This window comes from Oncorhynchus mykiss, chromosome 13 (genome assembly GCF_057628025.1).
Source record: "Oncorhynchus mykiss isolate SJ-2025 chromosome 13, ASM5762802v1, whole genome shotgun sequence".
NCBI classification, from domain to species: domain Eukaryota; kingdom Metazoa; phylum Chordata; class Actinopteri; order Salmoniformes; family Salmonidae; genus Oncorhynchus; species Oncorhynchus mykiss.
Window position 1 is genome coordinate 17976479 of NC_143034.1, and position 144179 is coordinate 18120657.

General features: G+C 43.7%; 2 protein-coding genes across 2 annotated transcripts in view; both read left to right on the forward strand.

The window, feature by feature from the left end:
* The first annotated feature begins 18560 nt into the window (after positions 1-18560).
* Positions 18561-83051, forward strand: LOC149978756 (uncharacterized). Its single transcript, XM_090195545.1, has 2 exons — positions 18561-20166; positions 81256-83051. Exon 2 carries the CDS (start codon positions 81270-81272, stop codon positions 81618-81620), a length of 351 nt encoding a protein of 116 aa, XP_090051671.1. The 5' UTR covers positions 18561-20166; positions 81256-81269; the 3' UTR covers positions 81621-83051.
* A 45176-nt stretch (positions 83052-128227) lies between these two features.
* The window catches only part of LOC110495059 (voltage-dependent T-type calcium channel subunit alpha-1I), a 183201-nt gene continuing 167249 nt past the window's right edge, over positions 128228-144179 (forward strand). Inside the window, 2 exon segments of the mRNA XM_090195546.1 lie at positions 128228-128436; positions 136650-136792. Coding sequence (XP_090051672.1) covers positions 128347-128436; positions 136650-136792 — 233 coding nt within the window. The 5' untranslated portion in view covers positions 128228-128346.

Below are 144179 nucleotides of genomic sequence, written 5' to 3' on the forward strand. Positions count from 1 at the left end.
TCAACTCTTCATCAACTCTTCATCAATGTCATCGTGTTTCCAAGCCACAGTACTGCACTTTACAGCAACTCTTCATCAACTCTTCATCAACTCTTCATCAATGTCATCGTGTTTCCAAGCCACAGTACTGCACTTTACAGCAACTCTTCATCAACTCTTCATCAACTCTTCATCAATGTCATCGTGTTTCCAAGCCACAGTACTGCACTTTACAGCAACTCTTCATCAACTCTTCATCAACTCTTCATCAATGTCATTGTGTTTCCAAGCCACAGTACTGCACTTTACAGCAACTCTTCATCAACTCTTCATCAACTCTTCATCAATGTCATCGTGTTTCCAAGCCACAGTACTGCACTTTACAGCAACTCTTCATCAACTCTTCATCAACTCTTCATCAATGTCATCGTGTTTCCAAGCCACAGTACTGCACTTTACAGCAACTCTTCATCAACTCTTCATCAACTCTTCATCAATGTCATCGTGTTTCCAAGCCACAGTACTGCACTTTACAGCAACTCTTCATCAACTCTTCATCAACTCTTCATCAACTCTTCATCAATGTCATCGTGTTTCCAAGCCACAGTACTGCACTTTACAGCAACTCTTCATCAACTCTTCATCAACTCTTCATCAATGTCATCGTGTTTCCAAGCCACAGTACTGCACTTTACAGCAACTCTTCATCAACTCTTCATCAATGTCATCGTGTTTCCAAGCCACAGTACTGCACTTTACAGCAACTCTTCATCAACTCTTCATCAACTCTTCATCAATGTCATCGTGTTTCCAAGCCACAGTACTGCACTTTACAGCAACTCTTCATCAACTCTTCATCAACTCTTCATCAACTCTTCATCAATGTCATCGTGTTTCCAAGCCACAGTACTGCACTTTACAGCAACTCTTCATCAACTCTTCATCAACTCTTCATCAATGTCATCGTGTTTCCAAGCCACAGTACTGCACTTTACAGCAACTCTTCATCAACTCTTCATCAATGTCATCGTGTTTCCAAGCCACAGTACTGCACTTTACAGCAACTCTTCATCAACTCTTCATCAACTCTTCATCAACTCTTCATCAATGTCATTGTGTTTCCAAGCCACAGTACTGCACTTTACAGCAACTCTTCATCAACTCTTCATCAACTCTTCATCAATGTCATCGTGTTTCCAAGCCACAGTACTGCACTTTACAGCAACTCTTCATCAACTCTTCATCAACTCTTCATCAAAGTCATCGTGTTTCCAAGCCACAGTACTGCACTTTACAGCAACTCTTCATCAACTCTTCATCAACTCTTCATCAATGTCATCGTGTTTCCAAGCCACAGTACTGCACTTTACAGCAACTCTTCATCAACTCTTCATCAACTCTTCATCAATGTCATCGTGTTTCCAAGCCACAGTACTGCACTTTACAGCAACTCTTCATCAACTCTTCATCAACTCTTCATCAATGTCATCGTGTTTCCAAGCCACAGTACTGCACTTTACAGCAACTCTTCATCAACTCTTCATCAACTCTTCATCAATGTCATTGTGTTTCCAAGCCACAGTACTGCACTTTACAGCAACTCTTCATCAACTCTTCATCAACTCTTCATCAATGTCATCGTGTTTCCAAGCCACAGTACTGCACTTTACAGCAACTCTTCATCAACTCTTCATCAACTCTTCATCAATGTCATTGTGTTTCCAAGCCACAGTACTGCACTTTACAGCAACTCTTCATCAACTCTTCATCAACTCTTCATCAATGTCATCGTGTTTCCAAGCCACAGTACTGCACTTTACAGCAACTCTTCATCAACTCTTCATCAACTCTTCATCAATGTCATCGTGTTTCCAAGCCACAGTACTGCACTTTACAGCAACTCTTCATCAACTCTTCATCAACTCTTCATCAATGTCATCGTGTTTCCAAGCCACAGTACTGCACTTTACAGCAACTCTTCATCAACTCTTCATCAACTCTTCATCAATGTCATCGTGTTTCCAAGCCACAGTACTGCACTTTACAGCAACTCTTCATCAACTCTTCATCAACTCTTCATCAATGTCATCGTGTTTCCAAGCCACAGTACTGCACTTTACAGCAACTCTTCATCAACTCTTCATCAACTCTTCATCAATGTCATCGTGTTTCCAAGCCACAGTACTGCACTTTACAGCAACTCTTCATCAACTCTTCATCAACTCTTCATCAATGTCATTGTGTTTCCAAGCCACAGTACTGCACTTTACAGCAACTCTTCATCAACTCTTCATCAACTCTTCATCAATGTCATCGTGTTTCCAAGCCACAGTACTGCACTTTACAGCAACTCTTCATCAACTCTTCATCAACTCTTCATCAATGTCATCGTGTTTCCAAGCCACAGTACTGCACTTTACAGCAACTCTTCATCAACTCTTCATCAACTCTTCATCAATGTCATCGTGTTTCCAAGCCACAGTACTGCACTTTACAGCAACTCTTCATCAACTCTTCATCAACTCTTCATCAATGTCATCGTGTTTCCAAGCCACAGTACTGCACTTTACAGCAACTCTTCATCAACTCTTCATCAACTCTTCATCAATGTCATCGTGTTTCCAAGCCACAGTACTGCACTTTACAGCAACTCTTCATCAACTCTTCATCAACTCTTCATCAATGTCATCGTGTTTCCAAGCCACAGTACTGCACTTTACAGCAACTCTTCATCAACTCTTCATCAACTCTTCATCAATGTCATCGTGTTTCCAAGCCACAGTACTGCACTTTACAGCAACTCTTCATCAACTCTTCATCAACTCTTCATCAATGTCATCGTGTTTCCAAGCCACAGTACTGCACTTTACAGCAACTCTTCATCAACTCTTCATCAACTCTTCATCAATGTCATTGTGTTTCCAAGCCACAGTACTGCACTTTACAGCAACTCTTCATCAACTCTTCATCAACTCTTCATCAATGTCATCGTGTTTCCAAGCCACAGTACTGCACTTTACAGCAACTCTTCATCAACTCTTCATCAACTCTTCATCAATGTCATCGTGTTTCCAAGCCACAGTACTGCACTTTACAGCAACTCTTCATCAACTCTTCATCAACTCTTCATCAACTCTTCATCAATGTCATCGTGTTTCCAAGCCACAGTACTGCACTTTACAGCAACTCTTCATCAACTCTTCATCAACTCTTCATCAATGTCATCGTGTTTCCAAGCCACAGTACTGCACTTTACAGCAACTCTTCATCAACTCTTCATCAATGTCATCGTGTTTCCAAGCCACAGTACTGCACTTTACAGCAACTCTTCATCAACTCTTCATCAACTCTTCATCAATGTCATCGTGTTTCCAAGCCACAGTACTGCACTTTACAGCAACTCTTCATCAACTCTTCATCAACTCTTCATCAACTCTTCATCAATGTCATCGTGTTTCCAAGCCACAGTACTGCACTTTACAGCAACTCTTCATCAACTCTTCATCAACTCTTCATCAATGTCATCGTGTTTCCAAGCCACAGTACTGCACTTTACAGCAACTCTTCATCAACTCTTCATCAATGTCATCGTGTTTCCAAGCCACAGTACTGCACTTTACAGCAACTCTTCATCAACTCTTCATCAACTCTTCATCAATGTCATCGTGTTTCCAAGCCACAGTACTGCACTTTACAGCAACTCTTCATCAACTCTTCATCAACTCTTCATCAATGTCATCGTGTTTCCAAGCCACAGTACTGCACTTTACAGCAACTCTTCATCAACTCTTCATCAACTCTTCATCAATGTCATCGTGTTTCCAAGCCACAGTACTGCACTTTACAGCAACTCTTCATCAACTCTTCATCAACTCTTCATCAATGTCATCGTGTTTCCAAGCCACAGTACTGCACTTTACAGCAACTCTTCATCAACTCTTCATCAACTCTTCATCAATGTCATCGTGTTTCCAAGCCACAGTACTGCACTTTACAGCAACTCTTCATCAACTCTTCATCAACTCTTCATCAATGTCATCGTGTTTCCAAGCCACAGTACTGCACTTTACAGCAACTCTTCATCAACTCTTCATCAACTCTTCATCAATGTCATTGTGTTTCCAAGCCACAGTACTGCACTTTACAGCAACTCTTCATCAACTCTTCATCAACTCTTCATCAATGTCATCGTGTTTCCAAGCCACAGTACTGCACTTTACAGCAACTCTTCATCAACTCTTCATCAACTCTTCATCAATGTCATCGTGTTTCCAAGCCACAGTACTGCACTTTACAGCAACTCTTCATCAACTCTTCATCAACTCTTCATCAATGTCATCGTGTTTCCAAGCCACAGTACTGCACTTTACAGCAACTCTTCATCAACTCTTCATCAACTCTTCATCAACTCTTCATCAATGTCATCGTGTTTCCAAGCCACAGTACTGCACTTTACAGCAACTCTTCATCAACTCTTCATCAACTCTTCATCAATGTCATCGTGTTTCCAAGCCACAGTACTGCACTTTACAGCAACTCTTCATCAACTCTTCATCAACTCTTCATCAATGTCATCGTGTTTCCAAGCCACAGTACTGCACTTTACAGCAACTCTTCATCAACTCTTCATCAACTCTTCATCAACTCTTCATCAATGTCATCGTGTTTCCAAGCCACAGTACTGCACTTTACAGCAACTCTTCATCAACTCTTCATCAACTCTTCATCAATGTCATCGTGTTTCCAAGCCACAGTACTGCACTTTACAGCAACTCTTCATCAACTCTTCATCAATGTCATCGTGTTTCCAAGCCACAGTACTGCACTTTACAGCAACTCTTCATCAACTCTTCATCAACTCTTCATCAACTCTTCATCAATGTCATTGTGTTTCCAAGCCACAGTACTGCACTTTACAGCAACTCTTCATCAACTCTTCATCAACTCTTCATCAATGTCATCGTGTTTCCAAGCCACAGTACTGCACTTTACAGCAACTCTTCATCAACTCTTCATCAACTCTTCATCAATGTCATCGTGTTTCCAAGCCACAGTACTGCACTTTACAGCAACTCTTCATCAACTCTTCATCAACTCTTCATCAATGTCATCGTGTTTCCAAGCCACAGTACTGCACTTTACAGCAACTCTTCATCAACTCTTCATCAACTCTTCATCAATGTCATCGTGTTTCCAAGCCACAGTACTGCACTTTACAGCAACTCTTCATCAACTCTTCATCAACTCTTCATCAATGTCATCGTGTTTCCAAGCCACAGTACTGCACTTTACAGCAACTCTTCATCAACTCTTCATCAACTCTTCATCAATGTCATCGTGTTTCCAAGCCACAGTACTGCACTTTACAGCAACTTTTCATCAACTCTTCATCAATGTCATCGTGTTTCCAAGCCACAGTACTGCACTTTACAGCAACTCTTCATCAACTCTTCATCAATGTCACTGTGTTTCCAAGCCACAGTACTGCACTTTACAGCAACTCTTCATCAACTCTTCATCAATGTCACTGTGTTTCCAAGCCACAGTACTGCACTTTACAGCAACTCTTCATCAACTCTTCATCAATGTCATCGTGTTTCCAAGCCACAGTACTGCACTTTACAGCAACTCTTCATCAACTCTTCATCAATGTCACTGTGTTTCCAAGCCACAGTACTGCACTTTACAGCAACTCTTCATCAACTCTTCATCAATGTCATCGTGTTTCCAAGCCACAGTACTGCACTTTAGAGCAACTCTTCATCAACTCTTCATCAACTCTTCATCAATGTCATCGTGTTTCCAAGCCACAGTACTGCACTTTACAGTAACTCTTCATCAACTCTTCATCAATGTCATCGTGTTTCCAAGCCACAGTACTGCACTTTAGAGCAACTCTTCATCAACTCTTCATCAACTCTTCATCAATGTCATCGTGTTTCCAAGCCACAGTACTGCACTTTACAGCAACTCTTCATCAACTCTTCATCAACTCTTCATCAATGTCATCGTGTTTCCAAGCCACAGTACTGCACTTTAGATCAACTCTTCATCAGCACCTATTAGGACTGTATTGAGTAGAATGCTCAGCTGGGCATCGGTCCTGAAACGAGCGTTCAAAACAACACTGTGATGAAACATACAACCCACCAACAGGATGCCAGTTGAGCCGGAGGCTGGGAGGACAGAGTAGGCCTAGTGATAGTGTTTACCTGTCTCCTGCAATGGAGATTACAACGAGATGTAGCCAGCCAGCGACCATTGGTTGAGTAGCAGGGCGTGTTTAGAAGCATCAGTATCTGTCTGTGACCTTAAAACTTAAGAGTACCTAAGTACTTAACACTGGGACATGATGAGTGGAACTGCATGTAGAACATTGTCATGTAGGATGTGTGTAGATGTGTAGGATTTGATGACCCCTCATCACTGATTCAGTACCTATAGGCCTGTGTCTGACCATGCCACTTTGTGACTCATTACGTCCGTTAGCTCGTTAACTCGTCTGTATTGGTGACTGTAACCATGGCAGCATGTCTAACGACCAACCCCCACCTCACCCTGTCTCCTCCGCTCCTCCAAGGTCGGTGCTACCAGCTAAACGGACAGCCGGGGCGCAGGCCAACGGAGCAGGACCAGGACACATCTGTCTGTTTGGATCCTTATGTGGTCATTCAATGAGGCGTCAGGGCCGCATGTCGCCCAGCAAGTCCGTCTGGCATCTGTCTGTTGGCTCGGTGTTGTGTCTGTCACGCTCAAACAGCGACAATTTAATGTGGCCAACTTTTATTGAGTGGGTCAGACATTGTTGGCCGGATGAAGTGGAATTTCTCTGGCTGTGATTTTAAATTGAGCCGCTCATTAGCCCCTCGAAACGAATGACTTTATTAATCTCCTGGGGGAAATTGATTTGGGAAATGGATAACGACCGTTCGCAGGTTTTGGAGTTCTATGCTATCATGTTTGGCTTAAAACCTTTCATTAATATAACAGAGGAAATCCCTTACAATATATAGTTTAATTAATATAACAGCTCCAGGTTAACTGTTGAAGGGGATATATAGTTTAATTAATATAACAGCTCCAGGTTAACTGTTGAAGGGGATAGTTTAATTAATATAACAGCTCCAGGTTAACTGTTGAAGGGGATATATAGTTTAATTAATATTACAGCTCCAGGTTAACTGTTGAAGGGTATAGTTTAATTAATATAACAGCTCCAGGTTAACTGTTGAAGGGGATATATAGTTTAATTAATATAACAGCTCCAGGTTAACTGTTGAAGGGGATATATAGTTTAATTAATGTAACAGCTCCAGGTTAACTGTTGAAGGGGATATATAGTTTAATTAATGTAACAGCTCCAGGTTAACTGTTGAAGGGGATATATAGTTTAATTAATGTAACAGCTCCAGGTTAACTGTTGAAGGGGATATATAGTTTAATTAATATAACAGCTCCAGGTTAACTGTTGAAGGGTATAGTTTAATTAATATAACAGCTCCAGGTTAACTGTTGAAGGGGATATATATAATTTAATTAATATAACAGCTCCAGGTTAACTGTTGAAGGGGATATATAGTTTAATTAATATAACAGCTCCAGGTTAACTGTTGAAGGGGATATATAGTTTAATTAATATAACAGCTCCAGGTTAACTGTTGAAGGGGATATATAGTTTAATTAATATAACAGCTCCAGGTTAACTGTTGAAGGGGATATATAGTTTAATTAATATAACAGCTCCAGGTTAACTGTTGAAGGGGATATATAGTTTAATTAATATAACAGCTCCAGGTTAACTGTTGAAGGGGATATATAGTTTAATTAATATAACAGCTCCAGGTTAACTGTTGAAGGGGATATATAGTTTAATTAATATAACAGCTCCAGGTTAACTGTTGAAGGGGATAGTTTAATTAATATTACAGCTCCAGGTTAACTGTTGAAGGGAATATATAGTTTAATTAATGTAACAGCTCCAGGTTAACTGTTGAAGGGTATAGTTTAATTAATATAACAGCTCCAGGTTAACTGTTGAAGGGGATATATAGTTTAATTAATGTAACAGCTCCAGGTTAACTGTTGAAGGGGATATATAGTTTAATTAATGTAACAGCTCCAGGTTAACTGTTGAAGGGGATATATAGTTTAATTAATATAACAGCTCCAGGTTAACTGTTGAAGGGGATAGTTTAATTAATATAACAGCTCCAGGTTAACTGTTGAAGGGGATATATAGTTTAATTAATATAACAGCTCCAGGTTAACTGTTGAAGGGGATATATAGTTTAATTAATATAACAGCTCCAGGTTAACTGTTGAAGGGGATATATAGTTTAATTAATATTACAGCTCCAGGTTAACTGTTGAAGGGTATAGTTTAATTAATATTACAGCTCCAGGTTAACTGTTGAAGGGGATATATAGTTTAATTAATATTACAGCTCCAGGTTAACTGTTGAAGGGTATAGTTTAATTAATATAACAGCTCCAGGTTAACTGTTGAAGGGGATATATAGTTTAATTAATGTAACAGCTCCAGGTTAACTGTTGAAGGGGATATATAGTTTAATTAATATAACAGCTCCAGGTTAACTGTTGAAGGGTATAGTTTAATTAATATAACAGCTCCAGGTTAACTGTTGAAGGGTATAGTTTAATTAATATAACAGCTCCAGGTTAACTGTTGAAGGGGATATATAGTTTAATTAATATAACAGCTCCAGGTTAACTGTTGAAGGGGATAGTTTAATTAATATTACAGCTCCAGGTTAACTGTTGAAGGGGATATATAGTTTAATTAATATAACAGCTCCAGGTTAACTGTTGAAGGGGATATATAGTTTAATTAATATAACAGCTCCAGGTTAACTGTTGAAGGGGATATATAGTTTAATTAATGTAACAGCTCCAGGTTAACTGTTGAAGGGGATATATAGTTTAATTAATGTAACAGCTCCAGGTTAACTGTTGAAGGGTATAGTTTAATTAATGTAACAGCTCCAGGTTAACTGTTGAAGGGTATAGTTTAATTAATATAACAGCTCCAGGTTAACTGTTGAAGGGTATAGTTTAATTAATGTAACAGCTCCAGGTTAACTGTTGAAGGGGATATATAGTTTAATTAATGTAACAGCTCCAGGTTAACTGTTGAAGGGGATATATAGTTTAATTAATATAACAGCTCCAGGTTAACTGTTGAAGGGGATATATAGTTTAATTAATGTAACAGCTCCAGGTTAACTGTTGAAGGGGATATATAGTTTAATTAATGTAACAGCTCCAGGTTAACTGTTGAAGGGGATATATAGTTTAATTAATATAACAGCTCCAGGTTAACTGTTGAAGGGGATATATAGTTTAATTAATATAACAGCTCCAGGTTAACTGTTGAAGGGGATAGTTTAATTAATATAACAGCTCCAGGTTAACTGTTGAAGGGGATATATAGTTTAATTAATATAACAGCTCCAGGTTAACTGTTGAAGGGGATATATAGTTTAATTAATATTACAGCTCCAGGTTAACTGTTGAAGGGGATAGTTTAATTAATATAACAGCTCCAGGTTAACTGTTGAAGGGGATATATAGTTTAATTAATATAACAGCTCCAGGTTAACTGTTGAAGGGTATAGTTTAATTAATATAACAGCTCCAGGTTAACTGTTGAAGGGGATATATAGTTTAATTAATATAACAGCTCCAGGTTAACTGTTGAAGGGGATATATAGTTTAATTAATATTACAGCTCCAGGTTAACTGTTGAAGGGGATAGTTTAATTAATATAACAGCTCCAGGTTAACTGTTGAAGGGGATATATAGTTTAATTAATATTACAGCTCCAGGTTAACTGTTGAAGGGGATATATAGTTTAATTAATATTACAGCTCCAGGTTAACTGTTGAAGGGGATATATAGTTTAATTAATATAACAGCTCCAGGTTAACTGTTGAAGGGGATATATAGTTTAATTAATGTAACAGCTCCAGGTTAACAGTTGAAGGGGATATATAGTTTAATTAATATAACAGCTCCAGGTTAACTGTTGAAGGGGATATATAGTTTAATTAATATAACTGCTCCAGGTTAACTGTTGAAGGGTATAGTTTAATTAATATAACAGCTCCAGGTTAACTGTTGAAGGGGATATATAGTTTAATTAATATAACAGCTCCAGTTTAACTGTTGAAGGGTATAGTTTAATTAATATTACAGCTCCAGGTTAACTGTTGAAGGGGATATATAGTTTAATTAATATAACAGCTCCAGGTTAACTGTTGAAGGGGATATATAGTTTAATTAATATTACAGCTCCAGGTTAACTGTTGAAGGGTATAGTTTAATTAATGTAACAGCTCCAGGTTAACTGTTGAAGGGTATAGTTTAATTAATATAACAGCTCCAGGTTAACTGTTGAAGGGGATATATAGTTTAATTAATATAACAGCTCCAGGTTAACTGTTGAAGGGTATAGTTTAATTAATATAACAGCTCCAGGTTAACTGTTGAAGGGTATAGTTTAATTAATATAACAGCTCCAGGTTAACTGTTGAAGGGGATATATAGTTTAATTAATATAACAGCTCCAGGTTAACTGTTGAAGGGGATATATAGTTTAATTAATATAACAGCTCCAGGTTAACTGTTGAAGGGGATATATAGTTTAATTAATATAACAGCTCCAGGTTAACTGTTGAAGGGGATATATAGTTTAATTAATATAACAGCTCCAGGTTAACTGTTGAAGGGGATATATAGTTTAATTAATATAACAGCTCCAGGTTAACTGTTGAAGGGGATATATAGTTTAATTAATATAACAGCTCCAGGTTAACTGTTGAAGGGGATATATAGTTTAATTAATGTAACAGCTCCAGGTTAACTGTTGAAGGGGATATATAGTTTAATTAATATAACAGCTCCAGGTTAACTGTTGAAGGGGATATATATAGTTTAATTAATATAACAGCTCCAGGTTAACTGTTGAAGGGGATAGTTTAATTAATGTAACAGCTCCAGGTTAACTGTTGAAGGGGATATATAGTTTAATTAATATAACAGCTCCAGGTTAACTGTTGAAGGGTATAGTTTAATTAATATAACAGCTCCAGGTTAACTGTTGAAGGGGATAGTTTAATTAATATAACAGCTCCAGGTTAACTGTTGAAGGGGATATATAGTTTAATTAATATAACAGCTCCAGGTTAACTGTTGAAGGGGATATATAGTTTAATTAATATAACAGCTCCAGGTTAACTGTTGAAGGGGATATATAGTTTAATTAATATAACAGCTCCAGGTTAACTGTTGAAGGGGATAGTTTAATTAATGTAACAGCTCCAGGTTAACTGTTGAAGGGGATATATAGTTTAATTAATATAACAGCTCCAGGTTAACTGTTGAAGGGTATAGTTTAATTAATATAACAGCTCCAGGTTAACTGTTGAAGGGGATAGTTTAATTAATATAACAGCTCCAGGTTAACTGTTGAAGGGGATATATAGTTTAATTAATATAACAGCTCCAGGTTAACTGTTGAAGGGGATATATAGTTTAATTAATATAACAGCTCCAGGTTAACTGTTGAAGGGGATAGTTTAATTAATGTAACAGCTCCAGGTTAACTGTTGAAGGGGATATATAGTTTAATTAATATAACAGCTCCAGGTTAACTGTTGAAGGGGATATATAATTTAATTGATATTACAGCTCAAGGTTAACTGTTGTCATGACGTTGGCCTCTCTGAGTATAGCAACCCCATCCCCCTCTCCCTGCCTCCGCCTTTCCTCCTTCAACTAGGCTGCTGTGGTCAGAGGTCGTAAATTCCTCAGAAGACCCTGCCTCATGGCCACACAGTATTAGAGAGAGGGTAAACTTTCATAGAGGACATAAGGAATCCTTCCACCTCACAGAACTTGAGGTACGAACAAATGTCATGTTCCAGAGAAAGTGTAAAAGATGGGTGAAGAATCCAGCTACGAACTGGTCCGTTTGTCACAACTTGGGAAGCTCATGGGAGATGGTGTGGTCACATTACCATAATGAAGTTTATATAATAGCCCCAGATATAAGGTTTACATCTAATTGTTGTATAAGATGAATGAGTGAATATGATACTGTTTACACAATTTTACAATGTGATTTTGGACTGTGTAATGAAGGAAAACTCAAAAAGGGAATTGGATTTGAACTAAATCAGAGGACCGCCCCTGAGCCCAGTTAGGGTCAGACATCCTGGACTGCCCCTGAGCCCAGTTAGGGTCAGGCGTCCTGGGACAGCCCTTTTCTGCCATTCCGATAAAACCCAACTTTGAGAAATTATCAGGAGACCATGTTTTTCTCCATCAGGAGGGGGACAAAGGTTGCAGACCATTGCAGAATATTTTAACCATACCACGTGGTTAAACGCTTAGACTATCAATACCGACAGAATAAGAACAAGCCTTTGATATTAATTACTAGTCTGCAGCTAGGAATTCGGTATCATTGAACGCGAAGAATGACAACCGCCGAAACATCCATTCTATAACGAATGTCACTTTGAACTATCCCCTCTAACCAAGACAGAGAGAGGGGGAGAGAGGGGGACAATTCTACAAAATAAATAACTTTTCACCAGCGATCAAGACGATACACTGAGCGTAAATATATATTGATTGCAATTGTTCCAAAATGAGTGAGCGTTCATGTGTAAAGGATTAGCATTTTAATTGTTATAATTATCACTCTGTAGTGACTTCTTGGTCGACCCCCCCCCAATGAGATATTTCAGTTTTACATTTTTTGTAAAATAGCAAAAATTTATTAAAACCTGTTTTGCTTTGTCATTATGGGATATTGTGTGTCGATTGATGAAGGGAAAAAACAATTTCATACATTTTACATTAAGGCAGGAAACGTAACAAAATGTGGAAAATGAAAGGACCCTGAATACTTTCCAAATGCACTATTTTTACCTTCAGTCTACCAGCAGTTCACCTCCGGTCTAACCCCGGTCTACCTCCAGTCTACCTCCAGTCTACCCTCAGTCTACCCCCAGGCTACCCCCAGTCTACCTCCAGGCTACCCCCAGTCTACCCCCAGGCTACCCCCAGTCTACCTCCAGGCTACCATCAGTCTACCCGTGGTCTACCCCCAGTCTACCTTCAGTCTACCTTCAGTCTACCTCCAGTCTACCTCCATTCTACCCTCGGTTTACCCTCAGTCGACTCCCAGTCCACCCCTCAGTCGACTCCAAGTCTACCCTCGGTTTACCTTCAGTCTACTTCCAGTCTACCTCCTGTCTACCCCCAGTCTACCCTCAGTCTACCCTCAGTCTACCCCCAGTCTACCCTCAGTCTACCCTCAGTTGACTTCCAGTCTACCCTCGGTTTACCTTCAGTCTACTTCCAGTCTACCTTCAGTCTACCTCCGGTCTACCTCCAGTCTACCTCCAGTCTTCCCCTAGTCTGCCCTTGGTCTTCCTCATGTCTTCTCCCGGTCTAACCCCGATCTACCTCCAGTCTACCTCCAGTCTACCTCCATTCTACCCCCGATCTACCTCCAGTCTATCTCCAGTCTACCCCCAGTCTACCTCCAGTCTACCTCTAGTCAACTCCCAGTATATCTCCAGTATACCACCAGTCTACCCTCAGGTTACCTTAAGTCTACTTCCAGTCTAACACCAGTCTACCCCCAGTCTACCTCCAGTCTACCCTATGTTTGCTTTCAGTCTACTTCCTGTCTACCACCAGTCTATCCCCAGTCTAACATCAGTCTACCTCCAGTCTACCATCAGTCTACCCCCGGTCTACCTCCTGTGTACCCCCAATCTACTTCCAGTCTACCCCCGGGCTACCTCTGGTCTACCTCCAGTCTACCCCCCGTCTACCCCTAGTCTTCCTCCAGTCTTCTTCCAGTCTTCCTCCAGTCAGCCCTCTGTCTATCCCGGTCTACCCCAGCGGTAGATTAATGACAGATTGCCATTGATTTTTTTATCATGGACTGTGGCTTAATGTCTCTGGGGTGGATGGATATGGTACTCAATGAACACTGACAGCTGAACAACAGCTGAGCTAAACGTAATAGGTTGGGTACCAGTCTGTTTGTGCTTACATTCCACTCCATGTACTATCTGTCATAATGCCAAACATATGTACTATCTGTCATAATGCCAAGCATATGCTTGGAGAGAGAAAAACGTTTGCCACATGACACAGAATACAAGGAGTGGAATGCATGTTAACACAAACCAGGTCTGGATTTCAGGATGGAACAACAGGGGATCAAAAACAATAACACAAGTGGTGGATTAGCTGTTTGTTCACCCGCACAATAACTAATAACCCATCCACAACCACCTGACTGTGTGATAAAGGGAAAACATGTTGCCCACACCTGACCCTCACTCGCAAATATAGAAAATGCGCTGTAGGCTTCAGTCAAAGACGGTGTAACGATTTGTTGACAGGGGGTGAAGGAGTTTTTGTTGCCTGATTTAGATATGGTTCTGGTTATAATTTTTGGTAGGCTATTTGTTAGTCAGCGTGTCTATAATTAGATACATACAGTTTCTCTTCTGTCATTAAATGTTGCCCTAGAAGACTAAATAAACCCTTGCTCATCAGAATAATGGCATGAACCGGTAGAAATAATGCTTCGATACATAGCCGTGGGGAGTAGGGGTGCTGAGGCTGCAGCACCCATAGGAAAAATCACAATAAAAATATATATATACAGTGTATTCAGAAAGTATTCAGACCCCTTCACTTTTTACACCTTTTGTTATGTTACAGCCTTATTCTAAAATTGAATAAATCGTTTTTCCCCCTCATCAACCTACACACAATACACCATGATGACAAAACTAAAACAGGTTTGTAGACATTTTTTCAAAAAATAAAAAACAAGTGAAATATCACATTGACATAAGTATTCAGACCCTTTACTCAATACTTTGTTGAAGCACCTTTGGCAGCGATTACAACCATGCATCTTCTTGGGTATGATTTTACAAGCTTGGCGCACCTGGATTTTGGGGAATTTCTCCTAATTTTATCTGCAGATCCTCTCAAGCTCTGTCAGGTTGGATGGGGAGCGTCGTTGCACAGCTATTTTCAGGTCTCTATAGAGACGTTGGATCAGGTTCAAGTTCGGGCTCTGGCTGGGCCACTCAAGGACATTCAGAGACTTCCCGAAGCCACTCCTGCCTTGTCTTGACTGTGTGCTTAGGGTCTTTGTCCTGTTGGAAGGTGAACCTTCACCCCAATATGAGGTCCTGAGAACTCTGGAGCAGGTTTTCCTCAAGGATCACTCTGTACTTTTCTCTATTAATCTTTCCCTCGGTCCTGACTAGTCCCCCAGTCCCTGTCACTGAATAACAGGACAATCATCCGCACAGCATGATTCTACCACCACCATGCTTCACCGTAGGGATGGTGACAGGTTTCCTCGAGACGTGACACTTGTCATTCAGGCCAAAAAGTTCAATTTATTTTAGAATAAATACTTTCCCGATGCGCTGTATATATATATATATATTATGTATATTATTACATTTTTTTTTTACAAATATTTGTTGACAAAGTAGTGCCCTGGGCCTTTACTACTATTAGCAGATCGATATAGACGTCTGAAAACGGAAAAGCATCTCAGCTTTGAAGTATCTGAGCTTTGCCAAAAAGGTAATTGTATAATTAAGGACAGTATATTGCAGGATTCAATAGTTGGAATTGTAAGAGTTGTTGCCCTGTCTCCTTCTCTGTGATGTCATTCTAATGGAATCCAGAAAGAACAAAACTCTGTCCCTTTCTCTGTGATGTCATTCTAATGGAATCCAGAAAGAACAAAACCCTGTCCCTTTCTCTGTGATGTCATTCTAATGGAATCCAGAAACAACAAAACCCTGTCCCTTTCTCTGTGATGTCATTCTAATGGAATCCAGATAGAACAAAACCCTGTCCCTTTCTCTGTGATGTCATTCTAATGGAATCCAGATAGAACAAAACCCTGTCCCTTTCTCTGTGATGTCATTCTAATGGAATCCAGATAGAACAAAACCCTGTCCCTTTCTCTGTGATGTCATTCTAATGGAATCCAGATAGAACAAAACCCTTTCTCTGTGATGTCATTCTAATGGAATCCAGATAGAACAAAACCCTGTCCCTTTCTCTGTGATGTCATTCTAATGGAATCCAGATAGAACAAAACCCTTTCTCTGTGATGTCATTCTAATGGAATCCAGAAAGAACAAAACCCTGTCCCTTTCTCTGTGATGTCATTCTAATGGAATCCAGATAGAACAAAACCCTTTCTCTGTGATGTCATTCTAATGGAACCCAGATAGAACAAAACCCTGTCCCTTTCTCTGTGATGTCATTCTAATGGAATCCAGATAGAACAAAACCCTTTCTCTGTGATGTCATTCTAATGGAATCCAGATAGAACAAAACCCTGTCCCTTTCTCTGTGATGTCATTCTAATGGAACCCAGATAGAACAAAACCCTTTCTCTGTGATGTCATTCTAATGGAATCCAGATAGAACAAAACCCTTTCTCTGTGATGTCATTCTAATGGAATCCAGATAGAACAAAACCCTTTCTCTGTGATGTCATTCTAATGGAATCCAGATAGAACAAAACCCTGTCCCTTTCTCTGTGATGTCATTCTAATGGAATCCAGATAGAACAAAACCCTGTCCTCAAGCATTTACATCAAAATGTCCAAAGTTGTGGACAAAGACACAAAACATTCACATCAAATTAAATATTTTTATTGAACAAATAACATGGAAAACAACCATTTTTTGTATATTCATTTACCATTACAAATCACTTAATGTAAATGTACATTTCTTTATTGTACAGAGGCTGGTCATCTACGTTGGACTTGTAGACTTTCCATCACAATGAAGAAAAACAATGAAGAAAAATACAAAAAACCATGAAGAAAAACAATGAAGAAAAACAATGAAGAAAAACCATGAAGAAAAACAATGAACAATACAGTACATTGAGACATCAAGTGATTTGTGATGATATGATGTGGCAGTTGGTAGAGCATGCTGCTTGTTAGGGTTGTGGGTTCGATTCCTGCAAAGGACCAGTATGAAATGTACACACAACTGTGAGTTGCTCTGGAAAAGAACATCTACTGAAAATGTATGAATAGACCATAACAGTTTTCATGTAGAAATAAGATGTATTTGCAAAGTATTTCAAGAAACTGGAAAACATATATAGTATTTTTATATTACCAAATACATTTAGTTAACATTTTTCACAAAAATAGTGCACTAGGCCTTTACTAGTCCCTTATCAACCGACAAATAATATAGACATCTTCAGCGTGGAAATAGAAACATGTGAAAACGACTAAACATGTTTCTGATAAGATCCCAGTTCGGCTTGGAGGCATATTTAACGTGGTTGAATGCTATCAGCTTTTATGAGGCTGATAAAGACAGCACCTCTACATACAGTACGGCATCTAACTGAGCATTCACATTCTCTGGAGTTGCCTGAATAAATCCTGTTTCTCCACCCGTGTTCTCCAGGAGTTCATAGTAAGACTATGTGTGTCCAGAATTCAGTTTCTGTTTAACCCACCTGAACAGTAGACTACAGTTCCCTTAAGATATAGGCCTATTTGAAGTCCCCATCTTGTGACTGTGGAATTTGTAGCGCCTCCCAATCATCACACAGAACACAGCAGCACTGCTATCCTCCTCTTTCACCACCTCACCAAATCTTTACCAAACACTTCTGTTCAGGCCCTCCCTTCTCTTCGTTGTCAACTCTCCTTTCACAGCTTGTATTGAATTAAACTCAGACGTTGTCCTTTTTGCCTCCGTGGATTGACGTTAACATGTATTGATCCTAAACCCGTCAGCCCTGCAGATATAACCGCAGGGACTGTGGCTTCTGCGTCAACCCCCATAGCACTAAATAACATGGCTCTTATTGGTAGTCAACACAGATGACAAATGAAACAGTAGTACTCTGTGGAAATCACTTGTAGGATGATGGGCTATGAGTGTCCAACGAACACACACTATGCTTGTATTATATCTGCAGTATGTTGCTCAGAACAGCATTAGTCTCTATACTCGCTGTCCATGGTGCTGATCTGTTACTTTCCCTCTATGTCCTCTCTCTCATAGGAAACAGAGAGCTTTGGTTGAGTTCAGTCATTACTCTCATCTGTCTCACGAGGTTTGCTACTGGAAGTCTGTCCCTCTTGCTAAATCTTCCATCTAACAGTGAACAGAATTTGAAAGATGGTATCCTATATTATGAATCAGCAACACTGGGCCTAGATTTCCAAGGTAACCATCAGACTTCAAAAGACAATCTTTATGCTTCAGTCCATTTATTTTCTTTATCTGCAAGAATAATTGTTGGCATGGCAACAGGGCTTGGTTATATCCCCCTCAGATTTCTCTTTAAGCCTTATTCATTCGGCAGTGAGTTAAACAAATCACAGCCCACATCTCCATGGAGATTCTTCTGGAACATTTAACGTTGATCTAGACTTGTCTCGTGCCCCTGTGCTGCCAGCCAGTCAGTTCTTCTATTGATGTGTGTAGGCCTATTTCCGTTGGCATTTCCCCTGTGTGCTAGGAGTGAGTGTGTGTCTGTCTCTCACTGTGTTTTCTATGACAGATTGAAAGAGAGCTAGATAAATACAGTACTGTATCTGTGCGCTTTCCCTTCTCCTCTCCGCCTCACTCCCCGCGCGCCTGTCCCTGTCGCTCTGCCGCCGCCGCCGCTGCTTTTGAATCACACAAGCGCGCGCCTAGTTATCCACCAAGTGATAATTGCGCAGCTGATTGTTTTCTGCGGAATTTCAACGGAAATCTCTCCTCCACCACCGAAGACCTTAGCGGGAGCCAGCTCGAGACTATTCCGCTTTTCGATGGGAAGAAGGGAAATGTGGTTGATAGAAACAGCTGGAAGTAGACTATATAGTTTTCCGGTTTTCGAGGTTAAATTGCCATTTCGACAAACATTCACTGTTTTTCCCACGCGGGGGACTGGGATTGTATCAGACTAACCCTTCCGTTTGCCAGAGAGACATTCTGGAACGTACCGGAACCAGGAGGGAGTTGTCAGTCAACAGGCATCAGGGAAAGCCTCCTCCGGTTGGGTTTGACGTTACCTGCTCCGTGTTGGGGTTCTCGCGCTCTCCACTCGCCTGAAGTGATGTGAATTCTCCGTAGTTGGAGAAGAACGTTCAGACATGAGCCGCGAGACAAGGAACGCCAGACAACCAGCGAGGACCTGGGATTTCAACAGACTAATGTGAAAACATTATCGTCTGTGGATTCAGAGGCAGCGAGAAAAGGGACGACGTGCGTTTTGCTATTTTACGCATTAATAATAACCTAACCACACTAAACTGTAAGGAAACCATTTAAAACATGTTTTGTATTTGCCTTATTCCAAAAAAATGAAGGTTGAACGTTAATCGTGCAGTTATTGAATAATTTGACCCGTTTTCGGTATGTTGGAGGGAATGGCTTGACTCTGGTGGTGAGAGCAGGAGAAAAGGGGGCATATCACCACCTGCGAGGGACTTCCAATGCTCTCTCCATCGATCCCCAGTCGATTTACCCACATTGAAGAATGAAGATACGGCACAACGAGTTCTAGTGGATAGCCTACAATAGTCGGTTCGCGTGGTGCGCGGGGGACGCCAACGCGAGCCTTCATGGATAGATTATCTCTGTAAATCAACTTGGATACAACTGTTATCATACTTTAAAACCCAGCAAAAACGGAAAAGGTTGGGGAATATTATTCATAAAGTGAAATAAAGCATGTGGATTATTGTTCCCAAGAGACACTCATTCCGCGCAGACATGGTGAACTGATGAGTTGCTAAAGCTACAAAGAATATATCAGACCCGATTCTGATCTTCTCGCTTTGAAACCGACCGCTGCCGTGTGTTTTTAAGTGTACAGGTGGTCCATCATTTTAAGGTCGCATAATTTGCAACTATGTTATGTGAATGTCTTCACCGTCTCAGCTGGAATGTGTATACTTCGGATTCCCTGACTTATTCCTGACTGGATATTGGCAACTGTTTTGGGGGATTTGAGCAAGTTAAGATAGAAGACATAGAAGAATAGTCTCGGTGTTGTGTGAGAATTTCCCTCTTCTCCTCAACGACTGGCGACGCAGCACTCATTGATGTCAGAAAAGGTAAAACACAAATACTTATTTTACTCATTTTTGATTTCTGTTGTTTTATGCACGCACATAACCTACACGCACGCACACACACGTAATGTGATGTGGATATGCTATTTATTTGATCAGACACGTCTAGAGATGTAGTAGAAGGGGTCACACGATGATATGACATGTCTGTGTGTGGCGTCACGCCCTTGTGCCCCCTCAGATTTGTCGAGTTTAAAAATGTTCCTATGTAAAATGAATGACTAAACTTCCTTTTTAAATTCACGTTTTACCATAATCTGTCAGCAGTATTTTGCATGGGGGGGGGGGGGCACACTGATTGGACAAGGCACATTCTCCCTAGTAAGTGGCTCCTTTCAAGGTGCACCACGGAGCAAAGCTTTGCATAGAATTAGACATAATGACTATGGCTTTAGAATCCAGGGGAAAAAAGTTGTTTCAGGTTGTTTGAAAAATGCTAAATTCGCCAACTTCCGGAGGGGAGCTGATCCCACCTCGGACCTCCCTCCAACCAACCACAGGTATCTCGTGCCACTACTAAAATAAAGGGTATGACGCCCCAGTGTGTGCGCATGTGCGTGAGAGTGTACGTGCGTGAACAAATGCCGGTGATTAAATTAGGTCTGTTACCGGTCAACGGGTAGCCGGTACAGGGGTGACAAGGCGGCGCGCGCTGAATGTGTTCTTAACCGTAACCTACATTCTCAATTGAGTCCGATATCGAGCTACAACAAGTCATGATAATCTCAATAAACTCTTCTGTTCTCTTGGCTGAAAGGGAGACCTTAGATCAGTACTCTCCAACCATGTTCCTGGAGAGATATTCCCTTATAGGTTTTCACTCCAACCATGTTCCCGGAGAGAGCCCTGCCTTAGATTAATCATATATCATTTCACTCATTCAACCACACCAATGTATCAGGAGAAAGATGAGGTGATGGTGTGAGGTCTGTAAAAGCCTTACAATTAATGGGTTTACCGGTTGATTGATTATGTGGCTGCCTCCAGCGCATCGACCATTGATGGAATATTTACTTTAGATAGTGGTTCACAGACAGTAGATTTGTGTTGAATATTTCAAATAAAATTATATAAATGTGTGACTAGTCCACTGACACTGGGGTCACCTTTATCACCACTGACACATGTTAGCATATCCTAGGACACTCTCACATGTTGGCATATCCTAGGACACTCACACATGTTGGCATATCCTAGGACACTCACACATGTTGGCATATCCTAGGACACTCACACATGTTGGCATATCCTAGGACACTCACACATGTTGGCATATCCTAGGACACTCACACATGGTGGCATATCCTAGGACACTCACACATGTTGGCATATCCTAGGACACTCACACATGTTGGCATATCCTAGGACACTCACACATGTTGGCATATCCTAGGACACTCACACATGGTGGCATATCCTAGGACACTCACACATGTTGGCATATCCTAGGACACTCACACATGTTGGCATATCCTAGGACACTCACACATGGTGGCATATCCTAGGACACTCACACATGTTGGCATATCCTAGGACACTCACACATGTTGGCATATCCTAGGACACTCACACATGTTGGCATATCCTAGGACACTCACACATGGTGGCATATCCTAGGACACTCACACATGTTGGCATATCCTAGGACACTCACACATGTTGGCATATCCTAGGACACTCACACATGTTGGCATATCCTAGGACACTCACACATGTTGGCATATCCTAGGACACTCACACATGTTGGCATATTCTAGGACACTCACACATGTTGGCATATCCTAGGACACTCACACATGTTGGCATATCCTAGGACACTCGTCACATGTTGGCATATCCTAGGACACTCTCGCATGTTGGCATATCCTAGGACACTCACACATGTTGGCATATCCTAGGACACTCACACATGTTGGCATATCCTAGGACACTCACACATGTTGGCATATCCTAGGACACACACATGTTGGCATATCCTAGGACACTCACACATGTTGGCATATCCTAGGACACTCACACATGTTGGCATATCCTAGGACACTCACACATGTTAGCATATCCTAGGACACTCTCACATGTTGGCATATCCTAGGACACTCGTCACATGTTGGCATATCCTAGGACACTCACACATGTTGGCATATCCTAGGACACTCACACATGTTGGCATATCCTAGGACACTCACACATGTTGGCATATCCTAGGACACTCACACATGTTGGCATATCCTAGGACACTCACACATGTTGGCATATCCTAGGACACTCTCACATGTTGGCGTATCCTAGGACACTCTCACATGTTGGCATATCCTAGGACACTCTCACATGTTGGCATATCCTAGGACACTCACACATGGTGGCATATCCTAGGACACTCACACATGTTGGCATATCCTAGGACACTCGTCACATGTTGGCATATCCTAGGACACTCGTCACATGTTGGCATATCCTAGGACACTCACACATGTTGGCATATCCTAGGACACTCACACATGTTGGCATATCCTAGGACACTCACACATGTTGGCATATCCTAGGACACTCACACATGTTGGCATATCCTAGGACACTCCCACATGCCGAGGGAGAGAAAAGGCTTCTTTAGTTCTTTCTCCAGTCTTATTTGTATCCTATCTAATATCTCTAATTGACCAACGGTGTGCTGTTTACACTGTTCGTTGTTCCCCTTTACCTCTATTTGACCAACAGGGGGCTCCGTGTCCACTCTCTGTGGTGCCACTTTACCTCTAATTTAGCAACAGGGGGCGCTGTTTACACAAATTCTATGTCTTTTCCCCAGTGATATGTCTTAGTGATTATGTGCTGCTGTTTTCGTTCTCTACATCTGAAATGGTATAGAGAAAAACATGTGTTTCCTGCCCTGGGTTCTGCTGCATCAAACTAACGATATGTGTCATTGGCTGTCTGGGAAGAGGAGGAGGTGTCTTCGATCATTTTGTGTGTGTGTGTGTGTGTGTGTGTGTGTGTGTGTGTGTGTGTGTGTGTGTGTGTGTGTGTGTGTGTGTGTGTGTGTGTCACTGCACTTTCCCACACCAGTTACAAAGACAGAAACACACATGGTTGCATGAATAAATGGATGGTATGTGGTATTTTATTAGGGTCCCCATTAGTTGTTGCGAAAGCAGCAGCTCCTCTTCCTGGTGTCCAACACAGAACATGAACCATGACATAATACAGAACATTAACAGACAAGATCTACTGAAGGACAAAACTACATCAATAAGAAAACACACACATAGCCTTCATATCAGTACAAACAAACACACTATCTAGGTCAAACAGGGGCGAGGCCGTGAGGTGTTATTGTGAGGTGTTATTTTGTGAATGGATGGATGGGTTGGATACACAAATGAATGGAAATGAATGGATGGATCACGAGATAAACAAATGCAAAATATGGAACAGCGGTTTATGAGACAGAAACACACATAATTGCATAGATGGATGTCTGGACAGGCAGAGGGGTTGGATAAACACGTTCATGGCATTGCTGAACGCATTAGTACATATACCTACACTGTAATGCATTAGTACATATACCTACACTGTAATGCATTAGTACATAAAGCTACACTGTAATGCATTAGTACATATACCTACACTGTAAAGCATTAGTACATATACCTACACTGTAATGCATTAGTACATATACCTACACTGTAAAGCATTAGTACATATACCTACACTGTAATGCATTAGTACATATACCTACACTGTAATGCATTAGTACATATACCTACACTGTAAAGCATTAGTACATATACCTACACTGTAATGCATTAGTACATATACCTACACTGTAAAGCATTAGTACATATACCTACACTGTAAAGCATTAGTACATATACCTACACTGTAAAGCATTAGTACATATACCTACACTGTAATGCATTAGTACATATACCTACACTGTAATGCATTAGTACATATACCTACACTGTAAAGCATTAGTACATATACCTACACTGTAAAGCATTAGTACATATACCTACACTGTAATGCATTAGTACATATACCTACACTGTAATGCATTAGTACATATACCTACACTGTAAAGCATTAGTACATATACCTACACTGTAATGCATTAGTACATATACCTACACTGTAATGCATTAGTACATATACCTACACTGTAATGCATTAGTACATATACCTACACTGTAATGCATTAGTACATATACCTACACTGTAAAGCATTAGTACATATACCTACACTGTAATGCATTAGTACATATACCTACACTGTAAAGCATTAGTACATATACCTACACTGTAAAGCATTAGTACATATACCTACACTGTAAAGCATTAGTACATATACCTACACTGTAAAGCATTAGTACATATACCTACACTGTAATGCATTAGTACATATACCTACACTGTAAAGCATTAGTACATATACCTACACTGTAATGCATTAGTACATATACCTACACTGTAATGCATTAGTACATATACCCACACTGTAAAGGGGTTGCTGTGAATTTGACAGTAAGTTACAAGCAGCTCTGTGACTAGTAAAGTTCAGTACACCGGTAATATAAATACCGTATCAATGACAAACAGTGCTATTCTGTAAAATGGACCATATTATACTGTAAAAAGTAGATGCTACTGTAATAGGAATGAATGAATGATTAAATGAATTGAGGGGAAGGGTTTGTATTGTAATGTAATAACAAGGGATTGGTGCAAGCAGGTTGGCTGCCAGGTAAAGTGTTTCCACGTTACAGAATATGAATGAATATTTGCTGTTTTTTCATCACTTGCACTTCTAGAGGTCTTAACAACGTCTTCCAATCTGACAGCAACTACAGGGTTTAACAGACCGACAGGCAACATGCTCAACCATTTAATGTTTAAGACTTCTGCTTCAACCTGTCTCTTATACAACGTGACGGGGCACTACAACCACATAGGAGTTCAACTGGTACAGTATTCTACCTCACGTGATGGGGCACCACAACCACATAGGAGGTCAACTGGTACAGTATTCTACGTGATGGGGCACCACAACCACATAGGAGTCCAACTGGTACAGTATTCTACGTGATGGGGCACCACAACCACATAGGAGTTCAACTGGTACAGTATTCTACGTGATGGGGCACCACAACCACATAGGAGTCCAACTGGTACAGTATTCTACGTGATGGGGCACCACAACCACATAGGAGTCCAACTGGTACAGTATTCTACGTGATGGGCCACTACAACCACATAGGAGTCCAACTGGTAGAGTATTCTACGTGATGGGGCACCACAACCACATAGGAGTTCACCTGGTACAGTATTCTACCTCACGTGATGGGGCACCACAACCACATAGGAGTTCACCTGGTACAGTATTCTACCTCACGTGATGGGGCACCACAACCACATAGTAGTTCAACTGGTACAGTATTCTACCTCACAACTGCATAAAAATATGTTAATGAGCCAGAATCAATAATACCATGTGCCCACTAGTGGTGAACAGGTGTTTGTCTCTCCAAAGACGCCTCCTTGGACTGTGTTCTGTGGGGGGGAGTTACAGTACCATTCCAAATACAGACGTTATTTCCCCGACAAACACTTTCCCACAATGCACCATTATTTAGTGTATGCTGCAGTAGTACATTTCAGAGTATAAAAGACTTCTGTTACAGTGTAAGTTGCTCTCGTGCGCGGATCATTACACTTCATCAACAGAGACACACATAATTGCATAGTTGAATGGATTGATGGATTGAATCAACAAATGAATGGAAATGAATGGATAGATTACCGAATAAACACATTGATGCATTGTATGTAAAAAGATGGCTTGATAAATTAACAGAGGATCAGTCTATATGCAATTTGAATTTCTGCATAATCAACCAACACAATAGGTAAATACTAAACACATTGGCAGCAACTGGAAAACCAATTATAGATTAGAGGAGGGTCATTAAAATGTCAATTTAAAAGATTTCAGAATATTGAAGCATCCTTCGTCAGGGGTGATTGAATGGTTTGTTAGCTGTTCTCTCAAGCGCGTCGGCCAATCAGAGAGAAGACAGGAGACAGAGTGGGTGCTTTGACAGCAGCACGGCACCTCTATAAGACTCTTCCATTGTAATATATTTGTTTTACATCTTTGTATGTCGTCTGGATGAGTTGACTACAACACTTTTAATGCCGGATATCTTTGTTCACGATAACATATTTATTTTACATTTCGAGCTTTGCTTGTGCCTTAGGTTAGTCATCTATCTTCTCAGTGTTGGGACACAGTGTAGGCTACTAGAACTCCCACAATGCAATATGTCACAGTGCTCCTCTCAATGCAATATGTCACAGTGCTCCTCTCAATGCAATATGTCACAGTGCTCCTCTCAGTCTGGTTTAGTGGTCCCTGAGTGAGACTGTTTGTGTGTGTGTGTGTGTGTTTGTGTGCGAGAGAGAGAGAAATCGAATTAAGCCAATGGCTCTCTGAGGGAGGATTACAACTATACTGACCATAACTCCTCAAGGTCACATAACACCCCTCCCTCCCATACTCCACCTCTCCTTCTGTCCCCCTCCCTCCCATCCTCCACCTCTCCTTCTCTCCACCTCCCCCCATCCTCCACCTCTCCTTCTCTCCACCTCCCTCCCATCCTCCACCTCTCCTTCTGTCCACCTCCCTCCCATCCTCCACCTCTCCTTCTGTCCACCTCCCTCCCATCCTCCACCTCTCCTTCTGTCCACCTCCCCCATCCACCTCTCCTTCTCTCCACCTCCCCCCATTCTCCACCTCTCCTTCTCTTCACCTCCCCCCATCCACCTCTCCGTCTGTCCACCTCCCTCCATTTACCACCTCTCCTTCTCTCCACCCTCTTCCCTTCATCCTCCACCTCTCCTTCTGTCCACCTCCCCCATCCACCTCTCCTTCTCTCCACCTCCCCCCATTCTCCACCTCTCCTTCTCTCCACCTCCCCCCATCCACCTCTCCGTCTGTCCACCTCCCTCCATTTACCACCTCTCCTTCTCTCCACCCTCTTCCCTTCATCCTCCACCTCTCCTTCTGTCCACCTCCCTCCATTCTCCACCTCTCCTTCTCTCCACCTCCCCCCATCCACCTCTCCTTCTCTCCACCCTCTTCCCTCCATCCTCCACCTCTCCTTCTCTCCACCTCCCCCATCCACCTCTCCTTCTCTCCACCCTCCTCCCTTCATCCTCCACCTCTCCTTCTCTCTACCTCCCTCCATCCTCCACCTCTCCTTCTCTCCACCTCCCCCATCCACCTCTCCTTCTCTCCACCCTCCTCCCTTCATCCTCCACCTCTCCTTCTCTCTACCTCCCTCCATCCTCCACCTCTCCTTCTCTCCACCCTCCTCCCTCCATCCTCCACCTCTCCTTCTCTCCACCCTCCTCCCTTCATCCTCCACCTCTCCTTCTCTCCACCCTCCTCCCTTCATCCTCCACCTCTCCTTCTCTCCACCCTCGTCCTTTCATCCTCCACCTCTTGTTCTCTCCACCCTCCTCCCTTCATCCTCCACCTCTCCTTCTCTCCTCCATCCTCCACCTCTCCTTCTCTCCACCCTCCTCCCCTCATCCTCCACCTCAACTTCTCTCTACCTCCCTCCATCCTCCACCTCTCCTTCTCTCCACTCTCCTCCCTTCATCCTCCACCTCTCCTTCTCTCCACCCTCCTCCCTTCATCCTCCACCTCTCCTTCTCTCTACCTCCCTCCATCCTCCACCTCTCCTTCTCTCCACACTCCTCCCTTCATCCTTCTCTCCACCCTCCCTTCATCCTCCACCTCTCATTCTCTCCACCCTCCTCCCTCCACCTCTCCTTCTCTTCACCCTCCTCCCTCCACCTCTCCTTCTCTCCACCCTCCTCCATCCTCCACCTCTCCTCTCTCCACCCTCCTCCCTACACCTCTCCTTCTCTCCACCTCTCCTTCTCTCCACCCTCCTCTCTCCACCCTCCTCCCTCCAACCTTCACCTCTCCTTATCTCCACCCTCCACCTCTCCTTATCTCCACCCTCCTCCCTCCACCTCTCCTTCTCTCCACACTCCTCCCTCCATCCTCCACCTCTCCTTCTCTCCACCCTCCTCCCTTCATCCTCCACCTCTCCTTCTCTGCACCCTCCTCCCTTCATCCTCCACCTCTCCTCTCTCCACCCTCCTCCCTCCACCTCTCCTTACCCTGGACATTTCCTGAAAAACAAAAGAAGATCCTAAATGTGTACCAGTGGCGGTCAGTGGTGTTTAAAATGAGGGAGGACACTTTTTGATGAGCTCGGCCTTATTTCTATTACAGCATATTGGATGACTGTCATTCCTATTCCATTCACCCAGCTCAATGTAACATTGAAAGGTATAGGCTACTACAGTACACTCACATTTTCCCTGTACCCATTATGAAGCTGGTACTGTACAACTTACCTTATGAATGAAAGTTTACAACGTAGGTGCACAGGTCAACAGAAACATTAGAGTAACCAAGGTGACAGACTGTGACACATTCAGTACCACCTTGCACACTCTGGCCTGCATCTAGATGATCTAGTGTGTAATCATTAGTGCAACAGTTGCAAACGAGACTTTCTATTAGACAAATTCAGCCTTTAAAAGCCTGACAAGGTCACCTTTACTTCCTACATGTGACTTCTACTTCTAGTATAACCTGAATCCCAGCTTCTAGCACTGAGACAGCTAGGTCCATATTTGCCCAGATATTATTTGATGTGTGTGTGATATTATTTGCTGTGTAATACATTGTGAGATGCTCAATCAGGTCTGGCCTGTTACACACCAAGGCTGGCTGGATCAATAACACCATCATAACTCACACACCCTCACACACCCTTTACCCCCAGGGTAAATCACTGAAACTGGGACACCCACAGACAGACAGACAGACAGACAGACAGACAGACAGACAGAGTGTGAGAGAGACAGACAGACACTATACATAGGTACCAGAGAGGTCTCCTGATGTATTTGTCACTTCTCAGTGGAACAGTGATTGTGTGTCATCTCCATTGTCTTGAGCTACTGCCAACTAATGTCAATAAATAACACACACGACCACATATACACATCTGACAATCGTCTTGCTCACTGCCAAACAACGTGATTAAACCACCTGAGATGAACATCACAGAGCATGTAAGGAGAGATATCCCATCAGAGTCTAAACACACACACACACACAGCCCACCGATGCAGGGAGAATAGACTGTCAATGTGACTGCAGGCAGATAGTATACCAATTCTAACAAGGGAGTTAAATAATACAGCGAAAGAGAGACGGGTGTGTGATCAGAGGAAGCCTTTGGTGATCTTAGGGACATTTCAATTCCCTTTGTTTCTCTGTCTCTCTCTGTCATTAGTCATAGAGAGATTACCTTAGTAGAATGAACTAACACGTGTGTGTGTGTGTGTGTGTGTGTGTGTGTGTGTGTGTGTGTGTGTGTGTGTGTGTGTGTGTTAGGGTGCTAGGCCACCAAAAGATGTAGGATCTTAATTTGACAAATTTCTCACAGCAGGAAAATAATCCTGATTATTGTGTGGATTATAATGAATGTTTTTTGTAGGGGTTGATACATTTTTGTCAGAAATTTTAATGTGGAAATTACAAACTTTAGAAGCCTTTTTTAGCCTTGTGTACGCTGGACATTTCCTGCAACAACAGGATGATCAAATTAAGATCCTACATCTGTACCAGTGGCAGTCAGTGACATTCAAAAGAATCAATGTAACATTGAAAGGTGTAGGCTACTACAGTACACTCACATTTTCCCTGTACCCATTATGAAGTTGCTACTGTACAACTTACCTTATGAATGAAAGTTTACAACGTAGGTGCACAGGTCAACAGAAACATTGGAGTAACCAAGGTGACAGACTGTGACACATTCAGTACCACCTTGCACACTCTGGCCTGCATCTAGATGATCTAGGATGTAATCATTAGTGCAACAGTTGCAAACGAGAGTTTCTATTGGACAAATTCACATGTTTATCCCCGTTTCATTCTGTTTGCTTCCATTTAAGAAACATTTTTCAACAGAATCGGCAGAATGGATCCACCCCTGATCACACGCAAACACAGTTCACTTTCATAGCAGCCACATACAAACAGCATCATCAGTTTCCTCATTGTATAATTCCTTCTCGTATCTACGCGCTCTCCCCCTCTCACCTTTTCCCTTCGCTTGTGGACTTCAGTGCACAATACAACAGTTGTCTGTGACCAGGTGAAAAACCTTTCCAAGCCAAACCTTCATATAGTAACCTCTACACAGCCTACATTATTGTCACCATAATAGCTAACATCATAGCTAGTCAACATAGCTACTAGAACAAATGCACAAGTAAACTCGCTACAGTCATGCAGTACAGTCAGTCAGCAAGCAGTTTAGCAGTTACACCGATGCCAATAAATTTATAAAACCAAAAGTTTAACTTGACTTGGAAGAGTTCCAGTGTTGGATAGCCATAGCCAGCTAGCTAACATAGCATCCCTCTCTGTTTGAGCCGGGTGTTTGAGTAGGTTAAACTAGCTGGCTGCATTCGCTAATTAAGTAAGTGAAAATAATCTCTCCCTCTCTCTCTCGCTTGTTTAAGAAATTAATCTCTTTCTTTGAGTCCAATACTCACCACATTATATGCACTGCAGTGCTAGTTAGCTGTTGCTTGTGCTTTCAGTGCCAGATTAATTATCTGATCCTTTGATTGGGTGGACAAAATGTCAGTTCATGCTGCAAGCTCAGCAAAGGTTGGAGGTTGTCCTCTGGAAGTTGTCAAAATTACTGTGTACGTCTTTGGAAGGGGGTGAGAACCTGAGCCTCCTAGGTTTTGAATTGAAGTCAATGTACCCAGAGGAGGACGGAAGCTAGCTGTCCTCCAGCTACACCATGGTGCCACCCTACAGAGTGCTGTTAAGGCTACTGTAGACCTTCATTGCAAAACAGTGTGTTTTAATGAATTATTTGGTGACGTGATTATATTGAGTGTAGTTTTATGTAAAAAGGATAACTTTTTAAATATTTAAATGAAATTCACTGAGGAGGATGGTCCTCCCCTTCCTCCTCTGATGAGCATCCACTGATCTGTACTATTCTGGTCTCATAGCTGTCCCTGTCACCTAGAAGTGTTAAGGTGTTGGTTGTCCCTAGCAGGGCTCTCTATCTGTACAGGCCATAATAAATGACACTCTCCACAGAGAGCCTTGCCACGCTTGGATTATTTGAAAGCTAATGCGACCTTCACAGTATTCCCTGGTGTGTGTGTGCGGGTGGGTTGGTGTGTGTGTCTTTGGATTGGTGGGGTTGGGGGTGTTATCTAGACATTAGGACAAATGACAAATACTAATATATATAGTATTTGTCCTAATATATATATATATATATATATATATATATATATATCTATATATATATATATATATATATATATATATATATAGTATTTACAGTATTTGTCCTAATATATACAGTATTTGTATATATTAGGACAAATACTGTATATATTAGGACAAATACTGTATATATTAGGACAGTGTGTGTGCAGCTGTCTGATACTCTCTGTATATTTAAAAAAAAGTTCTGTAAGAAATGAAAGATACAAATAATTACCGTCACATTCTTGGAAAATGAATGTACTTCTTGGCTTATGTCTGTGATGAGTCATTTGAGCTTTCCAGGGATACAAATAATGAAAAACAGGTGGAAAATATGTTTTCTGTTGTTCCATCTCAAATGACACCCTATTCCCTATATAGTGCACTACTTTTGACCAGTGCTCTATGGATCCTGATCAACAGTAGTGCTCTATAGAGGGAAAAAATAAGGTACCGTTTGTGAAGCAGTTTCTTATGTTCTGTCCCAGAGTGCATTGTGGGAGATATGGCTGATTATATAGTAGCAGCTGGAGGTGGACTCTGTCTAAATGAGCTGGAGTGATCCCACTGTGTGTGTGTGTGTGTGTGTGTGTGTGTGTGTGTGTGTGTGTGTGTGTGTGTGGCCATCGATATGGGTTAGTTAGAGGCTCCTTGAACACACATACAGCATATGGCTAGTGCCCACCTAGTCTCCATGTCTAATCAATCAGGTTGATTAAGGTGTAGAGAGAGAGAGAAGTTTCTCAAAACCCAATTATTTACAACAGACTGGACTCATAGGGAACACAGAGAGGGAGGGAGAGAGTGTGTGGGTGCGCCTGCATTTGTGTTTTAGACTGCAGGCTCATTGTATTCAGCCTCATTATGGGAGGGAGGGGGAGAGGGAGAGAAGTAGTTGTTAATGGTTGTAACTCTTTAGGGGAGAAGTGACCACAACTCCAGACTGGTTTGTTTCTACAAAAACGTTCCTCGGTACACTTCTACATTAGCTGAAGCTTCAGAACATAACAGAGCATTTAGCTTGTAGGAAGTCCCAGACATCAGGTTTACATACCACAATGGTTTTAATGTTACCCCTGAGGTTCACATGTGCGGTGTGTGTGTGTGAGACGGAGAAAGATTGTGAGTTTGTGTGTGTTGTGTTTAGAGGCTCGTGAAGCTGATGTGCTGATAGTTAATCACCTCTCCGTCTCTCCTTCCTATCTCTTCATCCTCGCTCCTTTTCTCCTTCCTTATCTGTTCTATCAGTGTTCCTTGGTCTCTCTCTCTCCCTCCCTCTCTTCATCTTCCTCCTCTTCCCTCTCTGCTTCATCCCTCTCCTCCTCTTGTCTCCCTCTTTTTCATGTTCTCTGCTCTTCTCTCTTACTCTCTTGGACACCCCGCTTTCCCTCTTTCCATTACCTCTCTCTCCATTTTTCTTCACCAAGCCACATCCCCGCTCCCCACACGCTCTCTGTTCATCTTCTTCTTCCTCTCTCTCTTAGTTCATCTTGTTCTTCCTCTCTCTCTCTGTTTATCTTGATCTTCCTCTCTCTCTTCTCTCTGTTCGTCTTGTTCTTCTTCTCTCTGCTCTCTCTCTGTTCATATTGTTCTTCTTCTCTCTTCTCTCTCTCTGTTTATCTTGTTCTTCCCCTCTCTCTTCCTCTCTCTTCTCTCTCTGTTTATCTTGTTCTTCCCCTCTCTCTTCCTCTCTTCTCTCGCTGTTCATCTTGTTCTTCCTCTCTCTGTTCTTCTCTCTTCCCTCTCTCTGTTCATCTTGTTATTCCTCTCTGTTCTTCTCTCTTCCCTCTCTCTGTTCATCTTGTTCTTCCTCTCTGTTCTTCTCTCTTCCCTCTCTCTGTTCATCTTGATCTTCCTCTCTCTTGATTGGATAGTAATGGGATGGTAATTAGGCTGCTAGTCATTCCTTTCTTTCTCTTCTTGTCTTTCTCCACTCCTCAATCTACACCCTCCATTTCTTTCTTTCCTTCTCTTTTTCTATCTCTACCCCTTTTCTCCTTCTACCTCTCTCCTTCTCCTCTCCCACTTCCTCTCATCCGTCCTTTTCTCACTATCCACTTCCCTCTCTCTCCCTGATAACCACGGCCATTGTTTTAGGAACTGTGCCATGACATACTGCAGCATTAGGCGTAACAGTAGAAACAGCACTAGACACAGGACTTTCTCGCTACATGCGCAATTAAAGGTGAAATTACACCACAACATCAAAATGTGTTAGTTAAAAAAATAATGGTCTTCTGATGGGATTTAAACTTTGACATGGACTCAGAACAAACTACTAAAACAATGTAATTCTGGAAAAATAAAACAGAGAAAACAGGATTTAAGAAAATACAAACTATAATTTTAGCTCACGACGTGTTATTAGTTATTAGTTATTAGTAGCTCTTGTGGTACCCAGGACGTCGGGAGATGCCTTCAAAACCGGCCACTAGGGGCAACTGTGAGCACTATTACCATCAAGTAGGCTTGGGTTTTGCAAGGTCATTGTCGCATTGGGTCGCGTCTTCAATCCCAGGGATAGGAACTTTGTTTTTGTGTTGACCATTTCCCAAACCTTAACCCTTAACTTAATCATTCAGAATGAACACTTCAATGAGGTGCCGGTGACATCAGTGGTGCAACTCAGGCTGTCCAACCACACACACACACACACACACACACACACACACACACACACACACACACACACACACACACACACACACACACACACACACACTGCCAGCTACCTGGACTTCCTCAACTTCTATTTTGGCAGTAAGCTGTTTTGTAAGCCGAAAATTCACTTTTGTAATCTCACCTCGTTAGGGACAACACTGAGTAAATCCTGATACGATCAACTATTTTCTCTGCTGAAAATGTGCTATACACACACACACACACACACACACACACACACACACACACACACACACACACACACACACACACACACACACACGTCGAATCAGATTTATCACAAAACCATTTGATGTTGCAAATTATTTTTATGATTACTTCATTGGCAAAGGTGGCAAATTTAACCAGGAAATGCCAACAACGAACAGTGAACCATCGTATTCATGCATAATAAAAACAAATAATGAAAGAAAAGCATTGCAAGTTTGAGTTGTGTAAAGTTAGTGTGGGAGAGGTGGAAAAATTATTGTTATCGATCAATGATGACAAACCTGGCATTGACAACTTAGATGGAAAGCTACTGTGGATGGTAGCGGACTCTATAGTCCTATCTGTCATATCTTTAATCTGAGCCTAGAGGAAAGTCTTTGTCCTCAGGCCTGGAGGGAAGACAAAGTAATTCCGCTAGCCAAGAGTGGTAAAACAGCCTTTACTGGTTCTAACAGCAGACCTATCAGCTTGCTGCCAGCTCTTAGCAAACTGTTGGAAAAAATTGTGTTTGACCAAATACAATGCTATTTCTCTGTAAACAAATTGATAAGACTTTCAGCATGCTTATAGAGAAGGACACTCAACATGTACTGCACTGACACAAATGACTGATGATTGGTTGAAATTCATTGATAATAAGAATATTGTGGGAGCTGTACTGTTAGATTTCAATGCAGCCATTGATATTATTGACCATAACCTGTTGTTGAGAAAATGTATGTGTTATGGCTTTACAACCTCTGCCTTATTGTGGATTCAGAACTATCGATCTAATTGATTTCAAAGGGTTTTCTTTTAAGATGTCTAATGTCAAAAATTTATAGTGGTGTATACCGCAGGGCAGCTCTCTAGGCCCTTTTCTATTTTTGTCACGTTCGCTGGAATAATTATCGGACCAAACTGCAGCGCGATATGGTTTCCTCATAATATTTATTTGAAAACGCACAAAACAACAAAGAAAGAACGAAACAAACAGCGAACCGTAACTAAGAGGTGTAACATACACTAACTCAAAACAATATCCCATAAAACACAGGTGGAAAAAATGCTACTTAAATATGATGCCCAATTAGAGACAACGATTACCAGCTGCCTCTAATTGGGAACCATATCAAGCACACCAACCTAGAAATATGAAAACTAGAATACCCACATAGAAATAATAAACTAGAATACAACATAGACATACATATACTAAATCACCCCCTAGTCACGCCCCGGCCTACTATGCCATAGAGAAATAATGGTTCTCTATGGTCAGGGGGTGACAATATAAACCAATGACCTGGCACTGGGTATTTAAAAAAAGCATGTGTGTCCATGTATTCTGATAATTCAACCATATACGCATCAGCAACCACAGCTAAGGAAGTTACTGAAACTTTTAGTCAAAGAGTTGCAGTCAGTTTGGAATGAGGGGCCAGTAATAAACTGGTCCTGAACATCTCTAAAAACTAACAGCATTGTATTTGGTACAAATTCTTCCCTAAGTTCTAGACCTCAGATTAATCTGGTAATGAAGGGTGTGGATGTTGAACAAGTTGAGACTAAATTACTTGCCGTTACCTTAGATTGTAAACTGTCATGGTCAAAACATCTAGATTCAGAGATGCTCTGAGTCCTGCAGGCTCTAGTTCTAGATTATTGTCCAGTCGTGTGGTCGAGTTCTGCAAGGAAAGACCTAGTTAAGCTGCAGCTGGCCCAGAACAGAGCGGCACGTCTTGCTCTTCATTATAATCAGAGGGCTGATTATAAATACTATGCAGGCCAGTCTCTCTTGGCAAAGAGTTGAGGAGAGACTGACTGCATCACTTCTAATTTTTGTAAGAATCATTAATGTGTTGAAAATCCCAAATTGTTTGCATAGTCAACTTACACACAGCTCTAACACACACACTTACCCAACCAGACATGCCACCAGGGGTCTTTTCACAGTCCCCAAATCCAGAACAAATTCAAGAACGCGTACGGTATTATATAGACATTATTGCATGGAACTCCGTTCCATCTCATATTGCTGAGATGAACAGCAAACCTGGTTTCACAAAACAGATAAAGCAACACCTCACATCGCCTCTCCCCTATTTGACCTAGATAGTGTGTGTGTATGTATTGATATGAAGGCTACGTTTGCCTTTTTAAATTCATGTTGTTCTGTCCTTGAGCTGTTCTGGTCTATTAATGTTCTGTATTATGTCATGTTTCATGTTCTGTGTTGGACCCCAGGAAGAGGAGCTGCTGCTTTCGCAACAACTAATGGGGATCCTAATATAATACCAAATGCACACACACACACACACTCAAACCCCTCCCATGGTGGTAGACTGGGCATGCTGTGGCTCATTGGAGCCAGTTCTGTTAATAGTATTGTGTTGTGGACAGAGATGGTGGATGGATGTAGGCATCTGATTCCAAAGGTCGCAAGTTCAAATCCAGCAATAAAAAGTTGTTTCTGAGATTTTGTTTTAAGCCTGTCCAAAACCTTAACTCTTACCTTAAACATTCAGAGTTGATGCCTAAACTTAACCTTAAACACTTCAAAATGTGACGTTTGCAACAACTTTAATGTATGAGACACGTGGATGAACGTCTAATTCTGACGTGAGACTGTGAGACCTAGTTGGATTCACAGAACCACTCATATTTAAAAATGTTTGTACGCATGACTGTAAATCGCTTTGGATATAAGCGTCTACTAAATTGCATATATTATATTTGTATACATTTATTATATTATACACAATAGGGAAACCCATACATTGTTTACAATTCATAATTACTGCAGTTTAGGCTAAAACAGAGCTAAATGATACTCACTGTGTTGAAAGTTGTCTGACATCAGCTCTGTAATCCCATCTACTCAGTGTGACTGTCATCACACCAAAGTGACTCATAGAACAGCATATTCCCTGTTATAGGAAATACCCCTACACACTGACCTAAGGTCATTTCTGTGTTCTACCCTCTAATGGTTGAGATGAACCTATATCTGATCCTAGATCTGTGACTATACAGGGCGCTGCCACTGGGACTCATTGACATCATAAGTGATTCACAGTAATCTACTACTCTGTTCTTGAAGATGAATCAATAGAATGACGGTATCATACCATTGTCTAGAGCTGTATCACTGAGGAAATATTAGAGCAATGTCCCTCTCAGTAGTGATACAATAATAGAGCTGTATCAGTCTCAGTAGTGACATAACTAATAGAGCTGTATCACTCTCTCAGTAGTGATACAATAATAGAGCTGTATCCCTCTCAGTAGTGATACAATAATAGAGCTGTATCAGTCTCATTAGTGATATAATAATAGAGGTGTATTGAGGTGTTACCAGATGGTTGTAGACAGGTAGTGTATTGAGGTGTTACCAGATGGTTGTAGACAGGTAGTGTATTGAGGTGTTACCAGATGGTTGTAGACAGGTAGTGTATTGAGGTGTTACCAGATGGTTGTAGACAGGTAGTGTGTTGAGGTGTTACCAGATGGTTGTAGACAGGTAGTGTATTGAGGTGTTACCAGATGGTTGTAGACAGGTAGTGTATTGAGGTGTTACCAGATGGTTGTAGACAGGTAGTGTATTGAGGTGTTACCAGATGGTTGTAGACAGGTAGTGTGTTGAGGTGTTACCAGATGGTTGTAGACAGGTAGTGTATTGAGGTTTTACCAGATGGTTGTAGACAGGTAGTGTGTTGAGGTGTTACCAGATGGTTGTAGACAGGTAGTGTATTGAGGTGTTACCAGATGGTTGTAGACAGGTAGTGTGTTGAGGTGTTACCAGATGGTTGTAGACAGGTAGTGTATTGAGGTGTTACCAGATGGTTGTAGACAGGTAGTGTGTTGAGATGTTACCAGATGGTTGTAGACAGGTAGTGTGTTGAGATGTTACCAGATGGTTGTAGACAGGTAGTGTATTGAGGTGTTACCAGATGGTTGTAGACAGGTAGTGTGTTGAGATGTTACCAGATGGTTGTAGACAGGTAGTGTATTGAGGTATTACCAGATGGTTGTAGACAGGTAGTGTATTGAGGTGTTACCAGATGGTTGTAGACAGGTAGTGTGTTGAGGTGTTACCAGATGGTTGTAGACAGGTAGTGTGTTGAGGTGTTACCAGATGGTTGTAGACAGGTAGTGTATTGAGGTGTTACCAGATGGTTGTAGACAGGTAGTGTATTGAGGTGTTACCAGATGGTTGTAGACAGGTAGTGTATTGAGATGTTACCAGATGGTTGTAGACAGGTAGTGTATTGAGGTGTTACCAGATGGTTGTAGACAGGTAGTGTGTTGAGATGTTACCAGATGGTTGTAGACAGGTAGTGTGTTGTGGTGTTACCAGATGGTTGTAGACATGTAGTGTTTTGAGGTGTTACCAGATGGTTGTAGACAGGTAGTGTATTGAGGTGTTACCAGATGGTTGTAGACAGGTAGTGTGTTGAGGTGTTACCAGATGGTTGTAGACAGGTAGTGTATTGAGGTGTTACCAGATGGTTGTAGACAGGTAGTGTGTTGAGATGTTACCAGATGGTTGTAGACAGGTAGTGTGTTGAGATGTTACCAGATGGTTGTAGACAGGTAGTGTGTTGAGATGTTACCAGATGGTTGTAGACAGGTAGTGTGTTGAGGTGTTACCAGATGGTTGTAGACAGGTAGTGTATTGAGATGTTACCAGATGGTTGTAGACAGGTAGTGTATTGAGATGTTACCAGATGGTTGTAGACAGGTAGTGTATTGAGATGTTACCAGATGGTTGTAGACAGGTAGTGTATTGAGGTGTTACCAGATGGTTGTAGACAGGTAGTGTATTGAGGTGTTACCAGATGGTTGTAGACAGGTAGTGTATTGAGGTGTTACCAGATGGTTGTAGACAGGTAGTGTATTGAGGTGTTACCAGATGGTTGTAGACAGGTAGTGTATTGAGGTGTTACCAGATGGTTGTAGACAGGTAGTGTGTTGTGGTGTTACCAGATGGTTGTAGACATGTAGTGTTTTGAGGTGTTACCAGATGGTTGTAGACAGGTAGTGTATTGAGGTGTTACCAGATGGTTGTAGACAGGTAGTGTGTTGAGGTGTTACCAGATGGTTGTAGACAGGTAGTGTATTGAGGTGTTACCAGATGGTTGTAGACAGGTAGTGTGTTGAGATGTTACCAGATGGTTGTAGACAGGTAGTGTGTTGAGATGTTACCAGATGGTTGTAGACAGGTAGTGTGTTGAGATGTTACCAGATGGTTGTAGACAGGTAGTGTGTTGAGGTGTTACCAGATGGTTGTAGACAGGTAGTGTATTGAGATGTTACCAGATGGTTGTAGACAGGTAGTGTATTGAGATGTTACCAGATGGTTGTAGACAGGTAGTGTATTGAGATGTTACCAGATGGTTGTAGACAGGTAGTGTATTGAGGTGTTACCAGATGGTTGTAGACAGGTAGTGTATTGAGGTGTTACCAGATGGTTGTAGACAGGTAGTGTATTGAGGTGTTACCAGATGGTTGTAGACAGGTAGTGTATTGAGGTGTTACCAGATGGTTGTAGACAGGTAGTGTATTGAGGTGTTACCAGATGGTTGTAGACAGGTAGTGTGTTGAGGTGTTACCAGATGGTTGTAGACAGGTAGTGTATTGAGGTGTTACCAGATGGTTGTAGACAGGTAGTGTGTTGAGGTGTTACCAGATGGTTGTAGACAGGTAGTGTGTTGAGATGTTACCAGATGGTTGTAGACAGGTAGTGTATTGAGATGTTACCAGATGGTTGTAGACAGGTAGTGTGTTGACATTGTTGGAAAGTAATATGAGAAGCAAAACATGACTGGATGTGCTGTCTCTCAATCTCTCCCTCTCTCTTCCTCTTTCCCCTCCCCCTCTCTCTTCCTCTTTCCCCTCTCCCTCTCTCTTCCTCTTTCCCCTCTCCCTCTCTCTTCCTCTTTCCCCTCTTCATCTCCCCCTTATCCCCCTGCTGTACTTCTCCTCTCTTTCACTCTTTCATTCTCTCCCGCTCTTTCTCTTTCTTTCTTTCGCTCTCTCTCTCGCTCTTTCTCTCTCTCTTTCGCTCTCTCTCTCTCGCTCTTTCTCTCTCTTTCTTTCGCTCTCGCTCTCTCTCTCTCTCTCTAAGTGTAATTAGTCCTGCTCTGCAGCAGTAAAGCATGTGCATATTTAATCTAAACAAAACTTGAATCACTGTGTGGTTGTTATTCCCGCTAACCTCTTGAAGGGAGTTGACAGTCTGGGCCACCAGCTGACAATGCCATCTCTCTAAAGCCCTTTAAAGAGCGTGTGTGTGGGCATATGTGTGTGTCTGAATCCGCCGCGAGACACTTCCTGTGGCACAGCTTTCCTAAGAGTTGATACCAGCAGCAGACTCCACTAACAAGCGAGGGAAAGAGGAAAAGAAAGAGAGAGAAAGTTGTTAGATCTATTACTATTTAACTGAGCCGTCACAGCAGCAAGACTGGTAACCTGTTGCCACAAGAAAAGGGAAACCAGTGAAAAACAAACATTGTAATAGGGAGAGAGAGATTAAAGAGATGGGGAGAGAGAGAGATTTGTCACGCCCTGATCTGTTTCACCTGTCTTTGTGCTTGTCTCCACCCCCCTCCAGGTGTCGCCCATCTTCCCTGTTATCCCCTGTGTATTTATACCTGTGTTCTCTGTGTCTTTTGCCAGTTTGTTTTGTGCGTGGAACCTACCAGCGTTTTCCCTCTTGCTCCTGTCTTGTCTTAGTTTCTGTTTTCTAGTTTTGACCCCTCTGCCTGATCCTGAGCAGCCTGCCGTGCTGTACCTTTGCCCTTGTTCTAGTAATACACTTTTTTTACTTTGACACTGTCTGCATCTGGGTCTTACCTGAAACGTGATGAGATTAAAGAGATAGGGAGAGAGAGAAATGTTAAAGAGATAGGGAGAGAGAGACATGTTAAAGAGATAGGGAGAGAGAGACATGTTAAAGAGATAGGGAGAGAGACAGGATAAAGAGATAGGGAGGGAGAGACAGGATAAAGAGATAGGGAGGGAGAGACAGGATAGAGAGATAGGGAGGGAGAAACAGGATAAAGAGATAGGGAGGGAGAGACAGGTTAAAGACATAGGGAGGGAGAGACAGGTTAAAGAGAGGGAGATTAAAGAGATAGGGAGGGAGAGACAGGATAAAGAGATAGGTTAAAGAGATAGGGAGATTAAAGAGATAGGGAGGGAGAGACAGGATAAAGAGATAGGTTAAAGAGATAGGGAGATTAAAGAGATAGGGAGGGAGAGACAGGTTAAAGAGATAGGGAGGGAGAGACAGGTTAAAGAGATAGGGAGGGAGAGACAGGTTAAAGAGAGAGGGAGGGAGAGACAGGATAAAGAGATAGGGAGGGAGAGACAGGTTAAAGAGAGAGGGAGGGAGAGACAGGATAAAGAGATAGGGAGATTAAAGAGATAGGGAGGGAGAGACAGGATAAAGAGATAGGGAGGGAGAGACAGGTTAAAGAGAGAGGGAGGGAGAGACAGGATAAAGAGATAGGGAGATTAAAGAGATAGGGAGGGAGAGACAGGTTAAAGAGATAGGGAGGGAGAAACAGGATAAAGAGATAGGGAGGGAGAGACAGGTTAAAGACATAGGGAGGGAGAGACAGGTTAAAGAGATAGGGAGATTAAAGAGATAGGGAGGGAGAGACAGGATAAAGAGATAGGTTAAAGAGATATGAGGACTGAAGACGTCCACATGCTTCCCAGCCGAAACAGTTCAGAAGAGGTTGTGCATATATAATGATGACGTGTGGTTTTTTTCAGCTGTTCAGGGCACAACATTTTTTCTAGTGGCAAGCCAAAGTCGATAGCCAAAGTTTACGCCCCTTCGTTGTGATTGGTCAACAGTAGGGATTCTTCAATAAAGTCTTTGTTGTCATTCATGAGATTGTTTTGTTGTTGACAAATACCGCACCAAACATCTTAGTTTGCGCGACTCAGATCTCCTCTGCTAAATCGTCAACATTTATGACAGATGTCTTGAGTTATCATAGATTCATTCTGACTATTTTGAGGAAGTGTATACTGGCTGCGGAGTCTTAAAATAGACACACAGTACTATTGTCGCTGTTCAAGCTAAGGGCTTTTGGGGCAGTATGCGAGCACCCTCGTTAGGATCGGCTAGCTGAATCAGGCTATGAATCCGGCTAGCTGGCAGTCGAACTGAAGCGTGCTGACGCCTTAACAGAGAGAAAGAGAAAGGATTTAGATGGCCAGGGCAAATCAACTGAGTTATGTTGATAGTGTGTGTGTGTGTGTGTGTGTGTGTGTGTGTGTGTGTGTGTGTGTGTGTGTGTGTGTGTGTGTGTGTGTGTGTGTGTGTGTGTGTGTGTGTGTGTGTGTGTGTGTGTGTGTGTGTGTGCGTAAACAGTCAGTAGTCTTTAGGGAGCGTCTGGTCATTGACACTAGATGTCCTTCTCATATATATATATATATATATATATATATATATATATATATATATATATATATATATATATATATATATATATATATATATATATATATATATATATATATATATATATATATAAATAATATTTACACCCAGAGCCCAGACTATGCATCTCAAATGGGACCCTATTTCATATTTAATGCACTACTTTCAACTAGAGCCCTATGGGCCCTGCTCAAAAGTAGTGCACTCAATAGGAAATGGTATGCCATTTGGGACACGGGGCCAACATAGAACAGATGCCCGTAGAAACAGAATGAAATAGCAGAGAAAGATCCGAGGAATGGAGAGGAGGAGAACATACGTTAAGAGAAATAGGAAGGTAGTTTAAAGAACTACAGAGAGAGATAGAAGGACATGATAGAGAAATATACATTACATTGTCTTTCTCAATCTGAGGGAGGTAGATAGATCTATACAGAGAGAGGTAGAGAGGTAGAGAGGTAGAGAGGTAGAGAGAGAGAGAGATAGACCACTGTGACTGACCCAAACTTAAGGAAAGCTTTGTCTATGTACAGACTCAGTGAGCATAGCCTTGCTGTTGAGAAAGGCCGCCGTAGGCAGACATGGCTCTCAAGAGAAGACAGGCTATGTGCACACTGCCCACAAAATGAGGTGGAAACTGAGCTGCACTTCCTAACCTCCTGCCCAATGTATGACCATATTAGAGAGACATATTTCCCTCAGATTACACAGATCCACAAAGAATTTAAAAACAAACCCAATTTTGATAAACTCCCATATCTACTGGGTGAAATACCACAGTGTTCCATCACAGCAGCAAGATTTGTGACCTGTTGCCACAAGAAAAGGGCAACCAGTGAAGAACAAACAAAATTGTAAATACAACCCATATTTATGTTTATTTATTTATTTTCCCTTTTGTACTTTAACTGTTTGTACATCATTGCAACACTGTATAAAAACGTAAAATGACATTTGTAATGTCTTTGTTTTGAAACTTCTGTATGTGTAATGTCTACTGTTAATTTCTATTGTTTATTTCACTTTTGTATATCATCTACCTCACTTGCTTTGGCAATGTTAACACATGTTTCCCATGCCAATAAAGCCCTTGAATTGAATTGAATTGAGAGAGAGAGAGAGAGAGAGAGAGAGAGAGACTAGCTTCAGAGAGAGAGAGACAGACTGTAGCTTCAGAGAGAGAGACAGACTGTAGCTTCAGAGAGAGAGAGAGAGAGAGAGAGAGAGATAGAGAGACTAGCTTCAGAGAGAGAGAGAGGGACAGAGACTGTAGCTTCAGAGAGAGAGAGAGAGAGAGATAGAGACTAGCTTCAGAGAGAGAGAGAGGGACAGAGACTGTAGCTTCAGAGAGAGAGAGAGAGAGAGGGACAGAGACTGTAGCTTCAGAGAGAGAGAGAGGGACAGAGACTGTAGCTTCAGAGAGAGAGAGAGGGACAGAGACTGTAGCTTCAGAGAGAGAGAGAGAGGGACAGACTGTAGCTTCAGAGAGAGAGAGAGAGAGAGAGAGAGAGGGACAGAGACTGTAGCTTCAGAGAGAGAGAGAGAGAGAGACAGAGACTAGCTTCAGAGAGAGAGAGAGAGGGACAGAGAATGTAGCTTCAGAGAGAGAGAGAGAGAGAGAGAGAGACTAGCTTCAGAGAGAGAGAGAGAGGGACAGAGACTGTAGCTTCAGAGAGAGAGAGAGAGGGACAGAGACTGTAGCTTCAGAGAGAGAGAGAGAGGGACAGAGACTGTAGCTTCAGAGAGAGAGAGAGAGAGAGAGAGAGAGGGACAGAGACTGTAGCTTCAGAGAGAAAGAGAGGGACAGATACTGTAGCTTCAGAAAGAGAGAGGGAGGGACAGAGACTGTAGCTTCAGAGAGAGAGAGAGAGAGGGACAGAGACTGTAGCTTCAGAGAGAGGGACAGAGACTGTAGCGTCAGAGAGAGAGAGAGGGACAGATACTGTAGCTTCAGAGAGAGAGGGACAGAGACTGTAGCTTCAGAGAGAGAGAGAGAGAGAGGGACAGAGACTGTAGCTTCAGAGAGAAAGAGAGGGACAGATACTGTAGCTTCAGAGAGAGAGAGAGAGGGACAGAGACTGTAGCTTCAGAGAGAGAGAGAGAGGGACAGAGACTGTAGCTTCAGAGAGAGAGAGAGAGAGAGAGAGACTGTAGCTTCAGAGAGAGAGAGAGAGAGACAGAGACTGTAGCTTCAGAGAGAGAGACAGACTGTAGCTTCAGAGAGAGAGAGAGAGAGGGACAGAGACTGTAGCTTCAGAGAGAGAGAGAGGGACAGAGACTGTAGCTTCAGAGAGAGATAAAGAGAAAGATGAACAGATGAAATTGAAAGGTAGGAACAGACAGAACAGAGTGATATAATCAGAGGGAAAAGATGAAAACAAGCTTTGAAGTGTGGCAGGTGAACATGTCGCCTCCGGTTTGATTGTGTGCATGTAGGGGGCTATAAACAACATTTATGTGGGCAGGCTGTGTGCTTTTCAAGAGAGAGCGGGTAGCGTGGGGTTCCCTATATGTGTGTGTGTGTGTGTGTGTGTGTGTGTGTGTGTGTGTGTGTGGAGGAGCTGGATGGTCACAGGACGAGACGTCGATTTCGGACGTTTGAAAAGGTTCTGAGGACGTCGATATATATGCTCACCAAGAAAACAACACCACAGCACTGGGCCTGACCTCACGAGGCTCAGAGTCAGAGAACACTACTGATACCACTGTACCACAGCACTGGGCCTGACCTCACGAGGCTCAGAGTCAGAGAACACTACTGATACCACTGTACCACAGCACTGGGCCTGACCTCACGAGGCTCAGAGTCAGAGAACACTACTGATACCACTGTACCACAGCACTGGGCCTGACCTCACGAGGCTCAGAGTCAGAGAACACTACTGATACCACTGTACCACAGCACTGGGCCTGACCACACGAGGCTCAGAGTCAGAGAACACTACTGATACCACTGTACCACAGCACTGGGCCTGACCTCACGAGGCTCAGAGTCAGAGCACACTACTGATACCACTGTACCACAGCACTGGGCCTGACCTCACGAGGCTCAGAGTCAGAGAACACTACTGATACCACTGTACCACAGCACTGGGCCTGACCTCACAAGGCTCAGAGTCAGAGAACACAACTGATACCACTGTACCACAGCACTGGGCCTGACCTCACAAGGCTCAGAGTCAGAGAACACTACTGATACCACTGTACCACAGCACTGGGCCTGACCTCACGAGGCTCAGAGTCAGAGAACACTACTGATACCACTGTACCACAGCACTGGGCCTGACCTCACGAGGCTCAGAGTCAGAGCACACTACTGATACCACAGTACCACAGCACTGGGCCTGACCTCACGAGGCTCAGAGTCAGAGAACACTACTGATACCACTGTACCACAGCACTGGGCCTGACCTCACGAGGCTCAGAGTCAGAGAACACTACTGATACCACTGTACCACAGCACTGGGCCTGACCTCACGAGGCTCAGAGTCAGAGAACACTACTGATACCACTGTACCACAGCACTGGGCCTGACCTCTCGAGGCTCAGAGTCAGAGAACACGACTGATACCACTGTACCACAGCACTGGGCCTGACCTCACGAGGCTGAGTCAGAGAACACTACTGATACCACTGTACCACAGCACTGGGCCTGACCTCACGAGGCTCAGAGTCAGAGAACACTACTGATACCACTGTACCACAACACTGGGCCTGACCTCACGAGGCTCAGAGTCAGAGGACACTACTGATACCACTGTACCACGCAGAATTAACCCTGTAACCACAGAATTAACCCTTTAACCACGCAGAATTAACCCTGTAACCACAGAATTAACCCTTTAACCACGCAGAATTAACCCTGTAACCACGCAGAATTAACCCTGTAACCACACAGAATTAACCCTGTAACCACAGAATTAACCCTGTAACCACGCAGAATTAAACCTGTAATCACAGAATTAACCCTGTAACCACACAGAATTAACCCTGTAACCACAGAATTAACCCTGTAACCACACAGAATTAACCCTGTAACCACAGAATTAACCCTGTAACCACACAGAATTAACCCTGTAACCACGCAGAATTAACCCTGTAACCACGCAGAATTAACCCTGTAACCACGCAGAATTAACCCTGTAACAGATCATTCAGTATGACTTTAGAGGTCTACTGTACTGTACTACCCTGTCACAGATCATTCAGTATGACTATAGAGGTATACTGTACTACCCTGTCACAGATCTTTCAGTATGACTATAGAGGTCTACTGTACTGTACTACCCTGTCACAGATCATTCAATATGACTATAGAGGTCTACTGTATTACCCTGTCACAGATCTTTCAGTATGACTATAGAGGTCTACTGTACTGTACTACCCTGTCACAGATCATTCAGTATGACTATAGAGGTATACTGTACTACCCTGTCACAGATCTTTCAGTATGACTATAGAGGTCTACTGTACTGTACTACCCTGTCACAGATCATTCAGTATGACTATAGAGGTCTACTGTACTGTACTACCCTGTCACAGATCATTCAATATGACTATAGAGGTCTACTGTATTACCCTGTCACAGATCATTCAGTATGACTATAGAGGTATACTGTACTACCCTGTCACAGATCATACAGTATGACTATAGAGGTCTACTGTACTACCCTGTCACATATCATTCAGTATGACTATAGAGGTCTACTGTACTGTACTACCCTGTCACAGATCATTCAGTATGACTACAGAGGTCTACTGTACTACCCTGTCACAGACCATTCAGTATGACTATAGAGGTCTACTGTACTGTACTACCCTGTCACAGATCATTCAGTATGACTATAGAGGTCTACGGTACTACCCTGTCACAGATCATTCAGTATGACCATAGAGGTCTACTGTACTACCCTGTCACAGATCATTCAGCATGACTATAGAGGTCTACTGTACTGTACTACCCTGTCACAGATCATTCAGTATGACTATAGAGGTCTACTGTACTGTACTACCCTGTCACAGATCATTCAGTATGACTATAGAGGTCTACTGTACTACCCTGTCACAGATCATTCAGTATGACTATAGAGGTCTACTGTACTGTACTACCCTGTCACAGATCATTCAGTATGACTATAGAGGTCTACTGTACTGTACTACCCTGTCACAGATCATTCAGTATGACTATAGAGGTCTACTGTACTACCCTGTCACAAATCATTCAGTATGACTATAGAGGTCTACTGTACTGTACTACCCTGTTACAGATCATTCAGTATGACTATAGAGGTCTACTGTACTACCCTGTCACAGATCATTCAGTAGGACTATAGAGGTCTACTGTACTACCCTACCCTATAGTAGAGAGGGCACCTTGTCGGTCAAACTTGTATTTGTGGCTCACTTGAAATGAAAAATGTTTGCTGTCCTTGCACCTTGTTTGTTTGTGTGTTTGGAGAGTATGTGATTGGTTTTCTCACAATAGATTTTGGTCACACTGACTGACTGAACTCTTTACTGAATAGGGTGTGTTCCAAATGGCACCCTATTCCTTTAACCCCATAGGGCTCTGGTCAACAGTAGTGCATTCATTCAGGGTGCCATTTGGGAGCACACTTAGACATAACCATAGACAAACTGACACTCTAGACTGCTAGTCAGAGATGTAGACTAACTAACACTAGACTGCCAGTCAGAGATGTAGACTAACTAACACTAGACTGCTAGTCAGAGATGTAGACTAACACTAGACTGCTAGTCAGAGATGTAGACTAACACTAGACTGCCAGTCAGAGATGTAGACTAACTAACACTAGACTGCCAGTCAGAGATGTAGACTATCTAACACTAGACTGCCAGTCAGAGATGTAGACTAACTAACACTAGACTGCCAGTCAGAGATGTAGACTAACACTAGACTGCTAGTCAGAGATGTAGACTAACTAACACTAGACTGCCAGTCAGAGATGTAGACTAACACTAGACTGCCAGTCAGAGATGTAGACTAACTAACACTAGACTGCCAGTCAGAGATGTACACTAACACTAGACTGCCAGTCAGAGATGTAGACTAACTAACACTAGACTGCCAGTCAGAGATGGAGACTAACTAACACTAGACAGCTAGTCAGAGATGTAGTCTAACTAACACTAGACTGCCAGTCAGAGATGTAGACCAACACTAGACTGCCAGTCAGAGATGTAGACTAACTAACACTAGACTGCCAGTCAGAGATGTAGACTAACTAACACTAGACTGCCAGTCAGAGATGTAGACTAACTAACACTAGACTGCCAGTCAGAGATGTAGACTAACTAACACTAGACTGCCAGTCAGAGATGTAGACTAACTAACACTAGACTGCCAGTCAGAGATGTAGACTAACTAACACTAGACTGCCAGTCAGAGATGTAGACTAACTAACACTAGACTGCCAGTCAGAGATGTAGACTAACTAACACTAGACTGCCAGTCAGAGATGTAGACTAACACTAGACTGCCAGTCAGAGATGTAGACTAACTAACACTAGACTGCCAGTCAGAGATGTAGACTAACTAACACTAGACTGCCAGTCAGAGATGTAGACTAACTAACACTAGACTGCCAGTCAGAGATGTAGACTAACTAACACTAGACTGCCAGTCAGAGATGTAGACTAACACTAGACTGCCAGTCAGAGATGTAGACTAACACTAGACTGCCAGTCAGAGATGTAGACTAACACTAGACTGCCAGTCAGAGATGGAGACTAACTAACACTAGACTGCCAGTCAGAGATGGAGACTAACTAACACTAGACTGCCAGTCAGAGATGGAGACTAACTAACACGACTGCCAGTCAGAGATGTAGACTAACACTAGACTGCCAGTCAGAGATGGAGACTAACTAACACTAGACTGCCAGTCAGAGATGTAGTCTAACTGACAGAGAATAATAACTAACACAATGACAGAGGGAAGTTATTTTGCTGTCTGTCACAATGTCTTTCTCTCTTATCTCTGTCCCTTCTGATACATCTCCCTCTCTCTCTCTCTCCCCCCCTCTCTCGCTCTCTCTCGCTCTCTCTTTCTGTCTCTCTCTCTCTCCCTCTCCCTTTCTCCTTCTCTCTCCCCCTCTCTCCCCCCCCTCTCTCTCTCTCTTTCTCTCTCTCTCTCCCCCTCTCTCTCTCTCTCCCCCCCTCTCTCTCTCCCTCTCTCTCTCCCCATCTCCCTCTCTCTCTCTCTCTCTCTCTCCCTCTCTCTCTCTCTCTCTCTCTCTCTTTACCTCTGTCTCTCTCTCTCTCTCTCCCTCTCTTTCTCTCTCTCTCTCCCTCTCTCTCTCATCAGTCTCTCTCTCATCTGTCTGTCTCTATTTATTTCTCTCCTCTACAACCTGTCAGCTCCCAGAGAGTGGGTGTGACACACTTACATAAAACTCTGTTACGTAATGTAAACCGTGTGTTTCTCTATAGATGACTGCTGCCTATAGGTGGGTGGCAGGGGGTGAAAGTCTTGACTTCGCCTAATATAGCAATCTGACACCAAAGACTAGAACTGATTTTATTTTGAGCCAGTACTGTGTGTGTGTCCATCTTCTGTTCTTCACAGGACCTCTAACCATCTTATATTGATGTGTGTGTGCACGCTCTGCTCGTGCGTGTGTGTACCCGTGTCTGTTACTGTGTGTATGTTATTGTGTGTGTGTTTGTGCGCATACCCGTATCCGTCTGCGGTCTGTGTGAAGTCTGCTCCTCAAATCAAACAGTGGAGAGCTTTCTGCTAGTGAGCTGCTCTACTGACGAACAGCCTTTTACTGTGGGACTGTTTCTATGTGGGCGACAGCCAGCATTCACTGAAGGACTATGCTTTATCTTGTTAAGATGCTATAAGGACAACTTCAGTCTACAGAGCTATAGGCCCTGTTCCAGTTCTTTAAATTTGCACCCTTCCTTCCTTCCTCCCTCCCTTCTTTCTTTTCTTTCTTTTCTTTCTTCCTTCGTTGAATTCTAAAGGATGGTATAGGGACAACTACATATTGACCTATAGGGCCCTTTTCCAACACTTAAAATGCATCCTTCCATACTATCTTCTTCTTTCAACACAGTTGGAGATGTAGGAAGCTATACCACCTCGTTAGGGACCTACAACACTTTCAAAATCCCATTGGTCTTTAAGGAAAAGGAAATGTGTCAGGATCCTACCATTAGCTATCAGCTACACTAGCTGTTCTATCAGTAGCATCTAGCTATCAGCTACACTAGCTAATCTATAAGTAGCATCTAGCGATCAGCTACACTAGCTATTCTATCAGTAGCATCTAGCTATCAGCTACACTAGCCAATCTATCAGTAGCATCTAGCGATCAGCTACACTAGCCAATCTATCAGTAGCATCTAGCTATCAGCTACACTAGCCAATCTATCAGTAGCATCTAGCTATCAGCTACACTAGCCAATCTATCAGTAGCATCTAGCTATCAGCTACACTAGCCAATCTATCAGTAGCATCTAGCTATCAGCTACACTAGCTAATCTATCAGTAGCATCTAGCTATCAGCTACACTAGCTAATCTATCAGTAGCATTTATCTATCAGCAGCCAATGTAGTATTGGTCACCATGATGCAATAAGACTTCCTTCCCTATAGCCTAGGGTTAAAGACCCTTCATCCTCCTTTAGCGGGCCATTTAAACATCAAGTTGATTTTCTCTGGGGGGCGTGATCGATTTAATAGCTGTGTGTGATGGCGTGTGTGTGATGGGTTTAATGGCAGGGCAGTGCTGTGAACCAATGTAGAGGTTGTGGGAACATCACCAATGACTATTATAGGGTCAATACATCACATGATGCTAGCATTTTATACTCTACACTACTACCCTCTCTCCTTTTATCTCTCTCTCTCTCTCTCCTTTTATCTCTCTATCTTTCTTTCCCCCTCCTGAAATCACTCTCTCACTCTCTCTCTATCTCTCTCTCTCCCACTCTTTTCTTTTCCTCACTCTATAATAATCCCTCCCTTGACTGTTTTAATCTATTTCCTCGTTATTTCTGTTTATTTTACCCCCCTCTGTGTGCATTCTAGCTCTCTCTCCCTCTGCTCTCCCCCTGCTCTCTGTCTCTCTCTCCCTCTGCTCTCCGTCTCTCTCTCCGTCTCTCTCTCCCTCTCTCTCTCCGTCTCTCTCTCCCTCTCTCTCTCTCTCCGTCTCTCTCTCCCTCCGCTCTCCCTCTGCTCTCCGTCTCCCTCTCTCCGTCTCTCTCTCCCTCTGCTCTCCGTCTCCCTCTCTCCGTCTCTCTCTCTCTCTCCGTCTCTCTCCCTCTCTCTCTCCGTCTCTCTCTCCGTCTCTCCGTCTCTCTCTCCGTCTCTCTCTCCGTCTCCCTCTCTCCGTCTCTCTCTCCCTCTCTCTCTTCGTCTCTCTCTCCGTCTCGCTCTCCCTCTGCTCTCCGTCTCTCTCTCCCTCTGCTATCCGTTTCCCTCCCTCTGCTCTCCGTCTCCCTCCTAATGTCCGCAAAAACACTAAATTTTTTAAAACTATAGCAAAAACTGCAGTATTTAATTGACATATACCCTGACCATTCCCCACCTACATGCCAAATATAGATCATATATCCATTCAGACCCCAGTCCTACCTTCCTACAGGTTATGGAAAATGTGTGCTTTTGCTATTTATCCAGTAGGTTTCCTAAAGGAGAAAGCCTCCACTTTAATGTCAAAGATGTTTTTTTAAACATACCACAGTAATATCTGCAAAAAACACTACAGTAAATATTACAGTATACTACAATCAGCAAAAACAATACATTCATTACCATAGTATATACAACAGTTTTCTTTTACTACAGTATTTATACTGTAGTTCACTGTAAATACTACAGTAAATACTACTGTATTGATACAGTGAATACTATAGTATTTGACCTTAGAGAACCGTTTTATGTCTCTATTTTGGTTTGGTCAGGGTGTGATGTGGGGTGGGCATTCTATGTTTTATTTTCTATGTTTCTTTATTTCTATGTTTTGGCCGGGTATGGTTCTCAATCAGGGACAGCTGTCTATCGTTGTCTATGATTGGGAATCATACTTAGGTAGCCCTTTTTCCCTCCTTTCAGTGTGGGTAGTTGACTTTGTTATTGGCACTATTGCCCGTGTAAGCGTCACGGTTGCGGCTTCATTTCTTGTTTTGTTGGCGTCATTTTAAATAAAAGGAAATGTCCTTGAATGACGGCCGTGACAAGTATATAGTCTGCAAAATCACTTCAGTGAATACTGTAGTATAGTCTGCAAAATCACTTCAGTGAATACTGTAGTATAGTCTGCAAAATCACTTCAGTGAATACTGTAGTATAGTCTGCAAAATCACTTCAGTGAATATTATAGTATAGTCTGCAAAATCACTTCAGTGAATACTGTAGTATAGTCTGCAAAATCACTTCAGTGAATACTGTAGTATAGTCTGCAAAATCACTTCAGTGAATACTGTAGTATAGTCTGCAAAATCACTTCAGTGAATACTGTAGTATAGTCTGCAAAATCACTTCAGTGAATACTGTAGTATAGTCTGCAAAATCACTTCAGTGAATACTGTAGTATAGTCTGCAAAATCACTTCAGTGAATACTGTAGTATAGTCTGCAAAATCACTTCAGTGAATACTGTAGTATAGTCTGCAAAATCACTTCAGTGAATACTGTAGTATAGTCTTCAAAATCACTTCAGTGAATATTATAGTATAGTCTTCAAAATCACTTCAGTGAATACTGTAGTATAGTCTTCAAAATCACTTCAGTGAATATTATAGTATAGTCTTCAAAATCACTTCAGTGAATACTGTAGTATAGTCTTCAAAATCACTTCAGTGAATACTGTAGTATAGTCTGCAAAATCACTTCAGTGAATACTATAGTAATCAGACAATAGCCTCTTGGTGACTGAGGTATCAACAGTGTGTTTCTTGGTCATGTAATCCTCTTGGTGACTGAGGTATCAACAGTGTGTTTCTTGGTCATGTAAACCTCTTGGTGACTGAGGTATCAACAGTATCAACAGTGTGTTTCTTGGTCATGTAATCCTCTTGGTGACTGAGGTATCAACAGTGTGTTTCTTGGTCATGTAATCCTCTTGGTGACTGAGGTATCAACAGTGTGTTTCTTCATCATGTAATCCTCTTGGTTACTAAGGTATCAACAGTGTGTTTCTTGGTCATGTAATCCTCTTGGTTACTGAGGTATCAACAGTATCAACAGTGTGTTTCTTCATCGTGTAAGCCTCTTGGTTACTGAGGTATCAACAGTGTGTTTCTTGGTCATGTAATCCTCTTGGTGACTGAGGTATCAACAGTATCAACAGTGTGTTTCTTGGTCATGTAATCCTCTTGGTGACTGAGGTATCAACAGTATCAACAGTGTGTTTCTTGGTCATGTAATCCTCTTGGTTACTGAGGTATCAACAGTATCAACAGTGTGTTTCTTGGTCATGTAATCCTCTTGGTGACTGAAGTATCAACAGTGTGTTTCTTCATCATGTAATCCTCTTGGTGACTGAGGTATCAACAGTGTGTTTCTTGGTCATGTAATCCTCTTGGTGACTGAGGTATCAACAGTATCAACAGTGTGTTTCTTGGTCATGTAATCCTCTTGGTGACTGAGGTATCAACAGTGTGTTTCTTGGTCATGTAATCCTCTTGGTGACTGAGGTATCAACAGTATCAACAGTGTGTTTCTTGGTCATGTAATCCTCTTGGTGACTGAGGTATCAACAGTGTGTTTCTTGGTCATGTAAACCTCTTGGTGACTGAGGTATCAACAGTGTGTTTCTTGGTCATGTTATCCTCTTGGTGACTGAGGTATCAACAGTGTGTTTCTTGGTCATGTAATCCTCTTGGTGACTGAGGTATCAACAGTGTGTTTCTTCATCATGTAAACCTCTTGGTGACTTAGGTATCAACAGTGTGTTTCTTCATCACGTAAACCTCTTGGTGACTGAGGTATCAACAGTGTGTTTCTTCATCATGTAAACCTCTTGGTGACTGAGGTATCAACAGTATCAACAGTGTGTTTCTTGGTCATGTAATCCTCTTGGTGACTGAGGTATCAACAGTGTGTTTCTTCATCATGTAAACCTCTTGGTGACTGAGGTATCAACAGTGTGTTTCTTGGTCATGTTATCCTCTTGGTGACTTAGGTATCAACAGTGTGTTTCTTCATCATGTAAACCTCTTGGTGACTTAGGTATCAACAGTGTGTTTCTTGGTTATGTAAACCTCTTGGTGACTGAAGTATCAACAGTATCAACAGTGTGTTTCTTCATCATGTAAACCTCTTGGTGACTTAGGTATCAACAGTGTGTTTCTTGGTTATGTAAACCTCTTGGTGACTGAAGTATCAACAGTATCAACAGTGTGTTTCTTCATCATGTAAACCTCTTGGTGACTGAAGTATCAACAGTGTGTTTCTTGGTCATGTTATCCTCTTGGTGACTGAGGTATCAACAGTGTTTCTTCATCATGTAAACCTCTTGGTGACTGAGGTATCAACAGTGTGTTTCTTCATCATGTAAACCTCTTGGTGACTGAAGTATCAACAGTATCAACAGTGTGTTTCTTCATCATGTAAACCTCTTGGTGACTGAGGTATCAACAGTGTGTTTCTTCATCATGTAAACCTCTTGGTTACTGAGCTATCAACAGTATCAACAGTGTGTTTCTTGGTCATGTAATCCTCTTGGTGACTGAGGTATCAACAGTGTGTTTCTTGGTCATGTAATCCTCTTGGTGACTGAGGTATCAACAGTGTGTTTCTTCATCATGTAAACCTCTTGGTGACTGAGGTATCAACAGTGTGTTTCTTCATCATGTAATCCTCTTGGTGACTGAGGTATCAACAGTGTGTTTCTTCATCATGTAAACCTCTTGGTGACTGAGGTATCAACAGTATCAACAGTGTGTTTCTTGGTCATGTAATCCTCTTGGTGACTGAGGTATCAACAGTGTGTTTCTTCATCATGTAAACCTCTTGGTGACTGAGGTATCAACAGTGTGTTTCTTGGTCATGTTATCCTCTTGGTGACTTAGGTATCAACAGTGTGTTTCTTCATCATGTAAACCTCTTGGTGACTTAGGTATCAACAGTGTGTTTCTTGGTTATGTAAACCTCTTGGTGACTGAAGTATCAACAGTATCAACAGTGTGTTTCTTCATCATGTAAACCTCTTGGTGACTGAAGTATCAACAGTGTGTTTCTTGGTCATGTTATCCTCTTGGTGACTGAGGTATCAACAGTGTTTCTTCATCATGTAAACCTCTTGGTGACTGAGGTATCAACAGTGTGTTTCTTCATCATGTAAACCTCTTGGTGACTGAAGTATCAACAGTATCAACAGTGTGTTTCTTCATCATGTAAACCTCTTGGTGACTGAGGTATCAACAGTGTGTTTCTTGGTCATGTAATCCTCTTGGTGACTGAGGTATCAACAGTGTGTTTCTTCATCATGTAAACCTCTTGGTGACTGAGGTATCAACAGTGTGTTTCTTGGTCATGTAAACATCTTGGTGACTGAGGTATCAACAGTGTGTTTCTTCATCATGTAATCCTCTTGGTGACTGAGGTATCAACAGTATCAACAGTGTGTTTCTTGGTCATGTAATTCTCTTGGTGACTGAGGTATCAACAGTGTGTTTCTTGGTCATGTTATCCTCTTGGTGACTGAGGTATCAACAGTATCAACAGTGTGTTTCTTCATCATGTAAACCTCTTGGTGACTGAGGTATCAACAGTGTGTTTCTTGGTCATGTAATCCTCTTGGTGACTGAGGTATCAACAGTGTGTTTCTTCATCATGTAAACCTCTTGGTGACTGAGGTATCAACAGTATCAACAGTGTGTTTCTTGGTCATGTAATCCTCTTGGTTACTGAGGTATCAACAGTGTGTTTCTTGGTCATGTAATCCTCTTGGTGACTGAGGTATCAACAGTGTGTTTCTTCATCATGTAAACCTCTTGGTGACTGAGGTATCAACAGTATCAACAGTGTGTTTCTTGGTCATGTAATCCTCTTGGTTACTGAGGTATCAACAGTATCAACAGTGTGTTTCTTGGTCATGTAATCCTCTTGGTGACTGAGGTATCAACAGTGTGTTTCTTCATCATGTAATCCTCTTGGTGACTGAGGTATCAACAGTGTGTTTCTTCATCATGTAAACCTCTTGGTTACTGAGGTATCAACAGTGTGTTTCTTGGTCATGTAACAGTTTGTAGACCTACATATCTTCTTTGCTCTAAATGTATTCGTCTTGGTTTGACTGTGAGGTGATGACATTATGGTACTGTTATGTTCCTCAGCTACCTTCTATCTACCATAATGATATATGGTACAGGAAGACAAGACCTATCTACCATAATGATATATGGTACAGGAAGACAAGACCTATCTACCATAATGATATATGGTACAGGAAGACAAGACCTATCTACCATAATGATATATGGAACAGGAGACCTTCTATCTACCATAATGATATATGGTACAGGAGACCTTCTATCTACCATAATGATATATGGAACAGGAGACCTTCTATCTACCATAATGATATATGGTACAGGAAGACAATACCTTCTATCTACCATAATGATATATGGTACAGGAAGACAAGACCTATCTACCATAATGATATATGGTACAGGAGACCTTCTATCTACCATAATGATATATGGTACAGGAGACCTTCTATCTACCATAATGATATATGGAACAGGAGACCTTCTATCTACCATAATGATATATGGTACAGGAAGACAATACCTTCTATCTACCATAATGATATATGGAACAGGAAGACAAGACCTTCTATCTACCATAATGATATATGGTACAGGAAGACAATACCTTCTATCTACCATAATGATATATGGAACAGGAAGACAAGACCTTCTATCTACCATAATGATATATGGAACAGGAAGACAAGACCTTCTATCTACCATAATGATATATGGTACAGGAGACCTTCTATCTACCATAATGATATATGGAAGAGGAAGACAAGACCTTCTATCTACCATAATGATATATGGAAGAGGAAGACAAGACCTTCTATCTACCATAATGATATATGGTACAGGAAGACAAGGGGAACATGTTTTTACAGGTCACTAAAATGACCATTAGTAAACAGCTGATTGATTAATGGAGCTTTCTGTACACCCTCAGGACTATAGACACAGAAAATTACCCTACACACACACACACACACACACACACACACACTGTTCTACTGTACTATTTTTATCATCAGCCGTAGATCACGATGTTCTCTTACTGTCACTGTCACAGTAACTAACTAATGGAGGTCCCTCTCTCCCAGAGCAAATAACATTACCACAGTAGGGAATAGTAGGGACTAGTCATTCATATGGCAACTCAATGTGTAGACACAGAGAGACCTACAGATGTAGGATCTTCATTTGAGCCAGTTTGCGACAGCAGGAAAATAATCCTGCAGCAACAGAAATTTTGAATTATTATGTGAAATATAATTATTATGGACATTTTTGTAGGGTTTGATCCATTTTTTCATAAGGGATAATCAAGTCTGAAAGTTTTCCTGCAACAGGGTGATCAAATTAAGATTGCACATCTGTATAGACAAACATAGAGAGATGCTCTGCGGTCACCATCTTTCATTGGCGTTTGTCATCTCATACTGGGCCATAGTACAGCATAGCTCTATAATGTGACAACACTAGATCAGACCAAAGCAGCCAATAGGAGCCTATAATGTGACAACACTAGATCAGACCAAACCAGCCAATAGGAGCCTATAATGTGACAACACTAGATCAGACCAAAGTAGCCAATAGGAGCCTATAATGTGACAACACTAGATCAGACCAAAGCAGCCAATAGGAGCCTATAATGTGACAACACTAGATCAGACCAAAGCAGCCAATAGAAGCCTATAATGTGACAACACTAGATCAGACCAAAGTAGCCAATAGGAGCCTATAATAGGAGCCTATAATGTGACAACACTAGATCAGACCAAAGCAGACCAAAAGCAGCCAAAGCAGACCAAAGCAGCCAATATAGTGCCTATAATGTGACAAAACTAGATCAGACCAAAGCAGCGGATAGAAGCCTATAATGTGACAACACTAGATCAGACCAAAGCAGCCAATAGAAGCCTATAATGTGACAACACTAGATCAGACCAAAGCAGCCAATAGGAGCCTATAATGTGACAACACTAGATCAGACCAAAGCAGCCAATAGAAGCCTATAATGTGACAACACTAGATCAGACCAAAGCAGCCAATAGGAGCCTATAATGTGACAAAACTAGATCAGACCAAAGCAGCCAATAGAAGCCTATAATGTGACAACACTAGATCAGACCAAAGCAGCCAATAGATGCCTATAATGTGACAAAACTAGATCAGACCAAAGCAGCCAATAGAAGCCTATAATGTGACAACACTAGATCAGACCAAAGCAGCGGATAGAAGCCTATAATGTGACAACACTAGATCAGACCAAAGCAGCCAATAGAAGCCTATAATGTGACAACACTAGATCAGACTAAAGATCAGATAGAAGCCTATAATGTGACAACACTAGATCAGACTAAAGATCAGATAGAAGCCTATAATGTGACAACACTAGATCAGACTAAAGATCAGATAGAAGCCTATAATGTGACAACACTAGATCAGACTAAAGATCAGATAGAAGCCTATAATGTGACAACACTAGATCAGACTAAAGATCAGATAGAAGCCTATAATGTGACAACACTAGATCAGACTAAAGATCAGATAGAAGCCTATAATGTGACAACACTAGATCAGACTAAAGCAGCCAATAGAAGCCTATAATGTGACAACACTAGATCAGACTAAAGATCAGATAGATGCCTATAATGTGACAACACTAGATCAGACTAAAGCAGTGGATAGATGCCTATAATGCGACAACAGTAGATCATACTAAAGATCAGATAGAAGCCTAATACTGTAATAGAAGCCTACTACTGTAACAGGGCAGCAGGTAGCCTAGTGGTTAGAGAGGCAAGCCAGCAGGCGGAGGGTTGCTAGTTTGAATCCCGGCTCTGATGTGAAATATCTGGTATGACGTGAGCTGGCAACTGGAGGGACTGAAGTAGCCAATGGAACCCCAATGTGACAACCCTAGCCTGTCGTTGTGCAAGGCACTGAACCCCCACAACAACAGCTTCCCTGGTGCCCAGTGTGGCAGTCCCCTGCACCTCTCCAAAAGGAGGGACTAGGTTTAAAAGTGGAAGTCAAATTTAATTTGGAACTGGAGTGAAATTGACAAATAAAGTCCTGTTGATCTTAACAACACTAGATCAGACCACAGCAGGATAATACAGTTAGAGAGACAGTCAATGTCGAGGTCAATATAGATTTTTTGTGGCAATCCGATCCACCATGGCTGAGTCCCGAATGGCACCCTAGTGCACTACTGTTGACCACGGCCCATAGGGAATAGAGGGCCATTTAGGATGCGTCCTTTGTTACCATTCATAGCAGCCATGTAATGGATATACTCTTATGCAGTACCCACTTAAGATTAAAACCCCAAATATGTTGTGGTACTGATACACACAATGAATCTAGTCTGTTTGGGCTTTACATTAGATTAGTGTGTGTGTGTGTGTGTGTGTGTGTTCTTCCCCCTAATCCGGATAGAAATGTTCAAACACAGAATGATCTTAGCTGTTCCATTGGATGTAAACATTTCCCTCTCCTCCCTCTCTCTCTTTCTTTCTCTCTCCATCTTATTCTGGTCACATTGAGGACACACCACCATTATTCTCTCCCTTTAAAGGGAAGCTTTTCCTCTAAAGCCTGTATTCAGTTTAAATGCCCAGTCCTTAATCCGAAGAACAACCAATTGCCAGACCTGCCACAAAAATGCTGTAAATATGACAGGCCTTTATACCTCCCTGCATCTGATTGAAAACGACAGCAGAGGCTTCAGAAATCAAAGAAAGAGCTTTGCTGTTACACAGTATCTGTTGTAAAGTGGACGTCCTCCTCAAACAGAGACCACTTGCCATTTAGACATCATTCCAAATAGCACCCCATTCCTTATGTAGTGCACTGCTTTTGACCAACTATATAGGTAAATAGGGTGCCATTTGGTACACAACACTTGTCTCTATTCAAATGAGAGGGTGACTACGGGGTGAAACAGGATTTTGAGAAGTGTTTTTGCCTTCCTCTCCACTGACTCACCTTTAGTGTTGCTTCTCCCCAACGCTGCACCTGTCCAATTTCACACTACAGCACCCTTCACTCTTTCTCTGTTTGTCTGTCTCACTCCTTCCCCCTCCTTCTTCCCTGAACTGGCATTCCCACTGAGGTGTCCTCTTCCCTCAGCCTCATCCACCTGCGTTTCATCCCCCTCCTTCTTCCCTGAACTGGCATTCCCGCTGAGGTGTCCTCTTCCCTCAGCCTCATCCACCTGCGTTTCATCCCCCTCTCTCTTCCATCTCTCTCTCCCTCCCTCCCCAACTTTCCTCAACTCCTCTCAGGTCAACAGATGTGTCCTCTCAGGTGTCCCCCGGGGTGTCCTCTCACCTCAGCCACGTGTCTCATTTCTGCCTCCATCCTCCTCCATCTCACAGTCCTTGACATGTGTTGTCCACTCCCTCTCTGTCTCCAGCCTCTCCTCTCCCCTTGACATGTGTTGTCCACTCCCTCTCTGTCTCCAGCCTCTCCTCTCCCCTTGACATGTGTTGTCCACTCCCTCTCTGTCTCCAGCCTCTCCTCTCCCCTTGACATGTGTCAGAAGAGGCAGGTTGTGTCAAGTGCTGCATGATGTCTGTCTAATTGAATTAGGGCCAACCACAGTGCCAAATTAGCCCTGGTTAATGATAGGCCATAACAGAAAGAGAGAAAGTTGTGCGTGTGTGTGTGTGTGTGTGTGTGAGAGAGAGTGTGTGTGCAAATGTATGTAGTCGGGTGTGTGTGTGTGTGTGTGTGTGTGTGTGTGTGTGTGTGTGTGTGTCAGTGGAGGCTGCTGAGTGGATGACGGCTCATCATAATGGCTGGAATGGAAGAAATGGAGTGGCATCAAACTCCTGGAAACCATGGAAACCGTGTGTTTGATATCTTTCCACTGATTCCACTCTGGCCATTACCACGAGCCCCTCCTCCACAATTAAGGTGCCACCAACCTCCTCTGGTGTGTGAGCCCATAAAAGGAGACCGTGAATGGGGGCACTGAGTGGCAGCGAGGCGATGTGCGAGGTGATGATATCAAAGAGCCTTGGCCTGATTAAACCAGACCCATTTATTCTTTCATGAGGAATGATACAGCCTTTTACCGTGGCAGTGATATGCCCCAAACTCAATCATACCTAATAGAGGGACACCTTTTACATAAAAGAGACTGGCATGGAGGGAGACGTGTGGAGAGGGAGATTAGATACTATGAATGGAGGGGAACGTTTTCGGCAGTTGATAAAAAGGGACTTGAGCTAAAGAGAAACGAATGGCTTGTGTGGATTTCTGAAATGGCAACAATTAAATAAGATGGGGAGGATGTGTGGGTGTGAGGGTGTGTGGGTGTGGGGGTGTGTGGGTGTGGGGGTGTGTGGGTGTGCGTGTGGGTGTGTGTGGGTGTGTGGGTGTGGGTGTGTGGGTGGGTGTGTGCGTGTGTGGGTGTGCGTGCGCACACTTGTCTCTCTCTCACATGCTTTGTAAACAAGAGGTGTAGCCATAGTCATTTAATCACTAATATAGTAAAACATACAGTGCCTTGCGAAAGTATTCGGCCCCCTTGAACTTTGAGACCTTTTGCCACATTTCAGGCTTCAAACATAAAGATATAAAACTGTATTTTTTTGTGAAGAATCAACAACAAGTGGGACACAATCATGAAGTGGAACGACATTTATTGGATATTTCAAACTTTTTTAACAAATCAAAAACTGAAAAATTGGGCGTGCAAAATTATTCAGCCCCCTTAAGTTAATACTTTGTAGCGCCACCTTTTGCTGCGATTACAGCTGTAAGTCGCTTGGGGTATCTCTATCAGTTTTGCACATCGAGAGACTGACATTTTTTCCCATTCCTCCTTGCAAAACAGCTCGAGCTCAGTGAGGTTGGATGGAGAGCATTTGTGAACAGCAGTTTTCAGTTCTTTCCACAGATTCTCGATTGGATTCAGGTCTGGACTTTGACTTGGCCATTCTAACACCTGGATATGTTTATTTTTGAACCATTCCATTGTAGATTTTGCTTTATGTTTTGGATCATTGTCTTGTTGGAAGACAAATCTCCGTCCCAGTCTCAGGTCTTTTGCAGACTCCATCAGGTTTTCTTCCAGAATGGTCCTGTATTTGGCTCCATCCATCTTCCCATCAATTTTAACCATCTTCCCTGTCCCTGCTGAAGAAAAGCAGGCCCAAACCATGATGCTGCCACCACCATGTTTGACAGTGGGGATGGTGTGTTCAGCTGTGTTGCTTTTACGCCAAACATAACGTTTTGCATTGTTGCCAAAAAGTTCAATTTTGGTTTCATCTGACCAGAGCACCTTCTTCCACATGTTTGGTGTGTCTCCCAGGTGGCTTGTGGCAAACTTTAAACGACACTTTTTATGGATATCTTTAAGAAATGGCTTTCTTCTTGCCACTCTTCCATAAAGGCCAGATTTGTGCAATATATGACTGATTGTTGTCCTATGGACAGAGTCTCCCACCTCAGCTGTAGATCTCTGCAGTTCATCCAGAGTGATCATGGGCCTCTTGGCTGCATCTCTGATCAGTCTTCTCCTTGTATGAGCTGAAAGTTTAGAGGGACGGCCAGGTCTTGGTAGATTTGCAGTGGTCTGATACTCCTTCCATTTCAATATTATCGCTTGTACAGTGCTCCTTGGGATGTTTAAAGCTTGGGAAATCTTTTTGTATCCAAATCCGGCTTTAAACTTCTTCACAACAGTATCTTGGACCTGCCTGGTGTGTTCCTTGTTCTTCATGATGCTCTCTGCGCTTTTAACGGACCTCTGAGACTATCACAGTGCAGGTGCATTTATACGGAGACTTGATTACACACAGGTGGATTGTATTTATCATCATTAGTCATTTAGGTCAACATTGGATCATTCAGAGATCCTCACTGAACTTCTGGAGAGAGTTTGCTGCACTGAAAGTAAAGGGGCTGAATAATTTTGCACGCCCAATTTTTCAGTTTTTGATTTGTTAAAAAAGTTTGAAATATCCAATAAATGTCGTTCCACTTCATGATTGTGTCCCACTTATTGTTGATTCTTCACAAAAAAATACAGTTTTATATCTTTATGTTTGAAGCCTGAAATGTGGCAAAAGGTCGCAAAGTTCAAGGGGGCCGAATACTTTCGCAAGGCACTGTATATATTTAATTTGCAATCTGTAGAAACTTTGTGATCTAAACTGGATGGTGTTTAGAGAGAGATGGGAGGGGTTGAGGGTAGCTGAAGGCTGTGGAAAAGAAAGAAACAACTGTGTCAACAACTGTGTCAAATGTATCTGAATAAAAATACGAACGCAACATGCAGCTTTTCTTAGATTTTACTGAGTTATAAGGATATCAGTCAATAAAAATGTATTCACTAGGCCCTAATCTATTGATTTCACATGACTGGGCAGGGGCACAGCCATGGGTGGGCCTGGGAGGGCATAGGCCCACCCACTGCGGAGCCAGGCCGAGCCAATCAAAATTAGTTTTCCCCCACAAAATGCCTTTATTACAGACAGAAATACTCCTCAGTTTCATCAGTTGGCTGGTCTCACGCGATCCCGCAGGTGAAGAAACCGGATGTGGAGGTCCTGGGCTGGCAGGTCCTGGGTTACATGTGATCTCTGTTGGACATACTGCCAAATTCTCAAAAATGACATTGGAGCAGGTGTATGGTAGAAAAATTAACATGGCAACAGCTCTGGTGGAAATTCCTGCAGTCAGCATGCCAATTGCACACCCCCTCAAATCTTGAGACATCTGTGGCATTGAGTTATGTGACAAAACTGCACATTTTAGAGTGGCCTTTTATTGTCCCCAGCACGACGTGCATCTGTGTAATGATCATGCTGTTTAATTAGCTTCTTGATATGTCACACCTGTCAGGTGGATGGATTATCTTGGCAAAGGAGAAATGCTCAGTAACAGGGATGTAAAGTCATTTGTTGTCAACATTTTAGAGAAATAAGCTTTTTGTGCGTGTGGGAACATTTCAGTTTTCATGAAAGCATTTCATGGCTATATATGTTAGTGATACTGGATAGTTACCTTGGCGTTCTTGGGCACATGGACTATGGTGGGCTGCTTGAAACAGGTTGGTATTACAGACTCGGATAGGGAGAGGTTGAAAAGACCATTATAGACTACAACCTCTCCCTGTCCGAGTCTGTAATACCAACCTGTTTCAAGCAGCCCACCATAGTCCATGTGTCAGTTGGTCAGCGCATGCTCGCAGGACACTTCCTGGTCATCCGCCTTGTGAATGTTGACCTGTTTAAAGGTCTTACACACATCGGCTGAGGAGAGCGAGATCACACAGTCTTCCAGAACAGCTGGTGCTCTCATGCATGTTTCAGTGTCACTGGGCAGCACTCGGCTGTGCTTCCTATTGTAGTCTATAATGGTTTGCAAGACCTGCCAGATCTGTGATAGTTTGTTAACCCTGTCACATCTGTGATAGTTTGTTAACCCTGTCACATCTGTGATAGTTTGTTAACCCTGCCACATCTGTGATAGTTTGTTAACCCTGCCACATCTGTGATAGTTTGTTAACCCTGCCACATCTGTGATAGTTTGTTAACCCTGTCACATCTGTGATAGTTTGTTAACCCTGCCACATCTGTGATAGTTTGTTAACCCTGCCACATCTGTGATAGTTTGTTAACCCTGCCACATCTGTGATAGTTTGTTAACCCTGCCACATCTGTGATAGTTTGTTAACCCTGCCACATCTTAGGCATCATTGTAAATAAGTTAAATAAAGGTTAAATGAAATAAATAAATAAATCCGTTGCGCGTCAGAGCCGGCATACTATGATTCAATCTTTGTCCTGTATTGACACTTTGCCAGTTTGATGACTCGTCGGAGGTCGTAGCAGGATTTATTATGAGCGGATTAGTGCGGATGTTGCCTGTATTCTATGGCTCGATCAAGTTGTAGAAATATCTCAAAGATGATCAATGGAAACCTGATGCACCTGAGCTCAAGTTCGAGCCTCCTAGCAAATGGTCTGAATACTTATGGAAATACGTTTTTTATACATTTGTTAAAATTTCCCAAAACGTTTGGCTTTGTCATTATGGGGTCTTGTGTGTAGATTGAGAAACATTTTAGAATAAGGCTGTAACATATCAACATGTGGAACGGGTGAATGGGTCTGAACAATGCACTGCATGTAGTTGGTTCCCCGTTGGTTGTGGTATTCTAACCTGCGTGTCCTGAATGTGTCTGGTAGGGACAAAACCATCGGCCTGTTCATCATGGAATGCTGTGAGATGTGCCAGAGTCAGAACCCACAGCAGTGAAATCCTCTGGGTCCTTTAACATGGGATAAAGTAAACAAAGTACATGAATTACATAACGACTGTTACTCTTATGTTACACTGCTTTCATATCTGTGTATATCTATGAGTAATATCATGGCTATTATAATACTGTAACACACACACGTACATGCACACACACACATGCACATCCATGTGTGTGTGACCCTAACCTGATTAAAAAGGGAAACGGGGACCACCAATCATCTGAATCAGTTTCCAGTAGCAGTCTAGCAGTGCTGACATTACTCATTAGGAGTGAACCTGTAGGGAGCTGTGCACAGTAGGACTGTGTGTGTCTATGTGTGTGTCTGTGCACAGCAGGGTGTATGTGTCTGTGAGAGAGAGGGAGACTGTCGGGGGTTTAACTCAGTAGGAGGGCGAGAGGAGGGGAGATGAGAAGGAAAACAGAACGTTTGGAGGTGTGGAATAACGGGCGGAGAACGAGGGAGGGAAACATGGTGATAATATACACTGTTGAATGTCAGGGGAGCAACAAGAGAAGAGAGGGAGTGGAGAAGAGAGAGGGAGGGAGGTGAAAGAGGAGGATAGTGCCGTTGTAATACACTGTCGGGTCTGGTATAAATGGCTCAAAGGTGGAGGGAAAGAATGAACAGAAGGGATGAAAAGAGGAGGATGGTGAAAGGGAGGGAGGGGGTAGGATGAAGAAAGCAGAATTAGAGGTCTAGTGAAACATCTAGTCAATAGATGGTCTAAACGATGTATGAGAGAGAGAGGGGGGAGAGAGGGGGGAGGGAGAGACACAGAGAGAGAGAAACAGAGAGGGGGGAGGGGGGAGGGGGGAGAGAGAGACACAGGGAGAGAGAGAAACAGAGAGGGAGAGAGGGGGGAGGGGAGAGAGAGAGAAAGACGGGGGGAGGGGGAGAGAGAGAAAGACAGGGAGAGAGAGAGAGACAGAGAAAGAGACAGAGAGGGTGAGAGAGAGAAGGGGCGGGAGAGAGAGGGGGGGCAGGGAGCGAGATGGGGAGAGACAGAAAGACGGAGAGAGGGAGCGGGGGAGAGAGACAGAGATGGAGAGCGAGACAGAGAGAGAGAGAGAGCGAAGGGGGGGTAGAGAGAGAGAGAGAGACAGAAAGACAGGGAGAGGGGGAGAGAGAGATACAGGGAGAGAGAGAGAAAGACAGGGAGAGATCGAGACAGAGGGGGGAGAGAGACAGAAAGGGAGAGAGAGGGGGGAGAGGGAGAGAGAGCGAAGGGATGGAGAGAGAGAAAAAGAGGGGGAGAGAGGGGGAGGGAGAGCGGGGGAGAGTGAGAGACATAGGGGAGAGAGAGAAGATAACCCTTAGTTAATTCTGCACACTCTTAAGGTTACAGACTCCATAGCAGCCAATTAATCTAGTGAACCCAAGTCTAAATGAATACACCTCACTGTACATTCCCAGAGACCACTCTCTCTCTTTCTCTCTCTCTCTCTCTCTCTACCTTTATGAGATTAGAGAATACCTCCGAAGACAATTATGAGTTAATTTAGTTAGCAACTTCACATGTTGCACAAAGCTTATATCCCATGGTTATGAATCTGTCAGTGTTATTCAAGGAACAGCTCAATCTTTTGTGGTGGAACATTGATAATTGATGATTCCCTGATATGCAAAAATAGATATATGGTATGGACTCATATTACTTTCATGAACCCAGAGAGCTTTCAACTCAGGTTTCTCGTTCACCAACCCGACACCATTAAACCACGATGACCTCATCATGACCTGAGTCTCAGGCAGGGCTGTCTTATTGTGACAGCATGATCCCAAACCTCATCATGACCTGAGTCTCAGGCAGGGCTGCCTTATTGTGACAGCATGATCCCAAACCTCATCATGACCTGAGTCTCAGGCAGGGCTGCCTTATTGTGACAGCATGATCACAAACCTCATCATGACCTGAGTCTCAGGCAGGGCTGCCTTATTGTCACAGCATGATCCCAAACCTCATCATGACCTGAGTCTCAGGCAGGGCTGCCTTATTGTCACAGCATGATCCCAAACCTCATCTGCTACATTTACACCTGATTGATACAGTATGTGTCCTGTATGGCCGAGGTTATAACAACCACCTGCCCTGTGATGAACCTGTCCCAGTGATGTTGGTGGAGTAGATAGAACAGATGACAGTTGAAGGACAGTACTTGTCGTTGACACATCACTGCAGACAGGCACATAGCCAAGTCAACATTGACACCCTTAAAAATGACCATGTTAGTCTGTAGACATGTAATACATATTTTGTGTGTGTGTGTGTGTGTGTGTGTGTGTGTGTGTGTGTGTGTGTGTGTGTGTGTGTGTGTGTGTGTGTGCTTTCTGTTCTGAAAAAAGTAAAACCTCCTATAAACATTTAACTGGTCTACTGTACGTGGTGTTGAACATCAGTTTTCCTCATGTCCCATGCAGGCTTCGGTAACGCTGTCATATTGCTGTCATAACGCTGTCATATTGCTGTCATAACGCTGTCATATTGCTGTCATAACGCTGTCATAACGCTGTCATATTGCTGCCATAACGCTGTCATAATGTTGTCATAACACTGTCATAATGTAACAATGTTGTCACAATGTTGTCATAACACTGTCATAATGTTGTCATAACACTGTCATAATGTTGTCATAACACTGTCATGTTGTCATAACACTGTCATGTTGTCATAACACTGTCATCATGTTGTCATAACACGGTCATAACACTGTCGTAATGCTGTCGTAATGCTGTAATAAGGCTGTCATAAGGCTGTCATAATGTTGTCATAATGTTGTCATAACACTGTCATAATGCTGTCATAATGTTGTCATAACACTGTCATAATGCTGTCATAACGTTGTCATAACACTGTCATAATGTTGTCATAATGTTGTCATAATGCTGTCATAATGCTGTCATAACACTGTCATGGTGCTGTCATAATGTTGCATAATGTTGTCATAATGCTGTCATAATGTTGTCATAATGTTGTCATAATGCTGTCATAATGCTGTCATAACACTGTCATGGTGCTGTCATAATGTTGCATAATGCTGTCATAATGCTGTCATAATGCTGTCATAATGCTGTCATAATGCTGATCTGTAGGGATGGCCATCTGTTGGTGCTTGTACACAATAGCTCCTACTATAGGAGATGCAGGAAGTGACAGGTATATTTTGAATCTGTCTTAGTTGATAGTTACTCATGTCTCACTTGGAAAAGAGATCCCATTCTCAATTTCATAACCTGTCTGAATAAAGGATGAATAAATCTACAAGTAATATTCACAAGCGAGGAAAGCAGTATAAGTAATAAGTAATATAAACAGATACTTCAGTATTGATTAGGATCCCCAAAGCAGCAACTACTCTTCCTGGTGTCCAAACAGGGTTAAAACCATTACATCACAACAGAACACAACATCAGCCTACATTATCAATAAAACAATACATCATACAGTACAATATTACATCATTAATCTAATTATTACACATTTACAATATAAAACCCACAATACCACAATACCATAACAGTACAGTGTGTGTGTGAGAGTGTGTGTGTGTGTGTGTGTGTCTTCACAGTCCGAGTTGTCCCATAAGGTGTAGTTCATGTATTCATGGCTCTATGTAGTAGAGCTTTCCCAGAGTCTGTTCTGGACTTGGAGACTGTGAAGAGACCCCTGGTGGCATGTCTTGTGGGGAATGCATGGTTATCTGAGCTGTGTGTTAGCTGTTTGAACAGACCCCTGGTGGCATGTCTTGTGGGGAATGCATGGGTGTCTGAGCTGTTTGTTCGCTGTTTGAACAGACCCCTGGTGGCATGTCTTGTGGGGAATGCATGGGTGTCTGAGCTGTGTGTTCGCTGTTTGAACAGACCCCTGGTGGCATGTCTTGTGGGGAATGCATGGTTGTCTGAGCTGTGTGTTCGCTGTTTGAACAGACCCCTGGTGGCATGTCTTGTGGGGAATGCATGGGTGTCTGAGCTCTGTGTGAGCTGTTTGAACAGACCCCTGGTGGCATGTCTTGTGGGGAATGCATGGGTGTCTGAGCTGTGTGTTAGCTGTTTGAACAGACCCCTGGTGGCATGTCTTGTGGGGAATGCATGGGTGTCTGAGCTGTGTGTTCACTGTTTGAACAGACCCCTGGTGGCATGTCTTGTGGGGAATGCATGGTTATCTGAGCTGTGTGTTCGCTGTTTGAACAGACCCCTGGTGGCATGTCTTGTGGGGAATGCATGGTTATCTGAGCTGTGTGTTCGCTGTTTGAACAGACCCCTGGTGGCATGTCTTGTGGGGAATGCATGGTTATCTGAGCTGTGTGTTCGCTGTTTGAACAGACCCCTGGTGGCATGTCTTGTGGGGAATGCATGGTTATCTGAGCTGTGTGTTAGCTGTTTGAACAGACCCCTGGTGGCATGTCTTGTGGGGAATGCATGGTTATCTGAGCTGTGTGTTAGCTGTTTGAACTGACAGTCTGGTGCTTGGAACAGGTACCTCTCATAAAGACCAGTAGTGAGAGATAGATATGTTAGTCCTACATGTACATTTAAGGGCCAGCTGTGCTGCTCTGTTCTGGGCCAACTGGAACTGACCTATGTTCTACTTTGCAGCACTTGACCATATAACTGGACAGTAGTCCAGGTGTGATAAAATGAAAGCCTGCAGGACATGTTTAGTTGATAGTGATGTCAAGAAATCAGAGCGGTGCTTAATCACAGACAGACCTCTCCCTGTCTTAGATACCTGTTTGACCATGTCATTTTAATATCCAGGGTTATACACATTTTCAAGTTGAGAATGTCATTGTGTCAGCAAAATATCAACCAATAAAGATGTTCCCTAGTGAAGGTATATACAGAGTATACACAGAGTAGGAAGTATGTCACTACTTGGAGATGTTTGAGGCAGCGATGGGTGACCTGGTAAGTAGGCACTTAGAAAAGTCTTGTTCATTCCACAATGTTGCCTACTACATATTGTTGTGTTGCATGTTTCACAGAGAGGAGAGAGAGAGAGAGAGACAGAGAGAAAGGACCAACTAGGGTCACCGAGCCATATAATAATGCACACAGGCACAAACGACCTGAGAGCACAGCAGGAAAGGGTGGCCACAGCACTCAAAGGAGTGATTGAAAATGCTTCTTCTACTTTCCCCAACGCACAAGTGGTTATCTCCACCCTGCTACCACGAAAAGACTTCCACCCTGCCACAATACAGCGGGTAAACGTAAGTATTTCCGTGACTGTGCCTCAAAACCAAATATTTTCCTGGCCAACCACTCCACCCTGGACATGAACAGCCTCTATGACCAGGTCCACCTCTACAAGGCAGCAGTGCCCACCACTCCACCCTGGACTTGAACAGCCTCTATGACCAGGTCCACCTCTAAAAGGCAGTAGTGCCCACCACTCCACCCTGGACTTGAACAGCCTCTATGACCAGGTCCACCTCTACAAGGCAGCAGTGCCCACCACTCCACCCTGGACTTGAACAGCCTCTATGACCAGGTCCACCTCTACAAGGCAGCAGTGCCCACCACTCCACCCTGGACTTGAACAGCCTCTATGACCAGGTCCACCTCTACAAGGCAGCAGTGCCCACCACTCCACCCTGGACTTGAACAGCCTCTATGACCAGGTCCACCTCTACAAGGCAGCAGTGCCCACCACTCCACCCTGGACTTGAACAGCCTCTATGACCAGGTCCACCTCTACAAGGCAGCAGTGCCCACCACTCCACCCTGGACTTGAACAGCCTCTATGACCAGGTCCACCTCTACAAGGCAGCAGTGCCCACCACTCCACCCTGGACATGAACAGCCTCTATGACCAGGTCCACCTCTACAAGGCAGCAGTGCCCACCACTCCACCCTGGACTTGAACAGCCTCTATGACCAGGTCCACCTCTACAAGGCAGCAGTGCCACCTTTGCCCGGACTCTACTGGGTGAAATACCACAGTGTATCACAGCAGCAAGATTTGTGATCTGTTACCACAAGAAAAGGTCAACCAGTGAAGAACAAACACCATTGTAAATACAACCCAAATTTCTGCGTATTTATTTTCCCTTGTGTACTTTAACCATTTGTACATTGTTACAACACTGTGTATAGACGTAATATGACATGTGTAATGTCTTTATTAATTTGGAACTTCTGTAAGTGTAATGTTTACTGTTAATTTGTATTGTTTATTTCACTTTTGTATATTATCTACCTCACCTGCTTTGGCAATGTTAACATATGTTTCCCATGCCAATAAAGCCCCTTGAATTGAATTGAATTGAATTGAGAGGAGAGACAGAGAGAGAGAGAGAGATCAACAGTGTGCAGTCTTCCATATAAGCTCTCTCATATTAGTGTCTCATGATGTACTATTTGATAGCTGAATGTTGATGATGCTCATATTGTCATTCCAGGTTGTAATGAGCTGCAGCAGTTTTCAGCTTCTCATTTTATCTTCAGTTTAATGGAGAGCAATGTGACTTGGCTCTGCCAGACTGCATTGGGATTGACCAATCTGACTTCTATGGCCCATAAAATGTTGTTTAAACCTTAAATTAACATTATGTAAATGTTTAAATAACGATCCCATGTAGATGCTTTGCAAAGGGCTGCGGCTTGATGTGTGGGGTTCACTTTGGCTGTTTGAAATGAAGGGCACATATGCAGAGTACATGGATGGACAGAGGAGACATTGAAAGCACTTCATATTGCTGTGTGTGTGTGTGTGTGGTGTGTGTGTGTGTGTGTGTGTGTGTGTGTGAGAGAGAGAAAAAGAACGAGCGAAGGATGAGGAAAAATGGTTTCTCATCAGTTAATGGTAACTTGGCAGTCTATACACACACACACACACACACACACACACACACACACACACACACACACACTCACACACAATCACACACACACACACTCACACACAATCACACACACATACACACACACACACAATCACACACACACACACACACACACACTCCCTCTCTCCACACACGCACACACACACACTCCCTCTCTCCACCCATCTGTGTGTGTGTGTGTGTGTGTGTGTGTGTGTGTGTGTGTGTGTGTGTGTGTGTGTGTGTGTGTGTGTGTGTGTGTGTGTGTGTGTGTGTGTGTGTGTGTGTGTGTGTGTGTGTGAGAGAAAAAGAATGAGCGAAGGATGAGTAAAAATTGTTTCTCATCAGTTAATGGTAACTTGGCAGTCTATACACACACACACACACAATCATACACACACACACACACACACACACACACACACACACACACACTCCCTCACTCCATCCATCTGTCTCTGTCTCTGTCTCTGTGTGTGTGTGTGTGTGTGTGTGTGTGTGTGTGCAGTCTGCTCCGTTGGGTCCTACTAAACCGTTTTATCAGTCTGTTAGCAACCATCCTTAACTGTTTATTGATGTGTGTGCTTGCGCCTGCCTGCGTGTAGATAAACACCTCAGTCTAACCAGAGAACCTCATGGGCCATTAAACCCCAGGCATGGTCCACAGACCGCTAATGAGCCTCACTGTCACATCAAAACACAGCAAACCAGGCTAACGCTAATGCTAACGTTAGCGTTAGCTGCCAGACAGACAGGCCCTAATGGGGAGGCGATGATTGTTTCAAACATCTCATGGCACAGATTTTGAAACTGAATGTCAGTACATATTGCGTTCTGGCCAGTGCCCAAAATCCTTATGTTCCATCCCTGGATCAAGGGTTCAAAGTTCATTGATTGGTCATACAGGGCTGAATCCTTATACGTGAGATCAGAAACTGTGGCTCATTCATTCTTTTGCCTTCAAGCTAACCGAGCCACAGACCTAGCGTAACAGCATTTCATTAACTTAGGACTGCTGTGGCATTTAGCATTTTCTGCTCATGGTTGTCATAACAGATGTAGTCTTACAGTATGAGCCCAAGTCTTAACATTGTCTTTAAGCTGATCATCAAAACAATAACCAGACAAGGAAGATTCAGCGTTGTTCGTCTACAAGCCTTAAGGCAAAGTGTATGTTGGCCGTTAAACCCTCGTGAAATGTACATAACAGGAACAAATAAACAGAATTTAGACAGAAGACCATTTTGTTGGCAGTCTATACACACACACACACACACACAGACACACACACACACACACACACACACACACACACACACACACACACACACACACACACACACACAGAGACACACACACACACACACACAGAGACACACACACACACACACACAGACACACACACACAAATGCTGTTATGGGGGTTTATAGGCTTTATGCCTACGGTGTTTAGGTTGGTGTTCAGTTTGTAATGCATCATAAATATGCAGATGATGACTCCATCTCTGGTGCTTTCCTCTTGAATTATTCAACATGCAGAAAAACGGTGTGTTTGATTGTGTGTGTGTGTGTGTGTGTGTGTGTCTCTGTGTGTGTGTGTGTGTGTGTGTGTGTGTGTGTTTGGGGGTAAGCGTACACTAAGGATCTAGATATATCTCTTCAATCTCCAATCTTTCTCACTCGTCTCTGCTCAGTAGGCTCTATCTGTTACATCTGGCTGAGAGCAGCAGAGAGGAGACCAAATATGAACTGAAATAACTCAGGCTGAAGTTAGGAGGAAGACGGTATTTCCCTTCCATTTCTGTCTCTTTTCCATAGCGCTCCCCTCTTTCTCCCCCCGCCTCTCCCACTCAGTATAGATGATCTATGGGGGACCAGTGAAGGTGGCACTGTAGCTCTGCAGGACCAGGTGTGCTGACCATTGATCTATACATTCTGTAGTGTAGCTGACTCATAAAGGACCATGGCATTAGGTAGGGGTTGGTGCATCATCCACGTCACACGTGGCTCAGGACGTACCAAGTCATCATGGGACATTCTGGGCTGCATAAGTGACACACTTTGTACTCTAGCTGTCCAGGACCAAGGCTGGGGACCATTGATGTATAGTATATAATATATAGAGATGGGTTATTCTACGGCTGTCCCCATAGCAGAACCCTTTAAAGAACCCGTTTTGGTTCCAGGTAGAACGCATTTTGGATTCCATGTAGGACCCTTTCCACCGTGGGTTCTACATGGACCTCAAAAGGGTTCTATCTGGAACCAAAAAGGGTTATCTTATGAGGACAGTCGAAGAACCCTTTTGGAACCCTTTTTTCTACGAGTGCAGGAACATACAGGACGGTAGCTTTCCAGGGACAGGGTTGGAGAGCTCTGCTTCAGTGTATACAGTGCATTCTGAAAGTATTCAGACCCCTTCCCCTTTTCCACATGTTGTTATGTTACAGCCTTGTTCTAAAGTGGATTAAATACATTTTTCCCTCATCAATCTACAAACAATACCCCATAATGACAAAGCAAAAAAAAACAGTTTTTAAAAAATGTTTGCAAATGTATTAAAAATTTAAAAAACAAATACCTTATTTACATAAGTATTCAGACCCTTTGATATGAGACTCGAAATTGAGCTGAGTGCATCCTGTTTCCTTTGATCATCCTTGAAATGTTTCTACAACTTGATGGGAGTCCACCTGTTCACCCACAGCTGCGAGGCCAAGCATGACGACACAACAGTGCTGTAGGCCTGATTATCGACAGCGATGAGTCAGACTACAGGGAGGAAGTCAGAGACTTAGCAGTGTGGTGCCTGGACAACAACCTCTCCTTCCACGTCAGAAAAACCAAGGAGCTGATTGTGAACTATAGGAGAAAGAGGGCGGAGCTCGCCCCCATCCACATTGATGGGGCTGTTGGGGAGCAGGTCGAGAGTTCCTTGCCAAAGTCTCCAGTCTTCCAAGCCATAGGCTGTTTACTCCGCTACCATCCGGCAAACAGTAACAGAGCATCGGCTCTAGGACCAACTGGCTCCGAGACAGCCTCTTCCCCCAAGCCATAAGACTGCTAAATAGCCAGATTGCTAAGTAGCCAATTAATGGTAGCCAAACGATCGGCACTGACTCTATCTTGCATTGACCATACGCACACTCACTAGACTATAAATACACACCATATGCACACTCACTCACACACACTACATTGACACTCCCACACAAAACTCCCACATTCACATACACTACATACTCACACACACACACATAACACACACACATACCGACACAACACAAACACACATGCATATAGATTACACAAACACACAATCACACACAAACACTTTTACGTTCATAATTTGCTGCTACTCTATACTTTATTTTACTCGTATTATTATCTATCCTGATGCCTGGTCACTTTACCTGCTTTCATGTACATATCTACCTTACATACCTGGTACCTCTGCACAGTGATCTGGTACTGGTACTCCCTATATAGAGCTCCATCAGTGATCTGGTACTGGTACTCCCTGTATAGAGCTCCATCAGTGATCTGGTACTGGTACTCCCTGTATAGAGCTCCATCATTGATCTGGTACTCCCTGTATAGAGCTCCATCATTGATCTGGTACTGGTACTCTCTGTATAGAGCTCCATCAGTGATCTGGTACTGGTACTCTCTGTATAGAGCTCAATCATTGATCTGGTACTGATACTCCCTGTATAGAGCTCCATCAGTGATCTGGTACTGATACTCCCTGTATAGAGCTCCATCAGTGATCTGGTACTGGTACTCTCTGTATAGAGCTCAATCATTGATCTGGTACTGATACTCCCTGTATAGAGCTCCATCAGTGATCTGGTACTGGTACTCTCTGTATAGAGCTCCATCAGTGATCTGGTACTGGTACTCCCTGTATAGAGATCCATCAGTGATCTGGTACTCTCTGTATAGAGCTCCATCATTGATCTGGTACTGATACTCCCTGTATAGAGCTCCATCAGTGATCTGGTACTGGTACTCTCTGTATAGAGCTCCATCAGTGATCTGGTACTGGTACTCCCTGTATAGAGATCCATCAGTGATCTGGTACTCCCTGTATAGAGCTCCATCAGTGATCTGGTACTGGTACTCCCTGTATAGAGCTCCATCATTGATCTGGTACTGATACTCCCTGTATAGAGCTCCATCAGTGATCTGGTACTGGTACTCTCTGTATAGAGATCCATCATTGATCTGGTACTGGTACTCTCTGTATAGAGCTCCATCAGTGATCTGGTACTGGTACTCCCTGTATAGAGCTCCATCATTGATCTGGTACTGGTACTCCCTGTATAGAGCTCCATCATTGATCTGGTACTGATACTCCCTGTATAGAGCCCCATCAGTGATCTGGTACTGGTACTCCCTGTATAGAGCTCCATCAGTGATCTGGTACTGGTACTCCCTGTATAGAGCTCCATCAGTGATCTGGTACTGGTACTCCCTGTATAGAGATCCATCAGTGATCTGGTACTCCCTGTATAGAGCTCCATCAGTGATCTGGTACTGGTACTCTCTGTATAGAGCTCCATCATTGATCTGGTACTGATACTCCCTGTATAGAGCTCCATCAGTGATCTGGTACTCTCTCTATAGAGATCCATCAGTGATCTGGTACTGGTACTCCCTGTATAGAGCTCCATCAGTGATCTGGTACTCCCTGTATAGTGCTCCATCAGTGATCTGGTACTCCCTGTATAGAGCTCCATCAGTGATCTGGTACTGGTACTCCCTATATAGAGCTCCATCAGTGATCTGGTACTGGTACTCTCTGTATAGAGCTCAATCATTGATCTGGTACTGATACTCCCTGTATAGAAATCCATCATTGATCTGGTACTCCCTGTATAGAGCTCCATCATTGATCTGGTACTGATACTCCCTGTATAGAGCTCCATCATTGATCTGGTACTGATACTCCCTGTATAGAGCTCCATCATGATCTGGTACTGGTACTCCCTGTATAGAGCTCCATCATTGATCTGGTACTGATACTCCCTGTATAGAGCTCCATCAGTGATCTGGTACTCTCTCTATAGAGATCCATCAGTGATCTGGTACTCCCTGTATAGAGCTCCATCAGTGATCTGGTACTGGTACTCCCTGTATAGAGCGCCATCATTGATCTGGTACTGATACTCCCTGTATAGAGCTCCATCATGATCTGGTACTGGTACTCCCTGTATAGAGCTCCATCATTGATCTGGTACTGATACTCCCTGTATAGAGCTCCATCAGTGATCTGGTACTCTCTCTATAGAGATCCATCAGTGATCTGGTACTCCCTGTATAGAGCTCCATCAGTGATCTGGTACTGGTACTCCCTGTATAGAGCTCCATCATTGATCTGGTACTGATACTCCCTGTATAGAGCTCCATCAGTGATCTGGTACTCTCTCTATAGAGATCCATCAGTGATCTGGTACTGGTACTCCCTGTATAGAGCTCCATCAGTGATCTGGTACTGATACTCCCTGTATAGAGCTCCATCAGTGATCTGGTACTGGTCCTCCCTGTATAGAGCTCCATCATTGATCTGGTACTGGTACTCCCTGTATAGAGCTCCATCAGTGATCTGGTACTGATACTCCCTGTATAGAGCTCCATCAGTGATCTGGTACTGATACTCCCTGTATAGAGCTCCATCAGTGATCTGGTACTGATACTCCCTGTATAGAGCTCCATCAGTGATCTGGTACTGATACTCCCTGTATAGAGCTCCATCAGTAATCTGGTACTGATACTCCCTGTATAGAGCTCCATCAGTGATCTGGTACTGATACTCCCTGTATAGAGCTCCATCAGTGATCTGGTACTGATACTCCCTGTATAGAGCTCCATCAGTGATCTGGTACTGATACTCCCTGTATAGAGCTCCATCAGTGATCTGGTACTGATACTCCCTGTATAGAGCTCCATCAGTGATCTGGTACTGATACTCCCTGTATAGAGCTCCATCAGTAATCTGGTACTGATACTCCCTGTATAGAGCTCCATCAGTGATCTGGTACTGATACTCCCTGTATAGAGCTCCATCAGTGATCTGGTACTGATACTCCCTGTATAGAGCTCCATCAGTGATCTGGTACTGATACTCCCTGTATAGAGCTCCATCATTGTGGATTTAATTGTATTCTTGTTTTATTTTATTTTAAACTCTGCATAGTTGTGAAGGGCTCTTAAGCACGCATTTCACTCTAAAATGACAAATAACATTGGATTTGATTTGAAAAGCCTGTAATTATACACTGAGTGTACAAAACATTAAGAACACCTTCCTAATATTGAGTCGCACCCCCTTTAACCCTCAGAACAGCCTCAATTTGTCGGGGCATGGACTGCAAGGTGTTGAAAGCATTCTACAGGGACGCTGGCCCATGTTGACTCCAATGCTTCCCACAGTTGTGTCAAGTTGACTGGATGTCCTTTTGGTGGTGGATCATTCTTGATACACATGGGAAACTGTTGAGTGTAAAAAACCCAGCAGTGTTGCAGTTCATGACACTAACCAGGGCACCTGGCACCTACTACCATACCCTGTTCAAAGACAGTTCAATGTTTGTCTTGCCCATTCACCCTCTGAATGGCACACATATACAATCAATGTCTCAATTGTCTCAAGACTTAAAAATCCTTCTTTAACCTGTCTCCTCCCCTTCATCTACATTGGTTGATGTGGATTTAACAGGTGACATCAATAAGGGATCATAGCTTTCCCTGGATTCAACAGGTCAGTCTATGTCATGGAAAGAGCATGTTCCTAATGTTTTGTACACTCAGTGTATAATAATAATAATAATAACATAATAATAATAATAATTACAATAATACATACTAATAATACTAATAATTACAATAATACTACTAATACCACGAATAGTAATACTTACAGTACTACTACTACTACTAATAATATTAATAATTACAATAATACTACTACTACCAATGATAATACTTACTATAATACTACCAATAATAATAACAATAATAATTACAATAATACTAATAATACCACTAAATAATAATAATTACAATACTACTACTAATACTACTACCAATAATAATTACAATACTACAACTAATACTACAGCTAATAAGAATAATTACAATAATACCACCAATGCTAATAATACTAATAATTACAATAATACTACAAATACTAATAACAATAATACTAATTACAATAATACTACTAATACTATGAATAATAATAATAATTGCAACAATACTACTAATACTACTAATAATAATAATTACAATAATACTACTACTAATTACGATAATACTACTAATACTAATAATAATAACAATTCTTATTGTGTCCCTATCAGGACATTTGCCTTCCATCTCAACAAATCACACCTCCTGGGATGGTGTTTCACAGCCACACACACACACAACCCTGACTGTCCCTCAGTCCGCTGTCATGTGACTGACGACATGTCCTTAATGTGTCAGGTGATTTGTGATGTATGTCCAATCACATGTCATCATGCTCTATATCCCTCAAACTCAACCCTGGACCTTGAGACCAGTTCCACTGCATTTTTCCATCGTTCCCCTCTAGTCAGGGACACCAGGGGTGTACAATTAATTATCAGGTAGAACAGAAACCAGCAGACTCCAGACCTCGTAGGGTAAGAGTTGAGTAACCCTGATCTATATATTCTGAAGTGTGTGTGTGTGTGTTAGAAGACACACTGTGAATCATTGTGTCTATGTCGATTACTAATGTCTGGCCCTCATAATCTCCCTACACAGTCTGTTCAGCATCATGAATTTGTCAGCACTGTACAGTAGTAATATTGAACCCCTACCTTAAGGTATATCTGGGACATAAACTCAGAGTTTGTGCTGTACATTAGTAACTCATAAAGGACATGTTGATCCTGTTCTCCACTTCTTCACCTCACCTCTTTCACCTCTGTCTCCCCTTCCTCTCTCTCCCCTCTACCTCAGACCGCCCTGCTGCCATGACGACCAAGGAGGAGGGTCCCGGAGCATCGGTGGCCGTCTGCATCGTCAGGGACGACGACATGCCCCTCCCCCGCCGTGGCTCCTCCCTCGAGGAAGAGGAGGAGGAGGAAGAGCGGCGGATGGAGCGGAGGATGGAGGGATCAATCCTAGAAGAACGAGTGATGGAAGAAGACGAGGAGTGCAACGGTGACAATAATGATGATGATGATGCGAGCAGTGACATCAGCACCCTAATAGTTCCGTATCCTGAGCTGGCTCCTGTCATCTTCTTCTGTCTCAAGCAGACCACGTTCCCCAGGAGCTGGTGTATACGTGCCGTGTCCAGCCCATATCCTTTACCGCTATGACCTCTGACCTCTAACCCCTTACCCTTCAACTTGCTTTGGATCTACTGTGTGTAAGTACGGTATAAGTGTGTGGAGCTGGTGTATACGTGCCGTGTCCAGCCCATATCCTTTAACACTATTACCTATGACCTCTCACCTCTCATCTGTCACCAGCAGGTGAGAACGGTATCAGTGTGTCTGTGTAACAGTAACAGGAGGTCCAAAGTAACATAAAACTGGCCCATGCATACAGTTGTACTCCATAGCAGGCAGATATGCTGAGATAGGGAAACACACACACACACACACACGCTGAGAGTGTGTGTGAGGGACGACAGGGGTGCTAGATTACCCAGGGTGAATTGGGCTGGATCAGTGACAGAATCTTAGCAGTCAGCTGTGTAATCTTGTGCATTTATCCAGGGTGACTCTGTGTATCTGTCTGTGTGTGTTTATCCAGGGTCACTTTCACAAAGGACTGCTATTACAGTGAATTACAGTGAATTACAGTGAATTACAGTGAATTACAGTGAATTACAGTGTGTTCCTATGTGTCTGTATACAGTGTATACAGTGCATTTGGAATGTATTCAGACCTCTTCCCTTCTTCCAAGTTTTGTCACCTTATAGCCTTAGTCTAAAATGGATTAAATTACATGTTTCCTCATCAATCTGCACACACTACCCCATAATGACAATCTGCACACACTACCCCATAATGACAATCTGCACACACTACCCCATAATGACAATCTGAACACACTACCCCATAATGACAATCTGCACACACTACCCCATAATGACAAAGCCAAAACAGGTTTTTATACATTTTTGCAAATGTATAAAAAATGAAAAACAGAAATAAATGTCTCTGACAGGGCTCCAGAGTTCCATCTCTGCAGAACTCCACCAATCAGGCCTTCATGGTAGAGTAGCCAGACGGAAGCCACTCCTCAGTAAAAGACACATGACAGCCCGCTTGGAGTTTGCTAAAAGGCACCTAAAAAACTCAGACCATCAGAAACAAGATTCTCTGGTCTGATGAAACCAAGATTGAACTCTTTGGCCTGAATGCCAAGCGTCACATCTGGAGTGAACCTGACACCATCCCTACGGTGAAGCATGGTGGTGGCAGCATTAGGCTGTGGGGATGTTTTTCTGCGGCAGGGACTGAGAGACTAGACAGGATTGAGGCAAAGATGAACTGAGCAAAGTACAGAGAGATCCTTGTTGAAAACCTGCTCAAGAGCGCTCAGGACCTCAGACTGGGGTGAAGGTTCACCTTCCAACAGGGCAACGACCCTAAGCACAAAGCCATGATAACACAGGAGTGGCGTCGGGACAAGTCTCTGAATGTCCTTGAGTGGCCCAGCCAGAGACCGGACTTGAACCCGATCGAACATCTCGGGAGAGACCTGAAAATAGCTGTACAGTGACTCTGCCCATCCAACCTGACAGAGCTTGAGAGAATCTGCAGAGAATGGGAGAAACTCCCCAAATACAGGTGTGCCAAACATGTAGCGTCATACCCAAGAAGACTCAAGGCTGTAATCGCTGCCAAAGGTGCTTCAACAAAGTCCTGAGGGTCTGAATACTTTGTTTCCTAAATTTTTTGGGGTGGCTTTGACATTAGATTGTCTGTAGATTGATAAGGAGGAAAAAACTATTTAATCCATTTCAGAATACAGCTGTTACGTAACAAAATGTTGAAAAAGTCAAGGGTCTGAATACTTCCTGAATGCACTGTATGGTCTCTTTCCAGTGCAGTTAGTGGGAACATAATGTAGAGTGTTGAATGTGAAGGCTGCAGTTAGTGTGAACATAATGTAGAGTGTTGAATGTGAAGTCTGCAGTTAGTGTGAACATAATGTGGAGTGTTGAATGTGAAGGCTGCAGTTAGTGTGAACATTATGTGGAGTGTTGAATGTGAAGGCTGCAGTTAGTGTGGACATTATGTGGAGTGTTGAATGTGAAGGCTGCAGTTAGTGTGAACATTGTGGAGTGTTGAATGTGAAGGCTGCAGTTAGTGTGAACATTGTGGAGTGTTGAATGTGAAGGCTGCAGTTAGTGTGAACATTGTGGAGTGTTGAATGTGAAGGCTGCAGTTAGTGTGAACATTATGTGGAGTGTTGAATGTGAAGGCTGCAGTTAGTGTGGACATTATGTGGAGTGTTGAATGTGAAGGCTGCAGTTAGTGTGAACATTGTGGAGTGTTGAATGTGAAGGCTGCAGTTAGTGTGAACATTGTGGAGTGTTGAATGTGAAGGCTGCAGTTAGTGTGAACATTGTGGAGTGTTGAATGTGAAGGCTGCAGTTAGTGTGAACATTATGTGGAGTGTTGAATGTGAAGGCTGCAGTTAGTGTGGACATTATGTGGAGTGTTGAATGTGAAGGCTGCAGTTAGTGTGGACATTATGTGGAGTGTTGAATGTGAAGGCTGCAGTTAGTGTGGACATTATGTGGAGTGTTGAATGTGAAGGCTGCAGTTAGTGTGAACATTATGTGGAGTGTTGAATGTGAAGGCTGCAGTTAGTGTGAACATAATGTAGTGTGTTGAATGTGAAGGCTGCAGTTAGTGTGAACATTGTGGAGTGTTGAATGTGAAGGCTGCAGTTAGTGTGAACATTGTGGAGTGTTGAATGTGAAGGCTGCAGTTAGTGTGAACATTGTGGAGTGTTGAATGTGAAGGCTGCAGTTAGTGTGAACATTGTGGAGTGTTGAATGTGAATGCTGCAGTTAGTGTGAACATTGTGGAGTGTTGAATGTGAAGGCTGCAGTTAGTGTGAACATTATGTGGAGTGTTGAATGTGAAGGCTGCAGTTAGTGTGAACATAATGTGGAGTGTTGAATGTGAAGGCTGCAGTTAGTGTGAACAGAATGTAGAGTGTTGAATGTGAAGGCTGCAGTTAGTGTGAACAGAATGTAGTGTGTTGAATGTGAAGGCTGCAGTTAGTGTGAACAGAATGTAGTGTGTTGAATGTGAAGGCTGCAGTTAGTGTGAACATTGTGGAGTGTTGAATGTGAAGGCTGCAGTTAGTGTGGACATTATGTGGAGTGTTGAATGTGAAGGCTGCAGTTAGTGTGGACATTATGTGGAGTGTTGAATGTGAAGGCTGCAGTTAGTGTGGACATAATGTGGAGTGTTGAATGTGAAGGCTGCAGTTAGTGTGAACATTATGTGGAGTGTTGAATGTGAAGGCTGCAGTTAGTGTGAACATAATGTAGTGTGTTGAATGTGAAGGCTGCAGTTAGTGTGAACATTGTGGAGTGTTGAATGTGAAGGATGCAGTTAGTGTGAACATTGTGGAGTGTGTTGAATGTGAAGGCTGCAGTTAGTGTGAACATTGTGGAGTGTTGAATGTGAAGGATGCAGTTAGTGTGAACATTGTGGAGTGTTGAATGTGAAGGCTGCAGTTAGTGTGAACATTGTGGAGTGTTGAATGTGAAGGCTGCAGTTAGTGTGAACATTATGTGGAGTGTTGAATGTGAAGGCTGCAGTTAGTGTGAACAGAATGTAGAGTGTTGAATGTGAAGGCTGCAGTTAGTGTGAACAGAATGTAGTGTGTTGAATGTGAAGGCTGCAGTTAGTGTGAACAGAATGTAGTGTGTTGAATGTGAAGGCTGCAGTTAGTGTGAACACTAAGTGTTATCTTGTCCAATGTCTGGGAGAGAGCATGTGTTTGAGTTTGTGCTTGGGTGGGAATATGTGTGTGAGTATTGGGAGGAATTTTATTTTTACCAAGGTGTGTGTGTGTGTGTGTTTGTTTGTGTGTTTGTGCCGATGTAGGTGTGTGTCACTTTCCTGATAAACCCAGGACTGCAGAGTCCCACACAGAGCAAAACAAGGAAGAGACCTGTATTCTCTCTCTCTCTGTTATCTGTTCACAAGCCCAGAGCTGTTGATACCGCTGCTTGTTCCCTCATACAGAACAGGTCTATTCCAACACACACACACACACACACACACACACACACACACACACACACACAGTATATGGATGTGGATAAGGGCCAGTTCAAATGGCACCCTATTCCCTACATAGTGCACTACTTTTGACCAGAGAACTATATAGGGAATAGGGTGTCATTTGGGATGCACAACAGGAGTTAGTGAAAGGAACTGAATGGGCACTGATCCAACTGGGTGGATTTCTACTAGGCCTAAAAGGACAGACAGAGGGAGCGAGGGAAGGAGAAAGAAACTAGAGTTTAGTATAGTGTAGGGGAGAGTGGGGTAAGTTTAGGGTTTTAACTTCAGCATCATTCCATCATGTGAAATGTAGTATTCTTTCTAACATGTATTTCAGGATGTGGTGCATCCCTGGAAATAAGCAGAATTCAAATCATAGGTTGGCACAACTTAGCCTGGGTATGGGGTAGGTTGACCTACGAGACAGGGTACGTTCAATTATGAATTGTGTGTATGGTTTCCTAGAAACATGAGTGACTCAACTTACCATTTTGGCTGAACTTATCCCTCTCCCACAGAGACATAGTGAGAGAGGGAGAGATACTGCAGGGGACAGAGACATAGTGAGAGAGGGAGAGATACTGCAGGCGACAGAGACATAGTGAGAGAGGGAGAGATACTGCAGGGAACAGAGACATAGTGAGAGAGGGAGAGATACTGCAGGGGACAGAGACATAGTGAGAGGGAGAGAGATACTGCAGGGGACAGAGACATAGTGAGAGAGGGAGAGATACTGCAGGGAACAGAGACATAGTGAGAGAGGGAGAGATACTGCAGGGGACAGAGACATAGTGAGAGGGAGATATACTGCAGGGGACATAGACATAGTGAGAGAGGGAGAGATACTGCAGGGGACAGAGACATAGTGAGAGAGGGAGAGATACTGCAGGGGACAGAGACATAGTGAGAGAGGGAGAGATACTGCAGGGGACAGAGACATAGTGAGAGAGGGAGAGATACTGCAGGGGACAGAGACATAGTGAGAGAGGGAGAGACACTGCAGGGGACAAAGACATAGTGAGAGAGGGAGAGATACTGCAGGGGACAGAGACATAGTGAGCGGGAGAGATACTGCAGGGGACAGAGACATAGTGAGAGAGGGAGAGATACTGCAGGGGACAGAGACATAGTGAGAGAGGGAGAGATACTGCAGGGGACAGAGACATAGTGAGAGAGGGAGAGATACTGCAGGGGACAGAGACATAGTGAGAGAGGAAGAGATACTGCAGGGGACAGAGACATAGTGAGCGGGAGAGATACTGCAGGGGACAGAGACATAGTGAGAGAGGAAGAGATACTGCAGGGGACAGAGACATAGTGAGAGAGGGAGAGATACTGCAGGGGACAGAGATAGTGAGAGAGGGAGAGATACTGCAGGGGACAGAGATAGTGAGAGAGGGAGAGATATAAAGAGAGGCATGTAATTAACAAAAGAAACCAAGAAAGATAAACTAACAAGATATGAACCAAGTTAAGCAAAACACTTCCCCCTCCTCTGTCTCTCTGTGTACCTCTCTGTGTACCTCTCTGTGTACCTCTCTCTCTCTGTGTACTTCTCTGTGTACCCCTCTCTCTCTCTCTCTCTCTCTCTCTCGCTCTCTCTCTCTATCTCTCTGTGTACCTCTCTCTCTTTCTCTCTGTACCTCTCTCTCTCTCTCTCTCTCTCTGTACCTCTCTCTCTCTCTCTCTCTCTGTGTGTACCCCTCTCTCTCTCACTGTACCTCTCTCTCTCTGTGTACCTCTCTCTCTCTCTCTCTCTCTCTCTGTGTACCTCTCTCTCGCTCTCTCTCTGTGTACCTCTCTCTCTCTCTCTCTCTCTCTATACCTCTCTCTCTCTCTCTCTGTACCTCTCTCTCTCTTTCTCTCTATGTACCTCTCTCTCTCTATGTACCTCTCTCTCTCTCTCTGTGTACCTCTCTCTCTGTGTACCTCTCTCTCTCTCTGTACCTATCTCTCTGTCTGTGTACCTCTCTCTCTCTGGGTGTACCTCTCTCTCTCTCGCTGTGTACCTCTCTCTCTCTCTCTGTACCTCGCTCTCTCTCTATGTACCTCTCTCTCTCTCTCTCTGTGTACCTCTCTCTGTGTGTACCTCTCTCTCTCTGTGTACCTCTCTCCCTCTCTCTCTCTCTCTGTGTGTACCTCTCTCTCTCTGTGTACCTCTCTCCCTCTCTCTCTCTCTCTGTGTGTACCTCTCTCTCTCTCTCTCTGTGTACCTCTCTCTCTCTCTCTGTACCTCTCTCTCTCTCTCTCTCTCTCTCTCTCTCTCTATGTACCTCTCTCTCTCTATGTACCTCTCTCTCTCTCTCTCTGTGTACCTCTCTCTCTCTGTGTGTACCTCTCTCTCTCTCTCTGTGTACCTCTCTCTTTCTGTACCTCTCTCTCTCTGTACCTCTCTCTCTCTCTCTCTATACCTCTCTCTCTCTCTCTCTCGATGTGTACCTCTGCCTCTCTCTCTCTGTGTAACTCTCTCTCTCTCTCTGTACCTCTCCCTCTCTCTCTCTCTCTCTCTCTCTGTGTACCTCTCTCTCTCTCTGTGTACCTCTCTCTCTCTGTACCTCTCTCTCCTTCTCTCTGTGTACCTCTCTCTCTCTCTGTGTACCTCTCTCTCTCTCGATACCTGCTTCTCTGTGTGTGTGTGTGTGTGTGTGTGTGTGTGTGTGTGTGTGTGTGTGTGTGTGTGTGTGTGTGTGTGTGTGTGTGTGTGCTGGAACTGCAGATAAGGCTGAAGGATTTCAGACTAACTTTATCTCTTTAAGAGTTCTACTGCAGTGACAGTGGGGATTGTGGCAGACGAGAAAGGGAGCAGAAAAACAACTCAGACCACCCAGAATCTTCCAGAACCTTTTTCAACATTCTGGTTCTTTCTACTTCTGCCTCCGTGGCTGTGTCATTTAGTGGTGCAACAGCGTTGGACGGATGTTACGTTCATTTCTGTCCCCCGCTGAAGGTTTTGTTGCTTCTTGCGCACACTATTCATCAGTTCCTAATTGAAAATTATTTTCTGACATTTCCGACACCCCAGGAGAAAGGAGTTTCTCCTCTGTTCTCTCTGTTCTCAGTGGTTGTTAGTCTTGTTGTGCAGTAAAGTAAAGCTCAGATGGTACAGTGTGTACTTGAGAAAGGAGGTGTTTTCTCTAGGGACACTGAGCCTTCACATCAGGGTATGCCAGACGGCGACTGTTTGCTAAGAGAGAGAGGGAGAATCTGTGTGTGTGTGTGTCAAATGATTTTTGAGAAATTCCTTTAATGAAACAAAATGAAATGACATTTACTGTGTTTCTTTGTCACTTCAGTAGTCCTCCATCCATCAAGTACTACTCGCCACACATTGTGTGTGCATGCGTGGGTGTGTGTGTGCACGTGTGTGCATGCGTGGGTGTGTGTGTGTGTGTGTGTGTACGAGTCAGTGCGCTGTAAGAGCTGATGGAGCAACACTCTGGATTGATTGGTTAAATGAAATTGTTTGTGAGTTTGGACACATTGAGGACATCCACATGATCATGTTATTGTGTCTTAATCAATGTCTCGGGGGACATGACTGTGATTGGCTCCACACATTGGTTTTAATGACTGAAGTCAAGGCGGTGGGTGGACGGCGATATAACTAACAGGCTGTGCCAGACCAAGGGAAGGTTCGACCACAGATGTCCAGGAAGACTTAGCTACAGCAGGTCTTCATAGTGATCAGTGGGACTGCAGTCTCTTCCCTCCACTGATATCAGCTGGGGGTTTCATAGGTTCCAATCACACCACAGAAGTGCCTGTAAAGCATCTTAAAGAAAGAGAGAGAGACAAGAGAGAGAAGAGAGAGAGAGAGAGAGAGAGAGAGAGAGAGAGAGAGAGAGAGAGAGAGAGAGAGAGAGAGAGAGAGAGAGAGAGAGAGAGAGAGAGAGAGAGAGAGACTTTTTTGACTTTTGGTCTTTCTTTATTGAAACATTCTCAATTCATTTAAAACTCACCCCCCCCCCCCTCCCCTAAAATAAAAAATAAAAATATATCCTCTACCACATGATACAAATCACCATACACAAAAACCCTCTCCTACAACCGTATATCCAAAACATCTTCCCCAGCAATACAGACAGCCCCCCCAACACACCATATCTCCTCAAACATCTCCACACATTTGATCATTTTATAGAACTCAAACTCAACCCTAAGGCGCGCAGAGACCATCCCATTAAACAGTAGTAAAGGGTCTGTTATCCCCCCACCTTTAACCCTGTTCCTCCTTGTTAGCCAAATAGCTAACTTTGCCTGAGCAAACAGAAAATTCAACAAAACACATTTTTCTTTCTCCTTACTCGAATACCTGTATCCCATTATAAACATCCCAACAGCAAAAACCACCCCCAACCTGTCACACAGACATTCCAACAGAGACATTAATGGCATTAACCTGGTGCACACAGAAAACACATGAATTACAGTTTCTTTCATTTGACAGAAAGGACACCCCTGCCCAATTCCCGGGTCAACCCGTGCCAACCAGCTGTTAGTGGCCAGGGCTCCATGAAGAACCCTCCACTGGAGGTCCCCTGACCTCTTTGGTACTGGGGGTTTGTAGAGCGCCCTCCATCGAAAACCCACCATACTCTCCGCCCCACATACCCCCTGCCACTGATGTGCCTTCACTCCTGTTAGGCTTCTAATGCTCCTAACCTTAACGCAGAGGTTGTAGAGGGCTTTACCTCCCACCCCCTCAAACTCCCCCAGGCTCGGAGTGTTAAAATCTAACAAGTCCTCCAGACCCCCTTGCCAGTCTCCAGTCTCTGCCGTCACCTGCAGTGGCGGGAACATTGGTGGCCCCTCTCCCTTTGGCCTCTCAAACACCCCCCTTACCGGCTCAGACAGTGCCTCCTTGACCTCCTCCAGGAATCTTTCCAGCAGCCTAAGAGACGTTATTCCTGTTTGTTGCGCCAAGACCTCCGGGGTTTTCCACCCCTCCTCTCCCAGCAGTCTCAGGTCACCCAGCCTTTGTAAACCTCCTGCCATCAGTTGCCTCTGCAGGGTGGCCGACTGAACCGATCTCAAAGGGATGGCTGGGTTGTGGAAGATAGGCTCCTCCCACACCCACTGACCAGGCTCCACACCCCCTTCTCGTGTGGGCCTTAGCAGCTGCCAGGCCCTCAGCACCGCAGAGTAAAACTCTGAGAGACCTGCTGTACTCAGCCTCTCCAGCTTCATGAGGAACAGCTGCCGGTCCAACCCTAATCCGCCAGCTCTCCTCAGCAGCGCGCATGCTGGTTCCCTCCAGCCAACATCAGTGTGGTACAGCAGTCTCTGCACCGCCTTTAGTCGGAAAGCAGCCATCCTGCTCTCCAGTTCCACCAAGCCCTGTCCTCCTTCGTGGACGGTCATGTACAAAACTGCTGCCTTCAGCCAGTGATGTCCCGACCAAAAAAAGTCCACCAGCTTGCGTTGCAGGTCTGCAAGCAGACCGGCGGGGGGGTTGAGGACAGCCAGTTTATGCCACAAGGAAGATGCCACCAGGTTGTTGATTATCAGCACCCTCCCTCTATATGACACTTGGGACAGGAGCCACCTCCACCTGGCCAGTCTTGACACCACTGCCTGTGACAGCCCCTCCCAGTTCTTGCTGACCCACCTCTCCGAGCCCAGGTACACCCCCAACACTTTAAGCCCTTCACAACCCCACTGCAAACCCCCTGGAAGCAGAGGAGGAGCCCTATCCCCCCATGCCCCACATAACAGAGCTTTGCTCTTGCCCCAGTTTACCTTAGCTGATGAAGCTCCCTCGTACACCTTCAGACTGGTCTCTAGTTCCTGCATATCTTGCCCATCCCTGACCATCACAGAAACATCATCTGCATATGCTGAGACTGCTATTCCTGTCACCACATCCATGCCTATCCAGCACACTCCCCGCAGTCTCCTGCGTAGCAGTCCTAAAAAAGGCTCAATGGCTAGTGTGTACAGCTGCCCAGATAGAGGGCATCCTTGTCTAATACCCCGTCTCACCCAGACTGGCCTACTGAGCCCCCCTCCCACCTTAACCATACATGACGCCCCAGCATACAACAGCTTCACACAGGTCACAAAACTCTTCCCAAACCCAAACACAGACATCACATTAAACAGATACTCATGATCCACTCTATCAAAAGCCTTCTCTTGATCTAAAGAGACCAGTCCAAAGTTCACATTAGAACCTCTCGACAAATCCAACATGTCCCTAATCAAGAACAAGTTGTCCGTGATTGAGCGTCCCGGTACACAATATGTCTGGTCCTTGTGTATTATAGAGTCCAGATGGGACTTCAGTCTGTTAGAGAGGACCTTGGCAAAAATCTTGTAGTCCGCACAGAGTAATGCCACAGGCCTCCAGTTCTTAAGTTCACACAAGTCCCCTTTTTTGGGCAGGAGAGTCAGAGCCGCCCGACGGCAGCTCATCGGCAACTCTCCTACCCTGACGCATTCACGCAACACGCAAAATAAATCCTGTCCAATTGTTCCCCAGAATTTTTTGTAAAATTCCACTGGAAGTCCATCGACCCCAGGTGCACGACCGGGGGACATCTGGGTTACTGCCTCTGCCAGTTCATGTGACAACAGAGGAATGTCCATTTCATCCCTCTGTGCCCGAGAGAGCTTAGGGAGTCCTGCGAACAAGACCTGAGCACACATAGGATCACACATTTCTGCCCTATACAATTCAGTATAAAACTCCACAGTCCGCTCCCGCATCTCCCCCACCACAGAGGTCACCCGCCCATCAGACAGCCGTAGACAATGCATACCCTTGGCTTCACTGCTCTGTCTTTCCAAACCAAAGAAGAAGGAGCTGGGAGCATCCATCTCCTTGAGCATGGAGAACCTAGCTCTTACAAGTGCTCCCTTTGCTTTAACCTGGAAAAAACTGCCCAGGTCCCTACGTAATTCGGCTAAGTTAGCCTGGAGGCCTACATTGCCTTGCCCCACCATCTCTACCTCCATCTCACTAATACACCGCTCTAGTTCCCCCAATACTCTCCTAGCCTCTGAGGATGAGAGAGCAGTATACTGTTGACAGAAAAGCCGAATTTGCACTTTCCCCACATCCCACCATTGACTCAGAGACTCATACTCCTCTCTTCGCTGCCCCCATCTTTCCCAAAAAGTCTGGAAACCTGAGCAAAAAGTGGCATCTTGTAAGAGCTTTACATTGAACTTCCAATAAGATGCCTGCCGGGGCCCTGGTGAAATAGACAGCCGAGCCATGGTTATGTGGTGATCCGAAAACCCCACTGGGAGAATGGTAGCACCCAGCAGCCTATTGCTCTGATTCCTGGACATGTAAAAGCGATCAAGTCGAGCTGCACTCACCCTAGCCCCAAAAACCTTCACCCACGTATACTGTCTTGTGTTTGGATGTTTAGTTCTCCAAACATCCACTAGGTCAAACTGATTAAAGATATCCCTTAACACTCCCACTGACACTGAATGAGGCTCTTCCCCATTTCTGTCTTTTGTAAAATCCATTGTACAGTTCCAGTCACCTCCGATCACCAGCGTCTCCTCAGGCGCTACTTGTGAGAGTTCCTGTCTAAGACTCCCAAATAGAACCCCTCTTTCTCTCCCTGTGTTAGGTGCATACACATTTATAAAGACAAAACACATGTTGTTAATTTCTGCTTTAACAACAAGCAACCTACCCCTACACACCTCCTTTGAGGAGCAAATTTTTACAGCCAGACCAGGTGCAAAAAGGACTGCCACCCCTGCACTAAGATTTGTCCCATGGCTCAACACACTTGCCCCTTTCCACCAGAGCCCCCAATCAACTTCATTCACCACATCACTATGCGTCTCCTGCAGAAACAACACCTGTACTTTTTTTTGTTTTACATATTCACCCAACACACTCCTCTTTCCCGCATCTCTGGCGCCATTTATATTGAGCGAGCCTACCCGAAGAGTCTCCATAAGAAGTGGGAGAAAAGCCAGCAGAGAAATAGACCAATAGCAAAGCTCAAAAAGCCCCAGTGTCAGTAAGAAATTAAACATCTAAACAGTGTCTGAAGGTAAACCTTTACGCACTGTTGTGACCCACTTCCTCAACCTAAACCGTTTCCTGGGTGAGAGGACACCATGCCCCTCATTTCTCATAGCATGTTGTACTGATCTTACAAACTTCCTAGGATCAGGAAAAAAAGCCTCAAGATTAACTTTTTTCCCCTTAGTCTCATTCAGGAACCTTGTCAGTTCTCTCAACGTGTACTTAGACCCCTCGGGTTGACTGGCTGTCAGCTCCGGGCCAATTGAAGAGGAGTCTGAAAAAAATAACTCCTCATCCTCTTCCTCAGACTCACTTTCCTCCTCTTCTCTATCTCCCACCCTGACCACCTGCCCTTTCTCTCTGGTTAGGGCCTCACCCACAGCAACAGGCAACATTTCCATGGTGCCTTTGTCCACACCCTTTTTCTTTTTCCTCTTGACACCCTCCTCCTCCCCCCCTAATCTCTTACACTTCCCCACTATACTCTCCTCATCCACTAGAATTACCTGACTAGACGCAGTATCATCTGCACCACCCTCCATAGCATGACTAGGGCCAGCCTCAGCTACACCACCCTCCATAGCATGACTAGGGCCAGCCTCAGCTACACCACCCTCCATAGCATGACTCGGCCCAGCATTATCTGCACCACCCTCCATAGCGTGACTCGGCCCAGCATCATCTGCACCACCCTCCATAGCATGTCTAGGCCCAGCCTCAGCTACCCCACCATCTCTAGCCTGACTAGACCCAGCCTCTGCTTCTCCACCATCTCTAGCCTGACTAGACCCAGCCTCCACTACCCTACCATCTCTAGCCTGACTAGACCCAGCCTCTGCTTCTCCACCATCTCTAGCCTGACTAGACCCAGCCTCCACTACCCTACCATCTCTAGCCTGACTAGGCCCAGCCTCATCTACACCACCATCTCTAGACTGACTAGGCCCAGCCTCTGCTATCTGCATCTCCTTACCCCCTGCATTTTGACCTCGATTTCCCCCACCTGCCGTTGTACCCTCACCTTGTCTATGGCCTTTATGTGGGCACGCAAAACTCTTGTGCCCCAAATCCCCACATTCAAAACACCGTAGACTATCAGTGCTGGCAAAACCGGCATAGAGCCCCTCCCCATGCCTCACTTTAAAATGCACATTTAGCTGTTGCTCATTATTGTTCAGAAACATAAACACTTGCCTCCTGAACGAAACAACGTGCTTAACGGCATCTGCCTGAAAACCTGCTGACAGTACACGGAAACCGCTAGCAAACTTACCAAAACGACTCAGCTCTTTCCTAATTTGATCATCCGTAATAAACGGAGGCAAATTTGCCACTACAACTCTTGTTGAAGGGGTAGAGAGAGGTGAAATTGACACCAACACATCCCTTACAAATATTCCGCTAGCAATTAGCCTACCGACCAAATTAGCCCTTTTCATGAACACAACCACAGCTTTGTTCATTCTAGAAGCAGAATGTATAAACTCAGCTCCTACCTGTTCACCGACCGCGAGCAGAACCTCCTCCACCTTAACTCCGTTCTCAGGAACACACCTGAATCCATGCTGTATCGACAGCGTCTCCTCCGCGCTAGGCTGAGAAGCCATTGCGCACACTACACCTTCCAACCCCCAGGAAAGTTACTCTGTCCTCTTCCACCCTAACTTTGAAAAAAAAACTTTGGATACCGCTAAAACAAATATTTAATTAACCCTCCACCATAGAAAATAACATGTAAATAAAAGAATCAAGAAAGTTAGTTAGGATAGAGCTTTCCACACCAAACACTTAAACTCCAAAAACTCCCAGCATGCACCGAAAGAGAGAGAGAGAGAGAGAGAGAGAGAGAGAGAGAGAGAGAGAGAGAGAGAGAGAGAGAGAGAGAGAGAGAGAGAGAGAGAGAGAGAGAGAGAGAGAGAGAGAGAAGAGAGAGAGAGAGAGAGAGAGAGAGAGAGAGAGAGAGAGAGAGAGAGAGAGAGAGAGAGAGAGAGAGAGAGAGAGAGAGAGAGAGAGAGAGAGAGAGAGAGAGAGAGAGAGAAGAGAGAGAGAGAGAGAGAGAGAGAGAGAGAGATAGCTAAAAGAAAGGAAAACTGATGTACAACTGTAGACAGGGCATTATCCCTATCTTTATAGGCCCTCCCTCCCTCCCTCCCTCCCTCCCTCCCTCCCTCCCTCCCTCCCTCCCTCCCTCCCTCCCTCCCTCCCTCCCGCCCGCCCTCCCTCCCTCCCTCCCTCCCTCCCTCCCTCCCCTCTCTCCCCCCTCCCTTCCTCTCTCCCTCACTCCCTCACTCCCCACCCCTCCCTCCCTCCTCCCTCCCTGCCCCCTCCCTGCCCCCCTCCCCCCTCCCTCCCTCCCTCTATCCTAAACAACACCTTTCTTCAATAGATTGCCTTTCTCCAGTCAACACTACTTCCTAAATGTCAGAACTGCCTCACTGCCAAGAGAGAAACTGGAGAGAATGAAAAAAGAAAGAAAAGTTCCCTCTCTCTTTCTGTTCTCTGCTCTGCTGGTGTTGTGTGAAGCAGAGAGAATGCTTTTCTCTGCATAGTGACATTGAGGCGCAGTGTGTATTTGTGTGTGTGTGTTTAGAACAGTAGTGTGTTGGTGTGTTAGGAACTGTGTGTGTGTGTGTGTTTAGAACAGTGTTGGTGTGTTAGGGACAGTGTGTGTGTGTGTGTGTGTGTGTGTGTGTGTGTGTGTGTGTGTGTGTGTGTGTTTAGAACAGTGTGTGTCCTCCTGGAGAGTTGACCCTTCCTTTCTAGATACATAGAGAGAAGGAAAAGATATACAAGTCTCTGAGTCTTTAAGGGCTCATCTGCAGCTACTACATTCATGATATGTACTCATTGACTCTTGAAGAACATAACTTAGAAATGAATGATATGTACTGATTGATTCTTGAAGAACATAACTTAGAAATGAATGAGATGTACTCATTTATTCTTGAAGAGAACATAACTTAGAAATGAATGATATGTACTCATTTCTGACTCTTGAAGAACATAACTTGTAAATGAATGATATGTACTCATTGACTCTTGAAGAACATAACCTATAAATGAATGATATGTACCCATTGATTCTTGAAGAACATAACCTATAAATGAATGATATGTACCCATTCATTTTAAGAACATAACCTATAAATGACCCATGAGCTTAGTTCAACTTGTTGCATCAGAAAGCAAAGGCACCATTTTGCTCCAATGTTTGTAAACAAAGTAAATGAAACACCAAATAGCCTCAAAACCTGTGATTAAAGTACCATGGTGATGTCATGGCTGGTCAGTCCTCCATAGCTCTGTCTCTTCTGACTTAGAGGGTTGTACACCTCCAGGCCCATCCCCCAGCGTTTTACCTAAATGGCTACGGGAATCTGCTTTGTTATTATTCCCAATGGCATAGATTTCCCCTCAAAATGTTATACTCTCACATATAGACACTCCCGCATTTCTGCCGCACTTAACCACTTGTCTGTGGTTAGAACACGGTGCAGTGACAGCAGGACCTGTGGGTTGTGGGTCTAAACAGTGCTCAGTACTCATCCACAGCTGAACATGAATCTCCACTGGAGATGTTCTATTGAAACCAGTGGGGAGGGAGGGATGAAAGACGGGCTAAAGCTCTGTTTTGACCTCAGCCTCCAACAGAGCACCTGTCTTAGAGAGAGGGAGGGAGGAGAGAGAGGGAGGGGAGAGAGGGATGAAGAGAGGGGGGGGGGTAGAGAGAGGGAGGAGGGGGAGGGGGGAGAGAGGGAGGGGGTAGAGAGAGAGAGACAGGGAGAGAGATAGGGAGAGAGAGAGGGGGAGAGAGAGGGGGAGAGAGGGGGAGAGAGATAGAGAGGGATAGGGGGGAGAGAGAGAGAGGGGGAGAGAGAGAGGGAGAGAGGGGGAGGGAGAGGGAGAGAGGGGGAGAGAGATAGAGAGGGAGAGGGGGGAGAGAGAGGGAGAGAGAGAGATTGGTTAGAGGGAAGGAAAGGGGGAAAAAGCGATAGACACATGCAGAAAGACAGCAGGATGGACGAGCAGGCAGGCAGGCACGAATTACCTCCCTCCCCTCCACACACACGGATCCCACCCCACAAAGCCAATCTGGTTCCATGTGTCTGTGACCCCAACCAAACGTGATAGGAGTGAGATGACATATTCATAAGCTCTGAATCCATGACCAATCTAAACCAACACACCCTCATTTTATCTGTGTGTGTGTGTGTGTGTGTGTGTGTGTGTGTGTGTGCGTGTGTGCGTGTGTGCGTGCGTGCGTGTGTGTGGCCATGAGTCCCCTCAATTCACTTTATTATTCAATCAAACATTTCCTGTCCAGAGTGAGGAGAGAGAGAGAGAGAGAGAGAGAGAGAGAGAGAGAGAGAGAGAGAGAGAGAGAGAGAGAGAGAGAGAGAGAGAGAGAGAGAGAGAGAGAGAGAGAGAGAGAGAGAGAGAGAGAGAGAGAGAGAGAGAGAGAGAGAGAGAGAGAGAGAGTGTGTGTGGAACGGTAGAGATGCATATTCAGTCAAAACAGATACATCCACAACTCACACACACATGCCACCTGCGACTATGTCTGTGTGTGTGACTACGGTATGTATAGTAAATGGAAGGCTGTGTTTCCAGTATGCAGAGTATAGAAGAAGAGACGGTGTGCTGTCCATATCCCTCAGTGGGTCTGTGCTGTTTCACTGACAGTAAATCCACTCTGTATGACTGATGTGATGTACATGGAGGTAGAACTGTTTGCTTTTGAAGGGCATCTCTGCTCGGGGAGACTTATGACACACACAGACAGGAAACCACTGTGGCGTAGCAGCTAGAGAGATGCTCAGTTACTGTTGACCTGAACAGACTTTGACTCATCTCTCTATCGCGCTCTCTTCTCTCTTCCTTCCTTCCTTCCTCCCTCTCTTCCTCTCCTTCTCTATCCTCACCTTCCTTCCTTCCTCTTCCTCCACCCTCCTCTCTCCTCCCTTCCTCCCTTCCTCCCTCCCTTCCTCCCTCCCCTTCTCATCCACCCTCCCTCCTCCCTTCCTTCCTTCCTCACCTTCCTTCCTTCCTTCCTTCCTCCCTCCTCTCTCACCTTCCTCTCTTCCTCTCTTTCCCCTTCCTTCCTTCCCTCTCCTCTCGTTCTCCTCTCCTTCTCTCTCTCTTTCTCTGTCTTTCTTTCTCTCTCTCTGTGAATTCAATTACATTTCAATTCTAGGGCTTTATTGGCAACATATGTTTACACTGCCAAAGCAAGTGAAAGAATATATAAAGTGGAATAAACAATAAAAAGTGAACAGTAAACATTACACTCACACAAGTTCCAAAATAATAGAGACATTTTAAATGTCATATTGCCTCTACTATATTTACAGTGTTGTACTAATGAGAGTACAAAGGGGAAATTACATAAAGGTGGTATTTACATGGGTTTGTTCTTCACTGGTTGACCTTTTCTTGTGGTAAACAGGTCACAAATCTTGCTGCTGTGATGGCAACACTGTGGTATTTACCTAGTAGATATGGGAATTTATCAAAATTGGATTTGTTTTCAAATTCTTTGTGGTCTGGATCCTAGGGAAGTATGTGTCTAGTAAGGTCATAGATTTCGGTTAGGAAGTCTCTCTCTCGCGCTTCTCTTCCACTCCCTTCCTTCCACCTCCTCTGTCTTCCTCTTCTCTTCTCATCTTCCTCTCTCTCCTTCTCTGTATTTCTCTATACTAATGGTTATACGAATGTCTTGTGTTCCCCACATTATTCTCTTCCTCATCTTTGCTTCTCCTTCATTCTACTTTTCCCCCTTATTTATCTTACCTCCCCTTCCTCCTCATCCTGTCTACCTCCCCTCCCTGCTCTCTCAATCATCCTGCACCCACCCTCAACCATCCCACTATTCCTCTCCCTCAGCTTCCTCACTTCCTCATCTTTATCTTTTCCTCTCTCATCCATCCCCCTTCCTCCTCCCTCCCTCCCTCCTCCTCCCTCCCTCCCCTCCCTCCCTCCCTCCCTCTGGACCATCCTCTGTCTCATCCTCTGTCTCTCTGTCATTGAGACAGGCTGCGTGAATTAGACAAGAGAGAGAGAAAGAGAGAGAGGGAGGAGAGAGAGAGTGGGAGAGGGAGAATGAGAGAAAGAGGGCGAGAGGAAGAAGGAGAGAGAGAGGGGGAGAGAGATATGATAGGTGGAGTAGAGGAAATTGATGTCAGGATGTGACTCCTGGGAAAAAAAGGGCTCAGGTAGAGAGGGATGGAGAGAGGGATGGAGAGGGGATAGAGAGAGGGATGGAGAGGGGATGGAGAGAGGGATGGAGAGAGGGATGGAGAGAGGGATGGAGAGGGGATGGAGAGAGGGATGGAGAGGGATAGAGAAGAAGGGATGGAGAGGGGATGGAGAGAGGGATGGAGAGAGGGATGGAGAGGGGATAGAGAGAGAGGGATGGAGAGAGAGGGATGGAGAGGGGATAGAGAGAGGAATGGAGAGAGGATAGAGAGAGGGATGGAGAGAGGGATGGAGAGAGAGGGATGGAGAGGGATAGAGAGAGGGATGGAGAGAGGGATGGAGAGAGGGATGGGAGAGAGGGATGGAGAGGGGGTAGAGAGAGGGATGGAGAGAGGGATGGAGAGGGGATGGAGAGAGGGATGGAGAGAGGGATGGAGAGAGGGATGGAGAGAGGGATGGAGAGGGATAGAGAGAGGGATGGAGAGAGGGATGGAGAGAGGGATGGAGAGGGGATAGAGAGAGGGATGGAGAGGGGATAGAGAGAGGGATGGAGAGGGGATAGAGAGAGGGATGGAGAGAGGGATGGAGAGGGGATAGAGAGAGGGAAGGAGAGAGGGAAGGAGAGAGGGGATAGAGAGAGGGAAGGAGAGAGGGAAGGAGAGAGGGAGAGAGAGGGATGGAGAGAGGGATGGAGAGAGGGATGGAGAGAGGGATGGAGAGAGGGATGGAGAGGGGATAGAGAGAGGGATGGAGAGAGGGATGGAGAGAGAGGGATGGAGAGGGATAGAGAGAGGGATGGAGAGGGGATAGAGAGAGGGATGGAGAGGGGATAGAGAGGGATGGAGAGAGGGATGGAGAGGGGATAGAGAGAGAGGAATGGAGAGAGGATAGAGAGAGGGATGGAGAGAGGGATGGAGAGAGAGGGATGGAGAGGGGATAGAGAGAGGGATGGAGAGAGGGATGGAGAGAGGGATGGAGAGAGGGATGGAGAGGGGGTAGAGAGAGGGATGGAGAGAGGGATGGAGAGGGGATGGAGAGAGGGATGGAGAGAGGGATGGAGAGAGGGATGGAGAGAGGGATGGAGAGGGGATAGAGAGAGGGATGGAGAGAGGGATGGAGAGAAGGATGGAGAGGGGATAGAGAGAGGGATGGGAGAGAGGGATGGAGAGGGATAGAGAGAGGGAAGGAGAGAGGGATGGAGAGGGGATAGAGAGAGGGATGGAGAGAGGGATGGAGAGGGGATAGAGAGAGGGAAGGAGAGAGGGATGGAGAGGGGATAGAGAGAGGGATGGAGAGAGGGATGGAGAGAGGGATGGAGAGGGGATAGAGAGAGAGGGATGGAGAGGGGGTAGAGAGAGGGATGGAGAGAGGGATGGAGAGGGGATAGAGAGAGGGATGGGAGAGGGATAGAGAGAGGGATGGAGAGGGGATAGAGAGAGGGATGGAGAGAGGGATGGAGAGGGGATAGAGAAGGGATGGAGAGTAGGGATGGAGAGAGGGATGGAGAGGGGATAGAGAGAAGGATGGAGAGAGGGATGGAGAGGGATGGAGAGGGATAGAGAGAGGGAAGGAGAGAGGGATGGAGAGAGGGATGGAGAGGGGATAGAGAGAGGGATGGAGAGGGGATGGAGAGGGGATGGAGAGAGGGAAGGGAGAGAGGGAAGGAGAGAGGGATGGAGAGGGGATAGAGAGAGGGAAGGAGAGAGGGGATGGAGAGGGGATGGAGAGGGGATAGAGAGAGGGAAGGAGAGAAGGATGGAGAGAGGGATGGAGAGGGATAGAGAGAGAGGGATGGAAGGGATGGAGAGGGGATGGAGAGAGGGATGGAGAGGGGGTAGAGAGGGATGGAGAGGGGATAGAGAGAGGGATGGAGAGGGATGGAGAGGGGATGGAGAGAGGGAATGGGATTGTTTGTGAAGCGCGTTCAAACGGAATACCTTTCATGTTTCTATTCCACATAGAGGAAGGATGACCACCCATTGAGTCTCGTGGTACTCAGACAGCTGCTCAAATCACACCCTGTTTTCTTTATACAGCTCTACATTTTCCTAGGGCCCATAGGGCTCTTGTTAATAGCAGCACACGACATAGGGCAGAGGGTTCAATTTGGGACGCAGACATTGAGTTATGTTCTCAAAGATTCCCTTAGCCCCTAACCTATCCTACAAGCTTTGGAATGTACCTGTATATATTTAGAATGTACCTGTATATATTTAGAATGTATCTGTATATATTTAGAATGTACCTGTATATATTTAACGTACCTGTATATATTTACATGTACTGTATATATTTAATGTACCTGTATATATTTACAATGTACCGGATATATTTAGAATGTACCTGTATATATTTAATGTACTGTATATATTTAGAATGTACCTGTATATATTTAGAATGTACATGTATATATTTAGAATGTACCTGTATATATTTAGAATGTACCTGTATATATTTAGAATGTACCTGTATGTATTGACAAATGTACCTGTATATATTTAGAATGTACCTGTATATATTTAATGTACCTGTATGTATTTAGAATGTACCTGTATATATTTAATGTACCTGTATATATTTAGAATGTACCTGTATATATTTAATGTACCTGTATGTATTTGACAATGTACCTGTATATATTTAATGTACCTGTATATATTTAGAATGTACCTGTATATATTTAGAATGTACCTGTATGTATTTATAATGTACCTGTATATATTTATAATGTACCTGTATATATTTAGAATGTACCTGTATATATTTAGAATGTACCTGTATATATTTATGTACTGTGTATATTTACGTACCTGTATATATTTTATGTAGGGTTACTGTACATGTACTGTATATATTTAGAATGTACCTGTATATATTTAGAATGTACCTGTATATATTTAGAATGTACCTGTATATATTTAGAATGTACCGGTATATTTAGAATGTACCTGTATATATTTAGAATGTACCTGTATATATTTAGTATGTACCTGTATATTTAATGTACCTGTATATATTTAGAACGTACCTGTATATATTTAGAATGTACCTGTATATATTTAGAATGTACCTGTATATATTTAGAATGTACCTGTATATATTTAGAATGTACCTGTATGTATTTAGAATGTACCTGTATATATTTAGAATGTACCTGTATATATTTAGAATGTACCTGTATATATTTAGAATGTACCTGTATGTATTTAGAATGTACCTGTACATATTTAATGTACCTGTATATATTTAGAATGTATCTGTATATATTTAGAATGTACCTGTATATATTTAGAATGTACCTGTATATATTTAGAATGTACCTGTATGTATTTAGATGTATCTGTATATATTTAGAATGTACCTGTATATATTTAGAATGTACCTGTATGTATTTAGAATGTACATGTATGTATTTAGAATGTACCTGTATATATTTCTAGAATGTGTCTGTATATATTTATAATGTGTCTGTATGTATTTAGAATGTACCTGTATATATTTAGAATGTACCTGTATACATTGAATGTACCTGTATATATTTAAAGTATACCTATACATTCTAGAATGTACCTGTATATATTTGACAAATGTATCTGTATATATTTAGAATGTACCTGTAGATATTTGTAATGTACCTGTATGTATTATGTACATGTATGTATTTATGCTGCAGATATTTAATGTATCTGTATGTATTTAGAATGTACCTGTATATATTTAGAATGTACCTGTATGTATTTAGAATGTACCTGTATATATTTAGAATGTACCTGTATATATTTAGAATGTACCTGTATATATTGTACATGTACCGGATATATATGTACCTGTATGTATTTAGAATGTACCTGTACATATTTAGAATGTACCTGTATATATTTAGAATGTACCTGTATATATTTAGAATGTACCTGTGTCACGAATGTTACCGAAGGTGACTCCCCTTCTTGTTCGGGTGGCGCTCGGCGGTCGTCGTCGCCGGTCTACTAGCTGCCACCGATCCTTTGTTCTGTGTTCGTTTGGTTTTTTTCCGCATCCTTTCCTCTCTGCGCCTGACTCCACACCCATTCACTCATTGAGCGTTACACCCTGCATATATTTAGAATGTACCTGTATATATTTAGAATGTACCTGTATATATTTAGAATGTGTCTGTATATATTTAGAATGTACCTGTATATATTTAGAATGTACCTGTATATATTTAGAATGTACCTGTATATATTTAGAATGTACCTGTATATATTTAGAATGTACCTGTATATATTTAGAATGTACCTGTATATATTTAGAATGTACCTGTACATATTTAGAATGTACCTGTATATATTTAGAATGTACCTGTATATATTTAGAATGTACCTGTATATATTTAGAATGTACCTGTATATATTTAGAATGTACCTGTATATATTTAGAATGTATCTGTATATATTTAGAATGTACCTGTATATATTTAGAATGTACCTGTATATATTTAGAATGTACCTGTATATATGTGTTATAGTTCAGCTAATAAACCACACTTTATTTAACAGCATATTTACATTCCTCTAAAGTCATGAGATATTCCTCCACATGATCAACCATACATTCTAACTATAGACCTGAAACTTCCCAGTGATCCATCATGTTATGTCTAGACTCTGGCAGAAACACTCAGAGTATTACACAACACACACAGACACATGTGGCCAATTGCTTTGACAAATGAAGTAGGTCCATAATACAGAGGGCTGATGTCGAAGCTCACAACTCAACTGTCATTTGAGTGACTTGAGGACGCTTTTCGGAGGAGTTTGCTTACATATGCTTCTGTAGCAGACTTGGGGAGCGTTGAAAGGTCAGACATGGAGAAAGAGAGAGATTTGGAAGGGGTGGAGACTGTAGACGGGTAGGTTTCTGCACACCAACTAGTCACTCTCTCCCTCTCTGCTTCATTCCCTCTCTCTCTGTCTGTTTCTAAATCTCTCTTTACTCTCTCATTTTGTCCTCTTTTCTTTAATGTATCCCTTCACTCTCTCTCTCTCTCTCTCTCTCTCTCTCTCTCTCTCTCTCTCTCTCTCTCTCTCTCTCTCCTCTCTCTCTCTGTCTCTCTCTCTGTCTTCCTCTCCCTCTCCCTCTCTCTCTCTCTCTCTCTCTCTCTCTCTCTCTCTCTCTCTCTCTCTCTCCCCCTCTCTCTCTCTCTCTCTCTGTCTCTCTCTCCCTCTCTCTCTCTCTCTCTCTCTCTCTCTCTCTCTCTCTATCTCTCTCCCCCTCTCTCTCTCTCTCTCTCTCTCTCTCTCTCTCTCTCTCTCGCTCTCTCTCTCTCTCTCTCTCTCTCTCTCTCTCTCTCTCTCTCTCTCTCTCTCTCTCTCTCTCTCTCTCTCTCTCCTCTCTCTCTCTCTCGCTCTCTCTCTCTCTCTCTCTCTCTCTCTCTCTCTCTCTCTCTCTCTCTCTCTCCTTTTCTCTCTCGCTCCTCTTGACTCCAACATTTCTGCTTGCCTATCATCTGGATTTCCATCAAAATCTAATTTCACCCCCAAAGGCCTCGGTTCCCTTTGATATGTGATCTTCCCTTCATGGTCATAAAGGGGTAAACTTCATTTACTATGGGACAAATTAAGTTAGCAACTTCATTTCCTAAGGGCATGCACACACACACACACACACACACACACACACACACACACACACACACACACACACACACACACACACACACACACACACACACACAGTAATTTGTCTAATTTGGCTGTAATAATCAATTAACCCATCTTAGGTGTCATTGACAACCACTCCAGAAAACTGTAAGGGTTTCAGCCCTCCGATGGTGTTTTATGTCTGAGGTCCTTTAACCCTTAGAGTAGATCAATACCTTCCATAATACCTCCAGTATCTCACTATAGTGACCGGGTCTTTATTGATTAGGGGTGTGTCTACTGCATTATATATGTGGGTGTGTCTACTGCATTATATATGTGGGTGTGTCTACTGCATTATATATGTGGGTGTGTCTACTGCATTATATATGTGGGTGTGTCTACTGCATTATATATGTGGGTGTGTCTACTGCATTATGTATGTGGGTGTGTCTACTGCATTATATATGTGGGTGTGTCTACTGCATTATATATAGAGCATAAGGTGCCATTTGGGATGCATCCTTGCTGGAGTTGGGTTGTCCTTCAGGACGACATAAAGGGACATTGAGAGTTGGATATTGGACCCAACACAGACCCTTGGGGCACACCAGTTTTGTTTTACCTGACGGAGTAGTGTTGGTTGGAGTTTTCTGTTTTTCCATCTCCCCTCAGGGCATAATTAAGGGACATTGAGCGTTGGGTGACCTTACACTGACCTTTGGTGAACACAAGATATTTTTACCAAGTGGTAATATATTGACCCTGTTTCATTATCTTTGGTAAACATTTGAATAGTGCAACGGTAACCAAGCATAGAAAACCCTGTGAATTTAGAAACATGACTGAACTGCAGCTTGGTAGCGGATTTGCATCACATTGACTTGTATTTGGCAGTAATTATTTATCTTTGCGGAACTTAAAATAACAGAAGGCCAAGCAATCTTTCAAAATACCCTGTTGAACTTGCAAATGGAATTGGGATCCACATAGAGAGATAATTAGTAGAGATTATGCTATGATTGTAGAGTGTATAGACTCCAGGTCGCCCACTACTGTCAGGTCTGTTAGCTACAGTCTGCCTGCTCTGTGGTGGATGCCAACCTAAATTACCATCAGCCAGGTGAAGCCTGCTGTGGCAGTTGGTGCTGAAATAACACACAGCTCGCTCTGTAGCTGGCCCCCGTGGTGAGGTGTGTGTGTGTGTGTGTATGTGTGCAGGGTGGTGAGGGGTCAGCCAAGGTGAGCGTCAGCCTTCAAGAGAACCAGCAGCCCTGCAATTAACACAGCAGGTTTTTGGACCAGTGTGTGTGTGTGAGGTTTGGCAGACACATCACCTGCCTCCACCATCATTAGCATCAACTCTGATGTGTTTTCCTCTTGTCATTTCCTTCTCTTTTTTTACTCTCTTTTTTTTCTGCTGTTTTGGTCTCCCCCAGTCGCCTCACAGCCGGTGTCATCGCTATGGTGATCTGGAAGTTCCAGTAGTCCTGCCAGACGGGTGGCTTGACTTCCCACTGGTGTGTTTATGAGTTTAGTTTAGATGGTGTGTGTGTGTGTGTGTGTGTGTGTGTGTGTGTGTGTGTGTGTGTGTGTGTGTGTGTGTGTGTGTGTGTGTGTGTGTGTGTGTGTGTGTGTGGGTGTGTGTGTGTGTGTGTGTGTGTGTGTGGGTGTGTGTGTGGGTGTGTGTGTTTATGTCCAGGCAAAAAATAATATTTCCAAAACAGAAATATAGACTAATAGAACTAATGTCCTTTTAGAAAAACTCTGGGTTGTACTTATTGACTTGACTTGAAGGCAGTCCAAGGCATTTGATGACAGCTGAAGGCAGTTAACGGAAGTTGAAGTCAGTTGAAGGTAGTTGAAGACAGTTGTAGTCACTTGAAGGAAGTTGAATGCAGTTGAAGACAGTGGAAGACAGTTGAAAGCAGTTGAGGGCAGCTGAAGGTAGTTGAAGACAGTGGAAGACAGTTGTAGTCAGTTGAAGACAGTTTAAGTCAGTTGTAGTCACTTGAAGACAGTTGAAGTCTTTTGAAGACAGTTGTAGTCAGTTGTAGTCAGTTGAAGACAGTTGTAGTCACTTGTAGTCACTTGAAGACAGTTGAAGTCAGTTGAAGTCAGTGGAAGGCAGTGGAAGGCAGTTGAAGACAGTTGAAGTCAGTTGAAGACAGTTGTAGTCAGTTGAAGACAGTTGAAGTCAGTTGAAGACAGTTGAAGTCAGTTGAAGACAGTTGTAGTCACTTGAAGACAGTTTAAGTCAGTGGAATGCAGTTGAAGCCAGTGGAAGGCAGTTGAAGGCAGTCGAAGACAGTGGAACGCAGTTGTAGTCAGTGGAAGGCAGTTGACGGCAGTTGAAGGTAGTTGAAGGCAGTTGAAGGCAGTTGAAGGCAATTGAAGACAGTTGAAGGCAGTTGAAGACAGTGGAAGGCAGTTGAAGACAGTGGAAGGCAGTTGTAGTCAGTTGACGGCAGTTGAAGGCAGTTGAAGACAGTGGAAGGCAGTTGAAGACAGTTGTAGTCACTTGAAGACAGTTGTAGTCACTTGAAGACAGTTGAAGACAGTTGAAGACAGTGGAAGGCAGTTGAAGGCAGTTGAGGGCAGCTATAGGTAGTTGGAGACTGTTGAAGGTAGTTACAGGTTCTGAGGTTCCCTAGTAACAGGGATGTCGTTACCTGTGTATATCTTATATACTGTAACTAGGACAGACATGTTGATCAAAGTACACACAGTATATCCAGAGTATCATCACATACTATATGACGTGTTTATGGTACCGCAAGCTCAATGCTCTACCAACTGAGCCATCCAAAGGACAAAGTGAAGGAGTGAAGGGAGGAAGGGAGGGGTACACACCCCTTCAATAATACCTCCAGTATTAGAGGTAAAGTAGCGTTATCAGACTGACATGGTTGTCCCTGACATGGTTGTCCCTGACATGGTTGTCCCTGACATGGTTGTCCCTGACATGGTTGTCCCTGACATGGTTGTCCCTGACATGGTTGTCCCTGACATGGTTGTCCCTGAAATGGTTGTCCCTGACATGGTTGTCCCTGACATGGTTGTCCCTGACATGGTTGTCCCTGACATGGTTGTCCCTGATATGGTTGTCCCTGACATGGTTGTCCCTGACATGGTTGTCCCTGACATGGTTGTCCCTGACATGGTTGTCCCTGATATGGTTGTCCCTGACATGGTTGTCCCTGACATGGTTGTCCCTGACATGGTTGTCCCTGACATGGTTGTCCCTGGTGATCGTTATGTGCATAGCGTTCCCGTGGGAACAGCTTCACTGGCAGTGCTGGGACAGCACGTGTGTGTTTGTGTGTGTGTATGTGATGATCGGCCCAGTTTAGGAAATGCAGTGTCACCCAAAAAAAGTGCCAAATGTTCCCATGAAAACCGAACTGCTTCTTGTTAGCAGAAATGATGATTTACCTGTCGTAGTTCTCTCTCTACAACTCTACTCACTCCATCACAAAACAGGCAATAAATGTCTTCGATATGGTTTCCTTCAGACACTGATTGGAAGGTAAAACATTCTAGGTAGAGAGCGAGGGAGGGGGGAATGAGGGTGGGAGAGGAGAAAGGGAGGGAGGGGCAGAGTGCGATGGAGTGATAGTTGTGAGTTGTTTAAATTATCAGAAGGATGTAGGGAGAGAGTTAGGGAGAGAGGGAGAGAAAGAGAAAGGAGAAGTGAGTTAGAACTAAGAAGGTAGAGAGAGATGAGGGGAGAGAGAGTGAAGGAGAGAGAGAGCGAGGGAGGGAAAGGAGTTCTAGCTGAGGTATGATTTGACAGTGATGTGTAGAGACAGGTATGTCAGATCACCTGCAAGGCTCAACATGAGCTATAGCAGTCATGTTGTTCACCACAACCCTCTCTGTCTCTCCCTTTCTTTCTCTCTCTTTCTTTCTTTCTCTCTCTCGCTCTCTCTCTCTCTCTCTCTCACTCTCTCTCTCTCTCTCTCGCTTTCTCTCACTTTCTCTTCCTCTTTCTTCCTTCTTATCTCTCTCTCTTTCTATCTGTCTCCACCTTCCAACCAACTCTCTGTCTCAGTGGACTGTGGTATTTTCTCAGTAACTGCAGCGTGTTGTTTCATTCATCCTCATTTTGAATCTAAAGCCTTTGTCACCTAGATCTGGAGCTACTAGTATACTATACCTCATCTAGTGGACTCTGAGTCTAGAGAAACTGGATCTACTACTATACTATACCTCATCTAGTGGACTCTGAGTCTAGAGAAACTGGAGCTACTACTATACTATACCTCATCTAGTGGACTCTGAGTCTAGAGAAACTGGATCTACTAGTATACTATACCTCATCTAGTGGACTCTGAGTCTAGAGAAACTGGAGCTACTACTATACTATACCTCATCTAGAGGACTCTGAGTCTAGAGAAACTGGAGCTAGTACTATACTATACCTCATCTAGTGGACTCTGAGTCTAGAGAAACTGGATCTACTAGTATACTATACCTCATCTAGTGGACTCTGAGTCTAGAGAAACTGGAGCTACTACTATACTATACCTCATCTAGTGGACTCTGAGTCTAGAGAAACTGGATCTACTACTATACTATACCTCATCTAGAGGACTCTGAGTCTAGAGAAACTGGAGCTACTACTATACTAATCCTCATCTAGAGGACTCTGAGTCTAGAGAAACTGAATCTACTACTATACTATACCTCATCTAGTGGACTCTGAGTCTAGAGAAACTGGAGCTACTACTATACTATACCTCATCTAGAGGACTGAGTCTAGAGAAACTGGAGCTACTACTATACTATACCTCATCTAGTGGACTCTGAGTCTAGAGAAACTGAATCTACTACTATACTATACCTCATCTAGTGGACTCTGAGTCTAGAGAAACTGGAGCTACTACTATACTATACCTCATCTAGTGGACTCTGAGTCTAGAGAAACTGGATCTACTACTATACTATACCTCATCTAGTGGACTCTGAGTCTAGAGAAACTGGAGCTACTACTATACTATACCTCATCTAGTGGACTCTGAGTCTAGAGAAACTGGAGCTACTACTATACTATACCTCATCTAGTGGACTCTGAGTCTAGAGAAACTGAATCTACTACTATACTATACCTCATCTAGTGGACTCTGAGTCTAGAGAAACTGGAGCTACTACTATACTATACCTCATCTAGTGGACTCTGAGTCTAGAGAAACTGAATCTACTACTATACTATACCTCATCTAGTGGACTCTGAGTCTAGAGAAACTGAATCTACTACTATACTATACCTCATCTAGTGGACTCTGAGTCTAGAGAAACTGAATCTACTACTATACTATACCTCATCTAGTGGACTCTGAGTCTAGAGAAACTGGATCTACTACTATACTATACCTCATCTAGTGGACTCTGAGTCTAGAGAAACTGGAGCTACTACTATACTATACCTCATCTAGTGGACTCTGAGTCTAGAGAAACTGGAGCTACTACTATACTATACCTCATCTAGAGGACTCTGAGTCTAGAGAAACTGGAGCTACTACTATACTATACCTCATCTAGAGGACTCTGAGTCTAGAGAAACTGGAGCTACTAGTATACTAATCCTCATCTAGTGGACTCTGAGTCTAGAGAAACTGGAGCTACTAGTATACTAATCCTCATCTAGTGGACTCTGAGTCTAGAGAAACTGGAGCTACTACTATACTATACCTCATCTAGTGGACTCTGAGTCTAGAGAAACTGGATCTACTACTATACTATACCTCATCTAGTGGACTCTGAGTCTAGAGAAACTGGAGCTACTACTATACCATACCTCATCTAGAGGACTCTGAGTCTAGAGAAACTGGAGCTACTACTATACTATACCTCATCTAGAGGACTCTGAGTCTAGAGAAACTGGAGCTACTACTATACTATACCTCATCTAGAGGACTCTGAGTCTAGAGAAACTGGAGCTACTAGTATACTAATCCTCATCTAGTGGACTCTGAGTCTAGAGAAACTGGAGCTACTACTATACTATACCTCATCTAGAGGACTCTGAGTCTAGAGAAACTGGAGCTACTACTATACTATACCTCATCTAGTGGACTCTGAGTCTAGAGAAACTGAATCTACTACTATACTATACCTCATCTAGTGGACTCTGAGTCTAGAGAAACTGGAGCTACTACTATACTATACCTCATCTAGTGGACTCTGAGTCTAGAGAAACTGGAGCTACTACTATACTATACCTCATCTAGAGGACTCTGAGTCTAGAGAAACTGGAGCTACTACTATACTATACCTCATCTAGTGGACTCTGAGTCTAGAGAAACTGAATCTACTACTATACTATACCTCATCTAGTGGACTCTGAGTCTAGAGAAACTGGAGCTACTACTATTGAAGATACTCTGAGAAACTGAGAAACGGGTTCTTTTAAGTCTACATTCACCTGACAAGTAAGGGAGGTGGAGGAGAGGGAGAGAAGGAGGGGGGGGGGGTCTTTATTTCTTATTTTCCTCTCACTCTCGCTCTCTCTCGCTCAATTTATTGGTATGGGAAACATAGTTAACATTGCAAAAGCAAGTGAAATCAACAATCACAAATGAAGTATCTCACTCTCTATCTCTCCTTCCCTCTCTCCCTCCACAGATGGCCAGCGGCCAAGGCCTGTAGGATTCCTCAAGTGTAACTAGGCCCTGTTGCTGTGGCAACGGGCTGCAGCAAAAAAATATGGATCACAGTCACTGTGACTTTGTGTGTGTGTGTGTGAGAGAGAGAGAGAGAGAGAGAGAGAGAGAGAACATTAACATGAATTCATTCAACTTATGAAAACCAACAGAGCCGCCTACGCTCATCCTTGGTAAGCGGTGACTCAGTAGGGATCTAAATGTTTCAGATCGGGAACGCTTCATAACACTGCTGATCTCACTAGTGACTACTTCCTGTTCACAGGAACCAGGAAGAGCTTGGAAAAAATTATTTCACTTGTTTTCTCCGCCCCTAAATTAAATTCAAAGGATCTTTATTGGCATGGGAAATGTACAGGTAACTTTCAGAATTAAGGAAACACTTGAGGGAATGAGGGATACAAAGTATATTGAAAGCAGGTGCTTCCACATAGGTGTGGTTCCTGAGTTAATTAAGCAATTAACACTTTGAAAGAGGGTTCTCAAAGGAGCATAGTGTGTGTGTGTGTGTGTGTGTGTGTGTGTGTGTGTGTGTGTGTGTGTCAGTCACCACATCAAAAATTAACATAAATAGCTTCTTAGCATTGACTGTGCAGAGAGGGGAGGGGAAAACTGAAAACTAGCTGTTATTGGCAGAGAGGTTTGGAGCTCTCTTTCTTATTGGTCTATTAATTAATTTACCACCTGGTGATGTCACCAGGCAGGCGAAAACTCCATCCCACCAAAACAGGCATTTCAGACGATCTTTTCAAACATCTCTGATGCTGGAGACACAGGGAAACGTCTCGGCACTCTTCCAGTCAGATGCAAATGTATTTAGTTGTGACTGAGCCGACCTTCATCAGAAAGATCTTCATCAGAAAGACCTTCATCAGAAAGACCTTCATCAGAAAGACCTTCATCAGAAAGACCTTCATCAGAAAGACCTTCATCAGAAAGACCTTCATCAGAAAGACCTTCATCAGAAAGACCTTCATCAGAAAGCTCAGCCACAATTAAAGAAATGTGCATCTGATTGGAAGTGTGCCGAGACTTTTTCCTGTTTCTTCAGTTTTGCCTCCAGCATCTTCACCAATCTTATACTAAAAAACAGTTTCACAGTATTATTCCTACCTCATAGTGTGGAAATATACACTGAGTGTACAAAACATTAAGAACACCTGCTCTTTCCATGGCAGACTGACCAGATGAATCCAGGTGAAAGATATGATCCCTTAATGATGTCACTTGTTAAATCCACTTCAATCAGTGTAGATGAAGGGGAGGAGACAGGTTATAGATGAAGGGGAGGAGACAGGATATAGATGAAGGGGAGGAGACAGGTTATAGATGAAGGGGAGGAGACAGGTTATAGATGAAGGGGAGGAGACAGGTTATAGAAGGATGTTTAAGCCTTGAGACAATTGAGACATGGATTGTGTCTGTGAGCCATTCAGAGAGTGAATGGACAAGACAAAAGATTTAAGTGTCTTTGAACAGGGTAGGGTAGTAGGTGTCTTTGAACAGGGTATGGTAGTAGGTGTCTTTGAACAGGGTATGGTAGTAGGTGTCTTTGAACAGGGTATGGTAGTAGGTGTCTTTGAACGGGGTATGGTAGTAGGTGTCTTTGAACAGGGTAGGGTAGTAGGTGTCTTTGAACAGGGTTTGGTAGTAGGTGTCTTTGAACAGGGTATGGTAGTAGGTGTCTTTGAACGGGGTATGGTAGTAGGTGTCTTTGAACAGGGTATGGTAGTAAGTGTCTTTGAACAGGGTATGGTAGTAGGTGTCTTTGAACAGGGTATGGTAGTAGGTGTCTTTGAACGGGGTATGGTAGTAGGTGTCTTTGAACAGGGTATGGTAGTAGGTGTCTTTGAACGGGGTATGGTAGTAGGTGTCTTTGAACAGGGTATGGTAGTAAGTGTCTTTGAACAGGGTATGGTAGTAGGTGTCTTTGAACAGGGTATGGTAGTAGGTGTCTTTGAACAGGGTATGGTAGTAGGTGTCTTTGAACGGGGTATGGTAGTAGGTGTCTTTGAACAGGGTATGGTAGTAGGTGTCTTTGAACGGGGTATGGTAGTAGGTGTCTTTGAACAGGGTAGGGTAGTAGGTGTCTTTGAACAGGGTATGGTAGTAGGTGCCAGGCCCACTGGTTTGTGTCAAGAACTGCTACACTGCTGGGTTTGTCACGCTCAGCAGTTTCTTGTGTGTATCCACCATCTCAATATTTGGAAGGTGGTCCTAATGTGTGATATAGTCAATGTATATAAAATACAGGAAAATCAGGTTTTTGACTGCACTGGGTATTTAATTAACACAATCCCAAAGGAACAGTTAACATTAAACACACAAATGTTTATAAAGAGAGACCATTGTTTGAAATGTTAGAATATTAACTATGTACAAACACAAACACACAAATGAGCGTATTGGTCGGACCTGTACAAGCCGTCGGTCTATACACTCATCTAAATACAACCTCAAATAGACTGAAAATGAAGGCAAATAGCTCACAGATGAATTCAACTACTTGCACCTTCTACAAGGTACTGGCTCCACTAGGGCCCGCTCAGCAAGCCTGCGCTTGTCTCCTTCTCTCCATTTCTCTCCCTTGTGTCCACATTCTCTCTCTGTGTATATATTCCTCTCTAGTCTCCAAGGCTTTTTCAATCAAATCACATGTATATATAAAGCCCTTTTTACATCAGCAGATGCAATACAGATGCCGTTCAGTAAACACCACATACTTTCATCCTTCTGTCTCTGTCTCTCAGGTCTTCCTCGTTGAGGTATTAATATCGTCCTGAGTGGAACTCTGGTTCAAATCCAGTCCTACAAAGCCGCCCACCTCACCACACACCCACTACTACTACTACTACTACTACTACTGAACTGTATGCTTGTTTTATAACACTTATATATCCAAGCTTGTGTAACAGCGAGAGAACCAGTAGCTAGTCAGAGAACCAGTAGCTAGTCAGAGAACCAGTAGCTAGTCAGTGAACCAGTAGCTATTCAGAGCTAGTTGGAGATCTATGAACATAGGATAAGAGAAGGTGTGTGTGTGTGTGTGTGGCCATAGATGTCCGTAGCTCTTGTGCCCTCCCCACTGCTGAGTGGCTTATCGTATTACTCGTCAGGAATGGTCCCAGAAAGCCTAGGGAGGAGGATCCTGGAAAATGTCCTGTCATTACATCAGAGACGTCCTGAGTGTTTATCTATTCTGCACGTGGGTGTGTGTGTATCAACATACAGGCCATGGGACCTGTTGTCAACGGATGTCATACTACTAATCAAAATTACCTTTATGACAGAACGTGTGTGTGTGTGTGTGTGTGTGTGTGTGTGTGTGTGTGTGTGTGTGTGTGTGTGTGTGTGTGTGTGTGTGTGTGTGTGTGTGTGTGTGTGTGTGTGTGTGTGTGAGCGTGTGTGCGTGTGTGTGTGTGTGTGTTTGCGTGTGTGTTTGTCTGTCAAGCGTACCACTTCATGTTTTGAAATAGCAAATAACATCAGTGGCTATGGAGCATTACAGTATGTGATATCCCATGACAGTTCAGGACAAGACATTACATATCATTCATATTGACATTGCATATCATTCATATTGACAAGACATATCATTCATATTGACAAGACATTAAATATCATTCATATTGACAAGACATTACATATCATTCATATTAACATTACATATCATTCATATTGACATTACATATCATTCATATTGACATGACATTACATATCATTCATATTGACAAGACATATCATTCATATTGACAAGACATTACATATCATTCATATTGACAAGACCTGACATATCATTCATATTGACAAGACCTGACATATCATTCATATTAACAAGACATTACATATCATTCATATTGACAAGACATTACATATCATTCATATTGACATTACATATCATTCATATTGACAAGACATTACATATCATTCATATTGACATTACATATCATTCATATTGACAAGACATTACATATCATTCATATTGACATTACATATCATTCATATTGACAAGACATTACATATCATTCATATTGACAAGACATTACATATCATTCATATTGACAAGACATTACATATCATTCATATTGACAAGACATTACATATCATTCATATTGACAAGACATTACATATTTCATATTGACATTACATATCATTCATATTGACAAGACATTACATATCATTCATATTGACAAGACATTACATATCATTCATTTTAACATTACATATCATTCATATTGACATTACATATCATTCATATTGACAAGACCTTACATATCATTCATATTGACAAGACCTTACATATCATTCCCATAGAATCATGCAGATACTTGGCAGCCATTTTGAGCCATCCAAAATGGTGGAAAGAAAATGAGTTGCTGCCAATGTGAATGAGAAGAGATGAGGCTTGCCTCCCAAATGATACCCTATGCCCTACATAGTGCATTACTTTTGACCAGATCCCTATGGGCCCTAGTCAAAACTAGTGCACTGAATAGGGAATAGAATGCCATTTGGGATGTGTAGGAAGATATGCTGGCTCTACAGAGGACAGCTAATGACATCGAAGCATATTTCATACTCCCTTGGGCCCAGCATTAGATACAGTCGCTCTCTCTCTAACACACACACACACACACAGACGTAACGGAATTAGCTTTACTTAATAGTTGATGGGTTGCCATGGCGATCAGAGGGCATTGATGTTTCTTCTGTCTCTTTGGAAACAATAAAAGAGAGGGAGAGAGAAAGAGGGAGAGAGGGATTGAGTGAAACTCAAAGTGCAGACATGCTGATATATATTAAAAAGTCATCTACCCCCAGCTGGAACTTCTATGCCCTCTTCTCCACACCCTGTACCAGCCTGTACCACTCTGTACCAGCCTGTACCAGCCTGTACCAGCCTGTACCAGCCTGTACCACTCTGTACCTGACTGTACCACTCTGTACCAGCCTGTACCACTCTGTACCAGCCTGTACCACCCTGTACCGGCCTGTACCACCTTGTACCAGCATGTACCACTCTGTACCAGCCTGTACCACTCTGTACCAGCCTGTACCACTCTGTACCAGCCTGTACCACACTGTACCACTCTGTACCAGCCTGTACCACTCTGTACCAGCCTGTACCACTCTGTACCAGCCTGTACCACTCTGTACCAGCCTGTACCGGCCTGTACCACCCTGTACCAGCCTGTACCACTCTGTACCAGCCTGTACCACTCTGTACCAGCCTGTACCACTCTGTACCAGCCTGTACCACTCTGTACCAGCCTGTACCACTCTGTACCAGCCTGCACCACCCTGTACCAGCTGGTGCCACCCTGTACCAGCCTGTACCACCATGTACCACCCTGTACCAGCCTGTACCACCGTGTACCAGCCTGTACCACCCGGTACCAGCCTGTACCACCCTGTAACACAAATGTCAATACCGTCTGCAGCTTCAAGCTTCTCTTAGTCTGCAGGTGGTATGATACCATATGTTTTGGCTTTTAATGGAGTCCTGTGGTATTGTGCTTTCAAGGCCTACTTCAGGTGTCGGCAACCCTGTTCCTGGAGGCAACCGGACCAACTGAGCTAAATGATTAGTTCAGTGATCGGCTAACTTCAACACAGCTGGTGATCCAGGTGGGTTAAAACAATAATATGAAGCGCCTGCGGCCCTCCAGGACCTGGGATATCTACCGCTGGCTTGCTTGATCACAAAGCTAAACTATACACCCTTCTCTCCTTCCCTCCACTTCTACCTCACCAATATCAATGCTTTATACACCTCCCAGCCTTGTAGTCTGCAGGTGGTATGGTATAAGTCTTAGTATGTTGGTTTTGTTTTCTAATGGAGTATTGTGGTATTGTTATTTCAAGGTATAACTGATCGCAAAGCTACATCTCTATGCCCTTTCTTCCTCCTCCTCTTCCTCCTGCAATACCTCAGCAATACCAACACTTAAACATAAGCCTTTTTTGCTGGCTTGCAGGTGGTATACTTAATATCTGAATTCATTAAAAATCCTACAATGTGATTTTCTGGAGAAAAAAATTCTCAAATTGTCTGTCATAGTTGAAGTGTACCTATGATGAAAATTACAGGACTCTCTCATCTTTTTAAGTGGGAGAACTTGCACAATTGGTGGCTGACTAAATACCTTTTTGCCCCACTGTAGATTATCCCTGTATACCATCAGCTTGCAGGCTCAAGTCCTTCATTTTCACTGACGTTGACAGAAATATAAAGTCGCTGGCTCTAAATGTACTAACGTTACAGTTATTTCCAGGAAGTTATTTCCCTGTATCTATATCATCTCCAACTACATAGCAGCTTGAAGGATGATAGCCTGGTGATTTGCACTAGGGGCTGTGACAGCTTGGGATAATCTAAGTGCTCATTACTGCATAGAGCTGGACCAGCTTTGTAAAAATGGCTGACATATCCTATACCTATTAAGTAGAAGAGAGAGCTGGGTTGGTGATGGGTGGGTGGGTGGGGGGAGAGAAGACTATGAGGAGAGAGAATGGGAAGGACAATGCAGAAGGAGAGACAGGAATAAGGAGAAACGGGGAGAGAGAGGATGACGAGGGAGAAAGAGAAGAAAAACTATTCTTTCCCCTCTTGACCTTCTCCCTCATGTCTCCTTGTACATCTGTTACATGGTACTGTATTAGATCTGTTGTGATACATGGTACTGTATTAGATCTGTTGTGATACATTGTACTGTATTATAGATCTGTTGTGATATATGGTACTGTATTAGATCTGTTGTGATACATTGTACTGTATTATAGATATGTTGTGATACATGGTACTGTATTATAGATCTGTTGTGATACATTGTACTGTATTATAGATATGTTGTGATACATTGTACTGTATTATAGATCTGTTGTGATATATGGTACTGTATTATTGATCTGTTGTGATACATTGTACTGTATTATAGATATGTTGTGATACATTGTACTGTATTAGATCTGTTGTGATACATGGTACTGTATTAGATCTGTTGTGATACATTGTACTGTATTATAGATATGTTGTGATACATGGTACTGTATTATAGATCTGTTGTGATATATGGTACTGTATTATTGATCTGTTGTGATACATGGTACTGTATTATAGATCTGTTGTGATACATTGTACTGTATTATAGATATGTTGTGATACATTGTACTGTATTAGATCTGTTGTGATACATGGTACTGTATTATAGATCTGTTGTGATATATGGTACTGTATTATAGATCTGTTGTGATACATGGTACTGTATTAGATCTGTTGTGATACATGGTACTGTATTAGATCTGTTGTGATACATGGTACTGTATTAGATCTGTTGTGATACATGGTACTGTATTAGATCTGTTGTGATACATGGTACTGTATTATAGATCTGTTGTGATATATGGTACTGTATTATAGATCTGTTGTGATACATGGTACTGTATTAGATCTGTTGTGATACATGGTACTGTATTAGATCTGTTGTGATACATGGTACTGTATTAGATCTGTTGTGATACATGGTACTGTATTAGATCTGTTGTGATACATGGTACTGTATTAGATCTGTTGTGTTACATTGTGCTGTATTATAGATCTGTTGTGATACATGGTACTGTATTAGATCTGTTGTGTTACATGGTACTGTATTATAGATCTGTTGTGATACATGGTACTGTATTATAGATCTGTTGTGATACATTGTACTGTATTATAGATCTGTTGTGATACATTGTACTGTATTATTGATCTGTTGTGATACATGGTACTGTATTATTGATCTGTTGTGATACATGGTACTGTATTATAGATATGTTGTGATATATGGTACTGTATTATAGATCTGTTGTGATACATGGTACTGTATTAGATCTGTTGTGATACATGGTACTGTATTATAGATCTGTTGTGATACATGGTACTGTATTATTGATCTGTTGTGATACATGGTACTGTATTATAGATATGTTGTGATACATTGTACTTTATTAGATCTGTTGTGATACATTGTACTGTATTATAGATATGTTGTGATACATGGTACTGTATTATAGATCTGTTGTGATACATGGTACTGTATTATAGATATGTTGTGATACATTGTACTGTATTATAGATATGTTGTGATACATGGTACTGTATTATAGATATGTTGTGATACATTGTACTGTATTAGATCTGTTGTGATACATTGTACTGTATTATAGATATGTTGTGATACATGGTACTGTATTATAGATCTGTTGTGATATATGGTACTGTATTATAGATCTGTTGTGATACATGGTACTGTATTATAGATCTGTTGTGATATATGGTACTGTATTATAGATCTGTTGTGATACATGGTACTGTATTATAGATCTGTTGTGATACATTGTACTGTATTATAGATATGTTGTGATACATTGTACTGTATTAGATCTGTTGTGATACATTGTACTGTATTATAGATCTGTTGTGATACATTGTACTGTATTAGATCTGTTGTGATACATTGTACTGTATTAGATCTGTTGTGATACATGGTACTGTATTAGATATGTTGTGATACATGGTACTGTATTAGATCTGTTGTGATACATGGTACTGTATTATAGATATGTTGTGATACATTGTACTGTATTATAGATCTGTTGTGTTACATTGTACTGTATTAGATATGTTGTGATACATTGTACTGTATTATAGATATGTTGTGATACATTGTACTGTATTATAGATATGTTGTGATACATTGTACTGTATTAGATCTGTTGTGATACATGGTACTGTATTAGATCTGTTGTGATACATGGTACTGTATTATAGATCTGTTGTGATACATGGTACTGTATTATAGATATGTTGTGATACATTGTACTGTATTATAGATCTGTTGTGATACATGGTACTGTATTATAGATATGTTGTGATACATTGTACTGTATTAGATCTGTTGTGATACATGGTACTGTATTAGATCTGTTGTGATACATGGTACTGTATTATAGATCTGTTGTGATACATGGTACTGTATTATAGATCTGTTGTGATACATGGTACTGTATTATAGATCTGTTGTGATACATGGTACTGTATTATAGATCTGTTGTGATACATGGTACTGTATTATAGATCTGTTGTGATACATGGTACTGTATTATAGATCTGTTGTGTTACATTGTACTGTATTATAGATCTGTTGTGATACATGGTACTGTATTATAGATCTGTTGTGATACATGGTACTGTATTAGATCTGTTGTGATACATGGTACTGTATTATAGATCTGTTGTGATACATGGTACTGTATTATAGATCTGTTGTGATACATTGTACTGTATTATAGATATGTTGTGTTACATTGTACTGTATTATAGATATGTTGTGATACATTGTACTGTATTATAGATATGTTGTGATACATTGTACTGTATTATAGATCTGTTGTGATACATGGTGCTGTATTATAGATCTGTTGTGATACATGGTACTGTATTAGATCTGTTGTGATACATGGTACTGTATTATAGATCTGTTGTGATACATGGTACTGTATTATAGATCTGTTGTGATACATGGTACTGTATTATAGATATGTTGTGATACATTGTACTGTTACATTGTACTGTATTATGGATCTGTTGTGATATTAATTAAACGTGTTCTTCAGAACTCGGAATATTTCCTTTTAAATACCATTAATAGCTACAAGTTATTGATTTAAATGTGTGAGTGTGCTTTGTGCGCATTGTGTGCGTTCATGCGTGTGTGTGTGTGTGTGTGCACATTGTCTGTCTTTATCCATAGTAATGCATGTATAGAACATCTAGGCTTTTAGAATAGGAAGAAGGACAGTGAGGATTCAGGTACGGTGAACATCAAGTAAGTAATACAGGATTCTACACAGGATTCTACTGAGGTAATACAGGATTCTACACATGATTCTACTGAGGTAATACAGGATTCTACACAGGATTCTACTGAGGTAATACAGGATTCTACACAGGATTCTACTGAGGTAATACAGGATTATACTGATGTAATACAGGATTCTACTGATATAAAATACAGGACTCAACTGAGGTAATACACAGGATTCTACTGTGGTAATACACTGGATTATACTGATGTAATACAAAGGATTCTACTGATGTAATACTAAGGATTCTACTGATGTAATACACAGGATTCTACTGATGTAATACACAGGATTCTACTGAGGTAATACACTGGATTATACTGATGTAATACAAAGGATTCTACTGATGTAATACACAGGATTCTACTGATGTAATACACAGGATTTTACTAATGTAATACACAGGATTCTACTGATGTAATACACAGGATTTTAGTGATGTAATACACAGGATTTTACTGATGTAATACAATGGATTCTACTGATGTAATACACAGGATTCTTCTATTGTAAGCCCAGGATTCCAGTAATGTTGTGGCCAAGATCCTAATTTCAAAAGCCTATTATATGTTCTTCAGATGTCCAAACAAATCATCCATTCATGGTAATGAACAGGTTAATATGGGACTTTGGGCTGCTCATAAATCTGAAGAAAGGATTTGTCCCTGTATTGTGTATTACTTCATTGCCGGTACTTCTCCTTTTTATATGAGAATGTGAGAGGTATAGAAAATAAAATGAAAAGAAAAGAGCATATTTTTTCTATCCTACAGAAGTCATAGAAGTTATTTATTTTCCCCCTCTTTCCTCCCCCTCTGTGTTTTAAACTCCATTCCCCCTGAAGTGTTGGAAGTAGTTCCGGCAGCGATGGAGAGCAGAGTTGCATTAGAGCAGAGCCTTTTGTATTAATTAATCCCCCAGAGGGTGATTTGGCCCGCTGGACTATTAAATACCTCTTTTAGTGTTTGTATTCATCCACAGCCCCTCAACGACACAATGCATATTCAATGTGTGCTTCCCAAATGGCACCCTATTCTCTGCAGTGTGCACTACTTTTGACCAGTGAAATATATAGGGAATAGGATGCCATTTGGGACATATTTTCAATATCTCACTGTCACACTTCAAAGAACTACTGGGAAGTTTCTCTCTTGTGATTCTCTTGCTGTTCTTTTTTATATGTCTGGATTTCTCTCTCTGTCTCCCTATCTCTCTTTCTATCTCGCTCTCCCTCTCTCTCTCTCTCTCTCTCTCTCTCTCTCTCTTGCTCTCTCTCTCTCTCTCTCGCTCTCTATCTCGCTCTCCCTCCCTCCCTCTCTCTCTCTCTCCCGCTCTCGCTCTCTCTCGCTCTCTCTATGTGGTTCCACCTAACTAAAGTGTTATCATAGGGCCCTGTTGTTGTCTATGTGGTTCCACCTAACTAAAGTGTTATTATAGGGCCCTGTTGTTGTCCGTGGTTCCACCTAACTAAAGTGTTATTATAGGGCCCTGTTGGTGTCTACGTGGTTCCACCTAACTAAAGTGTTATTATAGGGCCCTGTTGTTGTCTATGTGGTTCCACCTAACTAAAGTATTATCATAGGGCCCTGTTGTTGTCTATGTGGTTCCACCTAACTAAAGTATTATCATAGGGCCCTGTTGTTGTCTATGTGGTTCCACCTAACTAAAGTGTTATTATAGGGCCCTGTTGTTGTCCGTGGTTCCACCTAACGAAAGTGTTATTATAGGGCCCTGTTGTTGTCTATGTGGTTCCACCTAACTAAAGTGTTATCATAGGGCCCTGTTGTTGTCTATGTGGTTCCACCTAACTAAAGTGTTATTATAGGGCCCTGTTGTTGTCCGTGGTTCCACCTAACTGAAGTGTTATTAAAGGGCCCTGTTGTTGTCCGTGGTTCCACCTAACTAAAGTGTTATTATAGGGCCCTGTTGTTGTCCGTGGTTCCACCTAACCAAAGTGTTATTATAGGGCCCTGTTGTTGTCTACATGGTTCCACCTAACTAAAATATTATCATAGGGCCCTGTTGTTGTCTATGTGGTTCCACCTAACTAAAGTGTTATTATAGGGCTCTGTTGTTGTCCGTGGTTTCACCTAACTAAAGTGTTATTTTAGGGCCCTGTTGTTGTCCGTGGTTCCACCTAACTAAAGTGTTATTATAGGGCCCTGTTGTTGTCTATGTGGTTCCACCTAACTAAAGTGTTATTATAGGGCTCTGTTGTTGTCTATGGTTCCACCTAACTAAAGTGTTATTATAGGGCCCTGTTGTTGTCTATGTGGTTCCACCTAACTAATCAAATCAAATCAAATCAAATTTTTATTTGTCACATACACATGGTTAGCAGATGTTAATGCGAGTGTAGCGAAATGCTTGTGCTTCTAGTTCCGACAATGCAGTAATAACCAACAAGTACTCTAACTAACAATTCCAAAACTACTGTCTTGTACACCGTGTGAGGGGATAAAGAATATGTACATAAGGATATATGAATGAGTGATGGTACAGAGCAGCATAGGCAAGATACAGTAGATGGTATCGAGTACAGTATATACATATGAGATGAGTATGTAAACAAAGTGGCAAGTGATACATGTATTACATAAGGATACAGTCGATGATATAGAGTACAGTATATACGTATGCATATGAGATGAATAATGTAGGGTAAGTAACATTATATAAGGTAGCATTGTTTAAAGTGGCTAGTGATATATTTACATCATTTCCCATCAATTCCCATTATTAAAGTGGCTGGAGTTGTGTCAGTGTGTTGGCAGCAGCCACTCAATGTTAGTGGTGGCTGTTTAACAGTCTGATGGCCTTGAGATAGAAGCTGTTTTTCAGTCTCTCGGTCCCAGCTTTGATGCACCTGTACTGACCTCGCCTTCTGGATGATAGCGGGGTGAACAGGCAGTGGCTCGGGTGGTTGATGTCCTTGATGATCTTTATGGCCTTCCTGTGACATCGGGTGGTGTAGGTGTCCTGGAGGGCAGGTAGTTTGCCCCCGGTGATGCGTTGTGCAGACCTCACTACCCTCTGGAGAGCCTTACGGTTGAGGGTGGTGCAGTTGCCATACCAGGCGGTGATACAGCCCGACAGGATACTCTCGATTGTGCATCTGTAGAAGTTTGTGAGTGCTTTTGGTGACAAGCCGAATTTCTTCAGCCTCCTGAGGTTGAAGAGGCGCTGCTGCGCCTTCTTCACAATGCTGTCTTTGTGAGTGGACCAATTCAGTTTGTCTGTGATGTGTATGCCGAGGAACTTGCTACCCTCTCCACTACTGTTCCATCGATGTGGATTAGGGGGTGTTCCCTCTGCTGTTTCCTGAAGTCCACAATCATCTCCTTAGTTTTGTTGACGTTGAGTGTGAGGTTATTTTCCTGACACCACACTCCGAGGGCCCTCACCTCCTCCCTGTAGGCCGTCTCGTCGTTGTTGGTAATCAAGCCTACCACTGTTGTGTCGTCCGCAAACTTGATGATTGAGTTGGAGGCGTGCGTGGCCACGCAGTCGTGGGTGAACAGGGAGTACAGGAGAGGGCTCAGAACGCACCCTTGTGGGGCCCCAGTGTTGAGGATTAGCGGGGAGGAGATGTTGTTGCCTACCCTCACCACCTGGGGGCGGCCCGTCAGGAAGTCCAGTACCCAGTTGCACAGGGCGGGGTCGAGACCCAGGGTCTCGAGCTTGATGACGAGCTTGGAGGGTACTATGGTGTTGAATGCCGAGCTGTAGTCAATGAACAGCATTCTCACATAGGTATTCCTCTTGTCCAGATGGGTTAGGGCAGTGTGCAGTGTGGTTGAGATTGCATCGTCTGTGGACCTATTTGGGCGGTAAGCAAATTGGAGTGGGTCTAGGGTGTCAGGTAGGGTGGAGGTGATATGGTCCTTGACTAGTCTCTCAAAGGACTTCATGATGACGGAAGTGAGTGCTACGGGGCGGTAGTCGTTTAGCTCAGTTACCTTAGCTTTCTTGGGAACAGGAACAATGGTGGCCCTCTTGAAGCATGTGGGAACAGCAGACTGGTATAGGGATTGATTGAATATGTCCGTAAACACACCGGCCAGCTGGTCTGCGCATTCTCTGAGGGCGCGGCTGGGGATGCCGTCTGGGCCTGCAGCCTTGCGAGGGTTAACACGTTTAAATGTCTTACTCACCTCGGCTGCAGTGAAGGAGAGACCGCAAGTTTTCGTTGCAGGCCGTGTCAGTGGCACTGTATTGTCCTCAAAGCGGGCAAAAAAGTTATTTAGTCTGCCTGGGAGCAGGCCATCCTGGTCCGTGACTGGGCTGGATTTCTTCCTGTAGTCCGTGATTGGCTGTAGACCCTGCCACATGCCTCTTGTGTCTGAGCCGTTGAATTGAGATTCTACTTTGTCTCTGTACTGACGCTTAGCTTGTTTGATAGCCTTGCGGAGGGAATAGCTGCACTGTTTGTATTCGGTCATGTTACCAGACACCTTTCCCTGATTAAAAGCAGTGGTTCGCGCTTTCAGTTTCACGCGAATGCTGCCATCAATCCACGGTTTCTGGTTAGGGAATGTTTTAATCGTTGCTATGGGAACAACATCTTCAACGCACATTCTAATGAACTCGCACACCGAATCAGCGTATTCGTCAATGTTGTTGTCTGACGCAATACGAAACATATCCCAGTCCACGTGATGGAAGCAGTCTTGGAGTGTGGAGTCAGCTTGGTCGGACCAGCGTTGGACAGACCTCAGCGTGGGAGCCTCTTGTTTTAGTTTCTGTCTGTAGGCAGGGATCAACAAAATGGAGTCGTGGTCAGCTTTTCCGAAAGGGGGGCGGGGCAGGGCCTTATATGCGTTGCGGAAGTTAGAGTAACAATGATCCAAGGTCTTTCCACCCCTGGTTGCGCAATCGATATGCTGATAAAATTTAGGGAGTCTTGTTTTCAGATTAGCCTTGTTAAAATCCCCAGCTACAATGAATGCAGCCTCCGGATAAATGGTTTCCAGTTTGCAAAGAGTCAAATAAAGTTCATTCAGAGCCAACGATGTGTCTGCTTGGGGGGGGATATATACGGCTGTGATTATAATCGAAGAGAATTCTCTTGGTAGATAATGCGGTCTACATTTGATTGTGAGGAATTCTAAATCAGGTGAACAGAAGGATTTGAGTTCCTGTATGTTTCTTTCATCACACCATGTCACGTTAGTCATAAGGCATACGCCCCCGCCCCTCTTCTTACCAGAAAGATGTTTGTTTCTGTCTGCGCGATGCGTGGAGAAACCTGTTGGCTGCACCGCCTCGGATAGCGTCTCTCCAGTAAGCCACGTTTCCGTGAAGCAAAGAACGTTACAGTCTCTGATGTCCCTCTGGAATGCTACCCTTGCTCGGATTTCATCAACCTTGTTGTCAAGAGACTGGACATTGGCAAGAAGAATGCTAGGGAATGGTGCACGGTGTGCCCGTCTCCGGAGTCTGACCAGAAGACCGCCTCGTTTCCCTCTTTTTCGGAGTCGTTTTTTTGGGTCGCTGCATGGGATCCACTCCGTTGTCCTGTTTGTAAGGCAGAACACAGGATCCGCGTCGCGAAAAACATATTCTTGGTCGTACTGATGGTGAGTTGACGCTGATCTTATATTCAGTAGTTCTTCTCGACTGTATGTAATGAAACCTAAGATGACCTGGGGTACTAATGTAAGAAATAACACGTAAAAAAACAAAAAACTGCATAGTTTCCTAGGAACGCGAAGCGAGGCGGCCATCTCTGTCGGCGCCTGAAGTCCAACTAAAGTGTTATTATAGGGCCCTGTTGTTGTCTACGTGGTTCCACCTAACTAAAGTGTTATTATAGGGCCCTGTTTTTGCCTGTGGTTCAGTCTGTATGTCCTGTTAATCCAGTTTGTATGTTCTGTTAATCCAGTCTCCATGTCCTGTTAATCCAGTCTGTATGTTCTGTTAATCCAAACTCTCTGTCCTGTTAATCGAGTCTGTATGTTCTGTTAATCCAGTCTTTCTGTCCAGTTAATCCAGCCTCCATGTCCTGTTAATCCAGTCTCTCTGTTCTGTTAATCCAGTCTCCATGTCCTGTTAATCCAGTCTCTCTGTCCTGTTAATCCAGTCTCCATGTCCTGTTAATCCAGTCTCTCTGTCCTGTTAATCCAGTCTGTATGTCCTGTTAATCCAGGCTGTATATTCTGTTTATCCAGTCTCTCTGTTCTGTTAACCCAGTCTGTATATCCTGTTAATCCAGTCTGTATATCCTGTTAATCCAGGCTGTATATTCTGTTAATCCAGTCTCTCTGTTATGTTAATCCAGTCTCTCTGTCCTGTTAATCCAGTATGTATATTCTGTTAATCCAGTCTCTCAACACTGTGTATTATCCTTAACCCTGGTGCCTCTACGTGGTTTGAGCGCTGCAGTATAATGGTGATATTACTCAACTGTGTGACCCTGGGCATGTACCAACCCTGTGAGAACATAGACTGCTCTTCAGACCGCTGTAAGGTACTACAGGTCAGTATCAATCACACACACACACACACACACATACACATTGCACGCACACACAAATTGCACGCACACACACACACACAAACACTTATACTGTGTAACTATGCAACCCTGTGCAAGGACCACGACTCACTTTCTTCACACCTCTCAAATTCCTCTCAATAGCACCTCTTGTCTTCTATTGAAAAAGGACTTCTCTTCCTTCTTTCTTCTCTGTCTTTTCTCTCTGATGTGAAGGCAATACAGAGACACATAGCCTGTATAGCCTATGTATGAACACATACTGTGCATGTAGGAGTGTGTGTGTGTGTGTGTGTGTGTGTGTGTGTGTGTGTGTGTGTGTGTGTGTGTACAGCCAGGTCACCTGTGATACAAGTCAGTATTTGACGTCCATCCATGTATGAGGACTTCGGGAGATGAGGTGGAAATTGGCCACTAGGGGCAACAGTGAGCACTGTTACCTTCCAATAGGTTTTGCTTATACTTGGTCATAGTTGACAAGGATTTGGGCTTTGTGGACGGGGATGGCGGATGGGCGGATGGCGGATGGCGGATGGCGGATGGGGATGGCGGATGGGCGGATGGCGGATGGGGATGGCGCATGGGGATGGCGGATGGGGATGGCGGATGGGGGATGGCGCATGGGGATGGCGGATGGGGATGGCGGAGGGGGATGGCGGATGGGGATGGCGGATGGGGATGGGGGATGCGGATGGCGGATGGGGATGGCGGATGGGGATGGGGGATGGCGAATGGCGGATGGGGATGGCGGAAGGGGATGGGGGATGGCGAATGGCGGATGGGGATGGCGGAAGGGGGATGGCGGATGGGGATGGCGGATGGGGATGGCGGATGGGGGATGGCGGAAGGGGGATGGCGGATGGGGAAGGCGGATGGGGATGGCGGATGGGGGATTGCGGATAGGGATGGCGGATGGGGGATGGCGGATGGGGATGGCGGATGGGGATGGGGGATGGCGGATGGGCGGATGGGGGATGGGGATGGGGGATGGTGGATGGGGAATGCGGATGAGGGATGGGCGGATGGGGGACGGGGGATGGCGGATGGGGATGGTGGATGGCGGATGGGGATGGTGGATGGCGGATGGGGGATGGTGGATGGCGGATGGGCAGATGGGGATGGCGGATGGGCGGATGGGGGATGCGGAATGCGGATGGGCGGATGGGGGATGGTGGATGGGGAAAGCGGATGGGGGATGGGGGATGGCGGATGGGGATGGCGGATGGGGATGGCGGATGGCGGATGGCGGATGGCGGATGGGGATGGGCGGATGGGGGATGGCGGATGGGGATGGCGGATGTGGATGGCGGATGGGGGATGGGGGATGGGCGTAAGCCTCTGATTCTAAACTTTAAACGGCTGAATCCAGCGATGGGAAGTTGTTTCAGAGATTGTAGTTTGAACCTTTTACAGCAGTGGGCTAGATCAGGGTCACTCAGAGTGTTTCGTGGTAGCCAAACAAATCTACTTTGAAACAAAAGTATACACCTCACACACATGGTTATGGCCTTATAGATATAGAGATGAAAAGGTTCAAATGTTGAGTTTGCATCCCAATATTACACTTTACATACACTACCGTTCAAAAGTTTGGGGTCACTTAGAAATGTCCTTGTTTAAAAAAAATAAATAAATTGTCCATTAAAATAACATCAAATTGATCAGAAATTTGGTGTAGACATTCTTAATGGTGTAAATGACTATAGCTGGAAACGGCAGATTTTTTGTGGAATCTCTTTTTATGGAATCTCAATTATGCTGGCGCAACTGAAAACTGTTGTGCTGATTCAATTACCATCCAGAGTTAAGGCTTAACCTTAACCATCCAGAGTTAAGGCTTAACCTTAACCTTAACCATCCAGAGTTAAGACTTAACCTTAACCTTAACCATCCAGAGTTAAGGCTTACCCTTAACCTTAACCATCCAGAGTTAAGGCTTAACCTTAACCATCCAGAGTTAAGGCTTAACCTTAACCATCCAGAGTTAAGGCTTACCCTTAACCTTAACCATCCAGAGTTAAGGCTTAACCTTAACCTTAACCATCCAGAGTTAAGGCTTACCCTTAACCTTAACCATCTAGAGTTAAGGCTTACCCTTAACCTTAACCATCCAGAATTAAGGCTTAACCTTAACCTTAACCATCCAGAGTTAAGGCTTAACCTTAACCTTAACCATCCAGAGTTAAGGCTTACCCTTAACCTTAACCATCCAGAGTTAAGGCTTAACCTTAACCATCCAGAGTTAAGGCTTACCCTTAACCTTAACCATCCAGAGTTAAGGCTTATCCTTAACGTTAACCATCCAGAGTTAAGGCTTACCCTTAACCTTAACCATCCAGAGGTAAGGCTTAACCTTAACCTTAACCATCCAGAGTTAAGGCTTAACCTTAACCTTAACCATCCAGAGTTAAGGCTTACCCTTAACCTTAACCATCCAGAGTTAAGGCTTAACCTTAACCATCCAGAGTTAAGGCTTAACCTTAACCTTAACCATCCAGAGTTAAGGCTTACCGTTAACCTTAACCATCCAGAGTTAAGGCTTAACCTTAACCATCCAGAGTTAAGGCTTATCCTTAACCTTAACCATCCAGAGTTAAGGCTTATCCTTAACCTTAACCATCCAGAGTTAAGGCTTACCCTTAACCTTAACCATCCAGAGTTTAGGCTTAACCTTAACCTTAACCATCCAGAGTTAAGGCTTATCCTCAACCATCCAGAGTTAAGGCTTACCCTTAACCTTAACCATCCAGAGTTAAGGCTTATCCTTAACCATCCAGAGTTTAAGGCTTACCCTTAACCTTAACCATGCAGAGTTAAGGCTTACCTTAAGATTTCAGAGTTATGCCTAAACTAAGCTGACAATTTGAAATGTGACATTTGAGAAACATGGATGAACATCTAATTCTGACTTGAAACTCTGAGAGCTAGTTGATGTGTGTGTGTGTGTGTGTGTGTGTGTGTGTGTGTGTGTGTGTGTGTGTGTGTGTGTGTGTGTGTGTGTGTGTGTGTGTGTGTATGTGCGTGCGTGCGTGCGTGCGTGTGTATTCTCCTGTATCCTCCTGCCCATACGTATTGGTCTTTACTGTGGATTTAAAATCTCTATGGGGAATAGAGGACAACTGGTGTCTTATATCACTGTTTACTGAATCTACCTCTCCCTCACTGCAACCCATGAAGAGTCAGTCTACAGGCTGACATTATTCAGTACTCTATGTACCGTATAAACACTGCACAGTGTACAGGTTGACATGATCTATTCCTCTATGTACCGTATAAACACCATCACAGTCTACAGGTTGACATTATTCAGTCCTCTATGTACCGTATAAACACCATCACAGTGTACAGGTTGACATGATCTATTCCTCTATGTACCGTATAAACACCATCACAGTCTACAGGTTGACATTATTCAGTCCTCTATGTACCGTATAAACACTGCACAGTCTACAGGTTGACATGATCTATTCCTCTATGTACCGTATAAACACCATCACAGTCTACAGGCTGACATTATTCAGTCCTCTATGTACCGTATAAACACTGCACAGTCTACAGGTTGACATGATCCATTCCTCTATGTACCGTATAAACACCATCACAGTGTACAGGTTGACATGATCTATTCCTCTATGTACCGTATAAACACCATCACAGTGTACAGGTTGACATGATCTATTCCTCTATGTACCGTATAAACACCATCACAGTGTACAGGTTGACATTATTCAGTACTCTATGTACCGTATAAACACCATCACAGTCTACAGGTTGACATGATCTATTCCTCTATGTACCGTATAAACACCATCACAGTCTACAGGTTGACATGATCTATTCCTCTATGTACCGTATAAACACCATCACAGTGTACAGGCTGACATTATTCAGTACTCTATGTACCGTATAAACGCTGCACAGTGTACAGGTTGACATGATCTATTCCTCTATGTACCGTATAAACAACGTAACAATGGACAGATTGACATTATTCAGTCCTCTATGTACCGTATAAACACTGCACAGTGTACAGGTTGACATGATCTAATCCTCTATGTACCGTATAAACACTGCACAGTGTACAGGTTGACATGATCTATTCCTCTATGTACCGTATAAACACCATCACAGTGTACAGGTTGACATTATCTATTCCTCTATGTACCGTATAAACAACGTAACAATGGACAGATTGACATTATTCAGTCCTCTATGTACCGTATAAACACCATCACAGTGTACAGGTTGACATGATCTAATCCTCTATGTACCGTATAAACACTGCACAGTGTACAGGTTGACATGATCTATTCCTCTATGTACCGTATAAACACCATCACAGTGTACAGGTTGACATGATCTATTCCTCTATGTACCGTATAAACACCATCACAGTGTACAGGTTGACATTATCTAATCCTCTATGTACCGTATAAACACCATCACAGTCTACAGGTTGACATGATCTATTCCTCTATGTATCGTATAAATAACGTAACAATGGACAGATTGACATGATCCAGTCCTCTATGGACCGTATAAACAACGTAATTTAATAATAGATAATAATAGATCATAATAGTAATATATCTAGTCTAGGCTCAGCATCCACTTGTGTGTTTGTTTGTTTGTTTGTGTGAGAGTGTGTGCGTTGTCAGTCTTTTTCTATCTGAATCCTCAGAGATGAAAAAAGACAGTTGAAATTCTTTGAGCCCTTCTGTCAAATTTGAGGGAGGGAGAGCGGGAGGGAGGGAGGGATAGAAAGAGATACCCTGTGGAAATGTCAAGTATGACTTAGTTTGATCGTTGGTACTCGATCTTTACTGAGGGTCTCTCCTCGCTCGTTGCCTTCATTTCACAAAGGTCAAAGGTGACGATTGACAGAGTTGTCACTTGACTTAACTACAGGTCTATCAGATTGCCATACCCCATTCTAATCTTCATCATTAAGGTGGATATAACATCTGAACCTCTATCAGTGGACAGAGACTCCAGCTCTGTCAACTATACTGTGACCATACTAATGCTTTCAGCTCAGAACAACAAATAAATGGGTTGTATCATGCAGTTCAATTTCAAATCATGTTGCGTGCATGATTCAATTTAATACAATTACGAGCACTCTATGAACCAAATAATGATGCTGTAATCCCTGGAATAAACAGCAGACAACAAACAGAATGTTGGAGTGAATGAATTAAGCCCAACAATAACAACAACAACAACAACAATATTAATGTCGACAACAGAAGCAGCAGAGATTGGTGATGCCTTTAAACAGTTTTAATTAGCTGCTTGATTAGGGACCGTGGTTCGATGTGTGTGTGTGTGTGTGTGTGTATGCGTGCGCGCGTGCGTGTGTGTGTGTATACGTGCGCACGTGCGTGTGTGTGTAAGCTTTTCGCTGATTGCTGTTCAAACAAATAGTTTTTCATTAATCGTTTACAGAAAGAAGGGAATGGAGGATGGAGAAGGGTGATATGGAGGGAGGGAGGGAGGGAGGATGGAGAAGGGTGATATGGAGGAGGGAGGATGGAGAAGGGTGATATGGAGGGAGGGAGGGAGGGAGGATGGAGAAGGGTGATATGGAGGAGGGAGGATGGAGAAGGGTGATATGGAGGGAGGGAGGGAGGGAGGATGGAGAAGGGTGATATGGAGGAGGGAGGATGGAGAAGGGTGATATGGAGGGAGGGAGGGAGGGAGGATGGAGAAGGGTGATATGGAGGAGGGAGGATGGAGAAGGGTGATATGGAGGGAGGGAGGGAGGGAGGATGGAGAAGGGTGATATGGAGGGAGGGAGGATGGAGAAGGGTGATATGGAGGGAGGGAGGATGGAGAAGGGTGATATGGAGGGAGGGAGGGAGGGAGGGAGGGAGGGAGGGAGGGAGGGAGGGAGGGAGGGAGGGAGGGAGGGAGGGAGGGAGGGAGGATGGAGAAGGGTGATATGGAGGAGGGAGGATGGAGAAGGGTGATATGGAGGGAGGGAGGGAGGGAGGATGGAGAAGGGTGATATGGAGGGAGGGAGGATGGAGAAGGGTGATATGGAGGGAGGGAGGATGGAGAAGGGTGATATGGAGGGAGGGAGGGAGGGAGGGAGGGAGGGAGGGAGGGGAGGGAGGGAGGGAGGATGGAGAAGGGTGATATGGAGGGAGGGAGGATGGAGAAGGGTGATATGGAGGGAGGGAGGGAGGGATGGAGAAGGGTGATATGGAGGGAGGGAGGATGGAGAAGGGTGATATGGAGGGAGGGAGGATGGAGAAGGGTGATTTGGAGGGAGGGAGGGAGGGAGGATGGAGAAGGGTGATATGGAGGGAGGGAGGATGGAGAAGGGTGAGGTGGAGGGAGGGAGGGATGGGAGGATGGAGAAGGGGGATATGGAGGGAGGGAGGGAGGGAGGGAGGATGGAGAAGGGTGATATGGAGGGAGGGAGGATGGAGAAGGGTGATATGGAGGAGGGAGGGAGGGGATGGAGAAGGGTTGATATGGAGGAGGGGGGATGGAGAAGGGTGATAGGGAGGGAGGGAGGATGGAGAAGGGTGATATGGAGGGAGGGAGGAGGGAGAAGGGTGATATGGAGGGAGGAGGATGGAGAAGGGTTGATATGGAGGGAGGGAGGATGGAGAAGGGTGATATGGAGGGAGGGAGGATGGAGAAGGGTGATTGGGAGGGAGGGAGGATGGAGAAGGGTGATATGGAGGGAGGGAGGATGGAGAAGGGTGATAGGGAGGGAGGGAGGATGGAGAAGGGTGATAGGGAGGGAGGGAGGATGGAGAAGGGTGATGGAGGGAGGGGGATGGAGAGGTGATAGGGAGGGAGGGAGGATGGAGAAGGGTGATAGGGAGGGAGAGATAGGGTGTGGTGCCACAACATCTACACTTTTTCCTCCTCCTAATAATAATATCTCTCTCATATATCCTCCCCAACACCCAACACCACACCACACCAACCCCACCCTCACCCAACCCACCCACCCCCACCCAACACCACCACACCAAACCAACACCACCCCCACCCACACCCCTACACCTCACCCACCACCCACCCAACACCCATCACCCAACCACCCACCCACCACCCACACCACACCCAACACCCCCACTCCCACCCCACCTCACCCAGGGAGGGAATGGAGGATGGAGAAGGGTGATATGGAGGGAGGGAGGGAGGGAGGGAATGGAGGATGGAGAGGGGTGATATGGAGGGAGGGAGGGAGGGAGGGATGGGAGGATGGAGAAGGGTGATAGGGAGGGAGGGAGGGAGGATGGAGAAGGGTGATAGGGAGGGAGGGAGGGAGGATGGAGAAGGGTGATAGGGAGGGAGGGAGGATGGAGAAGGGTGATATGGAGGGAGGGAGGGAGGGAGGGAGGATGGAGAAGGGTGATAGGGAGGGAGGGAGGGAGGATGGAGAAGGGTGATATGGAGGGAGGGAGGGAGGGAGGGAGGATGGAGAAGGGTGATAGGGAGGGAGGGAGGGAGGATGGAGAAGGGTGATAGGGAGGGAGGGAGGGAGGATGGAGAAGGGTGATAGGGAGGGAGGGAGGGAGGATGGAGAAGGGTGATAGGAGGGAGGGAGGGAGATGGAGAAGGGTGATAGGGAGGGAGGGAGGGAGGATGGAGAAGGGTGATATGGAGGGAGGGAGGGAGGATGGAGAAGGGTGATATGGAGGGAGGGAGGGAGGGAGGGAATGGAGGATGGAGAAGGGGGATATGGAGGGAGGGAGGATGGAGAAAGGGTGATATGGAGGGAGGGAGGGAGGGAAAGGAGGATGGAGAAGGGTGATATGGAGGGAGGGAGGGGAGGGACGGAGGATGGAGAAGGGTGATATGGAGGGAGGGAGGGAGGGAGGGAGGGATGATGATGATAAGTCATGATCCTTTCTTCCCTCACCACACTGCCCCCTTTCCCCCTCTTTTCCTTCCTTCATCCTCCCTCTCCTTCTCACCCACTCTCCCTCACTCCATAATCCTTCTTTCCCTCCCCTCGCTCTCTCTCCCTCTCCTCTCTCTCTTGCTTTCTCTCTCTCCACCACCCCCTCCCTCTTTCTCACCCCCTCTCCCTCCCTCAATATTAAATCCCTCTCCTCTCTCCCCCTCTCTTCTCTCCCTATCTCCTACCCCTCCCTCTCTCTCTCTCCCTCTCTCTCTCCCTCCCTCTCTCTCTCCCTCCCCTCTACCTCTCGCTCCCCCTCTCTCAGGCCTTCGATGTGTTCATCTATGTCTTCTTTGCGGTGGAAATGGTGGTGAAGATGATGGCCCTCGGAATCTTTGGCCATCGCTGTTACCTGGGAGACACGTGGAACCGTCTGGATTTCTTCATCGTCATGGCAGGGGTAGGATTGTCTCTCTCTCTCTCTCTCTCTCTCTGTCTCGCTCTCTGTCTCTCTCTGTCTCTCTCTCTCTCTCTCTCTCTCTCTCTCTCTCTCTCTCTCTGTCTCTCTCTCTGTCTCTCTCTCTCTGTCTCTCTCTCTGTCTCTCTCTCTCTCTGTCTCTCTCTCCCTCCCTCCCTCTCTCTCTCTCTCTCTCTCTCTGTCTCTCTCTGTCTCTCTCTCTCTCTGTCTCTCTCTCTCTCTCTGTCTCTCTCTCTCCCTCCCTCCCTCTCTCTGTCTCTCTCTCTCTCTCTCTCTCTCTCTGTCTCTCTCTCTCTCTCTCTCTCTGTCTCTCTCTCTCTCTCTGTCTCTCTCTCTCTCTCTCTGTCTCTCTCTCTCTGTCTCTCTCTCTCCCTCCCTCTCTCTCTGTCTCTCTCTCTCTCTCTGTCTCTCTCTGTCTCTCTCTCTCTCTCTCTGTCTCTCTCTCTCTCTCTCCCTCCCTCTCTCTCTGTCTCTCTCTCTCTCTCTCTGTCTCTCTCTGTCTCTCTCTGTCTCTCTCTCTCTCTCTCTCTCTCTCTCTCTCTCTCTCTCGTGTTAACATTGCCAAAGCAAGTGGAGTAGATAATATACAAAATGTCATATTACGTATATATACAGTGTTGTAACGATGTACAGTACATATGGTTAAATTAATTAATTGGTCATGCATTTGGCAGGAGGTTAGGAAGTGCAGCTCAAGTTCCACCTCATTTTGTGGCAGTGTGCACATAGCCTGTCTTCTCTTGAGAACCAGGTCTGCCTACGGCGGCCTTTCTCAACAGCAAGGCAATTCTCACTGAGTCTGTACATAGTCAAAGCTTTCCTTAGGTTTGGGTCAGTCACAGTGGTCAGGTATTCTGCCACTGTGTTCTCTTTGTTTAGGGCCAAATAGCATTCTAGTTTGCTCTGTTTTTTCTCTTTCTCTCTCTCTTTATCTTCTGTCACAACATCCTCTCTCTCCCTCCCCCTCATCTCTCTCTCTCTATCTTTCTGTCACACACTCTCTCTCTCCTCCCCCCATCTCTCTCTATCTTTCTGTCACTATATCTCTCTCTCCTCCCCATCTCTCTCTATCTTTCTGCCACAATATCTCTCTCTCTCTCTCCCCCTCTTTATTTCTTTCTCTCCGTCCGTATCTTATCTGAACACCTGCTAGGTGCAGATGTCTTAGTGGTGGATGGCTTGTTCAGTATGAACTTTTGAAGTTGCTAAAATTTTTATCCTGTAACTTATAGTGCAGTGGTGGTCAATTCAAGTCTCTAACTGCTGCTTGCATTTTCTCCCTGGTTTGTTAGCTGATTGATTTCATGTCTCCTATTGGAGACCTCAATGTCCCCCACCCCACAGCATTGAATGGTGCCAGACGAGTTCTGGATTGCAATGCTGGAGTATATATCAACAGTCCAATGGTGATTTAAATACAGACGGTACAGGCTCTGGAGTGGGTACCCACAGTGTGATGTATCACTGCAGTACACACACTGGGTTCCAACGGGTTGTTCTCAGGACTCTAACTGTTGTAAATCCCCCCCAGTGGGAAAAACAACATCACAGACCTGTATCAAGTTTCTGGCCCAGGCCCAGGACTCTAACTGTTGTAAATCCCCCAAAATGAAAAAACACCTTATTGTCTCCGGGAGAGGTCTCCAATACAAACTTCATCTCTCTTTCCCCTCTCTCCTCCATCTCTCTCCCCTCTCTCCTCCCATCCCTCCCTCTCTCCTCCACTCCCTCCCCTTCCTCTATCTCTCTCCCCTCTCTCTCCATCTCCCTCCCCTCTCTCCTCCATCTCTCTCCTCCATCTCTCTCCCTCCTTCCTCCATCTCTCTCCCTCTCTCCTCCATCTCTCTCCCTCCCTCCCACCCCTTCCCCCTTTCCCTCTCTCCTCCATCTCTCTTCCATCTCTCTTCCCCCTCTCCCCTCTCTCCTCCATCTCTCTTCCATCTCTCTTCTCCTCCTCCATCTCTCTTCCATCTCTCTTCCCTCTCTCCACCATCTCTCTTTCCCCTCTCTCCTCCATCTCTCTTCCCTCTCTCCTACATCTCTCTTCCATCTCTCTTCCCCTCTCTTCTCCATCTCTCTTCCCTTTCCCCCTCTCTCCTCCTTCTCTCTTCCCCCTCTCCCATCTCTCCTCCATCTCTCCCCTCTATCCTCAATCTCTCTTCCCCTCTCCCCCTCTCTTCTCAATCTCTCTTCCCCCTCTCCCCTCTCTCCTCCATCTCTCTTCCCCCTCTCCCCTCTCTCCTCCATCTCTCTTCCCCCTCTCCCCTCTCTACTCCATCTCTCTTCCCCCTCTCCCTCTCTACTCCATCTCTGTCCCTCTCCCCTCACTGTCTCCCTCCCCTCTCCCCTCTCTCTTTCCTGTTCACTCTTAATCTTTCTTCAACATTGTTTACATAAGGATGCCAGATGGATGGATTGTTTCTATGTCTCAGTGCCAAGTCTATAGTCAGTGTGGCACAAGTGAAGTGCTTCCCCAACCATGTCGGTGCTGTCCTCATCCTCCCTGCAATAGTGTGACTGCCACACACAGCGAGGAACGAGGGAGGAGGGCGTTAACCCCCCCCCCCCCCCCCCCCCAACACACACACAGACAGCGAGGAGCGGCAGGGAGGAGGGATTACCCCCCCCCCCCCCCCCAAACACACACACACACACACAGCGAGGAACGGCAGGGAGGAGGGAGTTGACCCCCTCCCCCAAATACACACACGTGCGGTGCAGAAAACAAGCAGAAGGAGTGCATTACAAGAAAACATAGCAGAAGGAGTGCATTACAAGAAGACAAGCAGAAGGAGTGCATTACAAGAAGACAAGCAGAAGGAGTGCATTACAAGAAGACAAGCAGAAGGAGTGCATTACAAGAAGACAAGCAGAAGGAGTGCATTACAAGAAAACAAGCAGAAGGAGTGCATTACAAGAAGACAAGCAGAAGGAGAGCATTACAAGAAACAAGCAGAAGGAGTGCATTACAAGCTAACAAGCAGAAGGAGTGCATTACAAGAAGACAAGCAGAAGGAGTGCATTACAAGAATACAAGCAGAAGGAGTGCATTACAAGAATACAAGCAGAAGGAGTGCATTACAAGAAGACAAGCAGAAGGAGTGCATTACAAGAATACAAGCAGAAGGAGTGCATTACAAGTAACAAGCAGAAGGAGTGCATTACAAGAAGACAAGCAGAAGGAGTGCATTACAAGAAAACAAGCAGAAGGAGTGCATTACAAGAAGACAAGCAGAAGGAGTGCATTACAAGAAGACAAGCAGAAGGAGTGCATTACAAGAAGACAAGCAGAAGGAGTGCATTACAAGAAGACAAGCAGAAGGAGTGCATTACAAGAAAACAAGCAGAAGGAGTGCATTACAAGAATACAAGCAGAAGGAGTGCATTACAAGAAGACAAGCAGAAGGAGTGCATTACAAGAATACAAGCAGAAGGAGTGCATTACAAGAAACAAGCAGAAGGAGTGCATTACAAGCTAACAAGCAGAAGGAGTGCATTACAAGAAGACAAGCAGAAGGAGTGCATTACAAGAAAACAAGCAGAAGGAGTGCATTACAAGAAGACAAGCAGAAGGAGTGCATTACAAGAAGACAAGCAGAAGGAGTGCATTACAAGAAAACAAGCAGAAGGAGTGCATTACAAGAAGACAAGCAGAAGGAGTGCATTACAAGAAAACAAGCAGAAGGAGTGCATTACAAGAAAACAAGCAGAAGGAGTGCATTACAAGAGTACAAGCAGAAGGAGTGCATTACAAGAATACAAGCAGAAGGAGTGCATTACAAGAATACAAGCAGAAGGAGTGCATTACAAGAGTACAAGCAGAAGGAGTGCATTACAAGCTAACAAGCAGAAGGAGTGCATTACAAGAAGACAAGCAGAAGGAGTGCATTACAAGAAAACAAGCAGAAGGAGTGCATTACAAGAGTACAAGCAGAAGGAGTGCATTACAAGAATACAAGCAGAAGGAGTGCATTACAAGAAGACAAGCAGAAGGAGTGCATTACAAGCTAACAAGCAGAAGGAGTGCATTACAAGAAGACAAGCAGAAGGAGTGCATTACAAGCTAACAAGCAGAAGGAGTGCATTACAAGAAGACAAGCAGAAGGAGTGCATTACAAGCTAACAAGCAGAAGGAGTGCATTACAAGAAGACAAGCAGAAGGAGTGCATTACAAGCTAACAAGCAGAAGGAGTGCATTACAAGAAGACAAGCAGAAGGAGTGCATTACAAGAATACAAGCAGAAGGAGTGCATTACAAGAAGACAAGCAGAAGGAGTGCATTACAAGCTAACAAGCAGAAGGAGTGCATTACAAGCTAACAAGCAGAAGGAGTGCATTACAAGAGCAGCACAGCTCTGACAACCCTTAACCTTTGGACCCGTGCCTGTTTGTTTGTACTATGGTTATGGTTGATGTGCATGCACATGGGGGGTGGCCCTCTCCCAGTCTGTTGTCCCCACTTGCTTCAAGATGTCCAACATTGTTCCTGTACCCAAGAAACTGAAGCTAACTCAACTAAATGACTATCCCTAGCACTCACTTGTGTCATCATGAAGTGCTTTGAGAGACTAGTTAAGGATCATATCACCTCCACCTTCACCCTAGACTAGTGTTGGGTGTGTGTGTGTGTCTGGAGAATTGTACACATTTTGCCATGGGGCGGAGAGAACATTTTGCAAATGTATAACTACTTTCATGCACATGTCTACGTTTTAGTATTTTAGTGCAGTTGAGATTGCATCATCTATGGATCTGTTTGGGCGGTATGCAAATTGGAGTGTGTCTAGGGTGTCTGGGAGGAATTGATGTGTGCCATAACCAGCCTTTCAAAGCACTTCATGATTACCAATGTGAGTTCTACAGGGTGGAAGTCATTCTGGCATGAAGCCTTAGAGTTAATGATTACCAATGTGAGTTCTACAGGGTGGAAGTCATTCTGGCATGAGGCCTTAGAGTTAATGATTACCAATGTGAGTTCTACAGGGTGGTAGTCATTCTGGCATGAAGCCTTAGAGTTAATGATTACCAATGTGAGTTCTACAGGGTGGTAGTCATTCTAGCATGAAGCCTTAGGGTAATTGGGAACAGGAATGATGGTAGTCAGTGTAAGACATCTGGGCATTACAGAGGTTGAAAATGACTGTGAATATGACTGCCAGCTGTTCAGTGCATGTTCTGAGAAAGCACCCTGGAACATCTTCCGGCCCCGCGGCCTTGCGAGTGTTGACCTGATTAAAGTCCTTACCACATGAGCATCGGAGAGTGAGATCATCCGGTCATCTGTGTCGGCAGGGGCCCTCATGCATGGCACGGTGTTGTTACTGTCGAAGCCTGCATATAATGCATTGAGTTCTTCTGGTAGAGAGGCATCGTTGGGCAGATCACGGCTGGGTCTTCCTTTGTATTCTGTAATGACCTGTAGCCCCTGCCACATTCAACATGTGTTGGAGCCTGTGTAATATGATTCCACCTTATTCCTATATTGTCCTTTCGCTTGTTTGATGACAGTGCTGAGTTCATATTGGGACTTCTTGTACGTGTTCCTGTCCTCAGCCGTAGCCTTAGGGTTGCCTGTGATAGCCCTGTGTACGGTAGCCTTGTCCTTTAGCATGCTAGCTCAGTGCATGCCAAGGGCAGCAATAGCATTAACTTTAGCTGAGTGGCACTGATCTTAATGTGTAGGAGCGCTTCCTAGCTATGTAGCTAGCCCTGCCTGCAGCACTGAGAGAGAGAGAGAGAGAGAGAGAGAGAGAGAGATAGAGAGATGAGGGATCAGTGACAGGGATCACTAATATTCTGATGGTTTCTCTCTCTCTCTCTCTCTCTCTCTCTCTCTCTCTCTCTCTCTCTCTCTCTCTCTCTCTCTCTCCTGTCGCTCTCTTCTCTCTCTCTCTCTCTGTCTCTGTCTCTCTCTCTCTCTCTCTCTCTCTCTCTCTCAATTCAATTTCAATTCAAGGGCTTTATTGGCATGGGAAACATGTGTTAACATTGCCAAAGCAAGTGAGGTAGATAATATGTAAAGTGAATATATAAAGTGAAATAAACAATAAAAATTAACAGTAAACATTACACATATAGAAGTTTCAAAACAATAAAGACATTACAAATGTCATATTATATATATATATATATATATATATATATATATATATATATATATATATATATACAGTGTTTTAACAATGTACAAATGGTAAAGGACACAAGATAAAATAAATAAGCATAAATATGGGTTGTATTTACAATGGTGTTTGTTCTTCACTGGTTGCCCTTTTCTCGTGGCAACAGGTCACAAATCTTGCTGCTGTGATGGCACACTGTGGAATTTCACCCAGTAGATATGGGAGTTTTTCAAAATTGGATTTGTTTTCGAATTCTTTGTGGATCTGTGTAATCTGAGGGAAATATGTGTCTCTAATATGGTCATACATTTGGCAGGAGGTTAGGAAGTGCAGCTCAGTTTCCACCTCATTTTGTGGGCAGTGTGCACATAGCCTGTCTTTTCTTGAGAGCCATGTCTGCCTACGGCGGCCTTTCTCAATAGCAAGGCTATGCTCACTGAGTCTGTACATAGTCAAAGCTTTCCTTAATTTTGGGTCAGTCACAGTGGTCAGGTATTCTGCCGCTGTGTACTCTCTGTGTAGGGCCAAATAGCTCTCTCTCTCTCTCTCCCTCCATCTCTCTTTCTCTACAGTACCAGTCAAACATTTGGACACATCTACTCATTCAAGGTTTTTCTTTATTTTTACTACTTTCTAGTAGAATAATAGTGAAGACGTCAAAACTATGACATAACACATATGGAATCATGTAGTAACCAAACAAATGTTAAACAAATACAAATATAGTCTATATTTGATATTCTTCAAAGTAGCCACCTTTTTCTTTGATGACAGCTTTGCACACTCTCTGGCATTCTCTCAACCAGCTTCAAGAGGTAATCACCTGGGATGCTGTATCACTGCAGAATGCTGTGGTTGCCTTGCTGGCAAAAGAGAGAAAGAGAGAAGGGGGAGTATAGAATGATGTAATCCACAGACTGGATGCTGCGACTGCACTCAGTAATAATACCCTTCTTTTCTCCCACATAAAACAAAGACATTAACTGAGAGAAAGCATGACAACACCCAGAGAGCCCGATAGCACTGGCTGAACTGAATAATGGTTGATAGACAAGGGAGGGTCAGAATAGTACTCAACTGAATAGTACACAGACACACCCTCAGGAAACCCTATACCAGTCAATCAGATCAATAAGATTAGGCACAGAGAGGCTCAGAGAGGTGCAGAGAGGCACATATAGGTGCAGAGAGGTGCAGAGAGGCACATAGAGGTGCAGAGAGGCGCAGAGAGGCACAGAGAGTCGCAGACAGGCAC

Coding starts and splice junctions, on each gene's coding strand:
- LOC149978756 (XM_090195545.1), top strand. CDS start 81,270: ATGACGACCAAGGAGGAGGGTCCCGGAGCATCGGTGGCCGTCTGCATC.